Raw genomic sequence first — 141,429 nt, 5'->3', positions numbered from 1 at the left:
GACATCTGAGGCCAGTTCTTCTTTCTGTGTTATTTTGGAATGAACTGAAGCTGATGGGGTTTACCATAGATATTTATGCAAAGTGAGTGGTGTTGGAAGAGAGTGTAACAGCACTTCCAGGTGCAAAATGCCTCTCACCTGGGCACTCTCTCAGCAGATGCAAGTGGATGGCTCCAGGGACAGAGATGCTATGGATCTCTCACATCCTGCAAGATGGGAAAATTTAGGGCTCCACTGCCTTCCTCTAGGTGTTCTGTTTGTAGCAGTTCATCTCCTTTCTTTTCTTGTTAAGTGCCTCAAATGACACATTTAATCTGCAGTCAGAAGGAATGTTTCCTGCCAAACTAAGAGGAATTAGTTTGATTCTGCTTCACTGGGTGAGAAACAAACCTTTTTCCTTTTTACACTAATTCAATCCAAAACCAACCAATTTTGCGCCTTCATCTGGCCCTTTAAACAAAAAGTCTTGGCACAGCCCTACAACGACCAAAAAGCACAGCCATGCCCCACACAACCAACTGCTCCAGTACATGAGGAGAGGCAGCAGATGAGCACAGCCCTCTTGACTTTCCCTGTCTTTGCAGAGGTGACAAGAGTGGATGTAGACTGTCCTGGTCCGCATATCTGTGGCGAATACTGTTGTCCCAAATGCTGCTTGCCTTGGGCAAGATGGGCTGCCCATCTTTAATTCAACAATGAACCTCTGCACGGTGTCTGCCAATTTATGGGCACCTGGGATGAGACAATGACTTGCAAGACAATCTCTTTCCAGATGCACCAGAGATCAAAACAAAGCTGGTGTACTGACTAAAATAAGGAGGATCTTGCTGGTAGTTTTTGAGTTTCTTACATCTCAGTAGCTGCCCTGCGTTGTTTCTGTGCCTTACAGCTTGGCATTTAACCCCATCAATAGAGTTGTTTTCCCCTTACAGGTGAAAGACAGCAATCTCAAATGAAAGGATGTTTGCCTGGTGTAGTGGTGAGGCAAATACATCTCAGACAAATACACAGTACCATTTCTTGCTACTCAGCAACATGTGCGTCCCAATCCCCTCATGAGCTTCTGTGTCTTTCTGCCTGGGACAAGTTTTCATTAAACAAGATAAATAAACAAGGTGTGCAAAAAAAAAGCCCACCATTAAGACAAAACCTGGGTGATACAATTTGGACTGTAGTTACTGGTGTAGCACCCAAAGGAAATTAAAAGAAAAAAGACAGGCCAAGATGGAGTTTAAGCCACTGAAACTGGAATTCCCATTATCTGTTCTGGACTGCTTTCAGGCAAATCTAGGCTAGGTGGAAGTATTTCTCCATTGGCTAGATCACAGGTTGCTGCACTGGGAGGTTCAGGGATGCCAAGATGAGTGACCTGTCTACACTGTACTGGCCTTCAAGGACTGGTTTGAGGCTAGTGTGTTTTGGCTGTTGGCCTCTGTAGGTTCCCCAAAACACTGTGGAGCCTCACAAAAAAAGGTGTTCATTAAACAGAAGTGCAGAATATGGGTGTGAGGCCCCCAAGAGTATCCTGTCCTGCTGGCCTGGACTTGTCTGGCAGATTTCAGGTGCTGTTCAGGGAATTGGTTTAGGTCTACCAAGTTTTGCACTAAGGTTACTATAAAGACTTTCTGGGCAAATATGTCATCTTTGCAATCACTGGAATTACCGAGAAGTTTCCACCTCTTGGTTGGTGGTCTCTAGACACAGCAGAATCGTGTCTTCTTTCAGGAGGATCCTGTCTTTTCTTTCAGGGAATTGGAAAGAGGCTGGGGCTAGTACGTTACGGTCAATTCAGTGGACACGCTCATTTCTTGCTTCTTGGCTTGTTCCAGACTCCTTCCTCTGGAAAACAGCTTTTCTAATGGCCAGCATCCCTCCAGGCTGCTTGGTTGATGTCCGTAGATGCTGTCTTTTCATCCTGCTGACCCTAGTCTTGTCTCCTTTGCAGGCCCTCTTACACAAACCTTTGCCACCACGTGCTGAGGATGTGAGCATTGGTACTACCATGAGGAAATGGCATACCCTGAACTAACCAGCTTTATTCGAGTGGTGGTACCTAGAGTTTTCTAACACTGGCAGTCGTTGCTCTATGGTTCAAGTCCTAGTGTCTCCTCCATCTTTGCCTCCCAGCAGCCTAGAAGACTGCCTTCAATTTCTGGAGTGGATTTCAGATTTCTATGTGGCAATTCAATTAATACACTACTGGGACAATTTTTGGTACAAGGTAAAATCTCATTATAAACTCTGTAAAGCAACAAGAGTTTGCCAGTGGTGCCTTAAGATCATAGGTTGGAAATGACCTCTAAGATCATCAAGTCTAACCGTCAACCTAACACCACCAGGCCTACTAAACCATATCCCAAAATGCCACATCTACATATTTTTTGAACACCTCCAGGGATGGTGACTCCACCACTTCCATGGACAAGATACTTGAACACTCTGTGTGGCACAGGGCTGCTGTGAGCATCACTTCTCAATTTCTTTGGATTATATCAAGACAGTCTGCTGGAAATACAACACAGCAGAGAGGAAACAGTCTAGGAGGTTCCTGGAGTGTGTGGAGGATAACTTCCTGACGCAGCTGGTAAGTGAGCCTACCAGGCCAGGTGCCTCTCTTGACCTGCTGTTTACAAACAGAGAAGGACTGGTGGGACATGTGGTGGCTGGAGGTCATCTTGGGCTTAGCGACCATGAAATGACAGAGTTCTGGATTCTTGGTGAAGCAAGGAGGTGCCCTGTACTCAGCACTGGTGAGGCTGCACCTCGAGTACTGTATTCAGTTTTGGTCTCCACACTACAAGAAAGACATTGAGGTGCTGAAGGATTCTCCTTTGCTGGAGATATTCAAGACCCGCCTGGACAAGGTCCTGTGCAGCCTGCTCTACGTGACCCTGCTTCAGCAAGGGGGTTGGACTAGATGATCCCCAGAGGTACCGTCCAACCCCTACTATTCTGTGATTCTGTGATCTTGCTGGAGTGTGTCCAGAGAAGGGCAACAAAGCTGGTGAAGGATCTGGAGAACAAGTCTTCTAAGGAGTGGCTGAGGTAAATGGAGTTGTTTAGTCTGGAGAAGAGGAAGCTGAGGGGAGACCTTATCGCTCTCTACTACTACCAGAAAGGAGGCTGTAGCAAGGTGGGTATTGGTCTCTTCTCCCAAGTAACTAGCGATAGGATGAGAGGAAATGGCCTCAAGTTGCGTCAGGGGAGGTTTAGATGGATATTAGGAAAAATTTCTTTAGTGAAAGAGTGGTCAGGCATTGGAACAGGCTGCCCAAGGAAGTGGTTGAGTCACCATCCCCAGAGGTGTTCATAAAACACGCAGATATGGCACTTTGGGACATGGTTTAGTAGTCATGGTGGTGTTAGCTTGACAGTCAGACTTGACGATCTTAGAGGTCTTTTCCAGCCTTAATGATTCTATGACTCTGTGAAATCAGTGCTCAACTCCTCTTTGCAAGTCACTGAGGTTTACCCAGGCAGCACTTCCAGCAACCTCCTCTCTTTCTCTTCCCCTGGCCTTGCAGCAAGGCAGTGTTTGGGGAAAGTGCAGCTGAGGCAGGAGACAATGCTTGTCCCACAGCTGCAGAGGCAAGTGACGGGCTCAGGCAACAAAGCTAGATACCTGAAGGCAAAGGTCTTTTTCATGGCTCTCCACGTTACCCTAGTCCTTACCAAGGCCTGTTTTTGGGGTGTGAGATGACAGCGAGCAGGATGGGATGAGTTGTCTTTAGGATTTACTAGTCAGGTATAGAGCTATAAGAATGGGCAGATACACCTGATTATACAGAAATTATATATGCATATATAAATATACCTATATGTACATAACTATATATATGTGTGTATATAGAAAAGATCTCTATACATGGCAAACCCGTCTGTGAGCAGTCCTTATTCTTAAAGAATTTACGGCTTCCCATGGGATACTGTTTAAGGATGAGCATGCTAAGACCTTGGCTCAGATCACATTATCTATAAAGAAGTTGAACATTATTTTTCCAGCCTGCAGGTGACTGGCTGGATTATCCTCCTTTGGTGGAAGAATATTGAAATATTCAGAGGTCCCATATGAAGTACAAATATGCCAATTCCATTAACTTCGTTAATCTTTACCACAGCATCAGCGTGAAAACACATTTGTCCAGAGGTGAATTTTTCCCTAATGGGATAAACAGAAATATCTGTAAGGAGCGTCATGCCTCTGCCTCCTTCTGCAGAAGAGCTGCTTGAGAGTCCAGCAAAGACAGGACTCTGATATGTCCTTGAAAGTGCCCGGTGACAATTGCAAAGTGCTTTCTGCAGTCACCAAGAGCCTGGACCCAGCCCAAACCCGCCAGCTGTTTCAGTTTACTTCAGCAAGCACAAACCTGCCAGAGGTTAAAATGGAGAAACACCTTGGATGCTGTTGCTTAGAATTCAGGTCTTCCTTTCCCCATGCCCTGGGTTCCTTTAGGTCACACTGACACAGCTTGTGCCTCTTCCTGCAAGCCACCATCAGGCTACAGGGATAGGAGATGACAGCCAGCTCTCTGAATTAAAATGACAGGCAAGGACTTCAAGCCATGCTCCCGAATGCTCTAGCATGCACCATTGTACTGGTTTCAGAGCAATGACCTCTATTTTTCTTATTATCTGACCACTGCAGCTAATCGACCAGTAGAAATTCTCTCATTTTGTGTTTTCCCTATGAGCCAGGGAAGAGTTTGTTGTTGGCAACAATGAAACACAACAAATCCACATTCTGCCTTAGGTAATTCAAGATTGTACAGCCCAGTGTGCCAGTGAAATTTTTAACCTGCTTGATGGTTACAGCCCAAATCTTCAACTGCGACTCTGTTCAAAGTTGGGAACAAAATTCGCCTCAGAAAACATCATCAAAGCACTATCTGCAGATACCAGATTGAGACATGAAAACACCGTGGGACTGCTGCAGTATAAATCTCTAAACAGCTACGGAGAAAAAACGAGTTGAAATAAGTTGCTGAGAGCCAATGGACACGCTATGAGATTTTACCAGAAAAGACCTGACAAAAGGGCTTAGTAGGCATTGCAATAAACGCAGAGGGATGTAGAGAACATACTTCAGGAGTAGCAGACATATGATAAAGGTGCGTGCTGAATACAGTCAATTTACAGGGTGGGCAGTGGTTGAAAAGTCAACAGTTTAAAAAGCCACACAGTCTCCAAGGCTAATAACAGGACTTCAAAGTATCAATATCAGGATTTCTTGCTCTTCATGCTGATGTTTCTGAATTCCCATTTCAGCCACTGAGGATAGGTGTAAAATATCAGTCAGCAGATAACATAAGTCAAAAAATATGTCTTCTTCTAACACTCTGGCAGTAAGTTACAAATAAGCTTGTTGCATAAATGACATACGTACATTCGTGTTGAAATGTTTCATCTCATTTAAAGTTCATTTTTTACCCTCAAATAGGGATTAGAGTGTGAGCACTTTTAAACTTCTGCAATAAAACCTTTTCCTAGAAACACATTCATAAGTCCAGTGCCTGACTGAACTTATAGCCAGCCTTCAGCTGGCACAATAAAAAAAGTTATTGGCCAAATGTTAATGATGAATAGTATGCTGTTGATAGAGAACATTTCAGGCAAAGCAGGTCCTGTTCACTGTACCACAAAGAGAAGGCACTAGAAGTCCAGTTGCTTGCTGAAGCATTCACACCCGCACACCGCTGTGTCTCTGGAGAGGATATCAGCTGTTCAGAAGTGCCACGTTTTCAGCACTAAAGCAAAGAAATCTCTTGGGCTTTTTTAAAACTCGTATGTTTTGAAGTAACAGAAATAATTCTTTTTGGCAAGCATTCTCTCCAAAATGTGCAGATAATTCCTATACAGTAAAAATGAACGACAAAACTGCACTGTACAAAGAGGAAAGCTTATAAACCAGACCTTCCTGAGAGGAGCCAAGCTAAACGTGTCTAGCGCTCTTCAGGAGCCTGCCCTGCTTCAGCTGCTGTTGCCCAAACCACAGGGCGGTGCTGGGCTTGGCAAAACCCTGAAGGCTTACGCTGACAACCTGGTGATCCCAAGGCAGGGACTGCACCCCTCCAGATGCACCTGGTAGCCAGCACCATTGCCTTTCCTACGACAGGGCCAGCGGCTGCCCCCATCACACAGCTTTGCCTGTAGAGCACCACATCTATACTTATACACAGTCATACTCTTTGTTGATTTGTAAAATCTCTAGTGCACATTGTCTGAGCAATTTCTTCCCTTGCCTATTGTCTTTCCAGGTCTTCAAATTTCTTCAAATAAAAAAAATATTCTCAGTCTCATCCTCCTTCCAACTCCCCCAGTGAGTGTCCACCTTCCCTCTTTGCTTCCTTCACAGACCTTACATCCGCTCTTCTGGCACCTGTATGAGCTGAAACATCCACCGAAACACTTCATTAAGGATGACGCCTTGTCTGGCCTCTGGCAAGCTTATGTCTTCCTGTTCTTCCTACTGGGTGGCACGTGTCAAACCTCCCAAGATGCATCTGCTTTCATGAACCAGGTGAACCTGCAAGTTTCTCATCACTTTCTCATGCAATCAGAACCAGTTTCTCTCACAACCAGGCTTGAGTTTATCCTAAGCCTTCAACACGGAGCTCTTTGTGGAGCTTAACACATAAGGTGAAGAGCGTGAGGTCTGAAGTCCCATTGCCAGATGTTTCCACCTTTGTAAAGCAAAAGGAAGACACACAGTTCATTGCACAGTTGCAGCTCTGCTGAGGCCTGACCCACCTGCTGCTGCACATTGTTTTTGCAGTCATTGCTGAGTTAATCTGAACCATCTGCTGCTGCCATCTTCCAACAGCTGCACATTTTCTGCATATTTCCTTGTCAATGCCAGTGCTTTGTTCCAGTGTCTTTGAGAAAACATCTGCCCTGAGGATTCCCCCTTTTATAATATCTTTAAAATATGTCACCATCTGCTCGCTCTTCAAACCTCTTCCTTGATCCCATCACTAGTGACTGGCCCCTCAATGACCTCCCATTTCGTAGCAAGGCGCTTGTGCAGGGATGTTCACTCCTTTGCTTCACATCACACAGTATTCTGTATTATGTTTTGATCCAGTGGTTTGTTCAGTGTATAGCAGAGAAACGCCTCTGCTATAGCAAATGCCTCTTCTCTTGGCTGTTGAAGGCTCTCTGCTTCTTGGCATTTGTACAGTGTCACAAAGCAGACCCCCACCCCATCTCTCCCTGCGCCAGCCTAGCTCCAGACATAGTGTTTAAGTTCTTGCATCCTAACAAACCATTTTCTCTGCTGCCCCAAAGCCCATCTGTGCCAAACACCCAGATGTAACCATTCTTGAATCTTCACTGGTTGTTTTTCCCCTTTGTCACCTTGTTTCTTTAACTCTTTCTCTGCTGTGTACGTCCCACACTCGTTTCTCCCTCTGAGTGACACCTCACCACGTGCTGTCTCCATTTACTTTACCTCTTTTCAGCCTCATTTGGCTCAATCAGTCAAAGCCAGAAGTGTTTCTTTTCAGCAACAGCAGGATCCAGTAGAAGTTCCTCTTCCCCTTTTGCCTTCTCCAGTCGAGTCCCAACTTGTCTCTGCTCTCTAAAACCCGCATGAGAGTCTTGCCTTGAGATTGCTTTCTCCTTCTGCAAGACACATCACCAGATAAATCCCTGCTTCTGCAGCAACTCTGCCACTGATGATACAATTTTTTGGACTGTCTTAGCTCTCCCTTTCTTTGTATCTGCCCAAGGTTCAGATATTCCATAAACCAAAATGTCCCTACAGTTTTTTATACGTGTACGAGAAACGTAACAGCATTATAAGCTCCTGTTGTTATAGCGAACTTCATTTCTTTAAATGCAGCACCCTAGAGCATTCCCTATGGGACACTGAGGATCAGAAATCGGAATCTTTGACATGGAAAGAAGAAATCTATTGATTTCTTTTCTTTCCTTTCTTTCCATTTGTTTTTAATTTATTAAAACACTTGTGAATCTTCCTGGAGATTCACCAGGACTAATTCCAGAGGGACTAATACTCATAATTTTTCTGGATCCAACTAAATCTAACATCCACTGCCCTCACCGCTAACACATGTTAAACAGAGCTAAATATGTCACTTTATTGTAAATTGCATATAATTTGGCTCCTTTTGTTCTTTTTCTGTGGGCATTGATATCTGTTTTCTGCTCTGAATTTGTCATCAATAAACGAGAACTCATCCAGAGAGAGCAATTAGCTGCTTGTATGAAATAATCTATCAGAAAATGTTACCAAAGAATGCCAGCAGGTTGGTCCCATGGACATTAGAGAGAGTTACAACCGTTTCTAAATGGGGAAAAAGTTGCAATTCCTGCCACTGTTCACTGCACAACTTGGCTTCTAATAATGCTGGCACACACAAATTTGGCATTGCCAACTTTTGCAATTGTATCATGAGTTGCTGATACTGAACTTTTTAATGAAGTCCCCACTCCTGAAAGCACCTGGATTAGATAAAAATCTCAACTTTCATTTCTTATAAAAACACTGTCTTTCTAACCTGTATGGTTAGAAAAGCCTGGCAAAATGTGAGTGTCATCTCATCTAGTTTTACTGTCTGTAGCTTAGAGCCCTAGTGCGAGCAGGTCATCTGCTCTACTCTGCAGTCCACGAAAGAGTCTGGTACCTCCACAGATTAACCTGCCCCCCTCTACTCACCACGCGCTCCAGCTGAGCCTGTATAACAGGTCACGGAGGTGGAAGGGACAGGGCTGCTCCTCCTCCCCTGCGCCCACACTTGCCCTTCTTTGACAGTCCCAGCAACTTGATTCAGCCCCAGTAACCTGATTTCAGCTGAAATCCAGCACTGGAGACAAGAAGTTTCAGCCAACAAAGATCAGCCCAAATAGCGTAAAGCGGAGTGGTGTCAGCTGGTGCTCCTGGGGCGTCTGAGCTGCAGCCCCACCGTGACAGTCATTTACCCCAACAGTAGGGAGAGTGATAAATCCAGCTGTGTGGCCCCACCAGCACCCCAGCATTACCTCTCCAATAGCAGACCCCTGGTCAGGTCTTGGCCTGATACTCCCGGGCAGCACTGGGTGCTGCCTCAGTCATGAAAAGCATCAGCTGCCCTGGCAGAAATCTGAGCAAAGAAAAAGTAGGAAGCTATGAAGACAGCAGAGCCAAACTGGTCTCACTGGTGCCAGATGACACAAAAGAAGGCAACAATCCCAGATTGTGATTTAGGAGATTTCACTCAACATTAGGAAAAAATCTCTTCCTCAGCAGGCACTGGAACAGGTCCCAGGTGTGAGGTGTGCTTCCCCATCTTGGGAGTTGCTGCAGGACTCACCTGGGCCTAGACTGGGTGATCTTCAGAGCTGCCCTCCTACCTGGATCTGGAGATTTTGTGATATCCTCACCCAAGAGGAGCCAGCCCTGCCCAGAGAGGACTCCTGGCACACTCCTAGGGTGCTGCCGGGAGTCGGCAGAGAGCCTCGGTTTTGAGAGGCATGAGTTGTGCCCCATGTGCTGGCACATGCTCCAATTTGTTTTTTAATATCCCCCTTTAGTCTTCACTTTCTTACAGCAGCTGTGAAATCAGCCATAATGCTTTAAAAGCTCCCTTCAAAAAATGGTGTTAGCTTTTCTGTTTTCCAGAATCTTTTGAGTAAGTCCAACAACATCCTCTGGTCCATCCGTCTTTCTCTCTTTTTCCATCTTTTTGTGAACATCTCCACTGGTCTTGTGCTCCCTTCCCTTTCTGGTTTCTCACTGCCTCACATCTTCATTAATGCATTATCTTTTCCTCCAACCTGGACAAAAGCTGTTTTGCTCCATCATTTCACACAACAGTCCTTCTCTCAGCCCATCATTGTGTGGTCTTACCTCTCCCTTGGCATCTCCACAGCAGTGTTCCCTCATCTTGGCTACTTCACTTGTAGAAGGGCAGAGGCAGGAACATGCTCCAGAGGGCACATGCAGACTTGCAAGTTACATTAAGGTGTACCTGCATTGTAGCCATCAGCAAACAACTTCTGTCCATCTAAATTTGCTTTCAGTTGCCATGTGTCCAGCACACACTCCCCTGGGGAATCAACACAGTTAAGAGCAGAATGTGCAGGAACATACACAGGGGAAGAAGCATCAAGCAACAGTGCAGAATTCAGCCTTAATATCTGGCTATTTTTCACAAGCCTGAAACTAAGGCTGTAAATGCTGAGCTCCAGCACCCCAGCCTTAGCAGGAGTAGCAGGGTCTTGGTGGCACATCTTGACTTTGAAGGACAACTGTGTTGCTAAGCAAGTTTCTCCTGGCACCCAGCTATTGGAACTTAAATTGAAAACGCTGGCCCAATGTTGGACCACACTACCCTGCGCAGCCAAGGTTTTCCTGGTGGAGAAGGTTATGAATCAAAATGGCGACAGGACTTTTACACTCCCAGGTTTGATACTCTTTATAACATGGTGAACTACATGAACTGAACAAAGCAGAGAACAGCACAGGCCAAACTCATCCCGGGGCAGCAGAGGGCAAGGTGGTGCGCAGGTGGATGGCCAGGTCGGAGTTCAACCTCTTGTTCCTGCAGGCACAGCATTCACGTTTGCTCAGGAAATATTGCCAGGGAGATCTAAAAGCCCTTCTGTAGTTCTGATGTTCACTCAGGATCTGAGAGTAGGAAACTGCAACAGCACCCTTCTTCAGCTGCAAAGGAAAGCGTTGCCCTGGCTTTAGGGGGGCCTTTCACCCCTTCTCAGAGGGATGGGGCAGAGAGACCCTCATGATACCCACACGGGGATTTTGGTGGGGAGCGAGGAGGAGGACAAGCCACCGGCGGACAACGAGTAAAGTGAAGAATGCTTTGAAGGGTATCTTCGTAATGTTTTTTACATTACTTTGCTGGCAGGACAGCAGCACGGAGCATCTGTTTCCAGCTACAGAACTGCTCATGGAAAATACTCTGGTGGCTGCAGAGGCTCCCTCCCCCCTCCCCGAGGCCTCCCCCCAAACTGCACCAACGCTGGATTGCAGGCTCCATTGCTCGGGGCGTTTTGCCTGTATTCACTGGCAATAGATTTATATGTGGAGTCCAATTATGTCTTCAAATATAATATTGTAATGGAGTGATTTATACTGCAAACAAAAGAACTAATGGGTCACAAGACTTGTCTTCCTGTGTTTCAGTTTGTTTCCCTTATGCTTTTTTTCTTCTTTCACTTTTGGGGAGTTGGGGATTGGGTTTTTGGGGTTTTTTTTCTGCCAGAGAAGCTGCTTCCTCACAGCTTGACTGTGCAAGGCAAGAAGGAGGAGGCAGGCCAACAGGAAGCAGTGACTCGCCGTGTCTTGTGCATTTAATTGTTTTTAATTTATGAGCTGTAGGCAGACAGTGGCTGCAGCACACTAAAGTTTCTTTAGGAAATAATACAGAGGTTTTTCCCTCCAGTGCCTGAAAATTTTGCACCATGAATAAAAAGTGTGAGAGAGTGCAGCCCAGCATCGCCACTGGCATAGCAGCGGTGTATGACTGACAAACCTTAGGCTCCATAGTTACTCAGGGCTTTTGCTGCATGAAGGCAGCTAAGGGCAAGTACAAGAGCTCCAATGAAATCAAAAAAACTGATGACAATGGATGCTCATTCTGAAGTTGTGCACTCCCTTTCACCTTGTGCAACACCATCTCTGTATCCACTTCTCTTCCCTGAACCAGTGAGAAACCTCAAAGGAAAGAGAACAAAGTAAAAAGAAACAGGATCTTGGAAGAGAAGAAGAGCTGCTGATATGAATAAAGAATGCCAGATGGGAAAATCACTGCACAGAAATGCAGTGTGAATCACTACAACGGGAATTATGGCTCTTTTGGTATACCTGGACCTCAAAAGGCAGACATAGTTGCAGACACAGTGCGTCAGAAGCCTGGCATACATTATTACTAAATATTTCATCTCTGGTCATTTGGAACATCTGGTTATAAAAAAATCTGTGCAAGAAGACCGAGTAGCTCTCTGGATCTCACTGCTGACAACGGTGAAAAGGCAGATAAAACCTTTAATTCTATTCATGACAGGAGGGATCCACCATCAATATCTTTCCACCCCGGATATGCTTGGCAGAGGATGCTGCAAGTATAAAAGTCTATTTGAGTTCAAGGGACAACTTTACAGGTTCATGAACCAGAACTACATCAAGGGCTACTACATACAAAGGCACTCCCTTCTGGCTCACACACAAGTTGCTGGAGGATGGGGAAGCATCCCTTCGCATTTGCCCTCATCTTACACAGGCTTCCAGTGTGAGCAACGGTAGGGCACAGCTTGCTGGGCTGGGTGAACCTCTGTCCTCACCCACCTCGTTGCTCTTAGGTTCCTGTGGATGCATTTTATAGCAAGCCTGGTCAATTATTGGTAGATCATTCCCGCACCTCCTTTAAGATCTTCCTTCCATGAAAGAGCATCTCAGATCTTACTTACACAGTAGTTTGCACTGGTGTAGTTATTAAGTGTTTTAATGAGTCTGACTGAGCCAAGAAGAGCTTACACACAGGCACGCAGTGCTGTCATACTGTATTTTGGCTTTGCTTAAACCATTTTTTTCTATTTTTAACAGACTAAAAGAAATCAGAATAAGCCACTCAACCCCCCGTAGCCTACACCCACACTGTCCCATCTAGCCACACCAGTTAAAACACACATTAATTAATCCCTTGTATTTTGTGTGCAGAACAGGCCTTTCTGGCAGCTCCTTTGGGACACTTCGCTCAGCACCATGAAACTGTTGCTGCTGTAGACAGGAATTATTTTTTGAGAGAAGGTATAGAAGTGGTGTAAAGCTAGGGTCTAGCATGTCACTCTGCAAGCCACCAGGGTGGCAGCAAGCCCCTCTCTGGTCGTTGTGGGGTGAAATGCCACAGCGTTGACACTCAGCATTCACGCCTCAGATTCAAGCCTTCAAGGAGGTGAAGAGCCATCTTTTCCCTGGAAAGGCTGCCTGGAGTAACAGGATGCCTTCGAGGCATCCAGGCCCAGTGTGGCATGAGCACTTTGTTCCACTGCCCTAAGAGAAGGAAACTTAAACTTGGATTTTGGCCCGTTATGGAATACAAGTATAAATAGGAATTATACCTGATACATACTTTGCACCTTGTAGTGACAGAATGTGCTCAAAAATGTTCTTTCCATTTGTCTGTCCCTGCTTCCAACAAAATGATTCAACCTTGCACACCATTCAGAGCTTGAACCTTGCAGGGGTTATTTTACATCCACATGCTTGCAGAGACAAGAAAGCCTTTTGGCCATAAGGCCATACTCAATGTTTAAAACAAAATCATATGGAAAATACATTGCGAAGAACCATATTCGAAACGTTGAACCTTCAAAATGACAGTATTTAGAGCAGCTGGCTTCTATTACAGGAGAGTACAGAAGAAGCTGGTAAAGACTCACTGCATCCCAAACAAAGCTCCAAACTGAAGACAACCCCTTTCATAATCCCAGTTTGATGCTAACCAGCCTCCTAACACTACAAGGAATATATACCCCAAGGTCGAGGCAACCAGCTTTCAAGGGTCATTCTGTTCACTCCACCCTCGTGCACAAGAAAAGGAAACACTGAAAGCCTCCTGGGCTGATCCCAAAGAGCGCGGCTGTGCCAGTCCACATCATTAAAAAAGTGGAGCAGCAGCACGATTTTTGTTGGCATCACTTTGTGTAACTCACTCCTCAGCACTCGCCAGTCTGGAGCATGAGCAGAGCCATCATGGGCAGGCTGCTGGGGAGCCGACACGCAAGCCCACGCCAGACGCACCGATGAGGGCCGGTGCTTTCGCCCATCGGTGACGTACCTCCATCCACGCCCTTGTCACCTGCAGGCTGCCTTGCTCTCCCCTGGGGCCTGCAGCTCCAGCTCCCGCAGGAGCTGGCAGAGGCTGAGCCGCGTCCCTGCCCCAGGTGCAGGGAGTGGGGAGCAGAGCCCAGGGGTTCCCTCCCCGTGGGTCGGGCTCCTGGGAGCAGCGTGGTCCCTGGCCGGCAGCTCCCGCCAGCACCACTGTTCTCTCTCCGGGCTGCTCCTGGCTTCCTCCCGTGCAGCTGCGCTCTCCACATCAGAAGGGACTTTTCAGAGAAAAGTGAAATTAGTAAAAATTAAGATAATTGAGCACATTTTGTTTTACCAGAGAGACTGTTTGTGGTTAGCAAATAGACATGAAATGTTATAAAATATTTTCTAACAGTACCCTATAGAGATGACTTGTCTGTAAAACATGAAATAAAACTGGCAGGAAATCACCACATTGACTTCATAAAACATAACATTAACTGACACCAAAAAACAACCTAGTTAAGAAGCAGAAAACTTTACAACCTCAGTTATTTGAAAAATACAGAGGTAGCCCAGCTATGAAATCGGAAGGGGTCATTAGGGTAATTTGCGCTATTTGGTTCACTGCTATTAAACGTGATGCTATGAATGCATCGGGCTGGAATTTCTTTGACTCTATTATTCTCCTGACTGCTTCTGCTAAAAAAATAGTAAAAGACTAACTGCCATTTTGAAACCATATAATGTTTTGCAGCACTCGCTTAGAAATATTTCTAGCTGAGCCAACCAAGGCTTTGGAGTTTGCAGAGCATTTATTTTCCCAGTGCATAATGGTACGTACACTTTTTACATACTCCATGGCTCAAACCAGGTAACTAGAGGTACTGCCCAGGTCTAATCGAGGCCCTGGAAGCAGGTATTGTTAATCCCTTCTGCCTTTTACCTAGGATTTTGCAAGAACATCCATGCACAGAAAAGGTGAAAACAATAGTAGGATGCTAACCTAGAAGACAGCTACTTGTTCACACCCTTATTTTTGTGCTGATGTAGTCCATAGGAACCCTGCAAAAGAGCCAGGACTCCAGCATGGCTGGCACTGCACAGGTGTGAGACAAAGGCAAAGCCTGGGAGCGGTCTCCTCGGCATGCTGCGCCGAGCACCTGCATCAGATGCATGAAAAACAAAGGAAAACTAGCTGAAGATGTTCTTAGCCATTTTTTAGCTACTGTGGCCTTCTGGGCAATAGCTCTTAAGAGGCAGCCCTAAAGCACCTCTGAACACAAATGGCAAAAACATTCACGTTCACCCTAGCCCTAGCTTAACCCCTCGCACCACTGGGCCAGAAGAGCATCACTGTCTCTGCTGATCTGCCCATCATGAGCAGTTTTCTGGAAAGTGACAGGGTGTTCAAAAGGCTGGTGAGGTAGGATCAATGTGAAATCAGAGAGAGGTGAACATCACTGCTCGTGCTGCAAGCCTTTTTGATGCTGCAGCTGTTACCATTTTACTTGCAACACGGCAGTCCCAACTCCTGAGTCTTTGGGTTGGGAATCTAGGGTACCAGACCATCTTGATATGACTGTCAGCCACAGGCTCAGTATAACGTTACCTGAGGTGGTGCATGATCCCAAAGCCTGGCTGAAAAGGCCTATCCCATAACTGGATTACATTCCTGGCCATATTCTTCTCTACCCTCCTCTCTGTCTGAAGTGGCTCTGCTTTATCACACCTCCTCTAATAGCACAGTTGGTCATTTGTTCACTTATAGATGTACAGATCTCCTGGGAGAGTCAGCAATTTCCCCACCTCTTTCTGAAGACAGGCACAGCACATGTTAGGGTGTCAGGGATGTTTCCAGCTGCCTCTTCACCAGGCTGACACCATACTTGAAAGACACCTCACGTGCAACAACAAATACAGCTACCATAAACTTTTTTTCTCAGTAGACATAGACAGCCTTAGAAAGTGAGAAAGGTGGGGGGTTTTGCTGGTGGTGTATGTTTTAAAAGTCTCTAGTACCATGGATTATAGCAAGTAACTAAGTCTTCTGAGCGGTAAAATAATGTAAAGAAAATAATTAAGAGAACAAAGTAATTATATGGATTAAATGTACAAGAGCAATTGATTCAGTCATCCTCTTTAAATTCTAAAGTGGTGTGCCATTGTTCTAAAAAGAGAAGACTCTGAATGCCAACGTGCAAAGATTTAATATGCTTTTTCCTTTAGGCTAAACTAAAGAAAACTTGGCTGCACTTCCCTAGAGTTAACAGCAAACAGGTCACATTCATCATCCTCCCACTTATGTTCAAGAACTAGCAATTTAGCTGTTCCTAAATGGGTTGGTCTGGCCCTCCTGAAACTGCAGACGGGTTGCGGTTTATACACAATCTTATCTGCTAGATGTGACTAACATTAGAATAACACGGCACTGCAGTCTTGGCATTCTGGAAAGCTGCTGAGATTCTAGCCCCAAATTCTCCTGCCTAAATGCTGCTGGTAATTTCAGCAGTGTTTGTGTAATTACTATGATTTATGTATATAGGTTACAGATAAGTTGCCCACCAAGGAGGAAATAATCGACAAATTCTCCACTAGACTACTGAGTTGTTTTTTCCTCTCCTGGGATCAAAATTTCTTCAGAAAAAAAGATTATTATTCTCTCCCCACAGCTATAAAATCCTCAGCCAGTTCCTCTGTTACCATGCAGTCTGCTGGGCATATTCCAGAATTATTTCTGAAGTTTCCTCAGACTTCCATATAAGTAAAAAATTTCCTCAGTCCTGCTCCATGCCAGCATGACAGCCGACTCTTACTGCTTGGTATAAATTTTTGAAACGCCCAGTTCCACTGATGCTGAGCAGCCAGTTCCACTGATCGGTAAATTAAGGACACAAAATCCACATAGGACCTTGGGCAAGCGCTGCCACAATAATCACATCCGTCTCTCCAGCAGCTGCGGTGCTTTGTAGCAAACCAACCTGCCCCAGAAGCCATGGGGACAGGAGGCATCCAGCCACCCCCACACGGTCGAGTATTAATCACCTCCAATGAAAGTGGGGTTGCGAGACAGTTACAAAAAAGAGAGGGGAAAAAACCCACAATCTGTGCAAAAATACATGAATGGTACAAAACAAAATGACACACTTCCATGGGAAGCAAACAAATTGCTCCCAGGCTCCAAGTCAAGCACGACTCGAAGCACTTTCTGAAAATAGCCGCGGCAGTGACCACGGCGAGGGCTTTCCTACCAGGACCCGGTGTCCCAGGCATGGTGGTGTGGCTGGCGGTGTACGGCAAGCGTCTGCGCGTGGCCGGTGCATCCCCGCTCCCTGCTGAAAGAGCTAATTAGCCAACAATAACAGTGTTTGTTTTGTTGCCATCTCAGTAGACACTCTAATAGAGCTAATAGGAAAAAGAAACCTCACCAGAGAAGGGAAAGGTCAGAAGGCTAATAAAATAAATGCAGCTATTGTGCGTTCACTTGGCATTTCATAAGGGAGTGTGCTTTTCTTGTCTTTTCTTTTTTTTTTTCAGTAGTGAGAGAGTCCACTGACAAGTCCAAAATGAAATTTCAGCTTCCACACAAGGTTTGCTGCTGACAGCCACATCATTGTGGAGTCAGGAACTTTACAGAGACTACAGGTTTAGCTTTACACTTGCCAGATTCCCCCTTCGTGTAATTTCTTTGGGTTTTTTGAGTTTTTATTTCAATTAGTTCTGGATATCAAAGAGAAATCGTGCTGTCTATGAGAAAATGTTGGCCAAAAAGGTAATTTTACTCCAAGAGCACTGCAATGTTCTTGAAGGGCACACCTGGCCAGCTGCTGCCCTTTGTTAGTGTTGCCCAGCTAGGTAATCCATGGTTGTTTTACCTTTAAGCTTGTGAGTGTTCCTCAGCTTATAATCAAAGACCTGCTGAAGTGTTTGGCTGGACTGGGGCTTTGAGTCGACAAAACACTGTTTGATAAATGGTTTACTTCCCAGCACACTCCTCTCCAGCACTGTATCTGCACCGTGGTGCTGCTGGATTCAGGGACCCCCAACCCCATGTGGCTAAGAGCGCGCGCGCGCACACATGCGCATGCACACCCCCCCCCCCCCCCCCCCATTTATCTAAGAGTCTCCAGGTGTACACAGGGCTGCAAGCTGATCCCTTAACCGCAGCAAAATCACCACAGTGCTGGAAAAGATGTCCCCATGGATAAGGGATTTAAAGGCAGCCACTACCACTCTCTGGGAAGGATGCCCCTGCTCCCCCCTGCCTTCCAGCAAGGGTTGGGGCTCTGAAGCAGCAACAGCAGTCTGGGGCCACAAACGTGTCAGCACCCACCCGCACCCCAGCGCCTGCCCTGCACCCAGGCAGGACACAACTGAGGCAACACGTCCTCCCGCGCTGCCAGACCTTGGTTCTCCTCAAAGTCAGCGGGGAGGAACAGCCACGACTCCGAAGCAAGGCAGATGTTGTAAGGCACCCAAACACAGGCCACGGTACTAGAAATAGCTGATCACCAGCACAGCAGAAACTGGGAGGAGAAAGTAGCCTGAAATGCTGCCAAGTAAGTTGCATGACCACACTTAAAAGCGTTGGTTTGTTCCCAGGAACTGAGGCAGAAGGTCACCTGCTGCAACAAAAATCTCCCAGATCTGCAGAAGGACATACTCGGGCTGGATCCTGCCTTTCACGTCAGCCAGCACTCCTGCCTGCTACAGACTCCTACACAGTCATCAGCTGGAAACAGCAGCACCTGCAACTTCCCCAACAGCCCAAAGAAAAGGCCTAGTTTAAAATCTATCAATTACAGGAGAAGGCTCCATCCTGACTTCTTGTACAGCAGGCTGGTGCACGCAAACACCCAGCCCCGTGCCCCACGGTGGAAGGAGGGCAGTGTTCTGGTGGGATACGCTTCCCTTCCTGGCATACTAGAGAAGAAAATCACTGTTCTAGCGAAGAAAAAAAAAATGTGTCTCGCCAGCTATCCCTCTGCAGCAGTGGAGCTTTTCCTTAGGCGATACGTTTGTTCTTTTAATGCGTTCACTTTGTGGCTTTTCACATCAACCTTTACTGACGTTACGCCACGATCACAAAAAACTACTTTGTACTCTATCTAGAATATATGTTTCACAGGTAACAACATATCCTGCCTCAGCTTCTCTTACCTTTACTCCATTTCTCTAAAAATAACGGCCGGAGATTCTCCACAGAGTTAATGGGATGCTGTGGCACGTAAACAGGGGAGCATTAAGCATCACTCACAGGCACTGTTACTCTCTGCTCGCAGTACTGATGAACGCAGGACAAGGAGAGCTGGCAGCACCAGGCTGACAACCACACATACAAAGGGATGCTGGAAGAACGAAGTGGGTTCGTAGATCAGCTACAAGAAAAATCTCACCTATGCTTGGTGTCCATGTTCACGCAATTGGCGACAGACCGTAGAGGAAATGCCTTTTGTCAGCTCAGTTAAATAAAGCAATGCATGGGAACTCAGACTGGCTCGTGAACACCTTAATTAAGTTTTTACCCTACAGAAAAACCCATTGCTCACCACGTATAACCTATCTTCTTGGCGGCCTGAGTCTCCTGTCTACATTAGTGCTACAGCTCCTTAGTTTTCCCGTAAGAGTTTGCTTATCCAAACTCCTTATTCTACTGGAAAAAAAAAGAATGATATACTACGTCAGTGTAATTCAGATGGGGATTAGTTATTGCTGTCCCTAGAACAGAGACCATCTTTTCTTTTTGAGGCTCTCTTGTATCATATGGGATTGGCTGGCCTTGAAAAATCTGGTCGTTCCATACATTTTAGTGCAGAGGCTCAGACTAGCCACAGGCATCCTACCAATCTACAGGATTACACACATTAGTAAGAGGGAGGCAAGGATTTGATTGAAGCTCTCAACCTCTAGAGGGAGGGAGAACTGAACTCATCAGGGAGAAAGACAGAAAGAGTAAAGCAAATGATGTGGGAATTGAGAAAGGAAATAAAAATATATTAAATTTACTGGCTTTAAAACACAAAGAGACACAGTGATCATCCATTTTGTATAAATTCATCCATAAGCCAGGCCATGACGTGATTGATTACCTCCAAACACACACATGGTTAGTTCCTCTGCAGCTGTACTTACAGGTATCTTCAGAGTACGAGCATTTACTTACATGCCAACACAGCAGTATTTTACCAGCATCACCCACTCACCTTCTGGGTATGTTGGACGTGAATTCTTATGGAAAAGTACCTCGGACACGGCCAATACGTTCACTAGGGGACCTCAGAAGAATACGGGATGTCCCAGACCTCTTTATTAGAGAACACATAACGCTATTCAAACTTCTCCTAAGCCAACGTCCCTCAGAGGAAGAACTCTCTCAGATTTGTCTACGAGCTCTCATTACCACAGCGATATTTATAGCTGTGCCTTCGGGGGAGCAAGCAGACAGCCTAGTCTAGCCCACACACAGCCAGCGGTCCCTGGGCCCTACTTGGAGTGTTCTTTGAATACAAATTTCATCTCAGGCCAAGGGTTCAGGCAATGACCTTCTAGACACCACCACAGCCCCAGCAGTAATTGCCGGGGCAGAATTTTATTTCAGGTTAAATTCCTTAACCTTAATCTGTTTAATGGCACTGAAAGAAGAGCACGCAGCCCATTTTCTCATAGTTGCTCTAATCCAGGATTATTGATCTACAGACACCACCACACCGGATGCAGCCCCCAAGGGCTCTTTCAGTTCCCAATGAAAAAATACAAAACGGTTCTGGAGATATTCAAGCTTTCTCAAAATACATATAAATTTGATATGTTTTCAGAAAGCAGCAGGAGCAGCAGCATTTTTCTGGTCTCCGTTGCTTGTGTCCATTCTGAAGTATATCGATACTCTGTCTCTTAAGGAAATTGCAATCGAAATATTCCAGAGGACTTGCGAAGAATGAAAGTTTTATGTGCTGGGGACATAGGACAAGACCGGCAGTCAGGATCTCATGGACTTCTGCAGAGTGTTTTAGGGCTTTAGAGACGTGTTGAGACTTGCCTGATACAGAGATCACTGAAATGCAGCCGACTTCTTACTCCATAACACTCCTGGCTATTAATACCACATGTGAATGATTTAACATAAATTGGAGATAAACATATTTGTTCAGAATTTAGACCTCTACATACGGACATCCCAAATTCAACTGTTTCCTAAACTCATTTTTTATCAGAAGTTTCACTAGCTTCAGGAAATTTTCACCTGAATCTGGGCCAGTAAGTTTTGAATTGCAATGCCTTGCTTGGATTAGTTCCAGATAAAATTAAGATCATTAATCATTCATTGTAAATGGGATACATAGAAAGCTTGAAACTCAAAACCAAGTTCAGAGAATAAAGGTGACATGCCAAATTTGAAGAAAAAAAAAAAATCACCTGGCTCTCAGCAAACCAAAACATTTTGTAAAGGTAAGATAACATACAAATCAATCTTTCTAAATGCAGAATATATATTTTAGGGCAATTTTCTCATTATTTTTTACATAATGCCATTTTTCCAGCAGTACCACATGATTATTTGCCAGCTGTACCAAGCACCACTTCCATTTTGTATTATGTTGTGATACTTGAGACAACAGACTTCAGCCTACTAGGAAGAACACAAGAAACTTTTACAGTCAATTTTGTTTGCATTTTGGCCACTTTGAAGATGCATGAAGCACAGTATTGTGGAACGCCTACATGTCCTAATAAACCAGAGCATCCCTTTGGTTAATGGAAAAGTCGAATTTGATTTGTATTTGTTCCCACTAAAAAGCACAATCCCAGTTGAAGATACATGACAAAGAGCAGAAAATAGTCCACTAAAAGGTTATAGCAAAGTGGTAGACCTGCTCCACTTCCTACCAGAGCAATGCAAGGCTAGACTCCAACAAGAATAAAATGAAAGCAAGTCACTTCAGTGTGACAGCTCTGGATTTTTTCCGTGTACTTGAGCTGAGAGCGCACCATGAACAACAGTAGTTCCTCGAGAAAAAGATGAAAAAGACTTTTTGTTCAAAAACTGATTTTTTTAATTTGCGTGGCATCATCTGCACAGTTTTAGACAGCACAAGCAGCAGCCAGGCATTACCATTGTCTGTTCCCTCCTCTCTTTCGCCACGTGACAAAGAAACTGATGTAAAATGGATTCTTCTGTTCCTGTGGAAATACCTACCACCTCCTGCTGGAAGTGCTCTTCCCTGCCTACGTAGATCATCCAGCTGCCTGCTCTGCCTGAGTCATAGTGATCTGGGATGCGCAGCTGCTGTGAACCAGGGAAGGTGGATGTTTGAATCCAGACTGACTATACATCAGACAAGAAACCCTGAAAGCAGTTACAGGCTGTTCTGGGAGCACTTTCTTCGGTGAGAAAAAAGCAACTGCCTCTGGAAGAGCAGAGGGTCTGTACATACGTTAAAGCTGCTTCATTTAAAGTTAGTTCAAGTTGAGAATGAAGGTCATTGTGGCAATAGGATATTGTTTGGTCTAGGTGGGGCCTGTCTTTTATTTGACATATTCTCCTTGAAGATTAATGTTAGCAAGGCTGAGGCATTCTCGATAATCCTTGACTGCAGGCTGAGAATGTGACAGAGGAGGTCAATGGAGATGATGGGTTGTTTTGGGTGGATGGTGGTGACCCTAACTCCTGTGGGCAGTTTAATCTTCACAAAAAAAATACTGTAACAGACAACCAACCAACCGGCTTTCTACAAGCACAGTTTTTTTGGTTTTGTTGTTTTAGCTATATCCTTTTCCTCTGATTCCTTGACTTTTCCAGAAAATTTTTACAAGTTTCTCACCATTGTCAAGAACAGCATACAAATTAGTACAAGACAAAACAGAGGTGCTCTCCTCTCTCTGCCTCTTTCACTGCACTTGTTTTTCTGATCACAGTGAAGGATAAAACCTGAATGTTTCTCCCAGAGAAGCTGAGGTTGTGTTGCTTTAAAAAAGAATTTTATTATCCCAGTTTTCAGCCCATAGTCTTTATTTTGGTTTTCCCTGAAAAAATAAGATAAAAAACAGGTGCTGTGAATTTCCAGTAATTCTCTCCTTTTGATCTGCAGTCTTATAGGTAGTTTTTCCTTTTTTTCCCACTTATTTTTCATGCTGCTGATTCCTACTTGGTGCTATATTTAGTTTTGTGCTATATTTAATTTTGTGCTTATTAACATAACCTAGATGTCACTGCCAGCTGCCACCAAGACAGCCATTCTGACCCGAGATGAACAAATTCATTGTGAATTCTTTTGGAAAGCAAAAAAACCAAACCAACCCTGCTCCACAGCCTAAATATCTGTAGAAGATGAAGTCTAAATTTGATCGTGATGAAAATCAGTAAATCGGAGTTCTTGTTTAGCTGCCATTACATGTTCTCCAACTCAGTCAACAAATTTATTTCATTCCTGTTCCCCTTTCAAGCCAACAGAAAATAGCTTCATGGAGCTGGAAAATGCTTTGGGCAACACTGGGGGGAAGCAAATAACTTATTTACTGAATACAGGGTGTTGACTGATCCAAAATGCCTTGACAATTCATCCAGTCACTAAACGCTTGAAGCCAGAAAGAGGATGAGGGGCTCAATTAGTGGAACGAGACCATGGCGAAGGCAGGCAGCTGCCCTTGAGCAGTCGGGATACTGCATTTTTCAGAAATCTAGAGTCTCCCTTCTAGGTGAGCATCTCAGGCACCAGGCTACAGGGGGTTACCTCTGCATGACTGCACCAGCTAATGAGCATTTTGGTAATTTTGGCTGTAGAAACTCAGAATTCTTCACCCCCAAAATGCTCCTGGCACGGAAGGCAGGGCACTCTGGTGAGAGATATATGCTCAGATCCACTTACGCAGAGGAAGAACTCAGTACTACTCTCCTGCACTTTGGAGGAGTGTCCTAACTGCATACCTGGAGAGCAGAGGGGAAGCTGAAGCATCCGTCTCCTCCCTCCTTGCCTGAACGGCGCCTGCCATCACACCCTTCTTCATTCATCCAGAAATAAATCAAGGGGGGAAGACAGAAGGTCTCATTTCCTTGGGGTGCAGGGAGGAACACAAAACGTATTTTTCCTGAATTTCAGTTCAGGGGCTAACCAGAAGCCTTCATTTTTTATGACACTCATTGTGCAGAACTAGCATTTCACCTGTATGATACATCTGGGTAACTACAAGAGCAGTTCCAGCCCAAGCAATAGCTTTTTAAGGCCAAGACTTTAGTGATGAAGCAATACGAGAACCATTCACATACACGGCCACTTGGATTAACCTGGCAACACTTCCATGTAAACAAGGTCTAATGGTGGACACCTTCTGTCCTTCCAACATGCTGTCACAGCTCGCGCTCTGGCACGAGGGGCGAGTTCCTCTCCAGCGCCCAGCCGTAGCAGGGAATCAAAGTATGGAAACCACATGAGCAGAGATCACACAGCCTCTCCAGTCTGGTAGCCAGATGTTCGATTGCAAGAGTGAGCGTAACCAGATGGTTTTTCTGCCATTTTTTCTCCAAACACCCACAAGAGGTTAACAGAACAACACACACGAGATAAGCTCATGATCACATTTACATGTTTAGACACATACACGTATTAGCCCCTTCAAAACTGCAGTCCCTAAGGATCCATTGTTGGACAGCACAGATAGGATTTTCAGACGTCAGGTCCAGCTCAGACTCCGCAAGAAGCTCCAAGCAAGCAACAGCCGCACTAAGACTTCTCCATATCGCCACCTCGACGGCCGGAGCAGCCCGGGGCTGCAGCCTACAGAATCCCTCTGGCGCTGGCTCCAAGCGTGCTCCTGGGCGCAGCACACAGGGACAGACTCTCAGCTGGCCACAGGCAGCTTTCCTCTTTTCTACCTGTCGTGGTTTAACGACGCTACCCATGCAAAACTGGCCCTACAGCGAGCGCTTTGGGATTTGCAGCAACAAATACAGCAGGAAGATCATGACACTGTTGTGACACACCAGCTGTTGACGCAAAGGGCTCACGCAAAAGAATGAGGGCTTTGATGGGATACTCCTACATCCCAACGTGAGCTAGCTCCCCGGATACTTCTCTGAGGCAACAGAAATACACTTCTTTCTAACGAAGCTGACATCAGAGCTCACTGGAGAGAAATCCGGGCAGGCCAGCCCAGTCCAGAAATCAGGAGATGCAGATGTTACTTTCAAGGACCGGTTTCAGGGCTGAACCCTCATCACTAGCCCACACCTGTGTCCATCCCACAGTGTCCATACCAGACAGCCACATCTGGAACAAAAACACACCATTCCATTTAATATTCCGTGCTTTCTCCTGTAGAAAACATGGATTTGACACACACACATAGAGTGTGCGTTGCACAGTCCCACATCAGCTGGAGCAAATGCATTTAGGACAGCAATGAGTGTCAACAGATGGACAACAACAACCATTTAATTGCTACAACTTATGTTTAACATAAAACAAACCCCAGGAACAACTCCAGTTCCCAGCTGGATAATACAGAAAAGCAGCAATCCTGGCTCTGAACCGCTTCTACCTGACCTGAATCTCATGAAGGCAAGGGGAAAACTCCCATGGGAGCTTTTGACTCTCAGACAGGCTAATTCCAGTTCATTGTTCCCTTTTTATTTAGTTGTGCAAACAAGCACCAAGCTCTACACCTAGCTCTCAGAAATTACATTTCTCCATCTCCCAAAAAATCCAGGTGAGACTTTCAGTTTTGCAATCCTTATTCTTTCATAAGAAAAATAAACAAGCAGAAATACATGAGCATTTCTTCCCTGTAAACATCAGCACAGCTCAGTGAAATTAAACCCAAGGTCTTTTGAAATGGCCTGAAATCTTAAGTAGAGACGGGGGAGCGCAAATGGAAGAAAACAGTAAATGGATTCTGATACAAGTTCGTCTCAGCATCTTGGGAAATGAACTCCAACGCTCAGGGGACCCAAGGGCTGAGCTCTTCCCCGCCGGAGGAGCAGGCTGGCCAGGTTTGCGTGCATCTTCTGTAGGAGAGAGAAGTTGAAGACAGTCTGATGATGCGCCCTTTGAAAGACTGCGTTTCCCCTCCTCCTTACAGCCTCCTACTCAACACATTTCTGCTTGAGGGCTAAGAGTGGCTGGAAATGTCCCAGTGAAGCATTTAGTCAGAAAGCAGATGCATAGATACCCAGACAGACAGAGAGGGAGAGCTTTCCGAAGGGCTATGGCGAGCCCAAAATGCTTTGTTTGAAACAGGTCTGTCTGAATAACCTTTGGAGAAGCCTGAGGCTTGATGCCAGTGACATCTGCCCTGACAGACATCATTATCAGACTTCCCTAGCAGCTGTAGGGCCTGGGGAGCTTCTGGATTCCGAGAAATACTGACAAGTTCTCAATTCTGGCCAGTTTTGACCACAGCCAAATTTCAAAATTCCTGCAAACTGGAAGCCCTTGCTTTTTAGCTACCTCAGGTCCGAATTTCTAGAGGCATAACAGGCATTGCAATATTACCCATTTCTGTCAAGACCAAATACTGAAACAGTACAAGTCAGTTCTCCTCAAAACTGTGGCATTACCTTCAAATCACGACAATTAAACTAACACATGCTCTTTCTTCTTCCCTCCTGGTTTGCAGACCTCTGATGTACCAGTGATAATCTTTGCAGTAATAGTGTGAAAACTTTTAACCTTCTCTTAAAAAATAAGGAAAAACTGAAATTCCTGTGCAGTAGTCTTCTGACACTGCCCATGTTGCAAAACTCCTTGATAAAAATGGCTGAATTACCACGCTACTTGCTTCTAGATCTACCTTTATGCTACTGGCAATAGAGCTGTAGCTCTAAAGGGCAAGTAAGCACTATGGAGCAGTCAGTGGGAAGGAACCCTGTTCCTACAAGCACCTAAAGCCCTGCAGAGCTCAGTCTGAAGGAGGTGGCCCTCCATAAGGGACCTCAGCAGAAGCTGAGAGAAGGCAGGGAAGCAGAGACCCGGCTCCTCCTCAGAAACAAGGCTGGACTAGGGAGCTGTAGTCCAGCTGAAGGCAGGCCTGTACTTTTCCAAGTTCTCACCCCCTCTAGCAGGGCAAAACTCCCCCAGAGGAGGGCAGGCTCCGGAACGCCCCAACCTGTCTGCAAATACCTGCTGCAGTAACCAGCAACTTCTGCGCGTTTCCCCAGAGTCCTGGAGACATGAACACCTTCAGAAAGCTGTCATTTCTTCCACAACTTTACACGCAACAGGACCCCACGGCTACGGGCCCGCCAGTCGCTTCACGCAGCCCTAGGGCCCCGCTAGCCCCAGGCGCTGCGCCGTCGGGAGCGCTCCGCGTTCAGGGCACCGGGCACCAGCCCCGGGGGACGCTCCCGAACACCTCTGGTGAGCGCGGCTTCAGCCCCGACAGACGGCGGCGCGGGCCCGCCGCCCGTTGCGGCAGGTTCGGGCTGCAGGTCTGCTGACGCGCCTCTGTGCTCATTCGTCCTGTCTTTGACTGTCCGTATTGAAATAAATGGCCCTCTCGGCCAGCGGCGCGGCCTCCGCCGCTCCCGCCGCCAGCCGCCACTCTGGCCGTCCACAGAGCGGAAACGGCGGGAGCGCCCAGCCCGCCGCTACGCCGAGGCCCGTCTGGGCAGCGGGCCCACAGCCCCACCTAGCGGCAGGCGGACACCCCCGCCCAGCGGCGGGCCCACAGCCCCGCCTAGCGGGGGCCCCGCACCCGGCACCCCCGTTTACTACCTTTTTTTTTTTTTTTTTTTTTTTTTTGATACCTGCTCTTCATAAAGGTGAAATACGTAATGGTGAGGCGGAAAGCAGAAGCTGGAGGAAATAAGCGCCTTTGATGTATTTCCGCGTCTGGCCGCTCAGCAAAGCCACCCCACGGAGCCTCCTCCCCGCGCCCCGAGCAGGACAACAGCAGCGGCCCCGCCAGCTGCCACCGAGTGCTCGCTGCGGCTGGCCTTCAGCTACCTTCACCTCTTCTAGCACGGAGCAAGACACACACGTTCTGCAACTCGCATCGGCCTTCGAAGGTCTTTTTACAGGTCAGATGAAAAAACCAATCACAAACGTGCACCCACGTTTCAGGGCAGCGCATCGCCCTCCCAGACAAGGCTGCGGCTGCTTCCGAGAAGCTCAGCCACCGACATCTGTTTGTGGTCTTCAAAGCGCAGCAGCTTTGCCACCCCTAAGTATTTCTTACGGAATCATCCTGATGCACTTTATTCTTCCGACTCGGAAGAGACAATCATTTCCAAGAGGATCTGGGTTGGGCACTGCACTTCTGTCCCCTCTCGAAAATGATTCCACGTTCTTGTGTTAACGTGCTGCGGCCTACAGACAAATTAACCGCGTGGATACGCACGGCATCTCCACCAGCCACACCGTTCAGCAAGGACTGGCGCAAGCTGGGCGCGGGGGGACTGTCGGGATGCAACTCTTCCGTTCAGCCCGGGTCAAAGCCCGCTTCAGCTAGCACAGAAGTTAGAAAGCTCGTGGTTCCAGATCAAGTCTGCAAGTAATTTCGTGCTCGTTGACGACAGATACCCTGCACAGTTCAGGCTGGAGACAACTTGACACACACAGCTGCTGTCTTGTCACAAAGCTCTAGGTAGAACAAATGGCGTTAGTAGTTTAGAGTAACGGGTCTGAGACTTGTCTGCTCAGGCAGGGCACTTGGCTGCAACGATTTACCCTCCTGGTTCTCGAGACACCCCTGCCCTCCTCCACAGCAACTTCTCTAATGCAAAGCACTACTTCCAAACAGCAGCCCCAAGCTTACTGCCTAACACAGATCAGCAAGAGGTTTATGGACTTTCACTGCCCAGATGTTCACAGAATCATTAATGTTGGAAAAAACCTCTAAGATCATCAAGTCCAACCGTCAACCCATCACCACCACACCTGCTAAACCATTCCTGAAGTGCCACACCTACACGTTTTTTGAACACCTCCAGGGATGGTGACTCCACCACTTCCCTGGGGAAGCTGACAGCTTTCAGCAGACTTGCTAAAGTACAGGCACGTACTCCAGCTCGTAGTGTCACAAGAACCACTAGGACTTTTTCCAGATTTCCAGAAGTTTAGAGCTAAGAACATTTAACCAAGCCCTTCCTTCAAACGAGCCATACAATCAACACTTGTTTGTCCTCTCTAATTGTCCAGAACAAATAATTTTCATTGCTTCAGCATTCCTACTACTTGCCTTCAACATGTAGTAAATGTTCATGTTCCTATTCCACAGGCATCCCTGTCTGTATACAGCTTTGGTCTTTCTACATTCAGACTTAAAGACAGGATACAAGGCAGAGGACAAGCTCACCAGCTGACTGTAAGCAGGAGATGAGCGGAGTTTCTTCTGAATCTGGCACACAGCAGAAACAGAGCCTTACCAGCACGTGCTGGGTCTCGCGCTACTGGCTTTAAGGCCTCAGCAAGAGCCGGTCCTGCCCGAGGAGCTCTCCACGGCTCACCGGCTCACCTCCTCACAGCCCGGAGTTCACTCAGGCTTTCTCCGCAGCGTCAGCGCTCCCTTCCAGCGCACCGGTGTGCCTACCTCTCTGTCCTCTAAGAGCATGCCGTACCAAGCAGCTGCCCCACATACGTACTGTGGCACTCACCAAAACCACCCTGCCTCAGCATACGCTCACCGTGAGGAGCAGCACCCCACCAGGGTTTTTTGATCTCTGCTATATGGTAATTCACCATACCACGTAGTCTTGAATAAGGAAAGAAACCGCCGTTTCCTTCACCTCCAGGTGGACTCCATGGTAAACACAACATGCCTCCTCTGCCCTTTGAAGGTACTTCTGGAAAGTAAGAAACAAAGGATTCTCTTCATGTCTGAAGTGTCTGTTCCTCCTCTAAAAAATGCCACTGGTTCATCCCCGCTCAATCCACCTTATCTGCAGGATTTCCGTAAGCTGAAGTCTGACAACTAAAACCTAAGCGCTGGCATTTAGTAATCCAGTTACCAACCCAACTTGCTTAAATTAAGCTTTATATCTACAGCCGGCTACACATGATTTACAAGTTACGGTAAATACTGTTCCTTTCTCTCCCTAATAATTATCAACCATATTAATCAACTCTGTAAAGTCCTTAAAAAGGCTTTGCCTCCATAGTCTTGCAACAGGAATATTGTGGGCTACACGATGTATTTTGGGTTAACTTACACATTCGGAAGAGCTCAGAAGGAAACACTCAAGGACAGAAGCTGGGAACATTAACTTAGGAAGATGGGTTTCAAAACAAACTGATCACCCCAGTAAATAATTACAGCAAAGATTTCATTTTGAATTGCCACCTAATAAGTACAATTATTTCTGCCAGAAGCTTCTATCAGGGAGAAACCTGTGTGATGCCAGTGTTTACTCACGGAGACCCAGGCTTCCTCTCTAAGCAGAAAAGCTGAGCACGGCTTGCGACAGATTTCATCCACCAGCTCTCCAGACACACAGAGAATGCTGCAGACAGCAACAATAGGGACCCCTCAGTAGGCTTCTTTTTTTTTTAATTCAAGTCAAAAGCTGCCAGACTGACTACCAACAGACTTACTTTTCTTTACCGCTGCTCTCACACCCTCAGAGGCAAACCAAGGATATAAGGGATGATGATGTAAGTTTCAAACAAGATTATGAACCAATCCAGATTTAAGCAGAAGTTCAAGCTGCACATCTGAGATGACATCTAGGCCTAGAGAAAAAATATCCCACAGCAGAAAAAATAAAAAACACTTTAACTGTGAAATAAGCCATGTTTGCACAACTCACTTTCATTCGCAAGAGAGACACCCCACCAGTCGTAGCTGTGGTTAGTGGCTAAAGACTGTTCCTGTGGTAGTAGTTTCTCTCCCTGTGTTTGCTAATGAAAGGCATTTCTTTCTTTATAAACACTTCTCCCCTTCATCTGACTTGATACTTCCAAACAGCAGCCTAGCAGTATGGTAATGTAAGCCTATTCCTCATTTCCCTGAGAATCCACCCTGAATTTAAAGGAGCATACTAAGAAAGCTCAAAGACAACTTAGGCGCAATGTACCATGTACGTCCACCAGTATCATCCGCCCTGAAATAACTGCAACAGAATTAACACAATTAACAAAAAAAAAAAGGTCAAAACACACACACCAACCATTTCTTGTATTTTTCAAGACCGTTTGGGCATGCTCCTTTACACCAAATGGCACTTCATTCCCACCTCAAGCATTAACTTTAACTTGTTATAACCATTTTGGGAGCGCAGCTACGCAGAGACAATTTATACTTCATATATGCACGCAATCAGTCTCTTAAGTTACAGGATGTTTCAGGATGTACTTGAACAGCTGGCATGGAATGGCTGTCACATGCTGTCACTCAGTTCCTACATGAACAATTTAGCCTGACCCAGTACTGTAACCTCTTGCCCAAGGTGACGCTTCAAAAGCCAGTGCATCCGTGCAATACGTGGAAGATTTCACCTAAGAGATCCAGAAGGTAGGGATGACAGAAGACAGTCAAGTCAGGCAGGCACAGCAACGCCTATTTCCCCTTTCATCTATTTTTTTAATCTGTAAGACAGCTCTGTAGCATGTAATACAACAAATTACAAACTTCTCCAGACATTTTCAGATTAAGTAACTGGACCAGCTATTACTGAAATTAAGTTTCTTACAGACAGTTATAGAAGATCCTTATTTTGAGTTTTATTTATTTATAGCAACACAAAGCACATGTTTTCACTTAGGTACTTCAGTGCATCAGTGAAATCCATTGCCTCAATAAGCCTCAGCAAGGTGATCTATGTTACTATATGCACTGGAAAAGATTATTTAAAGCGTCTCCCTTTGTTGCGCAACAGTTTAAAAGCTTCAACAATTTAAGTAAATGCCCCTCAGAATTAAACAAGCATACATTTTGCTTGATTATGAAATGCTTTTGTCGGACGAGCTAAGTGTTTTCTGCAGTACAGCAATTCATTTGTAAGCCACAGGCACTGCTAGAGTGGTATGAGAGTAGAAGTAGTAACTTTTCAGTAGTCTGTGCAAGGATTCCACTCTACTTTTTGCAAGTTGCGTATCTTGAAGAAACATCCTCCCAGTTGATCACATTCCAGATGGCTTTCAAATAATCAGGTCGAACATTTTTATACTGAAGATAGTAAGCATGTTCCCACACATCAATTCCCAGCAACGGAATGAGACCTGTAAAAGAAAAAAAAGGAGGAAAAACTTTGTAAATCTATGAAAACACACTTTATGTGTAAGATCTCATATTGCATCCCAAAGCTGTACCCAATCTCTGACTATTTATCTGCAGGGAGACAAAGAGCTCTCCAGCACATGTGTATTTATTGCAACATTTTACAGTATTGTTTACTCTCTACACACACACACACACATTGCATAAACCGCAAAGAGCCGATCAAGACAAACACCTACAAATACTCTAGAACTGCCTTGAAAATACAACTGAAACAAGACAAAGTAACTTTTGAAAGGTTTACATCTTTTGTACAATCATGCCAGGATTTTCATGTAAAACTTACACCATGAAGAAGTGTCTTCTCATTCTGGTTTGCTACCAATATTTTAATCACAAGTTGTTAATTGTCTAATTACTTTCCTTGCTTTGGTGCTAAAATATCCTTCTCACTGAATTTTTAATAGGGAGTTATCATTGGTGGGAGGGTGAAACTGACCCACATTATGCTCCATCCTTGCCAACAAAGATGAGGAAAAGGCTGAGGTACTTAATGCCTTCTTTGCCTCAGTCTTTAATAGTCAGACTGGTTATTCCCAGGATAGTCAGCCCCCAGTGAGGGAAGATAGGGAAGGAGAGCAGAACAAACCTCCCATAGTCCAGGAGGAAGCAGTTAACGACCTGCTGTGCCACCTGGATGCTTACAAGTCTATGGGGCCAGATGGGATCCACCCAAGAGTGCTGAGGGAACTGGCAGAGGAGCTGGCCAAGCCACTCTGCATCATCTATCAGCAGTCCTGGCTAATGGGGGAGGTCTCACATGACTGGAGGATGGCTAGTGTAACAACCATCTACAAGAAGGGCCAGAAGGAGGATCCTGGGAACTACAGGTCTGTCAGCCTGACCTCGGTGCCAGGGAAGATTATGGAGTGATTCATCCTGAGTGCGCTCACCGGGCCATGTGAAGGACAACCAGGGGATCAGGCCCAGCCAGCATGGGTTCATGAAAGGCAGGTCCTTCTTGACCAACCTGATCCCCTTCTATGAGCAGGTGACCCACCTAGTGGATGAGGGAAAGGTTGTGGATGTCATCTACCTGGACTTTAGTAAAGCCTTTGACACTGCTCCCCACAGCATCCTCCTGGAGAAACTAGCTGCCCATGGTTTGGATGGGTGTACTCTTCACTGGATGAAGAAATGGCTGAATGGCCAAGTGCAGAGAGTGGTGGTGAATGGGGTTAAATCCAGCTGGTGGTCGGTCACAAGTGGTGTTCCCCAGGGCTCAGTTTTGGGTCCAGTCTTGTTTAACATCTTCATCAATGATCTGGATGAGTGGATTGAGTGCTCCCTCAGTAAGTTTGCAGATGACACCAAGCTGGGCGGAAGTATCGATCTGCCTGAGGGTAGGAAGACTCTGCAGAGGGATCTGGACAGACCAGATCGATGGGCCAAGGCCAACTGGATAAGTTTCAGCAAGGCCAAACGCTTGGTCCTGCACTTGGGTCACAACAACCCCATGCAAAGCTACAGGCTTGGGGAGGAGTGGCTGGAAAGCTGCCTGGCAGAAAAGGATCTTGGGGTGTTGGTCGACAGCCGGCTGAATATGAGCCAGCAGTGTGCCCAGGTGGCCAAGAAGGCCAACAGCACCCTGGCTTGTATCAGGAATAGCGCGGCCAGCAGGAGCAGGGAGGTGATCGTGCCCCTGTACTTGGCACTGGTGAGGCCACACCTTGAGTACTGTGTTCAGTTTTGGGCCCCTCACTACAAAAAGCACATTGAGGTGCTGGAGCGTGTCCAGAGAAGGGCAACGAGGCTGGTAAAGGGTTTGGAGAACAAGTCTTATGAGGAGTGGCTGAGGTAACTAGGGCTGCTTAGTCTGGAGAAGAGGAGGCTGAGGTGGGACCTTACTGTTCTCTACAACTACCTGAAAGGAGGTCGTAGTGAGGCAGGTGTTGGTCTCTTCTCCCAGGCAACTAGCAATAGGACGAGAGGAAATGGCCTCAAATTGCACTGGGGGAAGTTTAGATTGGATATTAGGAAAAATTTCTTTACTGAAAGAGTGGTCAGGCATTGCAATACGCTGCCCAGGGAGGTGGCTGAGTCACCATCCCTGGAGGTGTTCAAAAAACATGTAGATGTGGCACTTTGGGATATGGTTTAGTAGGGCTGGTGGTGCTGGGTGGATGGTTGGACGTGATGATCTTAGAGCTCTTTTCCGACCTGTGATTCTATGATGCAGATTATAAGCCTTCCATTTTAAACCCAGCCTACACCTTTCTCTGTCCTGTTGTCTGGCCTACACCGACAGTTCTGTGAACAGTCCCTCTGCCAGGGAACGCAATCTAAAGGCAAGAGGCTTAATCTTCTTCGATACACGCAAGCCTCTCCAGTTACTTAAAAATAATCTAAAGGAGCTTAAGCTAAAACTATTGTCTAAGAGAGAATACTTTCAAAATATGCCCCATTTAATTCCCCTTGGACTAGACAGACTTAAACCCTACTGCTCTTCACAGTTTTTAAGTCCTGCTTCACAAATGCTGTTCTAAAACCTGCAACTCTTTCTCACTTCTGCTAGTAGTAACATTCAGTTTTACAGCCTTTTTTATCCAGCAATTTCTTCTCAGCATTTGTCCACAAACCCTTTACAGATCTCATACACTTGCCGATGAAATCTACAAAGAGAGAAGTAGAGTGGAAGGAAAGAAACCTGACCTGTTGTTCCTTGCAAAGGGTCTTGATTTGCACAAGCGGCTATTTGTAGGCGCCCATGCTCTTTGTTATATCCAAGCCACCCCCAGCCTGATCCCTGAACACCAACTGATACAGCTGTCAGCTTCTCCTTGAAGTTTGCGAAGGAACCAAAATCACGCTTGATGGCTTCCAGCAATTCTCCTTTAAAAAAAGCACAGAGATCACAGAACATCAGGTACTTAACATCTTCAAATTTCCAGATATCACCTGGAAATAGAAGGGAAGAGGAGCAGAAGCACTTGGGCTCTGTAGGAGCAGGAGTCAAACATGGTGTCCTCAAACACACAGTCACTGTGCTATCAATCGGACATTCAGGTGTTGACACACTTGTCTAGAAGGACAGGGAACACCACAGAGGACCACGAAAGAAGGTAAGCAGCTAGTTTGCATATCTAAAAGGACAACACTAAGTGGCTGCAATTTCTCATGTTTTAGTACAAAGAAGTATTTTGACATCTTTAATACCAGTATAATGAACCTACACATAGTAAGAGGTATTTAACCACTTGCCCCAGATTATAGATTTAAATCTGCTTCTACAGTAAAGCAGTCTGTTTGATATGGATAAGTAGGCTCCATGATTAGATCCCTTCTTTACTATTATTAAGCTAATCTGTGCTGGGGCAAAGGGAACATAAACTAGAATTGTTCAGTGTAACAATGCACTGTCAAACTACTTCCTTTCCCTTACACCCTAGCACACTTGTGGTTTTCAGATATTTAAGTGTTTGCTGGAGAATTCTTCATTCTTCCCACCTTCAGACAGATGGTCTTGAAAATCTCTTGGTGACACCTGCAAGTACATCTTAAGACAGGCTTTAGCAGGATTCCTACAAAAGCTTTGAACCATTCAGTTGAAACTGAAAGATAACATTTTAGGCTTACTGACTTTCACAGAAACTTCATAGAAAAGAGAGACAAAAATCAAGAAATCAAGGTTTTAACACATCTTTTCTGAGAATGTAATCTGAAAACAAGCTCTGTCAGAACTAGGCTGATATCAGAACTGCTTGTTGAAATTTCAGCTTTGAAGCTTCAAAACTTTATGCTCTAGTGTTAACTAGATCATCTTCAAAGCATCTCTGTACTTCCATGGTAGGAGTCAAGAGTCACAAGCAGATGTCACCTATGAATGCTGAATCAGAGTACAAAGTACCCTAAGCCCACCAATTTACAGACAGGAATATAAACCTAATTCAAAAATCCTCAAGTTTATCACAACAGCTTTTGTGAGATCTGTATTATTGGTCCTTTACCTTTAATTGTGTGTCACTTGTAAATAATCACTACTCTGTCCTCTCAAAGGGGCTTTCCTCCTTTAGGCTTTAACTGATAAACTATCCTATTCAAACTGCAGCACAAATCCAGTCACCAGGTTGAGTGGTCCACAACAATTTCTTCCCTTTCTGTGAATTAAGTATCTATGACAACTTAATTAGCGTAGCTTTGTACAACTATCTTCTCTTATGAAGATGGAAAGGACAATACACAGAAATACCCAAGTATTTTGCAATGTACACATAATCAGTTTTAGAAATTAAAAATACTTAGCGCACAGGGATAGCTGTTTATATTTTGGCTTGCATCCAAAAAAATCCTAAGATCCTCAAACCTGTGAAAACTGTCATACAGAAAGGCAAATCACCTCTCAAAAATAAAGATCCTTTAGAATCTTTCAGAGAAAGAAGAGATCATCAGCTCTATTGGTCATTTTAACCTGATGCAATAAACCACTGTAACAAGCACTAACCTTTAGGCTCTCCTCCTCCATTAGGAGAAAGGTTTGTCCAGAAGATGGTGTGATTGATATGACCCCCACCATTAAACTTCAGTGCAGGCTGAAGCGACACCTGAGCTGTAACATCACCTACAGACGCAGAAGATAAAAATACACAGATAAATAAAAACATCATCATCACCACAGTAGTCACTAAGTTGCCACTAGGCCTCCACCGATCTCCAAAATCTTTCAAGTCTTAGTAGCCTATAACATGTCTATGAAAAACATAAGGTTTGTGACTGTTATCCATATTTTAGATCGTCACTGACAAACTATGTTAAAGATATCTTTATCTTTGACCTTTTGTTATGCTGTAATGACATGCGATCTGTCAATATTGCAACTATCAAGCAACCCATACTACACATATTAGCTCTACTGTCATTCTATAGCAGAACAAAGCAGCTAGTACAGCCAGAACGCTTTAAGGACCCAGCACGTGTAGATTGCTCAGTATTACCACTACAAGGTAAGGACATTGTTCACCCATTAGCTCACTGATGCACAATCTAAGAATTTTTAAATTTTTTAAACAATTTACAGGGCAAACAGTTTGTGCTTGAGAGAAAGCTGATGAGTACAGCAAGCACATACATGAACAACATGTTCTTCTCTCTCCTATTTTGTGTTTCATTTTGGTTTTTTTGGAGGGAGGTACCTGCAGGAAGAGATAGTGGCCCAGATCATTTTACTCCACATGACAGAACCCTGCGTCTGAAATCATGAGCAGACAGCCACGTACTTCCTCCCTCTTCACATAATGTCATATATTCCTTAAAGAATTCCCTGGTGTCTTGTGCCTCTAAACAGTGTTGCACCACTTCAGCCCAAGTGTTTTGAATGCTGTTTTGGCTTCTCAAAGAATTGAAACATTTCAAGGGTTTTTGAACCTTTTTCCACCATACCAACACGCTCTCTAATAAGAAATCAGTGGGGGCAGCTGTTTCTTCCAGTCTCTCAGGAACAAGTGATAGAAGTCTTCCTATAGCAATAAATGAGTCATCATAACACAAAGGCAAGCCAAAAAGCAGTAGCACACCTGTTACAAAGGTTTTAAGACAAGATACCATGTTCTCAGCATCTTTTCATACCCTTCAGAAGCCACACAGGGGTATAGGACTGGAACAAAGCATCCAATGCAGTCAGCAAAAAAAAAAACATTTGGTACATTCAGGTATCAAGTTAAGGTTGAGACATCTCTCATTCCCGCTCAAATCACACCTTCAGGACATTTTCCTTGAATTTTGCATGCCTTAATGACACTTCTCAGTTCATCCAGAGCATACAGCATATCACAAGCCAGAAATTCAAAAATAACCCAGAAGGTCTGTAATGTCTTCAGCACTCTTTATTCCTCTACTCCTTAGAGGAACTTATTCCTCGGGACCACTGGAAACTAGAGATAGCATTCGACCATTGTCCTTAAAATACAATATTTGTGGTGCTGTCAGATCAGTCCTGCTGAACTTTGCACTGGAAAAGCCAACTGAAAATAAAGTAACTTGCCCTTAAGTTACAGCAAAAGTATCTTGGAATTTATTTGTATACAGCGGCCCTGGCCTTTGCTCCAGCTTACCACAACAGCCCTCAACACAGCCACAGAGGACAATCCAGTAAACCAAGACAGGCAGCTTAGAGGTGCTCAAGACACTGGTCAGCTCAGTTTCTCAGCCTACGAAGAGTCATTTGTTTGCTTGTAAGCGCAGATAAGTAAAGCACCACAGGTCATATGATGGTTAGAAAAGAACAGGGAAAATTGTGGTAGGCGCAAGTTCCCACTAAAAATAAGTTTATATCCTTCAACTAGCAAATCTTGAATATTTTGATGGACTAGTAATCAGAACCAGCTTATACTGAAAATAATGAAGTCCTGCGCTGCACCCTATCACAGAAGTGCATATTCATTTTCAAAGGAGCTGATAACATAAGCCAATGGGACTCAACTCAGGACAGCTTTTATTTGCATTTACTAAGCAGACACAGATAGGTGCAGAACATGTTAAAGAATCTGAAGAGAATACTTTACGTTCTATTGCTGAACAAAAGCCACTGACAAGGTTGTTATCCAGAAGAGATATTAGATAGAGATCAGACGTGCTATGTAACACAGCGCTGAAATGCAGTGCAGAAAGATTTTTGATCATGCTCAGTTTTTAAGCACAGAAAAGGAATGACAATTCTGAGAGAATGAGGTGGCACTTCAGACTTTGCCCTTTCCTAAAGCCTGGTCTTAGAAGTTTTTCTAATGAAGGTCAAAATACTACACACAGTATACAAAGATACTGATACAAAAAAAAACCCCCACACATTCACAAATATCTCATATAAGTATTTGTCTGCTTTGGTGTGTATGACCACCACCAATACCTCAGCCATTTGCAAAGTAATGTCGGCAAAACCCTTAAGGAGAGATTAACCTCTACCTCTAGATAGACCATTTGCAACAGCAAGCAATGAGACACTATGTTTTGGTTTGGCCTGGATAAATGCCAGGTGTCCACCAAAACCTCTCTATCACTCCCTCTCCTCAGCTGGACAGGGGAGAGGAAATATGATGCGAGGGTCGAGATAAGGACAGGCAGAGATCACTCACCAACTACTGTCACGGACAAAACAGACTGAACTTGCGAAGAAAAGGGAATTTAGTTCATCACCAATCAAATCAGAGTAGGACAGTGAGAAATAAAACCAGATCTTAAGGCACTTTCCCCCCACACCCCCCTTCTTCCTGGGCTCAACTTCACTCCCTTTCCTCTACCTCCTCCCCCTGAGCAGCGCAGAGGGACGGGAATGGGGGTTGTGGTCAGTTCATCACATGCTGTCTCTGCCGCTCATTGTCCCTCAGGGGGAGGACTCCTCACATTCTGCCCCTGCTCCAGCGCGAGGTCACTCTGACCAGAGACAGTTCTCCACAAACTTTTCCAGCATAAGTCCTTCCCATGGGCTGCAGCTCTTCATGAACTGCCCCAGTGTGGGTCCCCTCCATGGGGTGCAGTCCTTCAGCAACAGGCTGCCCCAGCATGGGTCCCCCATGGGGTCACAAGCCCTGCCAGCAAACCTGCTCCGGTGTGAGCTCCTCTCTCCATGGGTCCGCAGGTCCTGGCAGGAGCCTGCTCCAGCGCAGGCTCCCCACGGGGTCACACAGCCTCCTTCAGGCATCCACCTGCTCCGGCATGGGGTCCCTTCCATGGGCTGCAGGTGGAGATCTGCTCCACCGTGGATCTGCATGGGCTGCAGGGGCACAGCCTGCCTCACCACAGTCTTCAGCACAAGTTGCAAGGGAAGACTCTCTGCTCCTGCATCTCAAACACCTCCTCCCCCCTCCTTCTTCACCGACCTTGGTGTCTATAGAGTTGTTTCTCTCACATCGTCTCACTCTTCTCTCTAACTGCCATCTTCTTCCCTTTCTTAAATATGTTATCAGAGGCGCTGCCACTGTCGCTGATTGGCTTGGCCTTGGGTAGCGGCGCGTAAGTCTTAGAGCCAGCTGGCACTGGCTTTATCAGACGTGGGGGAAGCTTCTCGCAGCTTCTCACAGAAGCCACCCCTATAGCCCCGCCCCCCGCTACCAAAAACCTTGCCATGCAAACCCATAACATGCTATTAAAGGACAGTATTTTTAAAAAGTACCACAAAGAATCCACAACACTGCAGATGTTTCTGGTAACCAGAAATTCTACCTCCACTAGCCGCTGAAGCCTTGGTTGTTAAACAACATTAGTAACAGCAGCAGCAGATACACTGTTTTCTTACAGTTCACGTTCCCTGCTCAATTGTGTTTGCACTAACTCTCCAGAATACAACTTTCCTGGATCCACCATTGGCAGGACAAAGCAGCAGCCAATCTTGATTGCCTACTCCTTAATCAAATATTATCAGCTCATTAATTTAGACTGCGTAAGTTATTTCTAGGCTTAGTTAGGCACCTAAAGATCTCTAAACTCTCACAGGTAACCAACATTCTCTGTTCAAACACACTGGCAATTATGAAGAGATACAGGGTTCACATTTACTCAGATATTCACAATTCTCACTTTCGTTCAAGCCCAGGCAGCTAAATTGCACTGTGAAGCACCTGGCAACTACACAGAAGTGTGAGTCTATACAGTAATCACTTCTTAGAGATAAACTGATACTCATTAGAAAGACCATCACAACAACAAAAAAAAAAAATCAGAAAAACATGCCACATCCTTGAAAAGCTATACATGTTATTTCACATATTTTCATCCGTCCAACTGAAAGATCTGAAAAAAAGCAGTTCACATGTTTCACTGTAGCCTTGATAGACCAACTGTACAGTTTTCACAGAGGTCAGCATATCTCAAGATTCAGTTTGAGATCTTAACAAAAATTCCACAACTGCTTGCTTTATATGTTTGTTACTAACCTTTCATTACGAAGTATTTGTTTAGTAAAATGACTGTGCTTTCCTACTGACTCAGTCTTTGGTTCAGGTTACTAATGTAAATATGGACTAAACCCACAAAAATCAATGAGTTTTCTTCTAGCTTTACAGTACTATGGAGAACAAAATTCATGCTTTTTAGTTACTTCTAGTTTCCAATTATCAGCACCGCTGCAGCTTACAATGAAAGCTTGTTCCTAACAATATTTCACTTTATAAAAAAAAAAATAAAGCTTGAATTACACAATCAAAAAACTTTTAAAAGACGACTATTTCCCCTGGAAAGAAGGACTATCCATTTGTTTTCTCCTATATCATCTATGTCAACAAGCTTCCGTCTCATCTGTTGACTGTGGATATACAAACCTTTTGCCAGTGCCTCTTTGTATTTCTCCTCCGCCACATTCAGGTTGTTCACGTAGGTAGCATGATGCTTGCTGTGGTGCAGCTGCATGATCTCTGCATTAATATGAGGTTCCAGGGCACCATAGTCATATGGCAAGTCAGGCAGAGTGTGCTTTTGCCTAGAGACCAAGCATCCCAACGGTGCTATCAACTTGGCACCGCTTCTAGAAGAGAAAAAACAGAAGTAGTCTTATTTAGTATGTGGGCTTTACCACTGAAGCGGACTGAAAGCATGACAGTTACGATCACCTACTTTAAGTACACAGGGCAGTAACTTAAAGAAGTTGAATTTCCATTTTTCTGGAGCTCAAAGCAAGCACACTCTGTATCTTAATTGCTAAGATGAATCCACATGAAGGTCACAGATATAGGGCTTCACAATGTAAAGCTGCCACTTCTCAAACCAAGCCCCCCACGCCACCATGAAGACTCACGTGCCCCCCCCTGCATGCAGGCAAGGCAAAAGTGGGGGGAGGATGAGAAAGTCAGCAGTACCATACTGACGTTCAAAGCTTCACCCAATCTTTATTGATTAAAAACAGAAGCCAAGATGTGCCCGATAAGTGTCCCTCCCTCACTACCCACAAGGTCCCTGCACTGGGAAACAAAAAGGCTGAAAAACCCGGCGTCACTGGGCTCCCAGGACCGAACCTCTCTAGCGTTACCACCGACAGGCATGCTCCCCTGCCCCGATGGCGGGGATCGGAAAACCCCACGCTGCGTGAGGACAGGGCGGCCGCGCTGTCCAGCACAGAAAACCACGCAGGCTCTGGCTACCCTTCTCCATTAACACCTTGCACTTGTCATGAGACGTGACAGCCACCATAACGACGGATAACCGCTGGGCTGGGAAGAAGGCTCATTCCCGAAACCCTTTTATGTTTTACTGGTGACCTTGGCACAAACCAGGGACAGAGCAGCAGCAAAACCCTCATGGCCCTGAAGACCAGCCGAGCGCGGCGGCCCTGGCTAGCAAAGACGAGCGGACCCGGCAGCACCGTGTCAGGCGGCGAGACCCCTCGGCAGCGGGCAGGGCCTGGCAGGCTGAAGGGACAACCCCCAGCGGCGCCGCTACCTCCCTCCTCCCGAAATGGCGGGGAAGCGCTGAGGGGCGAGGAGAAGGCGAACCCACCATTTCAGTCTCCTCCTTCTCCTCCCCTCCCGCCCGCCGCTCGGCCGTGGAAGGCGAGTGCGGCCCGACCGCCGCCATCACGCTCCCCCACCCCTCCGCGGCGCCGCTCTCACCTTCCCGCCCAGGCGAAGCGGCACAACATGGCGGTTCTCTCGCGGACGGGCGCTACACCGACCGCGCAACCGCGCCTGCGCCCGCCCTCGGCGCCGCCCGCCCCGCCGCCGGGTCCCCGGCGGCGGGGCGGGCGGCGCCGAGGGCGGGCGGCTGAGGTGGCTGAGCTTGGCTCCCACGGGAGGTCTGAAGCGGCGGACGAGCCTGAGGGGAGCCACTACCAAGCAGAAAACCGCCTGCCAGGAGCGCCTGGCTGCCGTGCGGCCGCTGGGCACCGGGGAGGCGGCAGCAGCACAAGACAGCCGTAGCAACCTCCGAAAACCGGCCCGGCAAAGAAATGTCTGTCCGCTTACTGACGGGACCAGCAGCGCTTAGAAATACCTTTTCAGCTCTTTGGTCTACGACTCACGTTTTTCGTTTTCCTTTCTGTTCTTTTACTCGTTTTCGCGCGCACCTTGTTTTCCTCCCGGTAGCGGCTGAGCAGCCTTTGGCGCTGAGGAGAAGCAGCCTGCCTCCAGGTACCTTCACCCCGCCCGCAGCTAAAATAGTCAGCGGAGTTGGCGCCAATGAGTTCAGAGACCCATTAAAACCCCATTAAAAACCGGTTTTCCAGTAAAGGTCAGCGAGGAGAACTCTTCCCTGAGAGTTAGGAAGCATTCTGCAGACAAGACAAACATTAGGTAAAATTTGAATTGTATGGAAATAAGCATCCCTGCTACCACAAAACACTCCAGCTTTTGGGCTTCGTTTTTCTAAATAAATGCACAATATATATATATTACAATATATATATTGTAAGATCTTACAGAACCCACATTTATTAGACCATAAAAACACAAGTTACAAAAATTCAGTGGGGCTTAGGCCTGAACAACCTTCTTGAAAATCAATCCCCTTCTCTTGGAAACTGCCATGCAGTCCCCCCCGAGGGACACGCAGGGGACCCCAGCCCACAGGAGGCACAGCACGGCGGTGTGCACGCGGCTGTCCCTCTGCTGCTCGACAGGCCCTGGAAAGCCACCTTCATTTACGTGCACCTCGCAGCCAGCACTGCTCCCCCGGAAATCACAGCGGCGAAAAGAACCGCTCTATCAATAGCTAGGATTACAGGGGAATTGCCCAAAATCAACAGGTTTGGAAACAAGATTTTCCCCAAATGCTGAAAATTTACACAGCAAGGTTCAGGCAGTACCTAATTTTAAACAGGTATATTTTGTATTTATTGGGGATCAATAAAATGTAACTTTTGTTAAAATGGAGCAACTGCGCTCGGGCTTATTAAATATCACTCTATAGGCACTGACAGCCAGGCAAGAACACGAGTATTACCACGTTTAGCTTTTCTCTAAGTATTATTATTGTACTGCAGTTCACTAATGCTTTGCAGTAAGTGTTACCAGAAAGCAACTCAATTATACCATGCATCTTGTTATTAACTGGTGCAGTTGCTACGTTGCTTTCGGGAAGGGGGGGGGGGGGGGGAGGGTATTAAACAAATTAAACACGCCAGCCTGCTTATATAGAAGCCTGCTTATATAGAAGACACCCTCTAAGCAGAGAAATACCTTGCCTTACAATTATATTTCCTCAGCAAGTCAAGCTAACTCCTACTCTGTGGGTGTAATTTTTAATATTTTTTTTAGCTCTTTAGCTGATCTTTAATTTTTCTATTTAAAAATCAAGTACCACACTCTCTTGATCAAAGGAAAATAATCTTTTTATGAGGTTTTGACATGAATCTCCTATAGCAACTGACAGATTTAAGTAGCAAGCTGTCACCACCTGAAAGCCACGCATTTTTTTTTTTTCAGCCTTAACACAACTGATAGCAACTACTGTAACTCCAAAGACATTTTACATCCTTCTAGTTCCTTATACGAAGTGAAAAGATGTCTACCATTTTCTTGGCATAAATTGCTCATATTTTAGGCCGAGATTTGAAACACAACCACAGATTACCTCACAAGACTTTTTACCATCTACATTATCAGATAAAGCCATTGTTATAATCTATTATCACCATTTTAAACTTCTTACAAATATTGTATTCTACCATGTACAGGATCCAGGATGTACATATACACACACTATGGATAATCAAGCAATATGATACTAAGACCAGATAGAAATCACTCGCAACTACAGATCTGGATCACCTTCAAGGATCTTCGTAAACTAGAATTCACTTCGAGTGCCAGATGCAGGTACATTTTTGTATAGGTAAACTTGTCACTTCCTTTTCATGCACTCAACTAATAATTACTTTCTTCAGGCAACGAGGGCTAAAGTAATATTCAGAAAATGAAGTATCACCAATGGAATTTACACTTCCAGTGACAACTAAGTGGTTTTAATACATTTAAGTGAACCCTATGAAATTAAAATAGCAGCATTATATGGACTAGTAAGTCTCAACACAACAGCAGCCAGTAGTATTTTAATTACATCCATTTGTCTTGGACAATACTACTGCAGATGCTAGTTCTCATATAATTTGCCACTTAAAAATGGTACCACAGAAACACCTTTATAGTCTATGAAGTTGTCATAACTAAGTCTGAAACAAATTCAAGTATGTCCTAACTTTGGAGAAATACTGCTTTCAAACAAGAGTCTCACTGTTTCCATAGTGAATTGCAAAGCTGTAAGCTATTTACTATTACTTTAGTGGCTACGTATGAGGTAATTTTATTAGTCATCTGGTAATAACAAGATTCACAGGTAGAAAAAATGTTGAAACTGGACTTAAGCCTACCCAAAAGTATACTGCTAAGTACTTTTATTTTCCCTTTGAACAGCACTTAAAAGCCAGTGCTTTTTCATCTCCTGCTTACGTGCTACCATCACCAAACTAGTAGATAGAAAATAACTACCAGAAATTCAGGTTGAGAAATTCATAACTCAACAATAAAAGCATGCTTAAAGGTAATTATTTCATTCTCTGCACCTGTTAAGAAGTCAGTTCCCTCAGGGAGGTATTTAAAAACAACAGGAGTTATATCTGGTTTAAGAGGCTGAATTACTTTTTTTTTTTTCCTCCTTCTGGCAAATAAAGACAAAACCCTTAAAATAAGCACCACCAGGCTGGGCTGAAATTAGTATGATAGTACACACCTGTAACCTCAGGTATTTGGCATGAGCTGATTGGACTGACACAGGAACAAACTCAATTAAAAAAAGCATGTACTGTAAACACACTGCATACAAATAAGCCATGTAAGCCAATGCAGAACAATGAAGAAATTACATTATTAAAAGTTTTTATTTAGGTTTGGTCAGTACAGGTAAGATAATATTGGAGTCACAGAGCAATATGCATAAACAGGATACAACAGTTCTTAAAAACTGAGTAACTATGCACACAATTCATAAACATTCGGTCACCTAAGGAGAAAATGCACAGATGTATGGTGGGAAAAACTGTAATTAACACTGAAACTACTACAGGACTCCTTCAGTAAGTCCATCTTTTAGTGATAAAACTACTGTACTGGGCAAACTTGGCAGTCAAACCCACAGCTATTACGACAAATCTTGAAGGTGGTGTAAGTAGAACAGTATGAGTAAGAATGCCCTTACACAGCACAGGTTCTAGATATACACAGATTTGTACAGACATCATTTATGTTATACTTTATGGAAATAATTTCCATATCAACTTCACATTAACTCATATAAAAATAACTTGAGCTACACAAACGTCCTTTTAGCAACATTCAACGTAATTAACTGTTAAAATTTTCAAAGTGGCAGAGGTATTGAAGCAAAAAGAAACCCACAAAAAGGCAAAATCGTGACAAGTATGCACTAATTTAAACAGCTTCTGGACAGTATCCTCTCCCAATTTAAATGACACTGTATAAAAATGTTGCAGAAAAATGTTACAAAACTGAACCCTGCACATTTACACTGGAGTCCAAACCATTCTGGACATGACGAGAACCCACAGTTCTGTTACCTTTCATGCTCACCGTTTTCTCCTCTTGAGGATCATGATTGGAGTCTGTGTCATTTGAGTGGTGAGTGAGAGAGTTTTCACTGCCAGTGGGAGAGTCTACACTTTCATACCCAGTACTGAGCTGGTTTATGTAGCTACCACCTCCTCTACCAGTTCTATCTTCAGAGTGGTTGGACAGCTTATTACCATTCCCTGGAGAAGCCGGGAAGTCATCTTCCGTGCCGCTACCCTCCCTATAAAATCCAGGCCCAGACGTCCGCTGATGGGAGGAGCTGCCATTGCTTGGTCCGTTTGCCAGGCGGCTGCAGTCTTTACCCACAGCCTCTCCCTGGTCTGTAGGCTCAGAAGATGGAGTCCTGCTGGTCCCTGGGTTGGAGGCCTGGGACTGCTGCTGCTGGTACTGCGCCAACTGCTGGCGAGTCTCCTTCAATTGCTGCTGAAGAACTAGAATGGTACTCTGCATACCCTCTACCTCCTCATCAAGCTGGATGATGAAGTCATTCAATTCTATATAAAGAAAACACATTTGTTGCAAATACTTAATAGCCCATATATAGCTTGAATTTTAAGACAAAAAAAATCAAAATCCCATAACTCAGTATTTTATGCTGAAATCTTTCAAACTATGTTTCAGCCATCAAGTATGCACTGGTTTTGATACTCTGCCTCTGAAGGAGGAAATGCTTCACTACCATCTACACACTTCTTATACTGCTACTCAGAATATATGAGAAGAAATTAGTTTCTGGGCAAGAAAGATAGATATTTGGAAAGCAGCTCAATTCCAACAATTAACATTTTGCAAGTAAATCCTCATGTATCTACTTTTACTCAAGTATAAAAACCTTAGCAGAAATACTGCAAAAGTCACCATGAACCACATCTGCATATAACAGACCCGAATAGTTTAAAAAGCCTATTCAGTGACCAACAAAGATTTAATCACATTACAAGGGAATTTCATCTCTTACTGTTCTTAATCCTTTATACCCTGCGTAACAGGATACTAAAAGACTTTCTTACCAACAAAACTTGCCTAATTCTACAGAATGTTTCATTACTCGTGTACCAAGAAAAAGAATTTTTACAGTTAGATTGCACTTTCGAGCAAAACAAATTTTACCTGAAAACAGTAAAAGAAACACCGAATCCCTTAGTCTTTAATTCAACTTTATCATTGATATGATGGAGCAAATAAAATGCAAACTGCGTATTACTGTAAAAATTCATAAAGTGTTCTTTATGCTATGGAAAAAAATATTATGAAAACTGCTACCGCAGGATTATTATAGTCTTTGTTCATACAGGGAAGAAGCAACAGGGACTAAGAACACACTTCAGTTCTGGAGCTTACTTTACGATACTGCACACAAGAGCAGAAAACTTTAAAGAATATCCATGCTTGCTTCAGTTATGAACTCCTTAAGTTCAGATGAAGTGCATTATCTAAATGGCAGTTAAGCAGCAGAAGGGTAACTACTCCAACAACATGTAACTACAGAAAGAATAATTTACCTTAAGACTGCTAGTTATTACATATTATTTTATACCACTACTATCTCAAAAATATGATCCAGGGCAGGGGGGATCTATCCTTAAAAATCAGACTTCGATAATGCCAGATCAAGTCTATGCTACCTTACAGACTGCAGCTGTAAAACAAAAACATGTCCAAGTTTGTGTCCAAATAGCTTGTGTCCCAAGACTTACCGTAATAATCAGATAACCTACTCTGTAACATTCTACCAAAAAACCCCACTGATTCTACGCAGAACTCACAACTGAAGATTTTTTTTTTAAATTTGCATTTTCCCCCTCCATTTAAACTACACAAGAGGTCAGAGCTCACAGGTAATTTCAATTTAAGTTTACAATGATGTAAAATTTGTACTGTAAATGCAATAATGAGATATTTTTGTTCATCTGAGTTACCTAAGCAAAAAAATAACCCTATTCTTATTCTTAGGCGTTGTTAAAAAGTTGTTGATTTTTTTAAAAAAATAAATTCAAAATGAGTCAAGAGTTCACAAGAAGCATTCTGCTCTCAGGGCATGCTTAGCTTCATGCAACGTTAACAGCTTTCATCTTACCAATTCACCAAAAATGTGTGCAGTCTAAACATTCCCTATTAAATAGCAAGACCTACAGTATGGAGTCTGGCAATTTCAAATTCAAACACTGTATTACAGGAGTGCCAAATCCCACCAGTCTCCCAAAGTTAAGTTTAGTTTGGTTTTGTTTGTTTTTGGGGAGTTTTCTTTATTTTGTTGTTTTTTTTAAGTGAAGAGTACCAATAGTAAAGTCTTGCTTAACTGTCATATTTAAGACTTAAACTTGTCGTATTTTACTCAATACTGCCCTTTCATTCTGGCAAAGATGGTCTTTATGTGTATCATCAGGAAATTAAATGAGCAGAAGTGCAAAGCAACTTCCATTTTCTTAATAAAATCCCTTACCATCCTGACTGCTTTTAAGTTCCTCACTATATTTCTTCTGTAAAGCCAACTCTGCCTCAAGCTGTGCAATACGTCCTTGGGACAGCTGCCTTCCAAGCTCTTGATTCTCCTGGATAAGCATTCGACACTTCGCCATTAACTTTTTGCCCGTTTGGCTGCAAAGGAAAGAGCCATCTATCACAAAATGAATATAAAACCTTCAGTAATCTTCCGCAATCACAGTTACAGACAAAAAGGAGATGCAATTTCTGCATGTCACAATTCAAGGAACATTATGCCTCAACATAATTGTCATAGCAGAAAGTCTCCCTATAGTTACCACATGGTGTTCCAATGCCAGCTGATCTTCTGTCGCTGTCCCATAAAGTGGAAGGCAAGTTTTATTACTGCAAATACGAATAAGCACATTGTTCTTTTTTGATACCAACATCTGGATTATCAGTATGCACAATCCTACATGTGCTAATTCTTAATGGAGTTAAATATTTGATTAAAGATGTGCCTTGTAATTCAAAAGATCAAGTACTGATGAAAATTACACCTGTAAACTGAATTATCAAAAACCTTCATTTATTGTGCCAGTAAAATTTAATAATTAAATGTGGGTGAAGAGAAGAAAGTTTCTTGGGGGAAAATATTAAATTCCATGTTCATTTTTCATAGTGACATCCATTTTTCTTTAAGAACCTCAGACATTCTTTTAAATGCTGTCCAGGTATCCTTGGTTAAAAAAATTAGATGTCTACTTTTCAACTCAGTTTATATATTTGACAGTAATGTACACAGTTTGTTTCATGATTTCTATGGTCTGCTTTTCCTAAGCACATCTTACACCGTGAGGAAAAAAGTAAAATACAGTGAAGAATTGTCAGGAAATTAAGGAAGGAGTATATTATTAATCTACTTCCTTTAGAATCACAGATTCCAAATCACAAGTCATGATCATTAGGATGTCCAGTTTCTGAAAGAAACAGGAAAAAAATATTTTGAACTGACAAGATTTTCTTTACTAAATGGGTAACATCACACATCTTTAATCTTCACGATAAAAACTGCATTGTAAAGCATTATAGGAAGTAGTATGCAAATTAATATATAGGCAATACAGCTGACTCCGTAAGAGAGAAAAATTAACGTCTTTTAAGACTCCTGGTCTGCCAAGGTCAGGACAGCAACCACAAACCGTTCTCCTTTTGATAGGCTTTGCAACATAATGAAGCTGTCCTCTTTTCTACAGAAGCATAAGCTCTGCCAAAAAGAAAACCAACCCAAACTTGAATAGGTTTATTGTGAATTCAATGGCAGGACTTGCATTACTTTTCAAGACCAAGGAGGTCATTTAGTTTTTTTTGTTTGTTTGCTTTTAAACAAGCGACAAAGATTGAAAGAAGTTTTGAGGATTAAAAAAGAACAGGAAATTTCTGCTACAGTTCACAGCCACAGTTCTCTCCTGCAACCAAAATACCCAACCAAAAGAATTTAAAATAATCATCTCCTTATCAACTATCTTTTAAGCATTCAAGCCTTAGACAACTCTTAAGTTCTGCCAACTCTGCCCCATTTAACATTTTCCGACTGACTCTCCCAAATCTTTCAGATGGGCTGCTCCAGAAGGAATCTGGCTGTGTAAAGTCCTGGAAGCCTGAAACTCTGCTAAAGGCAGCAACCTGTTTTCTTTCTTGATGTGATGTCCAATGTCAGGTCCTTGAAGTTTAAATTGTGCTGACCTAATACAGTCCAAGTCGCACACTTAAGATGCAAGTTTCCTTAGAGATGTTCATTCTGTGTAAAGCAGGACCACTTTGGAGATAACCAATGTGACATATCCCAAAAGTTATTAGGCAGACATGCAATGATTTTAGCCATTTCCAAATTCCTGTTACTGTATTCATCATCGCTACAAGCTGAAGAAGTTCACAGTGCTTAAGTCGTTTAATGCTTTTCTCTTCACAAAACAACGTCAACTGTAGAATTATGAAGTACCAGTTACCTTGAAATGGGGACAATTTTAGAATCCCATTAATTTCTTCATGTTAACTCCTGCCAAAATGTAAAATATTTATTACCTGTATAGAAATTTGCATAGTTACCTATAATGCTATTTCTTTCCATCAAAATTTTTCCAGATGTTCTGAACTAGTACAGCACCAAGCAATCTCCTCTTGCAATTTACAAAAAAGACAACACATGCAAGAACACAAAATCCAGTAACTATTAAAATAACTCCTATTAGCTGTAAAACTAAGTTTGGCATTGTTTTCATAAATCCTCTTGAATATACATGCAACAGAACCTGTAAGAATGTAAGTGGTTAAATTTCAGAAGACTAGTGTTTTGTTGTATGAGGCTTACTGCAAATGGTATTTCTACTAATTTTTAATCCAAGTGCATAGCCTCTGTTTAATGATGGTTGAAATAGCTTAGCATAGCCATTCCTTTGATGACATGCCCTTTTGTTTCCCCCTCCAGACATCAGCAATGATTATGCTGTACACCCTTATCTATGGTTAAGGCCCAGAACTAATACCACTTAGGGTTGCAGTTAACATGTTACCCTAAGTCGACCAGCTATGGATCTGAACAGGAGCACTATCTCTTTCAAAAACTAGGCCAGATGTCGTGAAGTAAGATAGCTGCATACAAGGATGGACCATAAAAGCAGCTGGGGGGTGGGTGGGACAGGACACGACACGGGACACCCAGGATGCAAAGAGACTGAAAAATCCTATAAATACTTTATATGAGTCATCATTTCTTTACCTTTCCAGAAACAAAAATCAGTAAAATCTTAACCCAGTTAACGAAGAGAGCCTCAATAATTTACCAGGAAATAACTCTGATTTTCTGTATTCCAGCTACTGCATATATGAATTGTGCACATTCACACCACTAACTTAAATTATATGATGCATATTAGCGTATGCTGTAGCTACAGAAATAACAGAATTGTCTTTCAATACTTTTGCTTGAAAGAAAGTGGCAAGTTACTTGTCTCTCCTCAGTTGTACACACACATTTAGAGCCTGAGGACTTAAGAGAACAACCAACCTGTATCTAAATGTATTAAATAATTTTCTGAACTCCCGAGTTAAAAAAGCAATCTGCACAGCATTCCTCATTATAGTGAGCTTTACAAATGGCTTGGTAACACGTTAACAATTTATTAATGCAAGTCTTACCTCTGTTTTGATGCTAGATCATTAAAATCTTATATACTGCTATAGCAAAATCATTCCAGATGTATCAGTTTTAAAAATGTAAAGTTTTTCTGTAGGTATTTCTTTTGCTGTTAAGTCATTACTCATGAAAAAAAAAATAATCCTGCATAAGTACACTACTCTTCGATCCCGTATCATCTGAAGCACAACAGTTAGGACACTCCCGAGATAAAAAATATGTAATATCTTAATAAAAGTCATCAAAACAGTTCAAATACATCGCCTTCTGTGACAGCTGGATGTCTTTTTTTTTTTAATTTAAAACTGAATCTTCTAGGATCAGACTGAGTCATAAAATGTTGCCCAACTCTTTTGAAAAATCAAAACCTCACAATTACCGAAATCAAACTCAGTTTGCTACGGGGAAAAAAACCACACACAAATGCTATACCAAATCTGCATTTCGCTTTACACACCTCAGACATGCACTCCCAACTGTTCCGGATCGCTACTCTTACAAGTAACTTAGGACAACAGAACAGATGCATCAATAGAGCAGCAAAGGGTCCTTCACTGATTCCACCAAGGAAAATGCATGCATTTAAGGTTTTTCTGGTTTGTTAAAATACTGACTTTGTTTTCAGAGAACGAGACAATGTAGAAATAACAACCTGTTCAATTCTCGTTCATCCCATGAGTTTCACAATACAACAGTATAACCAGCAGTGTTCCTTGAACTATATATTACAACTATTTCAAGGCACATTTTATATAGAAGTGCAATACAAAAAACCCAGGTGTACAAAGGAATAAAAACACCCCACCAACACTGAAGACAGGTGCCATTGTGTGCCTTCTGTATTGAGCACTTGAGATCAGTTCTTAGTATAGAAGATCGAAAAAGTCTCATTTCTGCATGAAAACATGCAGTGAAATACTTATCACAACCAGTTTTTCTTATACACGCTAGTTGTGATCAAATATATATTGCTTCCAACAATTTTCAACCTGCAATTAGATAGAACGTACATTTTCGTACAGTCCTAATTGAGGCGTCCACAGTTATTACCAACCATCCAGAAAACAGTTCATTATTTAGCAACATTGACTTAAGGCTCCATCAAGTGCTAGAGAGCCCAAAGGCTAAACAGTCAAATGTGTACACTACCACTGTTGCGATATCAAATGGCACTCTCATGGCTATTCGAAACTGGTTAGCAAGTAAACTCTTTAATGCAAAATTCACCTCATTGAGTTTTGACCCAGCAGTTCAGTGAACAAGCAGGAAGTCCACAGTCTTATTGGCAAAACTGACTTACAGTGTCTCTAAGTCACTAGGCTCAAGGTTAAGAGCGAAGCATATTCCACTTCTACATTTTACGGGAATTTTACATGTTCAATTCATGATTTATAATCTCTAGGTTCTCTCTCCTCCAAACTGTCTGTAGACACAGTGTGCCACAGACTTAAGACTTCTGTTTCTCCCTCTATTTTCTTCAAATAGAACAATTCTGCAAATGTCTACATGTTCTAGAAAAATTTTTTTTTTCCCCGAAGATGGCCATTTCTTCAGAATAGTCCGACGCCGTCAGGCCTCTGAAGCAAAGGGGGAGAAAAAAGCTGAAACACAAGGTTCATCTGGTAAGTTTTACATTAAGCATTACAAGCTGGACAGTATAAGAATGTGGCTTTTGCCTCAAAACGTCTGAGTCTTGGTGTGGAAACGAGTACTTGGCTGTCCCACCATAGCATTCTCGTAGTGGGACTGTCAGGGAAGTCTTGACTGGGGAGTATTTGTTTTGTTTACCTATCAGGCGTAAATTTCCAGGCACTCAGTTCATTTTGGGCTTGTTCCAGTTTGTCTTTAGTCTGTTCCAGTTCACCTTTCATTTTTAGGAAAAACAAGTTGATGGCTGGGTCCACCATTGTTGATCGCAGTTGGGCAACACTAGGCTGCTGGACTTGCTTGAGGTACTGAATCTGATTCTGCATAAAGTAAGAAACAAGGCTGTTATTTATACAGTATTAATTAAAAATTTAAAGGAATTTAGATAACAATACAAAGTTATTCCAAAGATAATGTCAAGGAAGCTTGCCTTTTTTCATCACTGCACCCTCAAAAAGGCAGGATAAAAATCACTTTTGCCTACCTGTGCATATTCACCCAATCCCCCATCCCACCCTCCTGCCAAGCCTAAACTTGCAAGGCCAATTTTTTCTCCCTTTTTCTGCTTCAAATTGTTTTCTGCATGTCAGTTTACATTTGCCAAAGCATTGATTGGAGCATTGTAATTCTCCCTTTCTTTTACATCTCCCTGCACTCTTTGGGGGGGTGGAGGGGGGAAGAGTACACAGAGTTATCTACTTAAAACAACTAATTTCCATGTAACCTCAGTGAAAGTTATTGTGGAACATTACAGCCAATGTTAACAAGTAATATTTTTAAGCAACTACTAAACAGGTTTTTACAAACTTGCATGTCTTTTTGCAAGTGTAATAGTCACTTATCATGCAAGTTTGCACATTTATGTTTTAAACAAAATAATTTAGAAATATTAACATTAGTTGAACAGATTTTGGTTGTATTTGATTCTCTTGCAATAACCACAATCTGAAAGATTTACAATTTTATAATTTACAACCCAGAAGACCTACAATACAATCAAAATTTCAGGAGGAGTAACTGTGAGGGGATTTCTTTTAAATATAGCAATCATTAGTCAACACTGGTATGTATTTAAATAGGATTAACTTTTTTGAAAGTTTCTTATATTTTAATCCCGTCAAAACAATCTTAAAATGTACTAAACAGTACGGGTTTACAATCCAGCTAATCACTAAAATCACATCAGCCCACACAGAAAGTGTTCATTCTCAGGTTCAATTTATTATGCTCCCTGTAGCACACGTATTTCTTCATCAGCAAGAGGTGAACAAAATCACGAGATTAAAATATTAATTGAAAGTTGGGGGGGTGGGGTGTGCCTCCTGCTGCACACACCTTCTTGCAACCAGACTCAATAGCAACAGAGTTTCACTGAAACAGTACAAGGTATCACCAGCAAAATGAAAGGGAAAGGGAGGTAAGCAAGGGAAAGGAAAGGGAGTCTCCCTCCACACTTTCCTTTACTTAGGACAAGCAGCACAGTCAAAAGCACTGTCAGTTTAACTGTTTTCCTGTATATACAGGTCCTCTGTTACAGGGTCTTTACGCAGCAATGGTCAAGAGAAAGTTCAGTAATAACATTTTATTTACCTTAAAAATGTGCAGTAGTGACCTCAGTCACTTCCTGATTGAGGACAACATGTTTTTATTTATATATTGTTAAGCAGCACAATTCTTGGATTTTACTTCAGCTGAGTGATCTCAAACTTGTTGAAATAACTGAAATATTTCCATTGACTTCACATTAACTTGATATTATCAAAATAAAAATACTTAGCTACTTACAAAAAATTTTTGAAGTAACCATCATACTTTACATTATAAATAGATAAACCTTTATGTGTCCAGAAAGAAACATAACAGGAATAAAGCATCACATAAAAATATTTTCAAGAAATAAAGCACTCAAGAACCCGCCTACAAACATTACTTAGAAACAGGAAATCCAAATTAAGATTATCCTAACATTTCTTGGATGGCACTTTACCCCCCACAGGTCCTTTGTCTCACTGAATGCACAAAATGTTGCTCAATGAATAAGGATCTATTTAATTTATTGGTATTGATATATCTTTTCTATTCACTCAACTTTCCGATGCTTGCACTACTGGAAGTATTTCAACCACATGTCAATTCTTTGTGAAGGCTAGCGCTAGTAGAGAGTGGAAGAGCTCATTTAACAGATGTCTGTACACACACAGATACCCCATCTGGCAACGTATTCCACAAATATAATTATGCTATAGCAACTTGGTTACCCACCTATTTTTAGACAGGCATCAAGATGAAAAACTACCATGTTCCTTGTCTCACCTAGGCCCAGATCCCTCCCCTCCTCTACTGCCAGAAGTAAGAGCCGTAACAGTAGAAGTTGTCCAAAGACATCCACAATGAACAAATCCTTTGACATGAAGAATTTAACAAAACTGAATGCTTACATTTTCAGTTAAGCACCTGTAATCTAAATAAGTACAACTACATGTCCTTATAGAAAAGGAGGAAAGAAACTGCTAATGAGAAGACCAAAAAAACCCACAACAGAACTGTAACCTAAACCACAAGTAGGTTATTAAGAGTAATGACTATCTAGGTACTATAGTCCAACTGCACCCACAGGAAGCTTCCACTCCTTGCTATCTGTTCCATGGAAACCCTATTTGAGTAGCAAAGATTTCCAAATGCCTGTCCACTTACTGACCTGCAGTGGCTATGCAGGAGCTTCAGAGAGGGTTAAGCCCTTTCCCTGAAGTAGCAGTAACTTCATCATCACCTCTGTCAGAAATAAAGCTTTACGTAGAAACAGTAGCTAGTACCTTACCTGCACTTCCCTAACAGCAGCAACCTCTTTTAGGGAGTTTTTCCTGAGAGGGGAAAGGTACCTCAAGGCTGCTGCTGACAACAGGGCACATGAGGTATTAAACACCTGAATGTCAATCTAGCTCTTCAGTTAGCAACCCTAAACAACACGGAGTAAGTTTGCAAGACCAGCCAGACTCACAGTAAGCTCCCAGCTCAAAAGAAACCCATATATTCTGCTGCTAGACTCAGCACAGAGCATGAGAGAATGTACTCAACTACCATCTTGTTTCTTCAAAAAAAGTACTGAAACAGAATCAGGACAATGATACTGGTAGTGCTACTCTGACGTGCACATCTACACTTTCAAGACAATGACTGGTGACTTCTATAAGCTCAAGTAGGTTTTGTTGTGTTTAAACTTTTTAAAAGAAGGGTACAAATTAAAACATCAACTAAGACAAAGTCTATCACATCTCATTTTAAAACGGAGCTAGTATATTTCAACTAGCAAAGTTTTTTTACCACATCAGTAATCAGAAAACTTGTTTATGTTTTTGTCAACTACCACCATTTGAATGTGGTTCGGTGTTTTTAAGTTTTTACCCATTTAAATTTGCAAGACCTCAATGCAATAAGCTTTTAAGTATAAAACATGTCCCCAAAATACATTAAGAATAATATGAACAGTAAGTATTATATGGTAAATATTCATCTGTGGTTTTCAAGAAATGTGACACCACAGACAGTCTTTCCAATTAAGATGTTACAGGAAACATTAAAGGCTTACATATAAAAAACTGTCACTGAAATATTTTACATATAAATACAGATTCTAAAACATGGTTAACTATGCTAAAAATAAAAAAAGGTTATTGTACTGACTAAAAACTAGACATGTCAAATAACTCAGATATGTGAATAGCTTTTTTTCATTTACGAAATGATTCAGCTACGCATAGCTAGCTTACCATCTCAAACACGATTTATTTTGCTACTGTTACTTTACTGGAAAAATACTACCTAGCAATACAAAGTCAAGCAGTCCTTCAGAACTACTTAAAACTACATGCACTTGAACCTGAAAACACTTTAAAGGTGCCAACTCTCTGCTGTAGCTTTTAACCCCCTCCTTCAAGGATGCATCTTCCTACCTCCATGCACTATGGAGGAGATTACACCCTTGATGTTATTCACCTAGAAAAACATAAGCCACTTGAGGAGTGTGGGTGTGCTTGGTTTTGTTTCTTTTTGGTGGGTTAGTTCCGTTCTGTGTGTATATCCCCCACCCTTTTTAAGTACACTGAAATTACTAAAAGCTCTTCACAAGTCCTTCTAAACAGATGTCCTATGCATCACAGCTATAAACATCTATAACAACGTGCAGCCAAAAATCCTGTAAATCTTCATGATCTTGTAAAACAACTCGTAGTCTTAAATACTTGAATTTCTTGTCTAACTCATTTTTTGGAGGTAGGGAAGAAAAAAGGTGAAAACAGTACACAAATTTGGTTTTGGTGAAAAAGTTACATGTCTTTTTTTTCAGTATTCATCATTTCAGCTCTATGCTTTGAAGTTCAAAAGAAAAAACCTCTTATTACTGCTGTTCCTCACAGCAGGATTTATCAGCAAAATGAAGAAGAAAAGTAGGATCAATATAGTAGTCTTACTACTAGGGAAGTGTTGCAGTACAGTGCCAGAACAGTTCTTCATTAGCATCCTGGGCTGCATTAGGAGGAGTGCTGCCAACAGGTCGAGGGAGGTGATCCTTCCTCTCCACTCGGCACTGGTGAGACATCTGGAGTACTGGGTCCAGCTCTGGGCTCCCCAGTACAAGAGAGACATGGACATATTAGGGCAAGGCCAACTAAGGGCCATGAGGATGACTGAGGGCTTGGAACATCTGACATACAAGCAGAAGCTAAGAGTGCTAGGGCTGTTCAGCCTGGAGAAGAGAAGGCTCAGGGGGATCTTACCAGTGTGCATAAATACCTGATGAGGGGAGTAAAGAAGGCGGAGCCAGACTCTTCTCAGTGGTGCCCACTGAAAGCACAGAAGGCAATGGGCACAAATTGAAACACAGGAAATTCCACTTAAACATAAAAAAATGCTTTTTGCTGTGAGGGTGGTTGAACACTGGGTACAGGTCACCCAGAGATGTTTTGGAGTCTTCATTCCAGAAGATGCTCAAATCCCAGCTGTGCACAGTCCCTTCCAATCCCAGTGATTCTGCGATTCATTTTTTGCCACTGCAAAGTAAACTTTACTTCCTCATTTCTTCTTTTTATACCAGTGCTTGTTACAAACTAAAGTCATCTTATGGTCTTCAGAGCAGTGAAAATAACGTGTACAGGTTAAGTGCCACACTACTATAACTGACAGCTCTGAAAACCTACAGGAAAAAAAGAAGGCTACAAGAACATAAGAGAGGAAAGCTACATTCCCAGTTATTAGTTTTGCACAGAGCTTGTACTTTTTGTAAGAGAAGCTCTCAAGAGTATGTTACACAAACTAGCAATAAGAAGCTTTTTACAGTCTTCCCTCAGGAACTGCCGAATTAAAGCAGCAGGTGAAAATTACGTTAAGAACGTAATCCAAAAAAGATTAAAATTCCAGAAGTGGTAGAAGAGAGTTTCAAGAAACCAAAACCAAACACAGAAGAAAACAAAGTCACAGAAATAAAGGAGGGAGAAACAGAAACAACAAAAAAGGCATTCAGTACAAAGAAAGTCAGAAATCCCGAAAAACAGATCTGCCAAATTTCAAAATAGCTCCCTCTAAAAAAACTAGTAGCTCTCTCCCCTTCCTAGCCAAATGGATGTAGAATCTTACAAATACCTTGCTGTCCAAATTCAACATAAATATCAGCCTAAAATCTCCTAAATGAAATCCAGTAAACACAGTCTTATCCTGATGTTTCAATTTGTTCCTGCATCCAATGATAGTCAGAAATAACATTTTGGGTAATTATGCACAGTTGATAAATCCTAGAAGAAAGCAAGCACGGCTCATGCAAGAACTAGCTTGGTTCTGAAGCGAAAATCCTTCCAAGCACCACTGCAGCTAAAAATCAATGGAAGTAACTAATATTACAAAAGCAAGCTTAAGAAATGATCTTTACTCATTCAGTGAAAGTTTAGGTGCCCTGTCATTTCTTTAAGCACAGAAAATAAGATGCTATAGGTATAAGAAAAACATAGCACATGGGTACTGGCTCAAAAGCTGATATTCCTGTAACAGTGTGAAAACACTTAGCCTCTCTAAATACTTACAGTACACTCTTGCATCTCCTGTTCCTTAGTTGCCAGCCTCATCACCAGAATATTTTCTCTTCGGGCAGACTCTTGCTGTTGCTGTTTCAACTTCTCTTCAGATTCTCTCAATCCCGTCACATCATTAGCTAACACAAGTACAACACAAAAAGCACGTTTTGTAGCATCCCCTCATGAACAGTTTAAGACAACTACAAGAACGTGAAAATTAAATTCCTAAACAACAAAAGAGCTACATAAAGAAGCACAACTATAACAAGCATAAATAAGAAAAATCAAGCTATCATTAAGTATTAGAGAAGCTGGACAACAGTTAGTTCTAAATACATCTTTCTGATCCTTCCTTAAGACTTACTACACTTTTGAAAATGTTTCCATGTTTATACAGGAGATAACTTCCAAATTGCTTGCTTAACCAACCACTATTACAAATTGCAGTCTGAAACTTGGAAAGTTGGAACTGCCCTAGTACCTATATGAAATGTTGAGGCCAGGGTGAGGGAGGGGGGAAGTCTACACTTGCAAAAAAACCCCAGTAATCTGTAAAACAGTGCCATTTCTGGTCTATCCCCAAACTGGTCTCAATACTACCATAAGTAAACAGTGAGACATCAGAGAACTTCAGAAATGGCAGTTCAGTTGCAACTAGAAGAATTCTTCTGATCCACCAACATTTATAAAACACAAGATAAGGCATCACAGCACATTTCCAAATCACTCAAATGGGAACACGTGCAAGCAGCCCGACACAAACAGTATATGTTCACTCTGCTACTTGTCATTTATAAAATGACAGAAAGTTGGAATAATTAAAATCTGTAATTTTTCTAATTACTTGAGAGTGCTGGGCTGTAAATGTAACTAAGACCATCACAAATTGCTCCAGTACTATTATTCCTAAATAATTCTTTCCAGATAATAACACTGATTACTACAACCTGCACTAGAGTCTTCAGAATTGAGAAACAGACAGTGTTACAACTTATTTATGTTAGGACAGTTTGCGATTAGAATCAAATCAGCTGCTTATGTTTGCTGTATTTTAGCCTCTCCAAAACTCAAACATTATGGGGTTGCAGAAGAGGGATATAACAGAGAAGAGAGAGAACATCAGTTTGGACTGACAGAAAAAAACCCTTCAACTCGGTGGTACTCCTTTAAGTATTCAGACTGCAAACATACGCAGAAAACATGAAACAGCCTGTCTCTACCTGCGAACACCATTTTTAAAAGTGATTTAGGATTGGCGATGCAGTCAATTCCAGAACGTATGCAGCTTTTCTCATTTGAGTGTAGGATGTTTTTCCCATATTGTCTTTTGACAGACTGAAGTACAGACCAAGTTTTAAAGACCACATAAGATTGACAACCAAATATCTAATTTGCCTGATCAGTTCAAACACTACTTGGGGACCCATTTGAGACCTCTACCTCCACAAACTATTGCCCCTCCCACATGGTTTACAATCCTGTAAGACTACTGAAGGCACAAACATCATGGAGTAGTAACGGAAAAGTCCTGCAAATACACCTATTTGTGGGGTTATGTTTTGAGATCTTCTCCTCCCCCCCCAACCCCCAGCAGTCTGGGTACAGATGGTCCTACAGATGTAAAAACAGACTTCTTAAGTGCTGTGCAAGATTGCAAAGGAAAACAAGTGGCTGAGAAAGCTGGGAAAGGCTGAAAACTTACACTAGGAAAGAAAAACTGGGACCCTTTTTCTGACAAATAACTGACATATAGATTATTACCTCTTATTTCTAACTGTTTTAGAAAGCACGGACATTACTTGAACACTCTGCTTTATACAAACATTCAGGTAACTCACACCATTTTGAAACTTGGCTAACTTACAATTAAGGTCTGTGTACTTGCCCTCCAGAGCTTGCACGTATGCTTCATATTGTTTCCACCTATTGCAGAGAAGAAGAGAAAAAAAATTTCTGAAACTGTTTATTAAATCATCTCATTCCTAGATTTTCAGAGCACATGTTTAGACTATAATCAGAAAATGTCAAGAGGGAATTACACAACTGCATAAAAGACAATTCCGGTTTTACAAAAGGGGCTTCCAATCATGAAAATAGTTACATCCACCTCGCATCTCAAAAGGATAAAAAGGTAGCTGTGCATTGCAACACTTAAAATTGACATCTTAAAACTGACTATAATATTTTGGATAAACATTGGGTTCAAACACTTCTTAGTTATCTGTGTAAAGTACCTAAGATGCATCTCGTTCTCAAAGCAGAACAATTCAAACAAAATTGTGTAACAGAAACCAAAATACAAAGACAACATTAAGTCTGTTACGAAGTGAACAACAAGACAAGCAGAAGTGTATTACAATACACTTGAATTCCCAGCCTAGGTTAAGTAGTTATACCAGCTCATTCAAACCAAGACCATACTCCAATTACAATCCTCAACCAGAAGCCAAACAGTTTACTAACTCTTTGTAGGCATGTTATTTAAGCAATTCATCCACAGTCAGAAAACTTCACACTTAAAAACCGCATTGCATTCGATACAGACCATCAAATCAGTAGCAAGTAACAGTCTGCAGTAAAGCTTAGCATGACATGCCTTACCAAAGTTCACAGGATATTTTTTTTATTATGTTTTGTTTGTTTTTGAAGAAGTACTTTGCTTCTAACTATGTGTCTTCCTCACAATGGTAGAATTCTACATTATGAAACAAATTCATCTAATAGCTTACTACTACAGAAGCGGAAGGTTTCTGTTCTGTCCTCCCAACTACCCTTTCGCTTTACCATCTATTTCACACCAGACTCATCATAACTGCTCTATTTTAACTCCCTAACCTACACCACCACCTCAACCAAAACTATAAAACCTAACTCTGGAACATTTTTGACCTTTTAGTGAATTCAAATAGCTCATTAAAGGGTCTAAAAAGCATCAGGTCTGTAACAGCAAGCGAGATCACATCAATGGGAAAAACAAATGTAAGCACAAGATCTCTTCCTCCTAGCAGCAACAAAATTTTGCATCTCTTCAGCTGAAGATGAAATCAGCATGAATTATATAACTCTCTTGCACTCTGTTGAACAGAGTAGTTGTATTCCCACTTAACCCTTAAACTTCTCTCTCAGCTCTTGAACACTGTTAGAAACAATCACCATTTGACTACAAGAGTTCTAGGTTAGTTCAGGAGACTTCAATCCCCCCAAAGTAAAACTGAAACTGCCTACTACATAGCAAACTCAAAGAGAGAAACTAATTTCCACATGAAAGAACTACACTAAGTAAAACAGTTGGTTTTCAAATAGATATTTCTAAGTTACATCTCACAGCCTGAAAACAGTAATGCTGTCAAAATAGTCACACACACACACACACCCCATAATAGGAGTTATACAAAAAGCAAGTGAAAGGCAGACCTGAAACAAGTTAAGCAGACATGACAGACCATCACTGGAAAAAAAACACCCCACACATGTAGCCTACAGTCACCAAGAACATCAGAGGTAATACCCATAGGTCATCTCTCAATAACTGCTAGTTTTTAAGCAAGAACTGAAGTCCCAGAGAAGAAAATACAGAGTGCACTAGGCCATGCCACGGACTTTTCAATTCACAGGCCTGCCAACTCTTTCAGAAACACAACTATTCAGACGTAACATTTTTTCAAAAACCTGTTGAAGACCGTTGCAGTCCATCTTCAAACAAGGTCACAAATTTGTAGAGAACAAACTTGTGATCACCACACTGACATACTCAGAGAGAATTCAACAATCAAGCGAACAATTATAAAACTTGACCTTCTTCTATCGCAGCAGCTTTAATTTCACACACAGAGACTGTCTCAATTTTGCTACAGCTACAGAAGACCTCAGACGCAATTTTCTCTTCTAGCAATTGATCTGGTTTTCACCTCACTTCAGACAAACCAGAAAGCTAGCAACTAGCAAAGACAAAAATAAGAAGCAGGCTTATTTCATGCGATTAAAAAAAAAAAAAAATCATTAAAACAGACAAATAGACTAAAAGCATCAAAACAAAAAAAGAAATAATTAAAGTTTAAAAACATCCTCATTAACAAAGCAGACCATTCTTATAAATAACTTCGGCTCGGGAAAATAAGCAAATATATTAGTAGGCCCTTACTGAAAGGGGATCAATTCCTTTTCAATGAAATTTGCAGTTGTGTGTCTTCATCTGATGTGTATGTACTTCTGTAGTGACACAGATCTAAGTTCTTAAGTCTTCTCTTGTAGTAACTTCTGTTCAGTGCCTTTAATTTATTTTCCGAAATACTGCCTTCCCAGCTTATTTCACTCTGGTCTTTTCCCCTTGTTTACTGTAGTAGCATAGATCATTAACAGAAGGAATTAAAGCAGAATTCTGATCTTTGAAAAGCTGAAGTTACAAAGTTGTGGTTTCTGAAGTTATGCAAAAGAAAATAAAAAGCAAAACAAGGAACTATGACAGAATAAAGCATTTTAAAAAAACTAAGATGCTGAAGATCATTGACAGTATTTTTAGTGCTCCAACTCTGAACACTTAACTCCTTTTTTTATTCCTTCTTCTCTGTTTATTATGTCTACACTGATATGGGAGACCAGACGATCCTATGATCAAACAGGGCAGGTGTAAAACTCTATTTTTAGGTACCAAATAACTACATGAATGGTGTTTCGGTCTGTAATACCATTCTCTAAATGAACGATTCTCACATAAAATCTGGTTTTACCTGAACAATAAAAAAGCAGTATTTTCAGCTGCACCACTTCGGTCTTACATTGTACAACTGAATCTCCACGCACAACAGTTATCCTTCTACACTTTTTTAAGCAATACAGACTCCCAGCTGCTGACATGCAAGGCTGAGATGAGCCTGCATTCCCATTACATGAATCTCCCATGCCAAGTTTTCACACAGAGCTTGAAAGAGGTGACAAGGACAGCAAGTTTGTGGAATGCTGTAATGATGCCTTTGCTCAGTGATGGAATCTCAGCCACGTCACATTGAAACCAGACAGCAGAAGCTAAGGCTGACCTAGCAGTGGATGCAGCATCATCTAGAAATCCCAGCTACCAATCACAATTCAAGTACAGTCCAAGGGTTCAGAACTACAAGTGAACAAAAAAAAAAGTGTGCAAGTACAATCTGAAGCCTCCATTAGATCCTACTGCTATCAGAAACAGTCAGCTGATGGCTGTCACCACATGCCATAGAGTAGGCTTTTATCTCCGATTCAGTTAGAAACTTTAATGTAAACTGTATCCAGAAATACTGTACTTCTTTGCATAAAAGCACGCAACTTCCCCATAAGACACCAGAACACATTAAAGACCTCTGATAAATTATGAAAGTTTCTACATAAATAGCAATCCTAAAAACTACATACTTCAAACTTTCCAGCTAGCTCACATTACAGGCTCTTCAGAGAAGATTTTTGGCCCTAAATACATTCTAAAGTTCAGTAAAAGAAACCTTAAAAAAACCAAACCAGTAGCAATACAAAAATAAATATTTTTCTTGTGCTGTCACACCCTCCCATCCCCCCCTCCCATTAAAATCTGATGATTGCTGCTAGCACATCTTCAACTACAGTAGGAAAACCTTTCCTTCTGGAAAACTTTTCTGCCTTAGTCAAAGACGATATATCCTTTCTACCAGGTTTCATCTACACACAATACCTGCATTAGTTAACTTTAACCGACATAAGTAAAATCAACACTTACAGCAACGCAAATAATTGAGTTTTCAATTAACTTATTTAAGAATTTGTGCACACTTGCAAAAGTTTCTTTAAATAAACCAGTGATTTATAGGAACTCACTGGCTAGACCTTAAGTCTGACGGCTTTCTTCCCAAGATCCAAGAAAGAGATAGTTCTCTTCACACATGTAATGTAAGAGATGCACTGGCTACGCAAACCTGAGAGCTGCGTTGACCTCCTTGCCCCATACTGCTCCTCCTGGTACATCTGTGGAGAACTCTGGCAGCTCATCAGTGAACTCAAGCATGGAAAAAAGACAAAGGCTTAAAAGCCAGCTTTCTTCTCTCCAATTGGTTCTGTTTCACTCAGTATCCCCTTCTTGATCTGCTTAGTAGTTCATGTCAGTAATCTGATGGCTAAACAGCGACAACCTGAAGAGCTTCACTGAAGAGCTACTTGGAAAGCTACTAAAGAACAGACAGAGCTGTGCACAGAACTAGGAAGGCAGTCCCTCCATCAGATTTACATTCAAGAGGTTCCTTACAGCCTCACAAGAACTAGAAGGTAATTGAGCAGCATTATGTAGGTTATTTCATTTCCTTCGTTCTCTAAATACTACTACTCAGACTTTTTAAGACTCCATGGCTTCAAAATACCTCTGTAAAACACCACTACTTTTCTTGAAGCACCCATTTTTTATGCTGAGCTTTGGGGTTCACTTTTTCCAAGAAAAAACGATAAGCACTTAGGGGGTAGGGCACACAGACTATTGCACGTAAGCCATTCCAAAAGCAACTGGCTATATGTCCATGCTGATTGAAGTCCAGTAAAAGCATTGCATTTCCTCAGAACTGCTTGTTTAAATCAGGGTGCTTCAGTGTTTTACAGACTAACCACTACGCTAAAGGATCATGGCAATACTGATCAGATTTTCAGCTGTGATCCATAAAATGCTTTGTTACTGTGTCACTGGCTCTTCTTTCTTCACAGAAGCTGCTACATAGTCAAGCAAGTAGCTACTGCATCAAAAATGGGAGGGGAAAGATGAAGGAGATGAGTCCACAGCAAAAAGTAATGAGACAAGCAGAAATTCCCAAAAGGCTGGACTGAAAAGCTTCTTGTTGATTCTCCTCATATTTAATCAACAGAAATTAAAATGAGCAAATCTAAATTAGGTACTTTGTGGAAAAGAACAGTGAAATCGGCATTCACTGCACAGGAACTGACAAGAATGAATTAGTATTTTCTATGTATGTATTCTATCAGTGCAATTGTACAGCAATGATGATATATTACCTAAAAGACCAAAAGCAGATGACACATGCCTGTATCTTAAAAAGCATTTGCCCCAAAGCGTGGACCAAAAAAATGCATTCTAAATCTCAATTTAAGACAATCCAGTAGCGGTCAACACACGGTTTTCTATGACTGACAGTAGTAGAGATGCCTTTAATTAAAACATGACATACATGTCATAGTGTTCTATTTTTATTCCAGCCTACAAAGCCAGCAGTTAGTGTAGTAACTGCAAGTTTTACATGAAATCACAATTAAAGGTGAACTTACTATACATCCATTAAATATGCACCCATTAAAAGAAAAAACAACAGTGCTCATAGGACTGTTTAAGGCAAACAAATAAGATGGACATGGCCAAAACGGCATTTAAGGTTTCCAATTCTGAGTATGACGGACAATTATTCTCCTTAAATCCATCCAGTGGCCTTTCTGAGCGCAGAAGTTGCTTTGTCTACACTAAGAAGATGACTTGATAATAACACAGCTGTCATTAGCAAATTCCCTCCTGTCTCTTCATTAACAGTTTAGCTGCTGACATATTTTATCTCCTGAGGCGTATTCCATCACAGGAATATATGCTGGAAATGATCTCTTCTACAGCAGTAACTAATCATTGCAAGTTACAGAAACTGGTTACAGTTGGAAGTCTTTTTTTGTTTTCACACTATCAATCAGAAAGCAAGTTGCACAGAACCTATGCTTTGACAGGAAATTTATAGATGGAAGCAAGGGCATGGCTCTGCTGACTCAGGAGTTCACTATTTCTGCGGATAATCTTGACTACAGAAACTTCTATAAATACGTTCACAAGGCCTAAACCACTTAACATCAAAGAAGCATTTCTGCCTACTGTTTAAACACATTATCCTTTACTACCCAAAAGACCAGATACTCAGAGGAAGCCAGAACCCAGGTTTACACATATGAAGCCAGATTAAGTTGACTCCCCCTGGAAAGAACTGTCACTCCAGAAGTAGCTGGCAGGACAGTTTGCCCGGAAGAGGGAGCAGCTGATCTATACATTCAGTGCATCCTCATGTTTCCACACAGTTCAGTCTTTGTTCTATGGAACAGCAATACTTGAGGGACCCTAATAATACTAATAACTTACAGCATACAAAAAGCCAAGAGCTAAAGTTTACCAAAATGCTCACACAAACTTACTCTAGCAGATAAACAGATGACCCACAGATCCCTAGTTCAGTTAGCTCCTTTTTTACAAATCAGGACATTCAGGTATGCAGAGGCAAGTGGCTTGGGCTGGTTTCTGTAAGCAGGTAGTCTGCATGACAGGATTGCCTATCATTTTTTCCATGGTTAACACTTAGCTTTCTAAAAGCTGAAAAAGATAGCCAGGCTCTTCTTTATGCAAGTCCTAGGCAATGAAAGCTTCCTTTTAACATTGTACTGTCAATATCTGAACATGCCGAGAAGAACGCATGGACTATGAAAACCTAAAACTTACTGTGGGTGTTAGGAGTTGACATTTTTCTGATGCTTAAAAATAACTTGCTATCTAGCAAGGAATGTTAAGCAAGCGTATCTTCTAGAGTTACAAGTGAAAAAAAACCCTCCTACTCATGTATTACAAAATATTGTTCAGCATTTTGTCTCTTTGAAAAAAGTGTTTCCTCCCAAACTATATATAAAAATATTTGAGACAAGAACTTTAAAAGATATGTATCATGAAAAGGATAAAATAGTTGTTCAGAACAAGGATGCTAAAAACAACGGAAGAGGGAGGTCACACATCTTCCATTGAAAGTTCACAAAAACGATGAAGTGGAAAAACTGCTTTTTACTTTACCTTAAGATGAGCTCATCTCTAGGTAAAACCTTAAAATCTGCTTCGCTAAGGCGAACCTAGGGAGCAAAAGGAAAAGCACAACTTATCAAGCTGTCCTGATCACCTAGGGGCAGGGGGAAGTCACAAGTATTTTTAAACATACCTTCTTTGGGAGAGGTTCTTCATTCGTCATTGTGAACTCTGAAGGGGGAGAAAAAAAAAAGCTTTATTTAGTGTAGTTACTAGTGTACATGAAATACTGACAAAGTCAGAAACGTGCACTTCTAGCCATATTTTTTTAATTTGCAATATTAGACTACTGAAATATTGGTTCTACACAATGCAGAGCCAGAGTACAAAACAACACTATGACAAGTTTGCTGCTGTAATCTAGATAAAAAGTCAACAGATGCATTTTTTCCTAAAAGGTAATCACAACTTTCTTTAGATGTCAAAAAAAAACCTATTAGTAATCAATGCTTCCTATTTAATTAGGCAAACCCATCCAACTTTGTCCATATCTGTTTAGGTCATACTGTCATTTCTGATGTGCCTACATCTATTTAACATTACATTTAACAAGGCAGAAAATAATCAGGGTCTGAGGAAAGCAATTTATACTACTACTTCAGTATCTCTTTGGAATAAAAGTAAATCAGTTGTGAACATTATTATGAATGTTTGGGTTCTATCAAAACAACATGTTCTTCCAAGTACTTATTCTCTTAAGATTCTGATAAACAGCAAGTATTACACAGTTATTTCAAAACCCTCATTAATGATTTTAGGAAAAGATGTCAAATAAATGGCTTGGATACACCATCAAACTCAATTCCTCTTGTGTGTATGTAGCACAATAGGATTGCATTGTGCTAGGTTAAATAGTCACACTTCCTTGGGTTACAGGACATGCTTCCTTACCTCAAGACAATAATACGTATTTTCTACAACTATGTTTATATAAAAAAAAAAATCAGTCCACAAATATTATAAGCATACAAATGACAACAAACGCAAGGTTTGCTAGAGGCATGCACCTATGCAATATGCTTTCCAACAGAGAAGCTGCATATAATGTTAAGATTTGACAAGCTTGTAAAGCTGCTGTGACGCACATGTAGCAGGAAAAGGATGTCTCAACTCTTTGGTTGTGAACACTTAGATCCACAAAAAAGTGCTCTTCAGCAGCAAAAAAAATATTTTATTTTCTCAAAAAGACTTTTACAGACTACCTTATTGTATTCTCACAACACCACCCAAGGAATTAATTTAACTTTTCCAAATCTTAAGACAATCAAATCCTAAAATTGCTCATCAATAAGACAAACACATGCCAAATGAACTAAAGGCTCTTCAACCTACAGTACGCACTGACAAATACACCGCACTCTACCAAACAAGGCCCTGGTATTTAAAAAAAAAAAAAAAAAACAAACAAAAAACCACCACACAAAACACACCACCGCAAAGCACCACCCTCCCAGCCCCCGAAACTACTAAAAAACCTCACACCAAGTACAGTGCACAGATGAAACAACTTCCAAGCCTTTCATAAAGTAAAAACTAACATTAGAACCCACAGAAAGGTTTCCAAAAACATTCAGTAGAAGCAGCCCACTGATGAATGACAGCTTCCTGTCCCTAGCCTTACAACTCACAGCCACTGAAGTGCTTCCATACCCTAAGAGGTCCCCCCATCTCCACCACCTTCCCTCTCGCACACACAAAGTTACTCCAGCATTTTCATTTAACTTCCCGATGCAGTTCCTTATCTGAGACTGTTTTACCGAAAACGTACCTTAAATATATTCCAGCATAAGAGACTTGATACGAACCGCCAGTGCTCAACTCAGTCATCCAAAACAACACAGCATAAGTTGAGATCACAGGTGGAATGCTCCTGACCCCTGTGTTTAGGTTGCCTACCTCTCCCCCTATAGCGCTCCTAAAGATTTTTACAATCTTTTAACTCCTTCAGTGTTCAAAAGTAGTCTTGAAGATCTCAGAAAGATTTAAGCCCTCAGCAGAGAGAAAAATGCTTTTCAGACATCCCACAGGACTACAGCTAACACCAATTAAACTGTGCACAGATGATGCCAAGTCATTATTCACGTGGTCCTCAGAAAAGTACCAGAAGCACACAAATATCCAAAAAGAGGAGTTCCCCAAAGAATCGGCTTCTGAACCCTGCAGCAGCAGACAACAATTATAAACACTTGATTGTTACCACAGTCATCACTGCAAGAAATCAAAGGCCGATGCTCCATCTTCCCCAGACCTTGTGCAAGGTTCCAGCACTCAGGTCTCTACAGCAGCACCAGACCTGGCTACTCCAGCCTCTACACCCAGCACATCACCATTCACAAAGCCATCTCTTCCTTCCAGAGAAGAGCAGGAAAGTGCTGAAGACTGAGGTTACAGGCCACCGCACTTCAGAAGTTACTGTCTTACCGCCACCTACTATCACTTGGAGTGACAGAACCATACACTTCAAAAAACACACAAGCAAAAAATATTCTACAGATTATTTTGGAAAAGCTAGGTTGATCACATCTACAGATAAACACTAGTGCTCTTCCCGTATGCGTGAATTTCACCTCACTACTCACATGCAACAGGTTTTTTTGGCACCTACAGTAACTTCCCAAGAGCTCAGAGATTTATTACTGCTATATATTTCTACCATTGTGCTCAGTGTTCTTCAGAAACGTTAAGAGCATCAGGCTGACTACATCAGTTGTCACAGTGACCTCCCTTAGCTTTCTGTTCATTAACACATGAATTGGTATGCTACAGACAATAACATTACAACTGAAACATTCATTTAATACCGTAACTTTTCAAGTACTGTGCAGCAAGAGCTGCTTCTCGTCTCTTGTCTCTCCTCTGAAAGACAGGATCTCTCTCCTACGCGTATCACAGATATTTTGCAAGAGCACGATGAAGTGCCACTTTCTACAACAAAAAGAATCAACAAAAACAAAACTCCCGTGTAACTGACTGGAATTAATACAATTATACTTTATTATTTATATGATCAATAGCTTAACGACGGCTGCTACGTGCCACTCCTGCTGCCTTATCTGCTCCTGGCAACCAGCAACACAAAACCATAGTCCACACTTAAAATAACGTGGTCACAGGCACTGAATGAATTTTTATGTAATCTCATCAAGCTTTGAGGTTTTAATGACAATTTAAATATGAAGAGAGTTGAAATGTGGAAAGTGCACTTTAATTTGGGGAAATCCAGTAGTCTGGACACCTTTTACTGCAACGGTTAGAAACCATGGGATGTAAGGATTAAAAAAAAAAAAAACAACTAAGAAACAAAGTAATTCAATAACACCAGGTAAGCTGCTTTACTAGTTACTCCTGAGGTAACTGCCAGTTATTTTAACGATATGAAAAAGAGCTCCGCGGGGAAAACCCCGGCACAGGCTCCAGGCTCCCGAAATACCAAAAAAAAAAAAAAAAAGGCTTCAAAATAACACCATGACTGGGCAGACTTCACATTCGCCTCAGCAGCCGCGGCCTGAAGCCGGGTCCCGCACCCCCCCCCCCGCTACCGCCGGCGAGGGCCGGCCGCGCAGCCCCGCCTCCTGCGCCGAGACCCCGGCGGCGGGACAGGGCTAGGGCCGCTGACGGGCCGCCTCACGCCGGGCGTCTGACAGACCCCGCTGCCGCCAGCCCAGGCACCGCCCGCCCCGCCGGGCCGCCCTCGCTCCTCTCCCACAAGGGAGAAAGGGAACGCGTCTCCCGCGCCCGGGGGGCGGCGGCGGCCGTCGGGGCCGTGCCCGGGCGTGGCGGCTGCCGAGGGCCGGCGGGGGAGGATCGCGGCCGAGCAGCCAGGCCGAGCTCGGGGCCTCGCACAAAATGGCTCTAAGGGCTTCCGCTCCTCCCCCTACCGAGACGAGGGACGGAGCCGCCGCCGCCGCCGGGGTTGGGCGTCCCGGGACCGCGCGGTGCCCGGCCCCTCCCGGCGAGCGGGAAAACGGCGGTGCCGGGGGGGGGGGGGGGGGGCTCGGCGGCGGGGAGGAGCGCGGCCACTCACCTCCCGCCCGCGGTGCGGAGGCCTCGCTCTCCCGGCACGCTCGCTGCCTGGGCCGCACCCGTCACATCGAGGGCGAAACGCCGCCACCGCTCGCGCCTGCCGCTGTCCCCGCGCCCGCAGCCGGCTCTGCCGGGACCGCCGCTCCGGACCCGGGGTGGTCGCCGCCGCGCCGCGTCCCCCCCGCCCGGGCTCCCTCGCGCGCCGCTCCCGCCCGCTCTTTATTTGCGGATTCTCTGCGCTACAAAATGGCGCCCAAGGAGGAAACGAGCGCCCGGCCGCCCCGCCCACGGGCCGCCCCCAGGTGGGGGGAGGGCGGCTGCGCGCGCAGCCAGCGCGGGACGGCGCGCGGCAGGGCGGGAAGGGCAGCGGGCAGCGCGGCCGCGGCCCTGGCCCCGGCCCACCCGCGGAGCTGCCTCTGAGGCGGCCGCCCTGGCCCGGGCGGCAGGCGGCGCCGGGGCGCCCCCGCCTCGCCGATGCGACGGTTTCCTGGGGTTGTCTGAGCGCTGATTTAAAGCCTGTCCGTTAGGGGCGGAGGGCAGCCGGCCGCGGGGCATCCTGGGGTGGGGGGGGCGGAAGGATACGGGCGCTGTGCGGCTCCTCTGCCTGCGCCGCGGCGTGGCCCGGGGACTGGCGGTGGGAGGGAGCTCCGGGGCCGCCGGGGAGAGCCGAGCCGCCTGGTGCCTGCTTGGAAGGCCGGCGGGAACGGTGGCGTCTCCGGAAGGGAGCGCTGCGCGTAGCCGTGAACAACGGGCAGGAGCGGCGACGGGCTTCCCAGCCTGGCCGCTGGGGCTGCCTGCCCGGCCGGGGAACGATCGTCCTCACCCGGCGGAGCCCCGCTCAGCGCGGTCGGTGCAAGGCGGTGTCCTCACTCGACAGTTCCAGCTGCTGCCAGAGAAATTCCGCTTTCAGCGTTGGGGAAGAATAAAGAGTGAACCCTGCTGTTTGCCCTTAATTGCAGTCTAGCACCGAGCCGCTGCTGTAAAATCAAATTATTTTTCTAACTTATTACCGTCATCTCTCAACGCTATTGGGACAAGTAATCACCTCTCGCCAGCGCCATCACAAAGCTGCTGTCGGCTGTGTTGGTCTGTCGGCTGGGTTGCACGGGTGTGATGGGTTGTACCTCGCTGCCTCGCTGCTGAAGATGCTCCAGAAACCCGCTCTCTTGGCTCCCGGACTGGTGGCAGCAAGAACGCGTTTGCTACAGAACAGACTCCGATGTATGCCTGCGTACATCTGCCCGTGTGTGTGTAGACAGATAAACACAAACATGGATTGTCTGTGAGAACGTGAAGCGTTTTGGAGCCCATGCCACACTTGAAGGGATTTGACGTGGTTACCCAAAAAAGGGTGAGCATTGTGTCACTAGTGACCACGAGGACAGAGGGCTTTGAAGTGTTACCTTATTTTTAAACTGAAAAAGATAACGCTGCGGTTACTGTTCAAAGTTTTCTGCTCCTGCCTCTGATTTCATCTGAAAATCCCTTGCAGTTACTTGTTTTAAGCGTTCCAGATACCAATTAACAGATGAAGCCGCCACAGGATATGACAGCATGGACAGTGCACTGAAATGCCAGAGCAGTCCTTAATATCAACAGTAATATAGCAAATTGACTTTATTTCCTTGTGCAAAAATGTAGACATTACAATACTAAAAATGCACAGAAGCCAAGCGGGACAAGAAATTGAAGCTTTTTCCATATAAAAGAAACGCAGAGGTACACCCAGGGCTGCTTCTATTCTGTGTATTTCTATTCTGTATATAAATTACTTAACATTTTGTGTATATCAGTGGCAACTGAAACACAAGCTCTCCAAATATTTGCCAAGAGTTTGGCTATTTTTTGTTATGTTCAGAAACAGGGCCTCCCGTGTGTCTTTTTAATAGTACAGATAAAGGTCTAGCTCAGATACGCTATCAGGTGCGGGACCGCAAACCTTCCCCTGGTGCCTGTTGTTTGTGTCCCTGAGCACGTAGAAAATACTCCTTCATTTTTTGCCCCTTGTCAGCACTTAGTTATTCTGAACTTATCTTTACGAGCGTAGATTACATTTGTGGGAAACATACTCACTGAGCAAGAGGCAGGCAGCCAGAGACACCTAACGATAAGTGGAATCAGTCTACAGAGCTTTATGTTCTGGCCCGCCTTCCTTCTGTCCCTTCAAATTAACACGTGTGTTATCAGCCTACAATTTTTGTTTGAGAAAATAAGAGCAGCAAGTTGTTGACTGGTCCTCTGATACTTTGGGTAAGAGGACATTTAACTGAAACACTCTTTTATTCTGTTTGCGCATCACCTAATGCATTGAGAGCGAGCCCGGGACTTTTTGGTGCTGCTGGAATAAACGTGTTGATGCCTGCTTTGGGTTGTGTTTACAGTGTGATAACGGAAGCAAATTTGCTTTTCAAATAACAGGTGCTAGCATAACCCCCAGCTACGCTGTTTGTCCTGAAATGAAAGGACGTGTAACGATCTGTCCGAGCACCAATGAAAACACAAAATTCACATATTCATTCATCTATAACGATAAGACGAAATCAGAACCAGATTATGAATGTGCGGGCAGGGCGCCTTGCCGTAATTAACACAAGAAATACAGACGTTTAGGTGAAAATAACCACTGCACTGTCATTAAGTAGCAGTGAACACCGTGTTCGGAGAGCTGCGGTGTCTGTTTGCTAGCAGTTTAAAGGACCTCAAACCAGCAGGAGCTGAGGAAAGGCCTCTCAGCTGCGGCGAGGGTTGTCCTTGGCTTGGGAGGATGTGAGATGGAGGGAGGCAAAGCCGCGGTGTGCCTGCTGCCACAGCAGGGAACAAGCTCTCGGGGGGCACCAGGAAAGGCTGCTGCAGCCTGCCAGCGTCGAGGGGAGATGAGGTATGGGGATTGCTGCACTGTGAAGAAGGGGATGCAGAGGGGTCCTTCGGGTAACTGCTGGGCAAAGATCTGGGCAGCAGAATGCCCGAATTTGAGATCTGTGAACTCTCCCGCTCCTACAGAAGCTTCCCAAACACTAGGCTGCATGCTTAATGCTTTCTTTATACCCCCTGATAAGATGTTTTTAAGGGTCTTACTGGAATCATCACACATTTTTCTTCCATTTTTAAAGCAAGAAGTAATTAGAACTTCTTCAGAAAGCTCTTACAAGGACTTCTCTTTTAATTTTCAGTATATGGACTGTATATGTATATAAGACTCCATGAAAGCATGTAAAATCAGCAGTATGACAACGCACAGCTCCACAGAGCCAGTTAGATTCGCAACACTCATCTCCAAGATGTCAGCACTTGTGAGGCTGCCGCACACCTGTGAACTGGTGTGTGCGAGACAGCGGTCAGGAATTTTGTTCCTGTTGGGGGCTGACCACAGCGGTGAGCGAGCCCCAGAGCCTCTCCTGAAGACATCCCCTGACTGATAACCAGTCAAGATGCAAGTGCAGCCAAATGGTCACTCCAGCTGAATTCAGTTTTGGGATGCTTGATAGATACTGCAAGCTTGCCTCTGAAGTACGGGTGTGCATATTGTTGCTAAGGATAAAAAAAACCCAGGTACTTACTATACCCATTTTTTTAAGCCATAGAAAGGCCATGATGGTTTTAATAATGCAAAGGGTTTTCTGTCTGAGGGGGAGACAGCATTTTTTTATTAGACACTGATTAGATTATGAGCTTTCCCTGACAAAAACAGATTCAAGGAAAACACAGATTGCTCGTAACAGAGCCAAGAACACTTTTTGCCTATCAGGACCTTGATTTCCAAGGACCAAATCAGTCAGGATGGAGTTTGAGGTTGAGCAATTTTAGAAAATGTAAATCTCATCCTCAGTGGGAAAACAGTTTGTTCTTTGAGCCATACCTTACACGCTGAACCTACCCGTAGACAACTCTGTGTCAGTCCACCGGTAAGAAAACCTCGAAAAAGAGTGAATTGTCTTCCTAGACCTGAGAAAGGGCCTTAAGGTACTAAAGGTGCTCAGCAAGCCTGAATGCCCTATATATCCTGACACGATGCCACAGTATGTGGAGAAAGGGGAAAGCTTCCTCAGATCCCAAGTGAAAAAGGCTCTGGTTTTCATGAAATGACGCTTGTTGTCAAGCGTACTTGTTTTGGTAGCTGATGTAATTTTTTTTTAAGAAGAAAAAAAGAGAGACTTTGCTGTCCCTTTGTCAAGCTGGCCTTTTGCTTAGAGCAACCAAAGGACAATTCCTATTGCCTATCAGGAATAAAAGCAATTTCAAACACAGGCAAAGCACAGAAAACCTGTATCTAAAGGGTAAATGCCTCTTAAATGCTTTCAGATGAGAACTATAGACCCCAAAAGTATCAATGATTATGAGGTGTCTTACATGATTACGGCGGCAAGGTTTGATTCCTGTCTTTGAAGATGCTGGTTTTAATGCACACTGCCACAAAAGTAGTCAAGTGTGTTCCATGCTGCCGTCAAAGAATAAAATCCAAAAGCAGGGCAGTATTATCACTATTAGTAATGGAAGTCCCAAATGTTGGCCAATTATTTGACATTAAATTTAAGTATCACTAAGTATCATATTCTACAGCGAAAGGCCAGTTCCACAAAATATGAAGATGGATCACTGCTGCTTTAAACTTATATCTTGATCATGGCAACACGTTGGCATTTGCCTCTTTCATTGCCGTGAATGCTTCCACACAGCTGCAGATGAACTGAACACCGATGAGGAGGCAAATAACGTTTTACCTCCACGAGCGACCAAAGGAGCAGACCAGTTTCTTCTGGCTGTACAGTATGGAATGATGCAAGGCAACATCAGCGGGGAAGGAGAGCGGTCACATCTCCTTCCCTGAAGAATCCCAGTTGCATTTTTGTCTGTAAGGATCCCAACAAAGCAGGTATTAGTACCATTATTTGTGTGTAAGATTTTAAAGACTAGAGAATTTCCTATTACAGGAAAGGTATAAAATTAAGGTTTTTTGAAAATTATAGTATGTTCTCATATAAAAATTTACAAATTTAAAGTAATTGCTATTTGCAATTTTTTTTTGCCTATAAAAGGTGCAGCTTACTTTTAATCAAACTCACATTCCCAACAAAAGTATTTTTTGTAAATATTCACCAACCAAGAGTCAGATTTGTGGTAAAAAAAAAAAAGCAAGGGTTTCACATTTTGGTAACAACGCTGATCTCTGTAAAGGTTAAATTTAGAAAACATTTTTTAGCAGAAGAGCAAATTGGTGAACACTGAAATGCTCTAAATTTTAGCCTATTTCTAATAAAACTGAGTCACTATTACCAAATGAAAATGCCAAAATCTTTGCACTTTAAGTGCACAAGTTCATTTATTGTATTCCTAGAAAGATAATAAATACACTTTGTGCAACATAGCCTTACTCTTCTACTGATAGCAAGTAAGCTCTCTGTTCTGAATGGACGCCCTAGTTTTTACTGACTCACTTAATTTCCCAGAGCTTAGATTTCCAAGAAATGGTAAAACGTACCAGCAGCACAGGGCAGTGGTTTGCTATTGAGTATTATGCTGCTCATTAACTACATTGTATTCAAAATCACAGCTGCCTAGTCACATTTAACAGGTTTTTTTTCTACATTTAAATAACTGAACTTTGATCTGTACCCTACATGTTTCATGATTATTTGCCTTTGTGCAATTGCTACATTATTTTGTTCCTTTACATGTCCCTTTTATCTATTTGGATCTCAATCCTGGACACTGTCCAAGCAGAATTAAATAGGGTACTGGAACTTTGATAGAGATACCAAGATAAGACACATTAATCTCTGTTGTTGGTCCGTCACTCATGTTGGGTTGTGAAACAGTTCTGCTGTTTGGGGCTGAGAGCAAAGGTGCAGCAGCTTGTTGGGGTGAGCTGGCCTGAGGTCCCTGGGGCTGCTTCATGTTCAAACTCCTTCCACCTGTTAGTGGAGTAAAGGTTAAGTGTGGGCAGAGAAAGGGGCTGAAGCCTCACTTTATGTTCTCTTAAGTATGTATGGTGATATTTGTAAAGCTTTAAATACAAGGGAATCCTGTCTGTAGGATTTACTTTAGATGTATTGTCCTTTATGGGCTTCGCACGCCTGCTAACACTTGGGTGTTAATCTGAGCTCATCCTACATTATTGATTTTGTATTTGCATTGATGACCTTACATTGCAATCAGTCAAATATTACATTAAGAATGACAGATTGGTATATGGTGCAGTTGATAAACTAGGTTACCTGGCGCTGCCCTTATACATCTACATTACTCATTCTCTACTGAATTTTGAAAAGATGCAGAGGCTGCAATGGTTGCCCAGGAACTGTACGATATCTTTCTAAAACAATCACTCTGTACTGCTTAAAATCACATATTCTTGAGTTTTACTCGTATGGTAGATCTACTCGTTGCTTGCCGATGAGTCTTTTGAACAGACATCAAACTTGTTTTTCCCATCCAGATTTAATCTGAGGTCTTTGTTCGTGTTGTCAGCTGCCCTCGGTGCGCAGCATCATTAAAGAACGGCTGTGGCCCGTGCCTGCTGCCAGTTAATGCATCCTGAGGAGATCCGTCTGCCGAAGGATTTGGCTGCTCACAGGATTTTTCAGAGATTTCCTTTCCTTAGGGCACCTGAGGAGATTCTTGTCTTGCTGGACAAGCTGGAAATCCCTCAGTAACTGAGGAAATCTCATGGAAATGGTTCCCTCCTTCGGCCTCACCCTTCAGTCAGACTGAACTCTCCAAAAGCAGAGCCCGACTGTGAGTGTTGGAGTTACTCCAGCCACCAGCGCTGTTGGTGCAGTCTGGGCTAACAGCCCTGCTTTCTGCAGTTCAGGTGGGGTCTTTTCCCCGTGCAGTAAGGCTGCAGCTTTCTGTATTGTAAAACAGTGACTGATCCAGGCCAGGGGAACCCAGCTCGGGGCTCGTCCTGCTCCCGCTGCCGCGCGGCTCCACGCGGAGGGTTAGGACCCGTTTTACGCTCGCGGGTTGAACACCTCCAGGCTCGGGCTGCCCGCCGAGCAGAGGGCGACCGCAGGCCTGTCGGTGCCGCCGCCGCCGCCGTCTGCGGTCCTCGGGGCTCGCCGTCGCACACCGTGCGCTTCGCCAGGCCCCGTTCGTCCTCCTCCGCCCCTAAGGCTCCGCTAAATCCTGCTACGCAGGTGCGGATCCGCCTCCGCAACACAAACGAGCGGCCGGCAAGGCCGCACCGCTCCCTGTCGCGACAAAGCCGGCCCGCGCACGCGGCACCGCCGCCCGCCCCGCCCCGCCCCCGCCTCTCCGCTCCCCCGGGGCCGGGGCCGCCAATCGCCCGCGCGGGCTCCCTCCCCTCGCGCCCGCTGCTCGCGACGGGCGAGGGGCGGGGCCGGCAACACGCGAGGGGCGGCCCCGGCCCCGGCCCCGGTCTCGCTGTGGTTGCGCCTGCTGCTCGCGCTCCCGCTGCTCGCGCTCCCGCTCCTCAGCTCCGCTCCGCTCCGCGCCCGCCGCCGCCATGAGCGCGGATCCCGTCGTCTTCGTCTCCGCCGCCAGGACCGCCATCGGTGAGCGGGCGGGACCCCCCGCGCTTCGGGCGGGACCCCCCGGCTTCCCCCCCCCCCGGTCCCGGCGCTGAGCCCTCTCCCTCTGTGTCCGCCCAGGCTCCTTCAACGGCGGGCTGTCCGCGCTGCCGGCGCACGAGCTGGGGGCCGCCGCCATCCGCGAGGCGCTGCGGCGGGCCGGGCTGCCGGCCGAGGCGGTGTCGGAGGTGATCCTGGGGCACGTGCTGCCGGCAGGTACGCGGCGGGCACCGCTGCTCCGGCGGGGCTGGCGGGGGGGCGGCGGCCGGCACCGGTGCCGCGTTGTGTTGGGGGCGGAGGGGGGGGGGAGTCGCCTGGGCTTTGTCTTGGATGGGGGGGGGGGGGCGTGTCTCCTGGGCTTGTGGTTTGTCTTGGGGGGGTGGGTGTCGCCTGGGCTTGTGGTTTGTCTTGGGGGGCAAGGGAGGGGTGTTGCTTGGGCTCGCGGTGTTTTTTAAATCCCCGAAGCAGCCGGCAGCGTGCCTGTGAACGTCGGTTTCTTTCCTTTGCCGCAGCGTCCCTTCTCCCGCGGTGGCCGTCCCTTCCCGTGATTTTAGCATCATAAATAACGGTAGCTCTGAGGTTTTTCAGGGCGAGGCCTGCGTTTGCGTGTCTTGGTTTAACGGCGAGGCGGCTGAGAGGGAATTGTTTGTTTTGAACGGTCCCCTGCTTCTTCCAGGGCAAAGTTTAATCGGCAGAGTCATAGGGCAGGTTTGTGTTTTAACGATGGAGGAGAAAAATAAAGGAAACAAGTATTCTGATCTTGCTGAAAGGTGATCCAGATTCCTGCGTGTTTTTGGCTCGCTGAGTGATGTGCTCTCCTTACCCGTTTCTTTGCATACAAAGAGCTGGCATTACTTTGGCCTGGGGAGACGGAGGTGAAGAAGGCTTCCTTTGAGTATGGCATTCCCGTTCTCTCCATCAGGATTACAGCGAAGAACGGAAGCTTCCGGGACTGTCCCTGCGTCATTGTTCTTTTGGTTTCCATACGAACCTTAAGGGAAAGTTGTCTGTTCCTGATGCACAGGAGATGTCAAAAAGAAGCCCTTCCTCGAGCAGCAATTTAAATGAATTCTCATCTCACAATCATGTACAACAGGCTAGTGCTGATTTGCAGTTGAATAGGTGGCATGTCGTCTGCCCTGCAGTCAAAAGCAGAGATGCAGATTTAAAACTATCAGTAGCAAGTAGTCTTGCTACTGATACCTTGCAGATATTTTGTTGATCATTAATATAAATGAGAGGTAACTGAGCTCCTGTTCACAGATTACCGTTGGGAGCTTCTCTAGCTACCAGCTGAAAACAGGGGCGAGCTCTAAATTTTGGTGGAATCGGGGTACCTGTTGTGAAAAGTGACAAGGCCGGCGTTTGTTTCTTAAGAGCAGATGAAGGAAAAATGCTGCCTGTTCCTGCAGGTGCCGGCCAGAACCCCGTTCGGCAGGCGAGCGTTGCTGCGGGAATCCCGTACTCTGTGCCCGCCTGGTGCTGCCAGATGATCTGCGGGTCAGGCTTGAAGGCAGTGTGTCTGGCTGCTCAGTCCATACTGATGGGAGACTCCACCATCGTGGTCGCGGGAGGCATGGAGAGTATGAGCAAGGTAAAGCAAACACTCGCACTGTGCTGACTCACTGGGAGCAAACAGCATTAAGTCGTGTGGAAACCCTGTGCTTCTAGGCTGATGTCCTGGAGGCAGATTGAGAGAGTAGCTTCAGTTTCTGCACTTGGGATTGTATTTACACAAGCAACAATTCACTTCAGTAGCTTTTTATGTTAAAAAAAGCAAAGAAAAAAAAGACCTGATACTGTAGCTACTGAAAAGGTGCCATACAAACACACACCACATTTAAAATTCCACTTTAATTTCCATCTAGCCCTGTTATGGTGAATTATTTGCTTGTGACAGCTGGCAATAGGCAAATTTTTTGTGTTGCAAGAAGCCCAAAGAAGGAATAACTGGAAACGTTGTTGTTCACCAAGCACTTTGAGCTTGGACAGGAAGCGAAGCACTTTTATTTTGAGGTGTCAGCCCCAGACTGTACTGAGGAATGGCGCTGGGCCGTTGATCTGAATCCTAACAAGGGGTGGCCTCTGCTGCTGGGGCTCGCTAGCTGCCCGTGCCGAGAGTGATGTTGGTGTTCACTGGCAGCAAAGTGCGATTGGGAACCACCTGGAGCAGACTGGTAGGATGGGGGACCAACGGCCATATGGCCCCAGGGATGAGCAATTCGATCTGTGGAGGGAAAACACTTGCTGCTTTTGGTGATCTGCTGCCGGGGAAATGCATGGCCAGACTGAGCATGCCAGCGGGCAGACACCGAGGGAGAGATGGGGCAGGCCGCGGAGAGACTGCTGGGATTTGGGGTAGCCACCTGCAGCCGCACGGCAGGGGTCTGTCTCTTCAGCTGTCTGTCTGTATTGCGTGCTGGAGATAGAAAACATCTGACTCCTTCTGAAATACCTTCTTGCAGGCTCCTCATGTCATTCACATGCGAGCTGGGGTGAGAATGGGAGAGGCTTCCTTGCAGGACACTATAATCCTCGATGGCCTTACAGATGCTTTTTACCAGTATCATATGGGTATCACAGGTAAGTGGTGACAGTCCAGAAAATGAAACAGTTAACTGGGAAGCGGGGAAGAATTCACTGACAGGAAATTGCAGAAATCTGAAGTTTCACATAAGGTGTTCCAAGCTGTCCTTAAGCTGTAGTTGTGAAAGAGAAAGAAATCCCCGATATTGAAAGGCATTGAAGGCATTTTCTGCTTTGTTTGTAAAACTACCAGGTTGTTTATCTGAGCTAATAAATTCATGCCTCTGTAAAAGCACGTTTTTTGTATTCCCTGGCTTGTGCCTCTTGGCACCTTATCCCACTGCATCTCTTTTGCATCTGAGCAATTTAATGAAATTTCAGGAGAAATAAACAAGCTACTCCCTGTGTGTAACTGGAGCATTCGGCAGTACAGATTTACAGTGGGGGGGAATTTCGCAAAGTGTGCTGTGGACACACATGATTCTGTAGCTTCAGGTTGTTGCACCCTGGATGGGATCATCAGCCAACTGCTTTTTCAGTCCCTGCTGATGAAGCAGAGTGACTTCAGAACTGTTCCCTCATCTGTCTGAAGCAGCAGTCGAGAGATCTGAGCATAATAATCCAGAGAACAAATAAACTAGAAAAGCGTTCTTGCACTTGTCTTTAATTGGATATACCATTTGGGAGGAGATCCCGCACAGAAATTTTCACCCTCAAAAGAAAATGGAGAATCACGAGCGAACAAAATGAAGAAATCGGAATGAGAACTTTTCAACAAGTTTAGCTGCTTGCTACAGCAAACATTAATGGCTACCTTTGTGCTTGCAATTTTACAACTTAGAATTTTAGCATTTACTGATGGTGATTTGCATTTTGTTCCTATTTCAGCTGAAAATGTGGCCAAGCAGTGGCAAGTCAGCAGAGGGGAACAAGACCAACTTGCTGTAGAGTCACAAAACAGGGCAGAGGCAGCACAGAAAGCTGGCTATTTCACAAAAGAAATTGTTCCTATTCTTGTACCTTCTAAAAAAGGTAGGTGTGAATGGATAACGAGAGCTGACTTTAAAGAAAAATCTGTTTTCTGCTATCATCAGTGAACAGTTTTCCCATTATACAGCCTTTGCTGTAAGCTGTTCTGTAAGCATGTAGCCTGTTGCTCTCTTTTTCAACTTCTAGTGGTTATTTTTTTGAACAAAGAGAGAAGCAATGCAATGTGGAATATCTAAATGCAGTGCCCTGCAAATACTGCTACTATCTGTTTTACTGAAGATGTAGTTACTACCCAGGCAAACCGCTAACATAACAGAGGCTTGGATACGGTACCAAGATCAGTATTTTTGTTTCGTTAGGTTACTACTGCACCAAATGTAAAACACTCATGTTGATCTGGCAAACGTTGCCCACCTAGTAAAATACGCAGTGACAATAATTAAGGTTACTGGTTAATTAACTAGGTCTTGTTACATATATTATCGATGTTTCTCTTTAGGTCTGTTAGGGGTAGCTAGACAGTATTTTAGTTGTTAGTGTTTGTCTCGGAAAACCCAGCTGTCTGTCCTGCTAGCAGCAGCTGGAGGGAGCTTTAATGAATTGCACTGAGCTGGAAGCTGTCTCCTACAGTGTGGCTTGTTGGTTAAAAGCAGTATGGCATGTATTTCCAATCAGCCTGCTGTTTGTGCCACGTTTCTGTTCGAGACAGGCGCATGCAGTGAGACCCTCCTGTGAGTGCAGCGCTCTGTTTTTCAGGTTCGATAGAAGTGAAAACAGATGAACACCCTCGACATGGGAGCAACTTGGAAGCAGTGGCAAAGTTAAAGCCGTGTTTCCTGACAGACGGAACTGGCACAGTAACAGCCGCGAATGCTTCAGGTTGGTCCGTCTGGCTAAAACCGAAGCGGAGAAGAACAGCAGCTGCTTGTGGCGCAAGGCAGGGTCTCTGCAAAGCGTTGGCTGCCGGGCGGTTACTGCTGAATGTATTTTGCAGCAAATGGAATGTGTTTGACAACATGGGCGGAACTGGAATAGAACTGTGGTGGAGGATTTCTTCACAGATCAGTTGTCTTTTGTTTGCTTGCTTTCTGTGAAGCGATACAAGTGTTTGGACAGTAACAGCAATATTTGATAGGCTGGAACAAAGAGAAACTACATACTCTCTTTTTAAAACTAGCTGTCTAGTGGTTTCTAATACTTCAGGTCTGAACGGAGGAAAACTTGACAATTCATGTTTGAAAATGTTACTTCTGTGGGACTAACTCTCCTGCTACAGGCAGCTTTGAAACTACTTCCATGGTCCTTATGCTACCTCTTCCAAAGTCTGCATAATAAATCTAATGTGCTCTTTTTTCAGATCATGCCTCAGCTCTTCCACCTCCTGCTTTCTTAATAGAAATCACAAACGTGTCCCATTTACAGCGGTATAGATATGTCACCCATTTGAAGTGTTTGTGCCAGAGGTCAGACTTGGCTGATCAGAAAAAAAAGATTGACCTAAACCAGTAAAAGATTTGTGATTGTTTTGTCTAGATTGTGAACTTAGGCAAGCCGGAAGAGGTGATACAGTAAAAGCCATAAAACCCGACAAATACATACATGATGTTTGTCATTCCACAGGTCTAGGTGATGGAGCTGCAGCTGTAATTGTGATGAAGAAATCGGAAGCTGCTAGGAGAGGTCTTACACCTTTGGCTCACATTGTATCTTGGGCTCAGACAGGTATAGAGCCATCTATAATGGGAGTAGGGCCCATTTCAGCGATAAAGCAAGCTGTAAGTAATTATCTGTCTATCTATCTTTGTATCTATTATTTAAAAACCCTTGCTTGTAATCGCTTTTCATTTTCTGGCCGTGGTTTTCCTATATTCGAAGGAAAACTTAGTAGAAAAAATAAACTAAGTGAAAACAAGACTTCAAATAGTGGAGAGTATATAAAATTAAGATTTGTAGTGCTACCAGGCTAGTGCCTACTCATTGGGGGAAGGAAAAAAACGTATAGATGTGTACATAACCTCGTCAGGTTTGTGAAGGGCTACCTAGATGACCAGCTGAAGAGATGAGGCTAAAGATCAGATTTCATGGATGTGTGTGCTCAGCTCATTTGGGGATGGTTTGATCCTGCCACCATGTGGTTCCCATGCTGTGTCTGCCCACGTTAATTTTCAGATTGCTGCCTGATGGTATTTACAAGAGTACAACGCTGAGAGAGGGGCCAGTGAGTGCACCTGCATTAGCAAACCTGGTGGTGCCCTTCGTGTTCTGGTTTGCCCTGCGGAAAGGGTCAGAGCACGCAGATTGAGTTCCTTCCAGATGAAACCCAACAAGAAGGTGCACTCCAGAACCACATCTAACGTGCTCGGGCCATTACTGGACGTTACTGGATGCGCTCTGTGTTCCATCCACAGGGCAAGATGCTCAAATAAAGCGTCTGGAGTGAGCAGCCCCTGTGGTACCACACAGCTTGCTCACACAGATGTGGCCCATGGCAACCCCAGCTGATTGCTTGCTAATACTGAGCCATGAAGCTGCACATGAAAAGAGCTCTTGTACAGCTGATAAGGATAGGTTTGCTTTTATTCCTTCTTGGTTTTTATTTATACTGTGTAAAGGCCTTATTTTGTTCGTTTCTGAAAGGTGCTGGCAGTGTAGAAGCCTAACTTGAACTCACCCGAGCTCTGTGGCTTTAACGGGAAAATCAGGACTGTAATGCTGAAGCTTTTTCTTATCGGATCTCAAACTGCTCTTCTAAATCAAGAGTGCTATAAATGTACATACAATGCACATATTTACTTTAAATTGTAGAACAGACAAGCTGTATTTAACAGCACATATAATTCTGTAGCTACTCAGAAAAAGGGCACACTACTTCTTAATGTAAACCTTGTAATGTGTGTTATCAAACACTTCACACCCTCCATCAGTTTATCTCTTAACACTTTATAGTGAGAGAAGGGCTAGGCAGTGCATTTTAGGGTTGCATAGTAAATTTTAAACATAAGGCTTTTCCCAGAAGGCGAACAGATTCTATAGTGTCCGTGTAGAAGAGAGGCCCTCCTCCTTGACTGTAGCCTTGGAGGTGGGCCAGCCTGGCTAGCTGGTTGTGAAACCCTGTTGCTGCAGGCGATCATGCTGATAAAGTACTGCTGTGAGAAACAAAGTGAGTGGAATTCAAAATGTAAATGTGTGAAACATGCCTCAGCCTGTACCCAAGTGGGCAACTGCACCACAAGAGTTTCTCAAGTGAAAACATGAGCCAAACCATCTTCCAAACTAGGCACCTGTGGAAAGCCTGAAGTGCCAACTTCCAACATAAAGGCAGGAGGGACTGGTAAAATCACGCTTGTTGCCCATCACTAATGGTCATTTCACTATTTCCTGGGTAAAATCTGTATTAAGCAGAGAATTCCTAATCAAATCAGACTTAGGTCCTGAAAAATGTGCTTTTAATCTGTTAAAACCTACTTTTGATAAAGTTAGTCATTTTCTTAAGAGCAGCCAGCAGGTTATAGCACATTGCACTGACTTTTGCTGACACTGACGTTTTCTGTTGTCTTCAAGAACTCGGAGATTCACCCTGGCTATATAAAAAAACCCAATTTATTTTTGTGAATGTTTTAGAAGTGGTGGCTTTGTATCACCCGATTTAAGTCATATGAAAAACTTCCTCTGGTGCTGAGGAAAAGCTAAAAGATAATAAAGCTTCTACTGTATTTTGTGTTCTCAGATTGAGAAAGCCAGCTGGACTCTGGACCAAGTTGACTTGTTTGAAATTAATGAAGCATATGCATCGCTGTCTGTTGCAATAGCAAAAGAACTGAAAGTAAAGCCAGAAAAGGTAATGAATATATTGGAGGCCGCAATCAGTTTGCCTCCTGTAATTCAAAGTTGTCCCCTTGTGCGCATCTGGATTGTGTTGCGAAGAGGTGAGAGCAGTCCTCTGGCCACCACTTTGCCGTAAGCGACAAGGATGGGAACCACACGAGGCCTGTCCCTATGCCACTCTGCTGTGCCCTTGCTTTGCTAGCAGGCAGATTTATTAGTGGATTTGTATGCAAATTGGGGTAACTGCTTGAGCATACTTGCAGTTCACTTCAGAATTTGAACTTGCTGCTGGAAGGGTATCTGCCACTGTCTGCTTCCAGCAATGGCAACAAGTGCAGGTACTACTCCGCCCTCCCTAAATTCACCTCAGTTATCACCTGAAGAATCCTCAGAGATGGGCCTCTTCCAGAACTGCAGCCGCTGTTACATCTGTGTTCAGTGTCTCCTTGACACGGTGGCAGCCGTTTCAGGCTTGCTCACGCTCAGGGACTGCATCCAGTGATGTCATTCGCATTGAAACTCAGCTAAGCCATCTCACTGATGTTTTAACTTGACCTTCTGCCTTGGCTTTTTTCAGATCAATGTCCAAGGAGGAGCTATTGCCCTCGGCCACCCTCTCGGCGCCTCTGGTTGCCGCATCCTTGTTACTCTCCTGTATGCACTGGAACGAACAGGGGGAAAGCGCGGCATTGCTGCTCTCTGCATTGGAGGAGGAATGGGAATAGCCATGTGCGTTGAGAGATGAATGGGAATGAATGCAGAGCTAGTGCTAACTAGCTTTGAAACAGTTTATTAGTAATCTTCTAATAATAGAGCTTATACTTGTTTTGCCTAAAATTAAAGTAAACTTACTCTGTTGCTTTTTGCCACTCAAATCATTGCCTTGACAACAGGATCAGCAGCTACTGTGGGCACTCTAGTTGTTACACGCGAGCTGAAATTCTTAACACATGGACCAATCTCACTTTCAAAAATTAATTTGTTCACAATAAAATTGCAGCAGCATTCAACCACTTGTTTTATTGACATTTTAGTTACAAGAGTGGGAAGTGTACATTAGACAAACATAAATAAAACCCAAGTTATTCTTCAAGTGCTCCAGAGCGAACTGCATCCTCATAGCACCCACCCTCCTCTTTAGTTTCAGGGTGCAGTTTGATGAGATCATCAATTCGAAGAATAGTAATGGCAGCTTCTGTTGCAAACTTCAGGCTCTTAGTTTTGACCATGGTTGGTTCAAAGACTCCGGCTTGCTTGTTATCGCGAGGCTTTCCATTGATCAAGTCAAGACCAATCCTGAAAAGAAGACATACTGTCAGATGGAGAGATAGAAAAGGTAGAAATGAAGTTGGAGTATGCTGTGTGACTGCTGCTAGGTCTCAGTGACACAAATACGACTGAAGGACAGAGGGAGGAAAGTTCAGTGATACCCTACACCCTTTCTTCACATGCAAATCACGGTTCAGAAAAGTGGCAGAACAATTTTTCATGGCAGTCACCCACCCACTTCACTGTTCACACCCTTCCTGCAGCCAGGTACTTGCCATTTCAGATTTTTGCGATCTGGGTTAACTTGCGCCTCGTTGTGGAACGCTCTCAACTTCGCAACGAGATCTGTCGCATCCTGCGCCGCATTTACTGCCAATGTATTTGGAATTACTAAGAGCGATCTTGCAAATTCTGCTATTGCAAGTTGTTCACGTGATCCCTAGAACAAGAAGAAAGTTTTTAAACTAACTGCTGCAACAAAAGAGGAAAAAACCAGCCATGATCATGAGTGTCAATGGTAGGCAGTGGTTTTCACATACAAAACGGATTTTTAGGCCACAGAACCATATAGTCTAGTTATCAGAGAAACTCATATCCTCCATTTTGAAGAAGCATCTTGCATTCTGTAAGACAATTAGGTTTTCACGAACCACGGAACCGACTTCTAGTGGAAGGAAACAAATGCTCGAAAATTCGCATTATCCTAGTTTACACGTACACACTGTTACTTCTTCATGCAAGACTTACCATGCTGGTTGCGTAATTTTCAAGATATATTGAAAGTGCTGCCTCTACAGCACCACCACCCGGGACAACAGACTTGGATTCCAACACCCTTTTAACAACACAGAGAGCATCATGTATGGATCGTTCCATTTCATCACACATGAAGTCGTTAGCTCCTCGTAAGATAATTGATGCTGAAGTACGAGCCTTTGTGCTAGGGAAAAAAAACTGGAAGTCAGCTGTGCTGAACAGAACATAAATTAAAACTCTTCTTGCTGAAAATTTTCTTCTAAAGCCAAGTTCAGTTAAGCCAGATTCTTTCAACGTTTAACAGAAGATCCGATTGTTATACACCCTTGCATGATGTGTACATTGTGACTTCGTAAGTCAATATTTAAGTTCTAATATGCAAGAACCTAGTTTGATTTTAGTCTTTCAGAGAAAGCTACCTGGCAAAAGTATACTTGACAAGGATGTTTTCCCATCAAATAAGGGGAAAGTGTAATTAGATAGCAGGAAAGTTCTCTTTTTCTATAGCCATCAAGCGAGCTAACGACTGCCAACATTACAGTATAATCAGTCATGTAACTGCCACACAAGTGCCATGGTCAGAGTATTTCAGTCACGTGCAAATGAGACTACGGGAAGCTGAACAGTGAGAAGGGATATTGAAGCAGTGGAAGAGTTAATACCCAAGGCATATTCCTGTCAAACTGATACTCAAGTCTTCAGGTACCAGGCAGCAGTGGCATACCACAAACTTCAAGGGAAAACACCATGTGTGTGTACAGCTAATAATTGTTCCTCCTCTTAGCCATTAAAAAACCCTAGAATACCCTTTCAACCATGTGGTTCATTTCATAGTACCAAGCAGATGACAGAGTCAATGAAACCAGCACAAGCAAACGCTGTCTTGCACTATAAAGGGTAGGATTTAATTGCACCTCCTCATGCAGATGAAATTGCTCAGATGGCACCCATTTCCTTTTACTGTCTCTAAAGGGAAGCCAGTGTGACTACACTGCTAAAAGCCAGGTAAAGGAACATGATGTGAATGCTGCAATAATGTCTCTCACAATTGTACTGTAAATGTTAGAAAAATTTGTTTATAAACAAAATTTTAAGTATATCTAGCAATCTGGTTGTGTCATACATTATAGCTAATGAGACAGGCATCCAGCCACAGCAGAAGTTAAATACCGACAGGTTTCACCTCTGATTTGCAGTTGACTTTTGTATACTCTTTCCCACGCACGTAACTACTTGTACCACCAAGACAGCATGGAAGTACATAAATGCTGTTTGATCTCAAACTTAGTAGAAAGCGTACATAGAACTGAGTATTTTAAAAAGGATCCTTACTTCTTGATTAAAATCAGCTCATCATCACAGATTCTCTCTTGAACCACCTCTTCTGCCTGTCCAAGCATTAATGCCTCAAAACTCTCCTCACCTTCAAGGTTTGCAAGGGTTGAACATATGGTTGCTTTAACAAACAAACAAAAAAGTAAAGTTAGCATTCAATTCCAGCACATGCTTTTCCAACTTCCCAGAACAGGCATACAGTAAGAAAAACAGAAATACAAGCACTGTAAGTATATTTTTCTTAAATTCAATGGCACTTCCAATTGTCGGGTAGCAATTCAGAATTCCGCAGTTTGTAACTGATGCTGCTCTTTTTGCTCAACTTTTACAGCACTTACTTTTCAACAGCTAGTACAAGTTCCTGTGCTTCACCAAAATGACAATTAAGAACTAGCAGATAAAATCTGCATAGGACCGTATTATTTAATATGTGTTTAATATTATTTAATATATGTTTAATGATTTAGGACTTCTTCATTTGTCTTGAACAATCTAAAAAAGGCACTTAACTCTCCAAACAGAGGCTTATAAATGTATGCTTAATAAAGACTCCAAAATAAATACAGATTCTAGCTCCCATTTCCACAAGAAGACATCTTCCCAGTGCAAGGCAGCATTTTTTTCCCCTATTGTAAATCTTCAGCAGTCAGCTCTTACAGTACTCATCTACTTTGACAGAACGATCACTTAAAGGTAACACTAAAGTTAAAACCTAACGAGCGGCTCAGCTCTACTCATCCTCTCCTTGCATGGCTCGCATGTTAAGAAGCCATGTTTTGAAAATTAGTTACTAATATCCTAACGACAGCTTTTACTTAAGAGATATTTTTATATACACATACCTCCGGATGCCTTAGCAATCCGCTTAAGGTCCTTTTTTACAACTCTTCGTACTGCCATAGCACCAGCATCAATGAAGTATTTCAGACACATATCATCAATACCTCCAGTGCTGAGAATAACATTGGCACCAGTGGCCAAAATCTTCTGGATCCTTTCTTTGGTTATGTCAGATTCTCTGAAAGGATAAAGTCAAAGTTGTAAAAAATGCTTTTAATCTGCAATCACATTCTGTCAACCACTTCCCGAAATCTTAAGGCAGAGCTTCACAAGGAGAAGGAACCATTGCACAAACATACTTGGATTTCTTGAAAACTGACTTAAAATAAATTTTACCTTCCAATGTGAAGACTTTTACGATTAATTTTTGGTATTACTGGGAAATGTTAGCATTTAAAACATTTTTACCTCTTGCGCTCATCCAAAATTACATTGAGCAACCTGACTGAAGAGACCAAAGCCAGCCTGTGAAACCCCACCACCTCAGTCATGCGAGCTTACACACACCTCTGCCTTATCTGGTCCAGCTTCTCAGGGTCCGAGATAACAACCTGAACACCAAGCTTCATTTTTGCTTTCTGCAGGCTGAAGTCAAGGCATGCAATCTTCGCATTAACTATTCTCTTGGTCATAGCTGACGACAGAGAACAAGAAATAGCATTCTGTTAAATTGAGTTAACAGGGCATCAAGTCAGCATTAGAGATCAAAACTAACACTACTTTCATGTTTCAGGTTTCTATTCGGTTTGCTTCTCCGCCTCCAGTTCTGCCCTAGTACAGAAAATTGCTAACGAAGACTTTCAGAGAGAATTTATTTTTAAAAAACCGTCACTACTATAACCTCTCTTCCCCATTTTACAGACCCCATCCCCAAAATGTGAATGACCATGAAAAGCTGACTCTTCAGTCTTGCATCCTTTAGGCTACCTAATCACAACACAGCTCTGCTAAATGTAACAGCTCCCTACAAACCTGACACTGGCTCCTCACAAGGGAGGTGCCTATGTTCCAGCAGATCCCAGTGTTACCAACGCTGACACTGAGCTAGGGAAACTACAGTAACCTACCAACGCCTTGTGGATCACTGCTCAGTGGCAGACCTTAGCCTAGAAACCACTGGTGAAGTGCTAAATTTTTCCTGCATTCTTGTTTAAGTGTTCTGGAATTGAAAACTCACTTGATATGCAACTAATGCAGTCGGTAAGAAGATCCATGCAGAAAGACCAGGAGGACTGAGATCACACAAAAGCCTTATGAAACACAGCATGTTCTTACCCTGGGAGCACACCACGCAGTTCAGTGCATAACCGTTCACAAGCATGCTCTCTTTCTGGCTGCGGCCGTGTGCCTTCAACACATTAACCGAGTTGATTGGATACCGAGCCTGGCCCCTCTGGTCTGTGTATTTAACTGCCAGTGCAGCATCCACCACCATACTAGCAAAGAAATCGCCATCACTAAAAAGTTGTTAAGGTTATAACTGAAGAAAAACAGTATTATGCTTAAGGCAAAAAATGCACAGTCACTGACAGTGCCCAAACTAAGTAAAAAACTGTTTCCAAAAAGGAACTCCAGACAGGTATGAAGTGTTCCTCAACAAAGACACCTACCCTATACGCACTCCCTTGTTGGCACAAAGGCTAAAAATGCTGTTTTTTTGAAGTCTACGAAGTAAAATGCAATCTTCCTTCCTCTGGTTTCACTCCCCAAGTACTCAACTTCTGTAAGGCATTCTTCCATTCACACAATTCCTTATCTAGTGTCACTAACAAGCAATGTCATCAGGAAACAAGACACTGTTCAAGCTATTGTGATGTGCCTAACCAAGTTTAAATGAATTCGAAGAGTCTGAACACATTTTCCCATGCCAGGTAACAGTATCCGTGAAACTTTTCTCATATCCCTGTTACAAAAACAACAGCTTGAATACTATACCCCGCTCACAAAAACTGCTGCAAAGGAAACTACCCTAGCTACTCAAGCTCTCCAACCAATCATTCAAGTAACCTGATGACGTTAAAAGGATACATTCCTATAATTTTAGAGGACATTGATGTTTTAGCAGCATTAATTAGGCACTCCCTGCCCAATTCATCTGTGTTAATAATAAGATTTTCATTGATGTAGCGAACTGCTTCCCTGTAGAATAAAGACAAATACTGGTAAAGAATTCCAAACCCACACAGACAAAAAATCTTATGTGTTTTCAGCCCTTCTAAATATTATCTCAAAGAACACAGAGGTGAAATCAGTTCATCTTCTAGGACAGTGAAACGACATTTCTACGTGAAACTACAGAAATTCAAAATAAATTAAAAAAGCCAAGCCCAAACTAACAAAAAAAGCCCAAAATACACCCCAAAACCAAAACGCTATATCCACTTTGCACCAAGAAGTCTGTATTAACACAGTCACAAATACAGAAATAAACAAAAAACATGCAGTTATTGTACCTTAAAAAATGCAATGTACTTCAACTGTATTAGTTTCTTACTTGCAAGCAAGTCGGTATCCACCAATAATCGAGGTAGGATGAATTTTCTGTTTCACTAGCTCATCTGCATTTTTCAGAAGTTCTGCAGCAATAATTACCTGTTTGAAATACAAATACTGAATACATGTATTTCATACAAGTAAAATTGACTACCTGTTGCCACTAAGTGGAAAAGTAGAATCACAAATAGTTGTCCAATGTCTACTACTCAGTGGAAACAAGTACTTGCGACCTGGAATCATAAATAGTTTCTGACACCAGGCAAAAGCCACCTGATTCCCACCCCCAAGCTATCAAAAGTCTCAGGCAAGCTGTCAACACCCAGCATCCTTATTAGTCCCAACACTTTAACTTCTCATGGTGGTTAAAGATTAAGAACCTTAATTCAGAATCCACCCTCAACCTTCAAGAAAGGAAAAAATGAATAATGAAACTGCAGTAAGCAAATTCCATTCTGGAGCACCAGTTGTGTATAGAAACCAGCATCTCTAAAAAACCACAAGTCTAATTTCTTTACTCTGTAACCTACTTCAAAAAAACCTGTTTATATTCAGTCAACTGCAAGGTTTTTCATTCTGTATAGTTGATGCACATTGCATCAAGATTCCCAACAAGTAAATGAAAAGCTGCACTGTGATAATGAAACACTGACTTTTGGTGCATCTGCCTGTAAAACTTTCTACGTACCACTGAGGTTGTCCCATCGCCAACTTCTTTGTCTTGCAAGTCTGCCAGCTCACAAAGAACTTTAGCAGCAGGGTGTTCCACTTCTACCAGTTTCAGAATGGTTGCACCATCATTAGTAATGGTCACATCCTAATTTTCAGAAATCAAATGATAATATGAGGTATATTTCTATTATGTATTTACTATTGCGTTTCGTAATGTTCATGCAAACAGAAATTATTCTTTGCAAATGCCCATAAAAAAACTATTTAAAACAAACGTTTATTGCTTCTTTTTAACCAGGAGTCCCATTCCAACAACAGAAACGTTACCAGTGCAGAATCTGCACTTTCTTTTTATCAGAAAGTCTTTACCTTACAGAAACTCAGCATATGTTTTACACATACCGGATTAGCAGTAGTAGTGCAATGACTACCCTCTAATACAGTATTTTATTACAGCAGCCTATAAAATGGCAAATTTTCCTCATATGTTTGAAATACTTTAAAACACAAAATACTGCTTTAAAATTTTTATGGTATTATTTGAATTGGGTTTTTTTCTGTTATTTCTCCTAATGTAGAGACCAGGATATACAAGTAAACACCATCACAAAACCTCACTTTAACAGTGATACTCATTCCTGTGATTTTTACCACTACCTGTAAGCGGTGACAAGAGCTTACATCTAGAAACGAGACAACAGTGCCACAAACTACAGCACTAGATTAACCTAAAATGATGTAGCATACATTGCCTGATTCTCAATTTTACCACAGTTGTCGTCCTACCCCCTCTCAGAACAGTAGAAAAAAACAGGTATTTGCACATTAGACCTACGAAGCACACTAGGTGGGAGCACTTTTTTACACAAGAATACAAGTCCTCCTGACGCTTCCTTGAAGGTTTACTTACCCCAATATCATCCACCAACATCTTATCCAGACCAACTGGCCCAAGAGAACTCTTCACAATGTTGGCAATAGCACATGCAGCAGTAACTGAAGAAATGAAAAGAAAAAAGAAAAAAAGTTTTATCCTTCTAACTTCAGACTTATTCAGGTTTACAAGGAAATGTGCCAAGCACCTGAAATTCAGAAACTTGAGATAAAGTGACCTAATTTAACATTAGGTTTCAGCCTAGCTAAACTAGTAATAGGTTGCTGCTACTAAAAACTACAATCTGCGCCAAGCTTCACCCTTCCCTCCAAGGTGGTTCAGCTAAGTAACCTGGCAGAACTATCAGATCAGAAAAAGAATAGTTTTCTGCTGGCTTGGAAAGATGGAGGACACTATTGAGGTTAGAAGAGGTGGTAGCTTAGCAGAGATTGGTAGCACTGCTTCTTTTGGTAGCAGCAACTCATGCCATGAAACTGCACCCTCGTTTACTCCTCAGTTCTAGGCAAATACAGAACAATGGCAGCACCCTGTACCAATCAGTAACAAACCTCGTTGCCCCGCTTAGGTCTGCGACTGAAACACACCACTTATTCTGTACCTAAGTCAAAACAATAAAAAGTGACCTTTTAGTCACTAGCAAAGCAAGGTGGAACCTCTAACACAGCGGCTTGTTTAAAAGATGTTCTGCCAGCTTCATATAGGAAAAAGATACAATCAACCTTTTCCTTCAGACCGTGGCACGGTTTTCTCTATCCCACAAGCATAGCCACTTCCTCTGGAAATTGAAAAAGTGGTAGTATAATGGGAAGAGCGACAACTCAGACCTCCCCTTTGTGAAGTTCAAACGACATAACTGTTTTTTTTGTTTTGGAGAAGTAATGGCAGCTGTCTGAAAGAAATAACCGTTGTATCATCAAAGCCGCCATTATCAAGTCTCCCAGCCATACATTAAGGTAATTCTTATTGTAATGGTTCTGCCTAAAGTATCGTCAGAACCGCGCGACTCTCGCAGTCACCAGGAAGCAAATCTTCAGCGCCTTCCTTTGTCTTTTACCTACCCGGAAACTGAGACCGGCCTCGGAATTTGCAGCCTTTTCCCACGACTTCGGATAAAACCCAGAGAAACGTAGAAAGCTTTTAAGACCTACGGCTAAAGACGACCATCCCGAGGCCGGTCCCCGCTTTCGGCAGCGGGTGACTTCCCCGTGCCGGGGAGCAGCCGCTTCCCCAGCCGTCCCTTCCCCGCCAGGGTCCCTCGGCCAGCCCGCAGGCCCTGCCGGCTCAGCCCTGCGAGCTCGGGGCGGGACCGAGCCCTCCCCGGCTCCGCGGCCGCTGCCCTCCCGCTGGGCGCTTCCCCCGGGACAGGGCGGCGACGCGGGACCGCTTCGCCACCGAGGCGCCCGGCAGCGGGCGAGCCCCTGGCCTCGCCGGGGAGGCTGCGGAGGAGGAGGAGCGCTGCCGCGTGCCCGGCTCCCAGCGGCCGGGGGTTGCGGGAGGCCGCCAGCAGGGCAAGGCCTTCCCCGGGGGGGGAGAGGTGGGCGAGCACATGGCGGCGGTAACGGCCGCACCATGTCACCTCCTTCCTGCCCCTCCCCCCACGGCTCACCAGGCCCTGCCAGCAGCGCGCGGCCGTTACGGTACCGTTCTGCGTGCGGATCGTGTCGCCGCTGGTCCGGTCACCGAAGACAGCCAGGGGCCCCTCCATCGCTGCCATCTTCCCGCTCGGCCGCGGCACAAAACGGACAGGGAAAGCAGCACGCGTGACCACGTAATGGCCAGAGCGCCGCAAGGAATGCTGGGTACAGCCCACCCCCCCGAGAGGCTGGAGGGAAGGGGGACGGCCCCGCACGCGGGAGGGGCGGGACCACGCCCCGCCCGCCCAATCCTGGGGCGCGGTGCGGCCCAGCCTCAAGCCGCGATTGGCCCGTGCAGTTGAACAAAGCCGCCTCGCCGAGGGAGGGGCGGGAGGATTTCCAGGAGGTTCTAGAAGGTGGCGTGTGCTCGCGCGCATGCGCCCCGGCTGCCCCGCCCCTGAAGGGCGCGGCGCGGGGGGCGGTGCGGGGCGGTGCCGCCGGCGGAGGCTTCCCCTGGGGCGGGGCAACGGCACCGGCGCTTCCGCGTGACGTCTCCAGCTGCGGGCGGAAGTCCCTTCGAGGCCGGCTTCCGGGGGGAGGTGGTCGCCTGGCCCGGATGGCGGTGACCGGGCGTCCCTAGAGCGGCGGGAAGGTGACTGCCGCCCGCAGGTCCTGGCCAGGGCCGGCTGCCCATGGCGCTGAGCGGCCGCCGCTGCCTGCTGCTGGCGGCCCGCGGGCTCCAGGCACGCGGTGCGGGTAAGGCCGCGCCCGGCGGGGGGCCCCGCGGCGGGGTTTCGTGAAGCCTGGACCCTGGGGACCGGCCGGGCGTGGCCGAGTTTGTATTTTGCGCGCGGGGTTTGAACCGCTGTTAAAACTTCCCACGCTTTTCGGCTTCAGCCTGCGGGTCGCCTCGTACGCTGGAGAAACACGTTCAGCTCCCGTAATCCCCCTGTTTAGTCTTTAAAAGAAAAAAGAATAGCTAGCGTTGCCCTGCGGAGTTTTACAAGCTGTGTCATCCCGTACTGTGTGCACTCTGCTGTCTGCACGATACTTTTTTCACCTTGGGGGGGGTTTATTTCCTGCTTTCCCTCAAGGTCTTCGCTTTGTGTCAACGACAGCCAGTCCCAGCACTGAGGGAGAAGTGGACACAAGCGAGAACGAGGTGGTTGCCCCAGACTTCACCAACAGGAACCCTCGGAACCTGGAGCTGCTGGCCCTGGCTAGGAAGGAGCGTGGCTGGAAGACAACGTGGCCAAAGCGTGAATTCTGGCATCGGTGAGTCAGAAAGTCACCAGCAGAAATGAAGACTCCAGAACAAATGAAAACAAAAAAACCAAAAACCAAACAAAACCAAACCCACCAGGTGGGATTTCTACAAAATTCACTTTTTAGCTTGTTGAATCCTTTACTCCCTTAGTTGTTCTTAATTAGCGGGTCTCTTCTGTGGTCAGGGAACAGCAGGCTGGCATCACGTGGAAGCTAGCCTGCGCATCATCGTCAAGGTAGCAGTAATATTGCTTAAGCAACTGCTGTTTAATGCAGGATTCTCCTAGTCCTGTGCTGACCAGGTATCGTTGTTTTATTTGAGGCATCATCATAGTCTGCTGGGTGTTGGTGGTTTTGCTGTTTTGGTCTTTTTGTTTTTGTGGTTTTTTTTTTTTTTTATAAGAAAATGCTGATTTCTTGTCCTCTGTAAAAGTATGTTCTTTTTAAGCTGGGTGTTCAAAGTCATTACTTTGTTCTTGAGGGGAGAACCACGTCCAGTTTGTTGATACCTGGAAACCCGGTACTGCCTCAGAGCAACGGCGAACAGTTGCTGCGACGCTCCGTGGGGTGTGCTGGGGCTTACGGAGCGCTGTGAGAGACCAACCACGCGGCAAACCAGCGGCTGCCTTCCTGCGGGCGCCGCTTCCTGGTGCAGCTCGCAGTTGCCCGTGCGCTGTGCGGTTTGGTGCGTTTGAGTAGAGCAAGGAAAAACCTAGATAAGATAAAAGCAGTATTAAGGAATCATTATTGTATTAATAGCTCCCATGTGTTCAGTTCTAAGCGAGTCACTCGCGCATGCAGGCGTTTGAAGGTGTTCTCCCTGCGGGTGGGAGACGGCGGTGCCGCCCCACGTTGCTTCTCCCCTGCCCCCAGGCTGCGGCTGGAGCGGACCCAGCACTACGCAGAGGCCTTCGTCGAGCGCTGCGACGGGGACGTCGTGGTGTCTGCCTCGACGCGCGAGTGGGCCGTGAAGCGGCACCTGCACAGCCCCCGGGGGGTGGCGGCGTGCCGCAACCTGGGCCGCGTCATGGCGCAGCGCTGCCTGGAGGCCGGCATCAACTTCGTGAACTTCAAAGCTGTTATCCCATGGGAACGCCGTTGCGACTCGGCAAGTACCCGATGCTCGCTTGGCCTTTCTTTTTTCCTTTTTAAGCGGTAATTTTACTGCCCTTCACCGTTAGTTTCCTTAATGTGGCTTGGCCGTCCCTGCTGCAGCGGTCGGAAGGGCGACTGATGAGCTGCGGGGTGTCGGGGAGGCTGTCAGCCCCCGTCCCTCTCCATGACCTGTCCCCGCGCCGGGGCTCCTCTCCGCGCTCACCCCCCCCCCCTCTTTCCAACAAGATTCAGGAATTTGAGAAAGCGGTGGAGGAGGGCGGCGTTGTTCTGCGGGAGCCGCGAAGGATCTACCGGTGAAGTGCGGACCCCCGGGGGAGCTTCCCGAGGAACGAGAGCCGCGAGGGGCTGGGGCACGTCCTCCTACAATAAAATGTTCTTAAATGCCTGGCAGCGTGTCGACTTCTCCGTTCTTACATCTTCTGCACTGTTAAGGCTGGAATAAACCGTCGCAGCCTGCGAGACTAGTGGGATTCGCTTCAAAGTTCAGTAGTTTTAAAGTATATTTTGGGTTTTTTTTTGTATTTGATTTGGTGTTTGTTCTAACCCGGCCTCTTTGCAATGCTCGGGGCCAGCCCAGCTTAGCAAACTCGCGCAAGCGTCCACAGCCGCCATAACATTATGTGCAAAACCTGGCAAAAAGAAAAAAATACTAAATCCCCCTCCCCTGCCCCCGGCCGGTCCAGGGGCAGCCGGCCCTCCCGCGCGCGGCCTCGCCTCCCTCCCCCACCCGCGGGTTCCGCCTCGTCTCGCGTTCTTAACGCCGGGCCGAGCCCCCCTTCCTGTCTCCCTTCCCGCTCCGGGCCGGCGATGGAGGTGGGGGCGGCGGGCTTCGAGCGGCGCCTGCCGCGCCTGCGGGGCCGCATCCGCCGCGCCGCCTTCCTGGGTGAGCCGCGGGGCACGGGCGGGCGGCCAGGGCGCGGGGGTGTCCCCGCAGCCGGTGCGGGGGCCGGAGGGCGACCCCGCTCTGCGGCGCCGGCCCCAGGGGCTCGGCAGGCCCGGCGCGGCGCGGGGGTGAGGGAGCCGGGGGCGTCGCTTCGCAGCGGCCGGTCGCCCTCTGCCTTGGGCTGGCCGCCGGCGGGGTGGGCACGGGGCGCTCCAGAGAGCCGCGCCGGCGGGACGCGCGCTTCCTATCTCACGGGGCTTTTTTGCCTTCTTTCCCGCTCCGCAGCCCTCGACGTGGAGTTCACGGGCTTACATTCGGCTCACGAGCCCAGGTAAAGCCGCCGGACGCGCGGCGTGGGGGAGGGGGCGCGTCGCCAGCCTCCCCCCAACTCCGGTGTTGCCCGCAGCCTGTTCGACTCCCCCGCCGAGGGGTACCTGAGGGCCCGGCAGAGCGTCCGGCGCTTCGCCGCCGCCCAGCTCGGTGAGTGCCGTTCGGGCAGGGAAAGCCGCCGCCCGGCGTCCTGGCGGTAACCGGGCTCGTGCCAGCTGGTGGGCCCTGCGGGTAGCCCGAGAGCAAGTCCCTCCTTACAGAGACGTTTGTCTGCTGTGGTAGGGGTTCCCTCCCCGGTCTCTAATACTATCGACTTTTAAACATTTTAAATGACGCAAAGTCAGATGGGCAGTACGCTTTTTACTGGCCTGAAATTGTTCATATGTAAAGATTACAGGTACAAATACGGGGCTTTTAAAGCAGAGGATGCAAGCAAGAAGTAGGGTGCAGCAGCTCCTGTTCCAAGGCTGTGTCATCTGGTGGAGTGCGTGAGCAAGGGGACTGCTGCAGGAAAACGAAGGCTAATATTCTTGATATTCCTAAAATAATTTAAAAACCCCCAAGAAATGGCCTGTGATGGTAGAGGGCCTTTGACAATTAAGGACCAGGTAGAGGTGAAGAAACCAGCTCCAAAATCTTTAAAACACTGTTCAAAGCCTTAGGCTGTGTAAGATCTTATGTGCTTTTTAGGGATTAGTAGAGAAAAAAACCACAAAACCAAAAACAACTAAGGAGTAAGAACCATGCTACAGTCCTCTGTGCTGCCTGGATCATTGCAGATGGGTTTGTAGTGTGGTTGGACCCACGGACCTGTGTCTGCTCAGCTGGAGGTTTTTGTCACCAACTCGCCTCTTCTCACCCACTGCTGAATCTGTTTGCTGTTCCATCAGACTTGACCGCTTTTCCCAGTCAGCACTAAAAGCTCGTCCATGTTCAGCTCTCAGGGAGCTGGGGAGTGGCCTGGCGGTTGCTGTTAAGATTTGTACCGTGGCATTAGTGAGTGGCAAATACACACTCCATCAGTGGGTCACATCCCTTATCTAATTTTCACGGTATCTGTAAACATCCAGCTAAACATTGCCATTTCAACAGAGGTTTCCCTCTCTTGCAGGGCTGGCAATATTCTCGAATGAAAATTCAAACAAGTAAGTAAAAAAGCCATTTTTTGTTACAATGAAGACAGTGCAGTTGAGATTTTTATGCAGAATTCTCTTGGGAGGAGTTATTTCCTGTAGTTATATTCTAGAGAGATTTTTCTTTTCATTGTAGGTATGTGGTGCACTCGTACAACTTTTTTCTCTTTCCCTCAACACTGGGAGTTACGGATGTCGAATTCACCCTCTCTGCATCTAGCATTCAGTTCCTGTCTCATTACGGCTTTGACTACAATAAGGTATGTAATCTCTCTGCCAGAAATGTAGACCAGAGGAAGTCTGTGCAATTACAGGAGAAATTAGGATTAATATCCCTAAATGCTGCATTTCTGGGGTCAATAGCATCTTGCTAAAGCATGAATGCGTCATGTGGTTCATTAACAACAGGGACAGTGAGTGCTGTTTTGTTCTGAAATAACAACTGCATCTTTGTCAGCCTAAAACACATTTCCCCACCTCAAAAAAACAAAACAAAGCCAGTCTGTGGTGAGCCGAGAAGAGAAGCTAAGTACTAAACAGACCCCAGTGGGAGTCTTTACTAGCCATGAAGGTGGGGAGGTCTCAGTTTACCTGCATCTTACATATTGCCACACTTCCCATTACATTCAGACTATGTCATCACATAAGAGCACTGTTTAGCAGTTTTGGACAGGAAGCATCGTGGTATCTTGACACTTGAAGTACCTCATTAAAGGAAAGGTAAAAGCAGAGCAAAAAAAAAAAATTGATTACACTTGATAAAAATCCTTTTCTTTCCTCCGTACATAAACATGTCTGTCGTTGTGTAAGAATGCGTCTTGCATTACCTACAGTTTGTATTTTTGAAGAGGTTATTCTGAGAATGAGGAACACCAGCATCTTCCAAGTATATGCTGGTTTTGGACCTGGCTAACATGCTATTCTCTAATTTGTTGCAAGAAAGTGCAGGGGAGAGTAACCAACCTGGCATTTTTCACCCCCCTTCAGTTCCTCAAAGACGGAATCCCATACATGAATGAGCTACAGGAGAAGATATTTAGCCAGCATCTCTTAGCGGGTAGCTGGAAGGTCAGCAGGTGAGCACTATTCTGAGAGGTGGCTCCTCAGTGCTGGGTACTGGGAATATTTTTCTGTGTTGACAGCTCCCTTTCACTCGGATCACGTTTTGTAAAAGTATTAAAGCCTATTGGTCTGAGCGCCTCGCTGCCAGCTGTTCCAGCATGCTGTGGTCTATCTGAAGGAAGACAGATCACAGGATACGATCTGGAGAGTTGGGTGAATGCTGGGAAGTGATGCTTTTGCATTCCCACAGCAAGGCACAAGGCTCCATCTGTAAAGAGGTTTTTCTCACACGCTGACTCTTTTCCCCTGGTCCTGCTTTAGTGCTCTGGACAGGGATGTGCTGAAGAAGGTTATTGATGAAGTGACCTGTTGGATAGCCGCAGCAGAGGAAGAGGAGACGATGATTCTGCAGGATCTGAGCGGTACGAAACGGGGTGCCTCGCTTAGGCACCTGTGGGCTCTGAGTAGCTTCATCGCTTCTCCTGAACCTCTGGGGCCGCTACTGTCCTCTGCTGCCTGTTCTGTTAAACTGCTCTGGTGAGACTGAAAGCATCCGTGCCCATCTTGCCTTTACAACTCTCTGCCCCTGTCTACACCTCAGTTCTTGTCAGGCATTCATCTGTGGGCCCCGCTTTTCTGCCCCGTTGGGGTGGTGGGTCTTTCTGTAGTGGAAGTGGAGGTCTAGGTGCTTGGAGCACGCTTTCTGGTAACCAACTTCCATTTTGTGCTTCTTCAAAGCAGCGACTGGAGAATTTGTAGTTGCTCTGCATCAGGACAGCTTCTGACTTATTTTAAATCCTGATCTAGTTTGTGTTTGTTTGCTTCCCCTTGGAGAAGGGAAAGGCAGGTCTCCTTTCAGAGTTTGTTCCCTCTCACGTGGAGCAACAAGGAGCACCATGGAGACACATATATATGCCAGTGGGGGTGAACAGGCTGCTTACCACCTGTGTTAGCTTTTAGGAGCACTGTAGTAGAGCTGGGGAATTTCTGTGCTGGTTTGGAGGAGTTGATGGACAGGAAATTATAGCAGAGAATATTTTTTTAGGTTTGCTAACAAAAAACAGATCTTAATCCTCTAGGTCAGTGAATAAAATACAGAAAAGGTTAGGAAGGACAGAAAGTGTTCAAGGCTTTGTCTGTTGATCCTTTTTTGCAGAGTGTGAAATATAGGGGGTGGGGAGTGTCCTGTGTTTTGTACCTGCTACATCAGCTGTAGCAGATATGATACTGATAACTGTAATAGGGTCTGGCAATGGTGAGCACCTGTGACAAGAAATACATTCATTTAATAAGCGATAAGATTGATTAAGGTGTCTTTTTGAATGCTGTTCGGAAGGAGACTGGGTTAGTTCCTTATCAGCTGTGGGGGAAAATGCGTTGGTACCTCTCACCTGTGCTTGGCTTCTGGGTGTGTTGCTCTGAAACCTTGCAAAATGACAGACAGTCTATTCCAGAATAGTAGCCTTCCTCCCTGTTCAGTTAGTCTTTTCCTTTCTTCTGTGTCCTTACAAAAGCTTGTTTGCCTGAAAGTCTCACTGTGACCTTTTTTCTTGTTTTGCGTTTTTTTGGGTGTGGGGTTTGTTATTTTTTGTTTTTGCTATCATCGTATGTGGTAATGTACCAAGGTCATGTATTCAGGAGTATTTTATGTACACACATCTGGTCAGCCCTTCTGTCTAGAAAAATGTGTTTTCCTAAATAGGCTTGTCTGCAGCTCTGAAGTTTTTCTCCTACTTTTTTTTTTTTTTTTGACTTTTGGTTTTTTTTGTCTCAGGCTATCAGAGATTTGAAGTTCAACTGGTTCTGAGACAGGCTCTCCAAAATGTTTGGACACAGCCTCTTGGAGACAAGAAGGTGAGATGGAAGTGTGGACCTTCTGAAAAGAGAGTTTCTATCTAGAGAGATAGGACTGGCATTCTTGCAGGGACTCTGAAATGTTGTTTGTACTTTTAATGATAGGGTCCGGGAAGAGGGGAAGACAATAACAAAGGAATGTTCTGGAAGTTGTGGGAGCCCAATAAAAGTGATCCAGAAGACTGAGTAACTTTGGTTTCTGTTTGCCCTGTAGGCACAGAATACCTTGAACTGAAAGTGCTTGTCCTTGGGGCACTTTGATCTCTCCTTCAGTACCTCCACAAAAATGTAGAGGTTTTGGCCTTTTTGTGGTTTTCCTTTGCTGACTTTTGCCATGTAGTTGCTTTGAATACTCTTGTCTGTTAGATGGCTTGCTGTTTTGCTATTTGCTCTTGCTATTTTACATTTGGTGAAATATTTTCTGAATTAAATCTATGGTGGCGGACTTATCAAAACATGATATGATACCAGTCAGTTGCTTAGAAGTAGATTACAGAAGTCTTTTTTTGCATTAATACTATTTCAGTCTGATAGCCAGTGTCAGCAGGGTGACAGATTTACCCAGCCTTCTCGCCTGAAGCGTGGCCTTTGGGGACTCAGTCTGTGTGACTGCTGTTTGTTTCTGGTTTTTGGTGCCATGAACTTACCATATTGATGTCAAGTTAAATTGAATTATGTTCCTTTGTGCTCCAAAAAGGTTGTGATAGGAACCATCCTATTAACAAGAGAAGCATTAATAAGACACCCTTACAGCAGATCTCTTGTGGTATTGGAGCGCTGATCTCCATATGGAAGAGAAGTGAGACAGTCCTGAGGTCCCAGGGGATGCATTGTTTCTCCATCCTTCATAGCCTAGAAGCTGAGCTTGTCCTCAGCATTTCTGAACCCCATTAAGCAATGTATGTGCAGCTAGCATGGGAGGCTGAGATACCCAATGATTGTTCTTTTCAGGTAATGGTGAAAAAAGTGAGTCCACAGCATCGTCGGCTTCTGGAGAACTCTCCTTATGACTGCTGCCAGAAGGACCTTGTTCTCCTGTCTGCCCGGGGCTTCACCAACCTCTTCCAGATGCTTGTTGAAGCCAAGAAGGTAAAATGCCTCATCCTTTCTGTCATTTTTCATCATTTTTTCATTTGCTACACTGGATGTAGAGGGATGACAAAGTGGTAATTTATATTAAATGACTCAGTCAGTGCCATCATCCTGTTTAGATGTCAGTAAAACTGAGATGAATTCTTAGATTGCAGTCAGAGTTAGAAAAAATGAGTGTTAAACACTGTATCTTCTTACTGACCCCCAAAGCATGCTCACAATTATTGATACAAACACTAGATTTCCCTGTGTTAATTTTCTGTTACTTCTGCAAACCAAGTGCAGCCAGGGGAGAGGGAGCCAGAACCCATTCTGCAATGCGTTTATGTGACTTGAGAAAATGCAGGAGTCCACAATGCTGAAAATTGTTGTGTTACACAGCGTGAGTCACCATCTAAGAAAGCTGAGCAGCTTCTTGCCTTTTGGGCAGTTATGCTTTTCAGCATGTGACAGACCAGAAGGACATAGACTTGTTGGAATGGGTCCAGAGGAGGCCACAAAAATGATCCGAGGGCTGGAGCACCTCTCCTATGAGGAATGGCTGAGAGTTGGGGCTGTTGAGCCTGGAGAAGAGAAGGCTCTGGGGAGACTTTATTGTGGCCTTCCAGTACCCGAAGGGGGCCTACAAGACAGCTGCAGAGAGACTTTTTAGAAGGGCAGGTAGTGATAAGACAAGGGGTAATGGCTTTAAGCTGAAAGAGGGTAGGTTTAGATTAGAGATAAGGAAGAAATTCTGGACTGTGAGGGTGGTGAGGCACTGGCAGAAGTTGCCTAGCGAAGTTGTGGCTGCCCCCTCCATGGCAATGTTTGAGGCCAGGTTGGATGGGGCTTTGAGCCTAGAGGTCTAGAGGAAGGTGTCCCTGCCCACGGAGAGGGGGTTGGAACTAAATGACCTGTAAGGTCCCTTCCAACCCAAACCATTCTATGATTCTATATGGATCATTGGTCTGATTATGTGTGGAAATTCTTATGTTCTGTGTGCAGATTATTGAATGCATTTCAGCTTCAGAAGACTATGGGTAATGTGCAGGCAAAGGCTGTTCCTCCCCTTGTGAGTGAGCCTGTAAATCTAATCACTAGAAGATTTTACCAGTGTTCAGCTGAACTGAGAGCCCACCTAGCTCCTTAGGTCCACTCAAAATAGAATGCTGCTGAAAAAATACCCTTCTCAGAGAGTCCACAAGTCTGATTTCCTGAAAGCAGTAGTCCTTCTGTGAGCTTTGCAGCCTGGATGACTTTTGGGTGAGTGTGTGTGGATGCTGTCCAGCAGAGGAAAGGATTACAGCTGTTGAACATGCCTAAAGTTGATTATGTCTGAGCTCTCTTCAAAAATGTGCTCCAATGGGCTGTTATGTTTATATTCTTCCTGTAGCCCCTGGTGGGACACAACATGCTTATGGACCTTATGCATCTTCACGACAAGTTCTACAAGCCCCTTCCAGGTAATGCTGTAAATAGCCGCTGTCCCCAGGCTGCTGCCTTTGCAATGGGACGGTAAGCACGGTGGTCACTCGCCACCCCAGCCACCCACAGTGCTTAGCAAGCAGCAGTGCTAGTTGCCCCTTCTGAGCTCTAACTGCTGGAGCTGTGCATCGTTCTTCTGACTTCACCTCTCATTCATTTGAAATACCATTGGCTTTTCCTCAGTTTTGTGATGTCTTTCTCCACACATTTTTTGCTTTCAGAAAGCTATGAGGAGTTTAAAAGGAACATTCACAACCTTTTTCCTGTCCTCATAGACACCAAGACTGTAACAAAATCCATCTGGAAGGTGAGATGCAAAGGTCTTTTTGTTTGGAGCTAAACCTTGTCTTTCACCCAAAAGAGACGATATGTTTCCTCAGTGCCCTGTGGTTACAGAACTGTCGCCAGTTCTCAGTGTTGCCCTGAGACATTATGGCTTTAGATCTCATTTAATGAATCAGCAGTGCCAGTAAATGAGCACACTTACCACGAGGTCTGTCTTGGTTGGTTTTCTAACACGTTCTTCTTTTACAGAAATGTCCATTTCCTCGAGTGTCTAATCTTTCAGAGGTGTATGCGGTTTTGGGCAGGTAAGTGGTGGGCTGTAAAGCCTTCAGCAATCTCTTTGCTTTCTTGGGAAAGATATTTCAAAGTCAGTCATTTCATATGTTCATACTTTCCCTGCTCCCAGATGTTTTTCAGCTGGTTTCTTCTCTTTCTAAAGTTAAGAGCAAAAGATTTTCTCGTCTTTCTTATAAAGTAATCGTGGAGTAAATTATTTGCTCTAAGTCACTTCTTATATTGTACCGCCATGACTTTACTGGTCACAAATTTGGCTTGCAGACAGCCTTACATACAACTTTAGAGCTGTGCGTTGCTTACGTTGTGTTACGATATGAGTGAGTTTCATTTCTTGGTGAAAATACACCCTAATTTCACATGCCAGCTGCCAAGAAAGGGCTGCAGGGAGCCCAAAGCAGTAGCTAAGTACAACATTGAAATAGAGCGCAGAGTAGATACCGTATCTCATGAGATCAACCATGATGTGGTGGAAGAGTTCTCTTTTTTTTACACTGTTGTGGATAAATTGTTTCTATGTCAATTTTGCTAAGAAAAGCAAAATTGCACCTCTTTCCCTCACCCCCTACTCCCAAGAAGGAGACGCAAAATTAGTGCTTATAAAAACAGTACGGGGTTTCTGGTTTTGGTTGTGTTTTTTCTTTTAAGCAATTTCAGACTGCGGATTCTCAAGAGTTTTTATGCTTTTTTGTTCTTTTATTTTAGTCATTCCATAGGTATCTGTTTATTCATCTATCCTCTAGAGTTCCCCATTCAAATAGAACCATGTACTCAGCCCTCTTCCTTGGAGTTTTCTGTTGATTTTCACATTTTTTGTATGTAATTGCTGCTTAGAAGTTTTGACTGGGGGAAGAGACCGAGGAAGTATTTAGGAGCTAGTTTTCAGGAATAAAAACTGGTAGATATTGTTCATCTAAGTATCTTAGCCTTTTCATAGAACACTACCAAAGTTCCTTTTGAAGTCTTCTTCAGTAGCTTTTTCTGAAATTAAGCCACAGGTCACTAGAGAACAGTAACTTCTCTCTAATATACTAATGTAAGATTTTTGTCTTTCTTATCCACTTGTCTTCAGCAGCAACCTAAATCCCAAAGATCCAGCGTGCCCAGTGATAGCTCTTGCGAGTCACTGCTCAAGATACGGTATGTTCTGAAGTAAATCTTCAAAGTCTGGTATCTAAAAGGGTTTTTTTTTACTCAGTGGATGTCCACATGTAAAGCACGACTGAGGGCCGGTGGGTCTGCTGAGTTTGCGCCAAGTTGTCGATACACTTTTTTTTTTGTCCAGACCTGAAGCCAGGGCTCCTAAAACGCCGCGTGCTCTGCACGTCCCTGCTAGCTGCCGAGGGTAACGCAGGGCAGGTTTGCATCACGCTGGTAGCAGAAATGGCATTTGCACGAAGTTGGGCTGAACTGAGCCCAACTTGGGGCTGTGAAGAGTGCGTAGCCCTTGGCAGGGGCAAGGGGAGGTGGGAAGCCATGGTCCTAGAATGGAAAATAGTGGGAGCTAATGGCAGGGAGGTCCCAGAAAGTAGCAGCAGCTCAGTGGCTCATGTGCAGCGTTAGTGGTGCTGCCAGTGCAGGAGGGTGTGTTCAGTACATGGTGTGATGCTGGCTGTGAGGCAGGCGGTTCCTGGCTTCTCCTGGCAGCATGGTGACCTCGCCGCAGGGCCTCCTGTGTTTTGAAATGGTTCCCGTACCGTCAATGACGTGCACAACACAGTTTGGTTTAGATCTTCATGAAAGTGAAAATTTTTAATGTGCATTGTGCTAAGTTTTTCAGCCATTTGTGTAACTGCTGCCTTTTTGTTGGTATCATTTTAAAATGCATGGTAGACTTTACAGCCTACAGACTTTGTATAGGCTGTCAAGGTTTCAGGGTGAGGAAGGAAACAGAGCTGGGGGGGGGGGTGGAACTCCAACACAGAACACTGGATCTTATGAATGTTAGGATTATGCGCTGGAGTGGCTTCCACTGTGTGCTAAAGCTGTTTACTCTTTTTTTATTTGGTCGGATGCATACAGCTGAGAAGAAATCTCCTCACGAGGCAGGCTATGATGCATTTCTCTGTGGTTCAGGTAAAATGCTTCTTAAACACTTCTTCAGAGTGTGCATTGGGACTTGGCAATGCCTTTTCTGCTCTGTAGCTCTACTGATGCTAAGAAATACTTGTTTTAAAACAGTCTGTTGCTCTCGGTAGCTTAGCTGCACTTCAGTGAGCTTTTGCTTTCCATTTGTTTATTTGTTTCTTCAGCTTTGTTCTAATGTCACCTCATTTTTTCTCCTTCTAGTTCTTCTGAAGTCTGCTCATTTGCTGCTGTGCAGATCCACAGAGTGAGTGATGTTTAAACTTTTACTAAAAATCGCATTACGTGGATGGGTCCTATGGAAAACAGGCGTCAGTTCGCTCTGGCTGACTCTGTTTTGCAGACTGGCCTTCTTTTTGGATAAGAGAAAGTGTTATGGCAAATGTCACTGTTCTAATTAGATTTTTATTTTATAAATCTGAAAGTAGTAGCTTTATGTCAAAGCTGACATTTAAAAAATGCAATTGGGGCCATGCGATGCCTCAGAGGTTGGGAAATGGCATTGTGACTCCTTTATCCTTGAACAAGCTCTCTCGAGTTCACTTCACTTGGGTAAGGGTCAAATCATTTTCCACTAGTTTCCATTTTTGAAATCTGTGTGATTCAGTGCCTTCAGTTAAGTTCTGAAGAGGCAGCTGTTCAAATCCCTTCCCTTTGCTGGGAGCTTTTTGACCTCTACAGAAGATACCGAGATCTGAAATACCGTCACTAGTTAAGAGCTTCTTCAGGAGCTCTGTGCTCCAGAGACACTGCGCAGCAGTGCGGCGTTGGGGAAACAAAACTTTGTTCCATTTTGTTTTCTGATGTAGTGATGCAGTGGAGGCTGATCCTTCTTTCTCTCAGTATCTCGCCGTGTTAGCTGAGTATCTGAACAAAGTGAATTTCATCCGAGGTGGTGTTTCAAGCATTGTGCGTATGAATTGCAGGTCTGTGACCAGTTTGTGGGGTGCGTAGATCAGTGGCCTAGTTGATGGCTTCGTTAGAGGAGAAAATTCCACCAGCGCCTGGGCCCACCTTGGCAGAAGTTGTTGTCGTACAGGTGACACAACTGGGCTTTCAAAATGGCAAATTAGTTCAATTTCTGCTTTGTGAAATGTATTAATATTGTTATCCTGTAAGATGGCACTAGTCAGTTTACCTTGCCCTAATTCTCTCTGCTGTGTAAGAGAGCTTGCTGTTTCTCTGGTGGTTTCTCCATGGTAGTTGTGACAGTTTGCTTTTCTGACTCATGTTTAGAAGAATCTTGGGACAAAAGGAAAATAATTTTACAGCAAGAGCTGTGTTATACAACCTGTCTTATTTATGTGCCATGTTTTGCATATTTTCCATTGGTAGTGCTACAGTATTTCCGAACTCAGATATGTCTCAGTGTTGTATGTTTTCCAGAATTTTTCTGGGGAAGATTTTCCCTGCCAGCATCCCCCTCTTTTGGTTGTCCGTGTCCGAGGCTGGCCAGGGCTGAATGAAAGGCAGATTTACCAAGAGTTTAAAGCTCTTTGTCGCTTTGATGTCAAACGGCTTTCAAACAACCAGTTCATTCTGCTCTCCAATAAATTTAAGCAGTAAGTGTGACCGGAAAGTCTTTAATTTTCTGTCCCTTGATCCTCTTTGACCCAAGTCTTCATCCCACCCTCCCTCTGCTGTGACAGCTCTTAGATAAGAGGCTCCTGTCCTGAGCTGTGGGATGCTGTAAGCAGGCGGCAAGCCACAGCTGGTGACATCTGCTCTCGTTGCAGCGTCAGGCTTGTTCTGCGGGATTACAAGTGTCACCCTCATCTGCGGGTTTCCGTCTATCGCCACTGGACGCACTCTCCGAATGTGAACTGCCTGCTGCAGTGAGTTTTGGGAATGAGGGGGAAAGGTGTTCCGCTCAGGGTGCCGGGCCCTGTCGCGGCAGCAGTCTGCCGGGCCCTTCTGCTGAACATGAGGTGCAGCAGCGGGTTCCCTTGCCGGCTGCTGGATGGCTACTTGCGACCTTTCAGCCCTGGGCAGCTGGACTTCCATCTCGAGTCACTGGGGAATGTTACCCCATGGACAGCACAAAACCACATGTGCGCTGTCGTAACGGACAGAGGGTGATCTTAATGAGCTGCAGTGCTAGCTCTGATAAGCCTGAGGAGAGAGAGGCAGAGTCTCCCAGGTGTGGGATGGATGTGTTTATTCTACAGCAGAGCCAAAAGCTCAGTAACAGGAGAGAATTCCAGATTCAAAGTGCACCCCTCACTTGAGGCAGTGACAGAGATGCTCATGAAGGGTGAACTTCTGACCCGACGCAGTTTGGAAAAAAATCTCAGTTCTTAAGAGCAAAATTAATCCCTAAATATAAGTAGCCTAACAGCACTTTCTTGTTCTTACCCTTTAGAGTCTCTGGTATTGTGGCACTGTGGTCTCTCTTCGCCTTTGTACTCGGAGGAGCTCCTTGCTGCTGCTGATTGTGAAAGGTTGCCTTACAGATGAGACATGAGGAATGCACATCGTATTTTTTTGTGTTTGTCTGCGTTTTGTTTCATTTCATTCAATAAACTATGAAAAGAAAAAAGAAGCTATGAATAGTGTTTTTAATTGCTTTCTTGGAAATGTGTTATTTAAAGAGCATGTGTTGGTTTCCAGTTTGTGGTATTTTGTAATCTGTTCAAAGCATAGTCCCCTCCTGGAAAGGGAGAGATGCTTCTTTCAGTACCTGATTTACTTTGATCCTCTGTTGGTTCCTCACAGCTATTCATAACCCCAGTTTGTTCCCAGTGCTTGTGCTGCTGCATCAGTCATTTGTGATGAAGTTCAGGAAGTTATGAAATGAAAGAGGCTATTTTTAGCTTTAGTTGTAAAGCAGGGGAAATGTCACTGTTTACCAAATGAAAATGGGCAGAGTTGATGGAGAAACCACTCCTGGGGCTCGTGAAGGATTCTGGGAAATAGTAAATAATTTGCAGTGCTGTGAGTGTCGTGCAGTGATGGTTTCAGCGGCAGTGGAGCTGAGGATAGACAGAGATAAGGGGACTTTATCCGCTTCCAATTTGTACAATATATGCAAGTCAGGTGAGCTGGCACGCATTTCTGTTTGGTTCTAGTGCACAGCATGTGAGTGGTCCTTGATCCAAAAACATCACGGGGTGTTGATCGGTTTCTCTGATACAGTTGGAGCATTTGTCAGTCTATGGACTGCAGTCTTCAGAGATTTTTCTTATGAATTTCCTTCTCTTCTTAAAACCAACCTGCCCATCCACGCTTTCCAAATAACAGTCCCTGGATTTCATCAGTGAGACCTAACGGGATGGGGGTGCACGGTCATCTAATATGTGGAATCTGCCCTTCATTGACTCTAAAGTGGGAGCTGCTGCAGAGAGCCTTAACGCAGCAGCACGGTGTTGGGGCGTGCCTGAGGGCGACGTGCTCTCCGCTGCTCATTGTTTGCTGCTTTGCTGCCCTGCAGGAGAAAAGGGCAGCGTGTCTTCACATGTGGTTCTCGAGTTCTGCAGAGCTTGTGGTTTGCAGCTCTTACTTCATAAGCCAGCTCCTAGCCAGACAAGTAACTGACTTCCTGATGACCCTTCTTGATTTTTTTTTTTCTTTTTTTTTTTTTCGGTAACCCCTTCAGTGATGGGGTTCTCTGTTGCAGTGTTCCTTCAAATATCCGTGTAAGTATCTCCCTGTTCATTCTGTCATGTTTTTTGTCTCTTAACATCGTGAGACGCCCTCCTTGTGTCAAGGAGAGCACAGGCTCTCTGTGTTGTGTGGATTTGGGAAATTTTGACTGGATGTTAACATGCAGTAGCATGCATTTTTCCAGAAAAACAGTTGTCTTGGCTTATGATCTGGGGAACATAATACCTTGTTCTCTGGGGCCCGGATTCAGTTAGCTACTTCAATGTGGGGAGATGCAACCTCACTTGCATCTAATCGTTACAGTCAGGGGATCATGAGGAGACAGGTGCTGTTACCTTTGAGAAGCACAGCAGTTTTTAAGGGAGCATGTGCTTTGAAGGAGCAAAGAAATTGTTCTGTCTTTAAATTTTGCTCCCAGAATTCCTCCCATTTTCTTCTCTGAGTGGCACGTAGACAAATAATGAATTAGTTAGTTCCCAACGGTACTATTCTCTCTCTTTGCTCACCCACTAGAGAAACACACTTCCCTGCAGAAGAAAGCAGAGATCCTTCCACCCCTTTCTGAGAACCAGCCCGTGGGTCTGACCGTGCCTCCTCCCTTTCCACAGGACTGGCATGCCTTGGGCACCAGCACAGTGCAGTAAATTGAGAGACCTGGCTTTCCTGCATTAGAGCTGGGAGAACTTACAAGCAACAGTTGCTGTAGATCTACTAGGTATTCCTACTGTAAATCAGTTAGGTTTACATGCAGAGTAAGTACATGAAGAAGAAATGAGTAGGTTGAATGTATTCTGATCTCCCTCCTAGGGGAGAATTTTACAGAAACAAGTTGCCTGTCTGTAGCAACCCAGGGTCGCTCGCTGCTCAGAGCCTTTTAAAGACATCAGTCAAATGCGCTAGCAGTCATTTCCCATGAAATGGGTTAGCTGGGGGCTGGTCCAACAAACCAGAGCTTTTAGCTGTGGGAACAGATTTACAAGTTTTCCGGAGCGGCAGTAGATCAAGGCAAAACCTCCCTGAACGTGCCAGTCCGGCCTTTCCAGCCTCAGCTGCTGCTCTTGCTGCAGGCTGGGGAATTGTTACTGAGAGAAGCTGGATGTATCAGGCGTAGGTCAGGTTATGCTTGTTCCCACGCGTCTGCTGCGAGGAGCAGGGGGTACATCTGATTCTTGTGAGGCCAATTCAAGGTGGTGCAACCTGCCTCGTGACGCCGGCTCTGAAGAGGCGCATGTCAGAGTTGCGGTGTGGCTCTGAGGGCTGGCAGCTCAGAAAATCGAGCCCGTCTCCCTAAGACAGAGATAAAACCACAGCAACGTCCCCAGCAGCAGCTACGGTGCACCTGCTTCTCAGCGCTGTGAGAAACTCATACTTTAGCTGTAAGGCTTGAAAGGATAATTCCAACCCTCAATGAAACAAGATGTTAGAATTTAAGTTGTGAAGGTGCACATTAAAAAGATAACCCTACAAATGGAGCACTACAGATCAAACTGTATCTATTTCCAAGAACAATTTGGGTTTTGATGCACTGACTTTTTGTTTTTACATGCTCAAGATTAAATATGTGGGTTTTGAGATAACATCTCTACTCTGGTGGGAAGCCTCTCAGGGCACCTCCTGTTGCTGAACACCCAGAATGGAAGTCTTGCAATGGAGGAGCTCAGCATCACCTCAGGCTAATAGAAATACTGTCACACCAGACTGTTGTTGAGAAATTTAAATTTTATCGTTACTTTTGGGAAAAAAAAACCACAGCAAACACACTTCAATTATGTAAAAAAGGTCTATGGATCCGTAAATGCAAAAGGGAGAACTATCTCTAAATATTCTTTAAAACAATGTTCTTACTGCTTGTGGCTTCAGTGCTGGTACTTCAGGTACACACTGGCGTTGGAGGAGAGCAGGATTTACCTGTCTCTTAAAAGTCAAGGTATTCTTTTCATATAGAAGAAAGCTTTACATACTCCTGCATTTTGTAATGGTGTGAATTAGCAATTCTCCTTAATGTTATGCGTTCATTCAAAATACATCACAGCTGAAGACCTTGGTGGTGCATCTTGGCATGGTGAGGTTGCAGACGTCTGGCTGGGTGAACCCTGTGAAGCAGTGGGGGAGGCAAGCGCCTCGAAGCCCTCCCTGTGCCCCCCGGGAGGTGGGGAGCCCATGGGGCAAAGGTGCCCGAGGGTGGCTGGGGCAGGCAGAAGGGGGACTCAGCAGGGCCGGGGGCTGGAAGGAGAACGTATGGAGGCAGGGCTGATGGAAAGAAAGATTTTCTTCTGAAGGTCCCTGAGGGGCTGTGATGCGAAGCAGGAGGCCGTGAAAAGTGGAGGAGAGTTGTACTGCCAGGATGCATGGGGGGTGAGGGAGAATTTACACCTGATGTCTCGCCCAGCTCATCTACGCTTTCTCTTGCTGCAGAAACTACCTTGTTCAAGTTTGTGGTTTTAAATGGTTTTAACACCACCAGTACTTCAAGTACGGTATGAGCCCGGGTTGTTTGTTTTTACGCCCAGGCACAGTGTGCAGAAGCGCTCCTGCCTGACATCCAGGTGCCTGTCCTGCAGCTTGGCCAGGGGAACGAGAGACCTGGATCCATGGCATGAGGGGATTCAAATGTGGCTTTCCCATCAGCAGCCCAACGAACACGTGAGTAGTCAAATCCTCTTGCAACTTCTCCCCAACCAGGTGAGCATATAGAGATGGACAGACAGATGTTTCACCAAAGGTAAGATGGCGATGGGGCTGCTGCATGCCCTCCTGCCTGCGCAGGATGGCCAACGGCCCCCTCCAGACACAGGAGTGATTGACATTGGCCCTCCTATTTCTGGAGCAAGTGTGCTAACCCACAGACCTATACAAGACCCTCTCTAGCCAGACTTTAAAAGAAAATGGCAACAGCAACTCTATTGGCAAAGAACCTAATGCGAGTGCTGTAAGTTAGGCTTGCTTTTAAAACACCTTTGAGATGGAAATCTGCAAGAGATAATGGTTACTATGCAGGAGAAACACGTGGTGTCCTGGAAGAAAGAAGAAACACATCCGTATAAAAAGAAAAAAAAAGAGCAGCTATTTAAAACATGAAAATGGGTTATTCAGCACCACCCAGGCACAGACAAATTGAGGAAATCCTAAAGCAGTTCTAAGTCTGGACCTGGTCTCACCCGCCGACACCACTGGAGTTCACCTGGGTTTCTCAGCAGTGGAAGAATAATCAGCAATCCTCATTCTGTATTTTGACGTAATACAAACTATTTTATTCATCCCACAAAACCTGGCACTAGTGATTGGACAGAGCTGTGGCATGTTCTGAGCTTGCTCTAAAAGATGCTGCTAGAAATTTCTGCCTTGCCTCCAGCTTTGGTTACCAAAGGTCATGCTGTCTGTAATTTCTCATTGTTTAACAAGCTCCTTGCTTACAAGTGCAGCCAGCGTGACCAAAGCAGGCAGTCGTTCCGTCACCCACTGGAACCCGCCTGTCCTGAGCACGAAACACAGACAACGGGCTTTTCTGTTCCTACATAAACACGAGGATTTGCAAACCCACAAGCTCCCACAGCTGCCTGTGGTGCTCGAAACCTGCCCGCTCCCCTGGGACGCGGGACTGAAGCAGCTTGATGTCATTGTTCCATGGGGCCGCTGGGTCATGGGAACTGACGCCACAGGAGATGTGGCGGGCTCCTGGGCCTCCCCTGCGGTCCGGCAGCGGGGCAGCCTCCAGGGACGGACTGGGGCTGGCTGCTCGGCGAAGGGCGGCTGGGGGCTGTCTGCAGCTGGAAGCATCCCCGTGGTGGCGGGATGCTCTTGCTCCACAGCCTGCATCGATGAATAACCTACACCCACCGTAAATCAGCGCAAGAGCATGGTAATGGGGGACAGAAACGCAACCGGAGCTCCTCCTAATCCCATAGGCACCTGTCACCATCTTTAGACTCCTAAATACTTGTACAGTCTCCCCGGCACCTCTGATTGCACGCCTGCTCCCTGCTCAGCGTAGCCCCCTTTACCTGTCTGCTTCAAGTGGTGTTACTGCTGGAGGGGGCACCTGGAAGAACAAACTGTGGGCTGCTGGAGGCTGCTGGCCGGCGGTGGGGTCCCTGCTGAGGGACACGGTGCTGAGCAGGAGGCAGAGCTGCTGCTGCCCCAGGCACTGCCCTTCCCCTTGCTGCAGGCTGTTCCCGAGGAGGGTGTGCTTGCCCGTCGGCTGTTGTTGACAGGATTTGTGCCACAGCGGTGGTCATGAGCTCCTGGCACATGCGTCAGGACGAGCAGCCTCACTGCTGGCAAAGGCAAGAGTGCGGGAGGACCCTGGTCCTACCCCTTCTTCCCAGTTATTGGCCCCCACCACGTCCCAGGGTCAGCAAACGTGGGAGAGAGATGGCCTTTGCCTCTCCTCAGCTGGGGAGAGGGGCTGGGAGAAGCAGCTGGGTTTGGAGAAGGCAGGCAGGAGCAGCTGACTGGCAACTGGAGGTGATGTGAGAGGGTTTGCTACTGCTGACCTGCAGGGTGAAACCAGGCTCCAGCCCAAGGCTGGAGATGTTGGCACATTCACCTGCACACTGCTTTCTCCTCGCTGAAGGTTACCACTTCTCTCGGGGTTTTGCATGTTCACTCTCTAATCTGCCACACCAGCACAAAGCCCACCCACCCCACCAGAGACAGGCAAGAGGGCTGGAGCAGCCGACATGAGCAGCTGGTAACCTGCTTCAAGGGTCAGTATTTCTCTCCTGATGCTCTCCTCCTCCAACTCTGAAGTATAAAAACAAACGCAGCTTTCTTTATAAGTATGGGTCCCCCCTCCCCAACACTTTTTCTAGCACAGGGATGGTGCTTGGATATGGTGGTCAGGGATGGTGCTCAGAGATGGTGCTCTGCTCTGTGTTCGTAGGTGTCTCAGCCCCAGGCAGGTGTCCCAGGCCAGCCAAATACAGCCACCGTTGCCCCACTCTGCGCCCGGCTCTCCATGGGTGCCAGAGCCAGCCTGGAGCCGTGCCAGTGCCGCGGCGCTGGGCAGCCAGCCCGTCCTTGGCCCTCCATGCTGGAGCCGGTGTCCCTGCCTCCTCCGGTCAGCTCAGCCGGCTTCTTTGGTCTGGGGGCTGGGAGGAAAGCCCCCTCGAATCACTCTGGCATGGACCCTGCGTGACTGTGATTTTCGTTTGTAGCCAGGGAAGGGTGCCTAACCGATAGGGTGGTTTTAATGGTTTTTGCTTCTCTCACTCCTTATCCCTGCAGTACCCGAGCAGAAGCTTCCCATCCTGTAGCTGCTTGTGTTCTATTTTTCGAGATGTGAAGTGTTCTTTCTCATTGAAGTTTTGAGGATTTAGTGATTTTTTTTTCCCCAAGAAATCCCAAATTCACCTACAAATGGAGTTTTCACCACAAAAATGGGGCAATTTTTTTTTAGATTAAAAATATGGAGAGTTCGCTTTAACGTCTCAAAACCTGATTTTCTTTGACAATGGGAAAATGTTTTGGTTTTGTCACACCACAGGTCTGATGACACCCTCCGCCACTTGTTTCACCTCCTCTTCAAATCCGCTTGTGCTGAAAACTGCAAAGAGTTCCTTGGCAATCTCATGTAGCGATTCGCTGTCTTCATAGTCTTCATAAATCCGAAAAACATACCCACCTGCAGAGTGCATCCCCTCGAGAGGGTCTTGTAATTAAACTCCCGGCTGTCCAACCCATCCTGGCTCTGTTTCTGCCCTCACCTTGCCCTCCCTGCCCCATCCTTTAAGGCTCTCCGAAGCGCTTGCTGAATGGCTTCTCCGAGTCTCATCTGCCTCCATCCCCCAACACGGAAGCAGTCCTGGGGGTTTGCACTGCTGCTGCTGATCTTGAACGAAGCAGAAACGTAAAGGAGCCTGAATGGCAGGGAGGTAGGAAGCCTGCATTCCACAGTGCCTGCGAGTCTGACAGACACGGCAAAGACGAGGTGACAACCATGGTGAGGTCAAGCTTCATGCGGGGGCCCTGCTGCGGAGGCCTCTTTTGGACATTGGTGAGAGGACCACAAGAGGGGTAGAAATGAGGTAATTAGTAAGAAAAGTGAAGGTAATTATTGCATTGCTGCTCCCAGAGACCTCGGTGAGCAGAGCTGGCGAGCCCTTCATTTGGCGAAGTCCCCCACCACAGTGAGCAGGCAGGACAGGCTCAGAAGAAGAGTGTGAGTGAGGGTTGAGAGGGGCTCAGGCTGACGGCACTGGCACTGTGGGGGGACAGGACCCTTGGGCACCGCGCCACACTGGCAGTTGTCAAAAGGAAGGGACCAGCATTGTGCCTGGTGGAGAATACAATGCCCGTCGCTAACCTGAGAGAGCTGAGAAGCTCCCCTGGGACAGGTGACCGCAGGTCCGTTAGCGTTGGCGTGGAGATCACATTGGCGGTGGCCAGATTTAGGACATACACAGTAACTTTGCTCCTCTTCATCCTGGAGCACAGAAACCAGAGGATGATACCCTTCCCACCGAACCCCAAAGAGGCGGTGGGAAGCACTCACCTGGAAAAGACTGCCTTCAGAAATAATGCACTGTCTTCTAAGCCCTTGGACTCAGTCTCGCTAGGCTTTGCTGGGTCTGTAGTGAGGGACAAGACAGTGTTTGACTCTGCCGTGGTGTCACTTGAAGCTTGAGCTCTCTTCTGGCAGCAAACGGGGATGTTCTGCCACTGGTTTGTGTTACTGAAGCTGATGGAAAAGCATCAGCATCTTCTCATCAAATAGCTGAAAAGGTCATGGGTATTATAATTCAGAGAGATTGCAAAGAACTTAATTTCTCATGAGTCCAACATGTTGGGAACAGAACAGAGCCTCTGAATGTTACTTTATTTAAGCAAATGACTTCATCAAAGGAGACATGCATTTATCAAACACCTCAGATTTAAAGCCAATATGCATTTTGTACTGCATATTACAGAACAGCTGTTTTACTGAGTGATTCCCAGTTCCCTGTTACAGTAGGGTTACAAAGGTCACAGCTCAGGCAGGAAAAGGGGGAGGTAAAAATAGTTTCTTGTAGAGAGAAAGCTCCTCATTGGAGAGGACTTCTGCAAAGGTTTGAAATAAAATTACACAGGTTGTGCAAATGTCCAGGCTGAGAGTATTGAACTGATGGCACTGGAGAGATTCTCTGTTAAATAGCACTGCATGCAAAGAAATAACTAGCAAGAAAACAAATGTGATGTGGGCCTACTGATCTTATTTTTGTGGATGAGTATTAGGAATCCAGACTCCCAGATCAATGAAGGATGCTTCTTCTCTTGTGATAAAGACCCAGCAAATGTGACCATGTTAGCAAATTATCTGTATTACAATGCACTTGGTCAGCTACTAAGTACTTTTCGTGGAAACCAATCTGATAAAATCATAAATATTATCAAAGAAAAAAATCACCACAGCTAGATGAAGTCTTACTTAAGTAACTGAAAAGTTTTCAATTTTTTAGAGCACACAAAGTCAGTGATCAAAATTATTTGTGTCCCTGTGTGTTAAAATGGAAATTAATGCATTGTGTTAATACATAATACACAATTATAAGTACATAACTCACGGTACCATTTGACCTTGCACCTTTTGCGATTGGGTGTAGTTTGCTCATATTTATATAGGCTTGGAAAAAAAAGTATGAAGTGCAAAGTACCAAGCATCTTTTTCGCCATCTATGGATACTGTTCAATGCTTTGTGGGACTTGGGCCTACATTTTCCACAAGTCATGAACTTCATCGTTAATTTGTATCCAAGGTTCTAACTGGGGGTGCGACTCTGATCGCTCCAGGTCTGGTGTGCTGATTTCAATTGTTCTCTACATCCAACAGAAAAGGGGAGAGCTTGTTTGTGTCACAGGCTTGTGCTCCTTGCCTTGGGACAGACACAGCCTCAACGCGTCTGTTGTGAGGACAGGCTGGCTGCTCAGCGCTGTCACCGTGACCTTCCCCAGCGCGTCCTGCGTTATCTCCTGTCAACACATGCGAAGCACTGCCTTATCTGTCTGCTTTTAGACAGCCAACAGGGAATGCCCAGGGGCATTGTAAAAGTATATAAATAAGAATAAAACCCTACCATTGCTCTTTAAAATGTGACTACGAAAACCGAAAAAAAAATAAATAAAAAGTTTGAGATGAAATCTTTATGCGGTGCATTTGATCTCTGAGTTGAATGCAATGGCAAAACCCCTTTAGGCTGTTTAAATGCTTCTTTGTATACTCCACTAAGTAAGAAGTTTCAGAAAAATTTGAGTACCAGATGGCATTGATTTAAAACAGTAAGCAAACCAGTATTGCAATTCAAATTACTTTTCTTCTTTCATAAGCAAAGTAGGCCAGGAGGCATTTGCTAAGACTCTTGTTCCATGCGTACAGCACCCACACCTCTCATCCCCACGTTGTCCTTGTTGGGGCAGGACATGAGCCTTGTGGCAGCCTCATGTGCTTTTTCGGCTCCCTTGAAGAATGAACTGCGGGCACAGGGACGCACGCTTGCTTTTGCAGCTGTTTGAGGCTGCTCGGGTCTCCAGGGTCTCACAGGAGATGGCCGCCTTCTTCCTCAGACAATGCTCCTGCTTGCAAGACTTGCAAAATGAAACAAATGGGATGCTGAAGGCTGCACTGGTCGTACAGGAATGGAAAGCCCCGAACATACCCATGAACTAGATTGAAGCTAAATAAGCAGACTTTATTAGTACCACTGCTGCAGACACAGCGCTCCAATCCAGAATTCCCAAGAGCAGAACAGATGCAAAGGAGAATACGCTGATTTTTTTTTGCACTAAACTGAAGTGAGATCATTAACATGCTGAAGTAAGTGGGAATGCAGGACGAGAAAGGAGGTCTTGTTTTCCAAAGCCCAATTTCTTGTTATTACGTAAAAAAAACCGACAACCATATTTAAGCTGATTGTACTCCTTCCTAAAAATATCTAGGATTTTCTGCCCATTTTTCTCCCAGCTTGTCCAGAAACTGTGGTCCTCTGATGACCAGATCAGTTTCCAGCCCAGACACACCATCATGTCAGAGCGATACGATCTTGTGAGCCAGGCCAAGGTGCTCGGACATTTTTAGATAATGTCTGACATAAGTAACCATGTCATTTCTTAACTGGAGGGAAAAAAATTGCTTCACAGGCAGTTTTCCTCAGTTTTTCAGGGCAAAAATAAAAGTAAAAATTCAAGAAAGTTTCAGGCTGGGTCCTGTTCCCAGTCAAGCCAAGGGGTGAGCTTTGCCGGAGGATTTGAGGGAAGCTGCTGCAGTAATTAAAATGTTTAAGATATATGCTTAAAATAGTTACTTTTACCTTGAATAATGCCAGCATGCTCATATTTGAGGAAAACGGGCAATTGTGCATGTGAAGAATCGCACACATTCAGTGCCAGCCACCATGCTCATGGCGAGGAGAACCCCGGCTAACCCAGCTCCCGACTCCTTCGCCCAGTGGGTTGGTGACGTCCCACAGTTTGACCATGAGCCGTGTGGGAGGAAGAGCGAAAAGCAAAGCTGAGGCAGGTCACCACGTGTGCTCGGACAAGTTCCAGGGACGTTCTAACTGAGGGGACAGCATAAAGCCTCCAAAAATGTAACATTTTCTCAACACTCAGTGAATCTAAAGGGTTAAGATGAAAGGTTTTCTTTTCTGCCTAAATTAGGAAAGAGAAGAAACTCCTGACATTCCCTGTTTTGTGTGTATGTCTGTGTCCTGGAAAACCTGTACCAAATAAAGACTTCATGTAAACAATCGAACAAAAATAAATCATCTGTCTGAGGTAGAAGGAGCACATTGTAAGAGGGGGTGAGGGCAGCCCCCTGGAGCTGGTGGGTGATTTTGGAATGAGCGTGTAGAGAAGGAAGACCTGTTATTGCTGATGGTGTGACTGAAGAAGGGCATGAAGCAGAGTATGGTAAGTCTGAGCGTGGAGACCTGCTGGGCAGGCATGCGACAATGGGATGACGCAGGGAGGTACTGAAGATGCACACTCGCCATACTAGCTTTACACGTGCTTTGACGGCTCTGTCTGCACTGAAGTAAAAGTCACATGGCTTTTTTCCTTAGAGTTTTTTTCCTTTCCATGATTCCTCTCTATTCATTTTCCCAATCTCTCAAGCCCTGTCTGGCACTGTGGGTGGTCAGAAGAAGGATGCGATCAATCTCAAGGGAGAGCTGCAGAGCATGTAGGTGATGAGACAAAGGGTAGAGCAAGAAAAATAATCAAGAAACAGGGGTAAAGGAAGAAGAAAGGAAATAAGAAAAGAAAGCTGTGGACATGAGTAATATGGAGGACAAAGGAGGCACAACAGTCATTTTAGTGCTGCTTAGTCTGCTGCTTTTGCTTGGCCCAATTCAATGCACAGCTGAAAGTTTGAAGCCAATGCAATGGCAGAAATGCTATTTTAAGGTCTGTTTATTTTCAAATCAGCTGTGAAACACATGATTTGGCAGCCTAGGCCTTTGCCTAGCCCCAGGAGGGTATCTTTGGCTTCTACATCTATCAGATTGTGAAGATATCCAAGAGTAGAAGGGACCAGGGCAGAGGCCCAAAAAGGAAATGCTTCCCCTCCTTTCCCCAGAAGCATTTTCAGATCCTCATCTGAGAGAAACAGCTTGGCTTTGGCATATGAGAAAGAAATGACCCTAGAAGGGAGGGGCCACCTGTGCCTATTCCAGAAGGATTTTGACTCTTATGCAACGTTTTGTGTGGTAAGAAAGGCTTTTCAAAGCACAAACATGTAACTCGCCTTGTGGTGCCACAACAGCCATGTCCGAGAGCGATATCAGGGGCTGATCTGCTTATGACACAAGGGTGTATTTGAGATATGTGAGGAACAAGCAAAAATTCAAGTCTTCCCACTCTGGAAGATTGTGCTGGTTACTGCAGTCAGGGAGTACTCTCAGCTATGAATTAGGGCAAAGAATGTGTCTCCTGTTTCATTAACATAAAAGCCTGTTCTTGGAAGCCAGAAGGTATAATTAGGCTTACTCAATCATGTTTCCACCGGGGAAGTCTGCTTCACGGCTGACACAAGGGTATGAATGCTTGAAAAGCCTGGCCTTGTTTTGCCTGGTGCGACATGCCTTCAGGAAACCCGCACCTACAGTTTCACGATCATCATGAGAAAGATTTGCATTTGCAATTATGGGACAGACAGTGCCACCCCCTCAGCTGTTTCTTCCCAGCTGATGAAAATGTGAAAACTGAAGCATTTAAGCCTTGATTGAATAAAATGCCTGAACATAGGCTTGAATTTAGATGATGTGATTTAAGCCATGCGCTCACACCACGCTGAATTGAGCTTGCCTTTCAGCAGAGTTAGTGGTTTGCATACCATACAAAAGCCCTTGTATTCAGATGCTCCATCCTGATCCCATCCTCAGGTACACACACCAGCTTGCTGAACTAGCTGAGAAGATGCAAGAAACCCCTGTAAAACTAGTTAGCTGGGATCAGGAAGCTGGTGTGCAAGCACCCTATAGCCTGGGGTTCATTCCCTGTTGCTGGGCTCACAAATTCTGTACTGTAGTTTAACTCTGCCAAAACAGGATTAGCAGATGCACGTGGAGACTATCACAGGTGACAGGAACAAAAAATGCATGTTGACAGGTCCTGGCCAGCATCCTCTGTCACAACACAGTCATCAAGCCGACAGCCATGATACAAGAGACGTGGACTCCAGTGACTCGCCTGCCACGTGAGGGACGAACCCCACCGCCTCGTCGTCCTGACATGGTGCTGTGCGTGGCTCTTAGGGTAAGTGGCCCGTGTCCACGGCTCTCCTGGCGCTCCCTGTCATGCACAGACCATTGCCAGTTTATGGTGGTGGGAGAGGGTCAGCGAGCCTCTGCCCTTGCCACAGCCTCCCTCACCATCACTGTGCGGGGGTACAGCTGCTGGCAGACCCTGCAGCACCAGCTTCAGAAATTCATTCATCTGCACAGTCCCTGGTGCCAAGGCCAGCCGTGATAGCAGCAGGCAGGGCAGGCAGCACACGCCGAGGATGCCACCGTGGCTCCAAGCTGGTGCTGGGCGTCTGCGCTTGGCTGCAGGACCAGGACGGTGGTGACCTGCTGGCAGCTGACTGCTTCCTTGCTCTGTGCTTTTGCAGTTCTGACCCTCCCCTACTAATTCCAGTATATCATTTATTTGAAAAGGAGGGGGCAGCCTGACACCCCTCTGGCGCCTGTTTCAGGATGCTGCCCCTGGAATTCACCTGGCAGCTCTGAAAGATGGCACTCTATGTGTATAGTGTCCAAAGACAGCTCTGGTTTTGATCTTCAGCCATCACAACGTTTCCAAAACCTTCCAATGAAAGAAGGAGATACAGTCCATCTGGTTATTTCACTAACTTCTTTACCTGTTCTCATGTTCTGACTAACATGGTTTCTACACGATCAACCATATTTTAGTCTCTTACTGAGTCTTCCTTTCCCCATCCCTGTCCACAAAAAAAACCCCACCAGAAAATAAGACTTTCTTCACCCAGGACATTGGTAAATTAATTTTGGCAAGATATGTGTATGTGTATAAATATTATGTATATTATATACTACGCAGTCATCTGGAGTGTTGGTACATTCAGCCTGACGAGGAGGCACTGCCTAGCTCTGTGCCTGACACCTCATTATCTCCTTCCATCAATCCATATTTGGAGGAGTGCTAAGAAAACAGCTTGCTGAGAATGTATCTCAGATCAGAGTCTGATTTCTTTGTACCACAGCAGAACAGTCCACAGCCTAGGTGGAGACAACTCAATCTGTTACGGGTATTAAGTGTGCCTTGAGTCATGCTTTTAATCTCCGCACCTAAGTAAGAACGTATATTCCTATCAGTGGGAACGTGGGTGCATGTAAACCACAACAAGGTATTAAAAGATTAGGACAGGAACTGGGAGAAAAAATATAGAACAGTGAGACAGAGAGACAGGACAGATGATGCAGAGCTTCCAACCTTCCAGCTTTTTAGCCTAAGTGCCTCGTCAGCAGTTCAAGTGCAGTGAAATCCTTCCTCGCCAGCGCTATATCCCGTGGTTCTTACTAGGACTGTGTTGGCTAGGAGGCTGGTGGGAACCTGGACATTTCTGTGCTGCTCTGGCTCTCCTCCACACAGCCAGCTCAGCCTCACTCCATCCCACCGTGTGTGCCCAAGCAGACACGACTGCCCACCCGTGATGCATCCTAAAGCCCTTCCTACAGCTGGCTCCGCTGTGGCCAGCAGCATGTATCGCGTGGCCAAGAGCCACACAGAAATGCTTTGCTTATAGGGCAAGAAAAATCGTGTGTCCTTGACATCAAAAGATAAAGGGAAATCACAACAAGGAAGAAAAAAACGTAGCCCTAGGAAATGTGTTCAGCTGGAAATAGAGGCAGCAATAGTCTCTGGAGCATCTAAACTCTGAGGAAAGTAGTTTTTATTAACAAAAGACTGAGACCTCAAGTGATTCTGAACACATTTTAATTGCTCAAAGTCCCCGTTACAGGGAGAGAGAATGTGGTTGCTTCTGTAACCTCCACACCTCAGAGGAAGAAGGAACCTGACGTTCTTATGCAGGAAGAAGTGGAATTCCTACGAATCGCAGAACTTCAGTCTCTTTATCTCCAGCTGCAATTGAATTGGTTGTTGTTCACTACCTAACTTATTTTGCGTAATCTCAACTCTGCAAAGCAAATGCTGTTAGAAACCAACCTATGAATAGCAGAGGACAAGTCAGTACTGTTTCTGGAAGCAAAATGATGACGCGGCCAATATAGATGTTCACGCTGAAGCTTTGGCAAGATGTAAACCCACACCACTGTGGGAGCTAGAAATCCTGAACCTGGAGTCCTTCAGAGCAGCCTTTGTTCATGTGCAGGGGCTGAATTGTTAGCTGGTTTTACTGACGCCGATTTCTGTGGCTTTGTGATGACTTACCACAGCCGAGCATCTGGTTCCATTTCTGCCATAGGTATAAAGGAGAAAGTTGGAAAAGGCAGAAAAATAAAAAAAGTCAAGACCACTTCTTTTTACCGTAATAGAATCAAACTCTGTTCTTACTGCATTAGTGAGGTTGAAGTAGTAGGTGAATTCCTTGTATTTTTAATATTTATATTACTATGCTAGCTAAGCATCTCACAGATCTGAAGTTACCCTCCCAGTGCTCCCATGTTATTCCTGTTTTGCAGAGGGGGAATTTTGATGAGGATGAGGAAGTCTGAGACAGAGTAAACACAGGCCTCATGATTTCTACCCTCAGAATCATTGTTTCGTAGTCTTGCTACACTTTAAAAATATCATTTTGCAGAAAATATAATGTCTTTTTTTGATATTTTAGGATTCTAGATCCACTCCAGGTATATACACTTGATAGAAGAGACAGTTCAGTGTTTTCATTCAGTGACCTTCTTGGCTTTACACAGAGCCTGCTGCATGAGCTTGTTTTGCACTTGTGTTCAAGCTGGATCACCTTGAAAAATACAAATTATCTCTGAGTCTATATTTTGTCTTTGAAAAGAGACTAGTAGTACAGGCAGTTAAAAAATAATAGCAAAACTTTACTCCAAGGAAAGTGTTTGGTTACTTGAGATTCGTCCTTTTAAAAATTCAACAACTGGGAAAAATCCTAATGTACAAAGAAGTATTTCCCTTCTGAAATGATGTTTTGATGCACTGTGCTCTGGTTCATCTCTGTCAGTCAGGCTCCCAACTGGACAGCAAGAGAAAAGAGGATCGTGTGACAAAGTCCTATTCCATGGGGCAGTATGGGAGGTTCAATCCAATAAAGGAGAAATGAGACATGAGAAAACTGGGCTGCAGTTTCCCTGCAGAACCAAAATGTGATATCCGCAATGAAATTTTGATTTTAAAATACTGAATTAATCCATGGACTTTTAGACAACTTTCACAGTTCAAATGGAAATTCCTTTATGAAATCCCAGGGTCACACAGCAATACACAGCTCTTCTAGTCATGTCACTACAAAGCTCATGTTGTTTACTGCTTATTATCTAATTACATCCATACACAGTAATTACATTTGCAAGTATGTCATTAGGTGACTTGTAAAGGTGTTGCCCTAAGGAGTCACAGACCTATCCTGTCTCAGTCCAAAGAGTGTTCAGAAAAGGCAGTCAACAATTACTATGTTACAATTTTTTGAAGTACTGATGCCTCCATATAGCAGTTATCATCCTTTCAAATAATTTTCCAGTACAAGGGATCCTCAGCACCATAGCTATTTCTCTTGTGTGTAGGAGCAGAGTACAGGGAGATAGGTGGACCACCAGACTTCAGCTGAAAAATCATGACTGTTCAGTGAACCCAGCTGAAGAGACTAAGGTTTCACAGTGACAGGCATCAAGGATTTTACTTGATCACCTATTCCTGCAGTGCAGTGAGCAAATAAAGAATAATGGCTAACTTCTGTGATAGGTTGGAAATGCATGTAAATGATGGATATGTGATACAGAATAAAAATAAAAAGAGGGGTAAAAGAAAGAAGACAGACAGATTAGTAGAATCAGGAATAAAGATTATTTCAAGGAAGTCTTTCCTACTAGGGCAGGCACTTGACATAACTTAGTCTGACCAGCAACTCTGTTTCAAGAAGGATTTGGACATGTGTTAATGGGAACCTCCAGAAACAACACAGGTTGGAGGATGGAGCACCAAGGTGCCAGATCCTTCTTTCATTACCTGTATCAATAATACAAAATGGCTTAGTCTGTATGAGGTAATTGGATATAACCACACTATCTTATCTCAACCTAAAGAAACAAAAAGCTATGTTTACCGGCTACTTGTCACTCAAACTTTTTCTGCCAACCTTCCATCATGGAAAGCTCTGACTCATCTCTGTCATCCAGCTCTCGTATTTCCTAATCCTGTAACTTCTGCTTTGCACAACTAAAGCTAAAATGGTCTAAACTACATATACTAGTTAATCATATATGCCAAGTTACTGCTTCCATTCTTATCCTGTTCTCTCCCCAGTGGTTTCCTGTATTGTCTTACATATGTAAAATGAAAATGTAGAAAGAAAACATTGTTTCTTGTATTGTCTCACACTACATAGCAGCAGTGCCCCTGATGCTTGGTAGCTGGTGGGGCTGCCAGCAGGCAGGTGCAGTGTATTTTCTCTTCTGATGTGTGGCGGATGCTGGGTTTGGTGCTAGCGTCTGTGCCATTTGGTGACTGGCCCAAGAGGGAAATAAGACTCAGAATGATTTTAGCAAGGGTAAGTTTCTGCTGGGGACAGACCCCACTGTCCCCACGGTAAGAGCTGCCACCTGCTATGCATGTTAGGACTAAGGGTAGGTCTACAGACAGTTGAAGAGCCTCTGAAACCCAAGGATAGAGGAGACCTCACATTCAGCATGGCTGAAGATAGGAGCTGTCTGAATAAGCAAGGTTTTGTGAAGCACTCATAGCGATTTCTCACAAAGAGGGAGATGACAGAGAACAAAATGTTGTTGAGTCTTTGCAGGGAACCGAATGTTAATGGCCAAAGACTCAGACAGGCGAAGCGTAACCAAGAGTGGATCAGAGTGCAGGAAGACGGGAGGCCGGTTTGTAAAGAAAGAGAGCTGCTCTGGACTTCATTGAGGCCCAGGTTCCCCCTCTCCATGGCCTGGTGGCAGGCAGGCAGAGAGTGGGAACACATTTCCACTTGCAAAGGACACTTCTTCTAAACCAATAGATACAGAAATATGTTATGGAGATTCTTTGAGAGGTGAACAGTTGTGGGCTTTAGAAAGATATGTATTCTTTTCCCTGCCCAGGAATAGCTTTTACATTAATATTTTACAACTTTTAAAATTTCATATTTTTTCCTTTCCCCCCAAAGAAACACAGAAGGATGGGCAATAGGAAACCTTGTTATTTTGCAATAATTTCTCGCAAGCTCACAGCATCACTAAGAGCTCCTCGCTTCCGGGTACTCTCCCTCTGCTGCCCACCCCTCTCCGCTTCAGGAAACTCCCTGCAATTGCCTTCTGGCTGCTTCTTTGCCAGCGCTGTGGCAGGATGCAGGGCAATGAGCTCAGACCCAGAGCATCACCTGTGCCACACCTGGGGTGGTCAGTACGGCCACCTGGTATGGCATGAACGCACCTGTACAGCCTCTGTGCCCAAGATGGCCGACCTCCACTCCAGCCGCGGGCTTGCGGAAGCAGAGCCCGCCTGGTGTTGTCGTCCCCACCAGCACAGGCGTGCCTGGACAGCACACGCCTCGCCCCAGCACTGCCAAGCTGGAGCTGACATGACAGCCAGCCCACGAAGTCCTGTGTGAACAACTCCTGCCACCAGCCTGGGCAACGCGGTAATGGGCCAGACATGTTGCTTCACTTCCAGAGATCTCCAGATCCCTGCACACCACGTTTGGGCCCATCTACTCCTAGCTTGCTATCTGCTATTAACTACCATTTTCTCCTCAGCCATTTCAGAGGAGAACCTAAAATGCACAAATCACCCAAAACCATCTCCAACAAAGAATAGAAAAGTAATCTGAAAATAGCTTTACCAAACTACTTTCGGGGCCTGTACGGTCCCAACAGCAACCGTAAACTGCCCGTCTCTCACTAGCCACCTTCTTCTTCATAGAGTCATGCAGGTCAGAAAAGACCTGTAAGATCATCAAGTCCAATCGTCAACCCATCACCACCACGCCTGCTAAACCGTGTCCCAAAGTGCCATATCTACACGTTTTTTGAACACCTCCAGGGTTGGGGACTTCACCACTTCCTTGGGAAGCCTGTTCCAATGTTTCACAACCCTTTCAGTAAAGAAATTTTTCCTAGTATCCAATCTAAACCTCCCCTGACGCAACTTCAGGCCATTTCCTTTTGTCCTATCTCTAGTTAGTTGGGAGAAGAGACCAAAACCTGCCTCACTACAACCTCCTTTCAGGTAGTTGTAGAGAGCAGTAAGGTCCCCCCTCAGCCTCCTCTTCTCCAGACTAAACAGCCCAGTTCCCTCAGCTGCTCCTCATAAGACTTGTTCTCTAGACCCTTCACCAGCCTTGTTGCCCTTCTCTGGACACTTCTTACCTCAGATAAGGTTCTTCATAGGTTCTCCAAGTACACCTAGTTTTCAGGCCATCTTCCACAGACCCTAAATCCACTTTCATAAACAACATGCGGCAGGCCTTAACCACCCAGAAAAAAACATGACTAATTCACCCCTACCAACTTCAATTGTCAAAATATCTCATCAGGATTTCAGGACTAAGCAGTAATCCTTGCTTTTGGAGCCTGCTATTTCATACTGTTCTCACAAAAACACAATCCTATGATTGCCATTAACAGGGTTTTACAACTGGCCTTATAACAACTGAGCAGCCACCAAAGAGTCTTCATCCTAATCCTGATTCTGGACTTAAGTCTTTTTAGTCTTTATCTTCTGTTTTCTTGAATCTTCAATGTAAGGCTATGGTAGGAGTTACCTATGAACAGATGATCCCTGCTGGCCTCAAAACTAGCTGGTGACATGTACTTTCACCTTGCTTTGCAGAAGCCAACAATAAATCCAGCTCTCACTTGAGTTGCTCTCAAACACAATCCACCAACTACCACTCTTTAGGGAACTGGAAATACAATAGGATGATGGCTGACATGAGTAGGATAAAAGATGTCTAGCAAGTTCTGTGGTGGGTTTTGGGTTAGGGTAACCTTAACCCTAAGATTTACCCTAAGCCTAATTCCTAGTTTAATGACATTCTCATACCACCTATTGAGTAACCATAAGTCATTCTAGCTCTTCTAGTATCTGTGAGCCTTAATGGATCTTAACACACTTAGGACTCGTGCATCTGTCCCCAGTGTATCCCAGAGTCCTCTGCTTGCTCTCCACGGCACCCCAGAGCTCTCTGTTTTGGGCTTTCATCATCCTACAACCCCTCAGTTTTCCAGCGTAGCCCTCTGTCAGTTGTTTGAGCCCAGCTTCTCAGTCCACAGTGCTCTGAAACCTAAGCCCAACTCCTGCCTTTGTTTGAGCTGAATAATTATGGAATGAATTTCAGCTGGAAAGTGGTAATGGCTGAATGACCATCAGGAAAAATTGCACTGCCTGAAAGTGCTACCAACACTGCAAAAACCCTTAAGGGTTTTTGTCATGGCTCGAGTAAGTGTATAATTAGGAGATATGACTCCCAGGTACACAGAGGCTTTTTTATATACTGGCACATGTATCGACCACATAAACCCCTCTAATTTGGTTTATAAACCCTAGGTTGTTGAGTTTTCTTTAATGAATGAATTGTGAGTTCTTTTCATGTTGCCTTCTACTTCCAGGAATTTGAGATATAAGAACTTCAAATTATTCAAAATCTCAAAGCAAAATGATAAAAACGTAACACTGCCAGCTTTGTACATGCAGGATATTTGAAAGTGTTAGTACCTTCAGTTTACATCCACTGCAAGGCTGCTCTGTCCCACCAGGTTAGCGTATGAGAGAAACTTCTTCGGATGAAGTATAATTCATGTCACATCTTGCCGTATATTCAGGTTAGATTGAAATTAACAGAATATCTATGTTGTCCATCATATCTTTATTGTCAGTACTAATTTTTAGTCCCAAGATCCGCTGGGGTTCCATGCTTTGTCATTGTAGTCCCCTTGTTCAATATCTGAATAGTTAAACTGATTCAGAAATAGCCACTCCATCTCTTGGCAGCATCTAATACAAACACTCCGACTGTCAGCCAGCGTGGGGTCCCCCTGTGCCGTTCAACCTTCCCGTTGCTCCTGAAGTCACCGACGATAAGCTGTGTTCATGACCCGTTCCCCTCGCGACCCGGTCTCACTCTGCTGGCCTGGCCATGTGGATGATGACTGATGGTGCCCCAGGGCCCAGCCACGAAGGAGGGTCTGTGTGCGTGGGAGAGGTGTCACACACCACCTGCTCCATGGAGACACAGAGGCCAGGGCATCCCTGGCTTTGGATCGCACCTGCGTGGCAGATTGAGCAGGCTATGAGCCCAGGTACCTGGCCAATCTTGAAATGTTAACGTGTTCCTACAATGACCCTTCTCACTACTCTTATGCATATCTCGTTATATGGGAAAGGAATAGGTTTTTTGCTTTTTCAGAGGTAGCTCGAAAATTTTGGTCCCATAGCTGTTGGACCTAAGGTGGATTACAGTTTAAGCCAACAAAAACCAATTAGAAGTTGTTTTTATTTCACTCTGTTTCTTTCCTAACTTTATTCTGACCCTCCCTTTGCGGTCATTCATTTCTCACATTAGTTAGTAGTTTCTCCCGTTTGGGGATTTGGTAGTTTTAGTGAAACATCTAAAGGAAAAGATCAAGAAAACTCTCTCCTTTTTTGGCTAAAAATGTTTGTTCTGCTAATATCTGAACATAAAAACAACCTAATACTTGGGGCAAAAGCAGGGGACATCCTCAGGGGACTTCTCAAACAGTTTATCGGCTCCTAAGCCTGTTTGAACTTTCCAGGGGAGACTGTTTAAATATCAAGAACAGATTTTCACTTCGCATGTCTGAATTTTTTTCTCAAGATACAGTTTTTACCAAGAGGAATTGATGTATGAGACTAACACAACAATGTGGCTATTTTCTTTGCTCTGTGTTTTTTTTCTGTTCTCTTCATTCTGTGAACTTCCTTCCTTCCTTCCTTCCTTCCTTCCTTCCTTCCTTCCTTCCTTCCTTCCTTCCTTCCTTCCTTCCTTCCTTCCTTCCTTCCTTCCTTCCTTCCTTCCTTCCTTCCTTCCCTTTTTCTCTTTTTTCTTTTCTTTTCTTTTCTTTTCTTTTCTTTTCTTTTCTTTTCTTTTCTTTTCTTTTCTTTTCTTTTCTTTTCTTTTCTTTTCTTTTCTTTTCTTTTCTTTTCTTTTCTTTTCTTTTCTTTTCTTTTCTTTTCTTTTCCTTTCTTTTTTCTTTTCCTTTCTTTTTTCTTTTCTCTTTTCTTTTTCTTTTTCTTTTTCTTTTTCTTTTTCTTTTTCTTTTTCTTTTTCTTTTTCTTTTTCTTTTTCTTTTTCTTTTTCTTTTTCTTTTTCTTTTTCTTTTTCTTTTTCTTTTTCTTTTTCTTTTTCCTTCCTTCTCTTTCTTTTTTCTCACCATCTTTTTTTCTCTTTCTCTCCTTTTTTCTTCTCTTTCATTCTCCCTCTCTGTCTTTCTCACTTTCCTGTTTTCTCCTATTAAAATATATAAGACAAATTTACGAATCGGCATGTATTATTTTAGATGGCATTTGGTAGCACAGTTCTAAACTCAGATTTTTCCTTCAGATTTTATCAGCCCCAAATAGATTTCCTACTCACTTTGCATTTGTTTGTTTAAACTATGTCTCTTGGTATTGTAGCAGCTCAGGACAACTTTCCATATACTGCCATTCAGTTCCCACAAGAGTTAACTCCCAGGCTTTCAGCTAGATGACTTGCCAGTTACTGAGTGATGCCATTTGAAGCACAGCCTCAGCTGATGAGCCTGGGGCCCTTTGCTTGGCATGCCTCAGACCTTTGGAGCAATGGGAGAACTGCACACTTCTTTGTGAGGGAGTCATGGTCAGAGTCACTATTTGCTCCCCCTCTCACCAAAGGCAAATGTTTGAGGAAGGTAACCTGCAGCTTCTTCAAGGAAGTTCAATGACTTCAGGGACATCTGAACAGACCATGGATGTATCTGGAGGAAGAGGATTCTTCCCATTCTCATCTCTGAATGCTCTCATGTGGGAATGACCTTAGTAAGTCCAGAACTTTTTGTTTTACTCTCCAGAGAGAAATATTCCATTTATACAGAGATACAAACTAAGAACTTTCTTGAGTCTTTTCATACTTTGAGTCTGTCTTTCATGCTTGCGTCTTTTCATTCTTTTTTGCCTTTCCTATTTGTTTTAACTCTTGAAGTAGATGGCTTCTCCTTTCCTTTTCTAAAGCAGCATGGTGTTTGAGCACCTTCCCTCTGTAGTTTTTCAGAACACTGCTTTTGGGAGGCTTGCCACTCATGCTGGTCACTGCGATTTCTTGTTGCATTCACACTCACTTCTCTACCCCATTTCCAGCTACGTTGTTTGTCCCCTCCAACTGCATCTCAGATGGTAGCATGGTCAATATGCAGGTGGGATCATCATTAACATTTTTGTGCAGGTTTCAATGCCAGCAAGCCCTGAGACTTCCCAGGTTGTTTACTGAATGCTCTTTTTTAGACTGTGGTATCCTGACTCAAGCATTTGTTTTGAACCAAGGCAACCCAGGGCTCATGAGAGAAAATTTATGACTGGGGTGAATGGCTCTGTTTAAATAATCATTGCAAAAGTTGCCCCAGTAAAAGTTCTTTACCTTGCATTTGATGTTCTTAACTGCTTGAGGATATGGATAAATTTTCACTATGGCATGTTAAGGAACAAGGACGCTTACATGGATGAGCCAAGTCAGCCAGGCAAGCTTATTGCCAACAGTTAGTCCCTGTTAACATCAGTAAATCAGCAAGGGTCCTGCATGTGACTCTCTATCGTCACAGGGGCAGCCAGGAAGTTAACAGGGAAGGGGGCATGAAATATTTCTACGAAAATCAGCTGAAGCCAATGTTGCTCTCTGTTACGGGATAAAAGGAGACGTACAAAAGTAGAATTCATCCCGTGGCTCAGCAAAACAACAGTTAAAACGATTATAACAATGGCAGGGAACCTGAACAACTATTCCTTGTGATGGGTTGGATTTGTGATGTTTGCAGGATATTTACAGTTGTGTTAAGTTTTCCAAGTGTGTAAAACATGGTTAAATTATGTTATGCTGTGATAAATGACACTTAAAGCTGGTAAAAAATGACTGTCTCAAAACAGTGGCATCTCGCCTTCCCTCCACCTCTGTATTTGGAGGGAATGCAATGCTGAGTAGATACATATTATTTTTACTTAATTAAAGCCGTTCTTTGAAAAGTGACGCTGGTATCATTTTTTTTAAAAAACCACAAAACTTGTGGGCCAAATTAACTTGAAATGTGTACGTTTAACTCAAAATTAATGCCATTAGCTTCAGTGTGAACTGAACAGACCTGTCTGGGAACAACCTAGGGCTCTAACAAGAACCACCAATGCTATCTGTGACCACTATATCATGAAACTTTGCAATGTGATGGAGACATTGCTTGTCCAAGAGCTCTTTGAGAGTAGCTCTTTAGCTGTGGTTTAGCATTCATATGCTGAACCCCATGGAGATGAAAGCTCAGGATTTCTGCTAGCATGATGGGCTTAGTAATCCTTAACATTGCCAAGAGTAGTTCCAATTGGGTTTCAGCTAGCATCGGTATATCGAAGCTTTTGCTAAGGCTTTCAGATATGACCAGAAATTGAGGGTCCACAAAACAGAAAGAAAAAGGGGAGGGGAGGAGCACACAATGCTCACAGTATATTTTTATACATATTTACAGAAGGAAGAGCTGTGCTATCCAAACTTGAGCTTTCCCCATGGATGAGTCAAACATAACGTTTCATCCCAGCGAAGGCACAGAGAACATCTCAATGCACAGAAACATTTCTGCACAGGAAAGGGTCTGGGAGATATTGACCCCACTTTGGGTAATTATGATCATCTCCTTCCTGGGTTTTTGTGAAAATGGAATTGTCCTCTGGTGCCTCTGCTTCCAGATCAAAAGAAACCCATTCACTGCGTACATCACACACCTGTCCATTGCCGACATCTCCTTATTGCTTTGTACGTTTATTCTGTCAATTGAGTACATTGCTGGTTTTGGATTCGCATATGGTTTTTACTATTATATAACCACCACACTATCTATTGTCTTCCTTCTTGGATATAATACTGGTCTCTATCTCCTGACAGCCATCAGTATTGAAAGGTGTCTGTCTATTGTTTACCCCATCTGGTACCGATGCCACCGGTCACAGCACCAATCCGCAATTGTGTGTGCAATTCTGTGGACTCTGTCTTTTCTGATGACAGTAGCCGAATATTTAACATGCAAAGATGATTCAGTGAAGGAACAATTCGACGATGGCAACCATTGCCAAGCACTGCTCATCTTCACATGGATCCTGACTTTCATGATCTTCATTCCTCTAATGATTCTGTCCAGCCTGATCTTGGTTATCAGGATTCATCGCAACTCCCTGAGACCTCATTCGTCAAAGCTCTACATCATCATTGTGGCCACAGTCATTGTCTTCCTCATATTTGCCATGCCTATGAGGCTATTGTATCTTCTGAATTACCACCACTGGTCGTCTTTGCTCAGCCAGCAGAACCACGTCACCGTTGTTCTCTCCACCGTTAACAGTAGCATCAACCCTCTTGTTTACTTCTTCGTAGGAAGCAGCAAGAAGAAGAGGTTCAAGGAAAGCCTCAAAGTGGTTCTTAGCAGAGCACTCGCTGACGGGTTGCGGCCGAGAAGCCAGGAAGTTGGCATGAGTTTGGATATAGCTGAAACAATTTTCTAAGGCCTAGGGGGGAAACTCTAGGGGCAAATAATTGGTCTTGGAAGGTTTAATAGACCACTGCAAAACTAAAAGTATTTTGCTTCCACAGAATGTAAAAAGCAGTGGTGAAATGGTACTGTTATCTTTGATGGTTGAGCAATGGAAAAATATGGACTAGAATAAAGATAACTTTTATTTGTAACCTCTTAATTATTCAAACACATGCTACATCCTGATGTGACTATGTCAGTCAAAGATACCACAGTGGAAAAGAGACAGGCCAATAGAGAATATAAAAAAAGGACACCAGAAATATGTTATAAATAGTGTGACATTTATACAAGCACTGAGCACCCATAAACGCTATTGAAGTCATCAGGGCCTGCGTGTACTCGCATTTTTGAAAGTCAAACCCACCAAATGCAGGATTCATGTTACATACTGGGATTTAGCATCAACTGTTTCCAGCTTGTTTAAGTGCGCAAAAGACTGGCTCCCTGGGGGAAACAGAGGAAGAAATCCATGTATGAGAGTAAGTCCCCATACAAACCCACAAACATACAGTGTAGCTTTGGTCTAGCAAGACATTTAAGTATATATTAAATGGTCAAGTTCCTCTGTGGTTATGGGGCAATTTCAGAGTCTGTTTTCAAAGTGCATGTTGCGTAATTTCCAGAGACATCAACATTTCTCTGGGTCCTTGGATAATTCGGTACCTGACACACAGGAGTAGCTGGCAACATAGGGATGTTGTCAACTCACAGAGGGCTTTTTCCCTAATTATGAAGGGTGGGGCTGGCTTATCCCCAAAATGCCAGTGTTCCTGTAGGTTTAGTTATTCAAGGAGTCTATGAGAAACTCAGTCCCAGCACTTGCTGTCCCAGCCGCTTACTTAGTATTTAGCTGTTCTCTGGAGAACAGATATTCACTGTGTGGTCTCTCTGTTTTATAAGCGCTTTGGATAAATAGAATAAAAGAAAGGTGCCTCACACAATGCACAGCTGGGGCTACACCACAGCCACACCATTCCAGCTGACTGCCTCCTTCTGTTGTCTGCCAGGGTACCGGGGCTGGTATTTCATGGAGTTTAATTCCCAGGGCCACTTGCCCAACTATAGCAAAGCTGCAGAGCACAGAGGAAGACAACAGAGAGGAGGGGATGGCTAGGTCGGGTTTATCACGCAGACATAGAATATGGGGGGCCTGGACAGTCAGAGAGCTGTGGCACTTATAAAGAGGCGTCTGGGAGATACATTTGCTTCTGGCCCCCACGGGGCTCCAAATTCAGCAGGAACCGAGACCTCCTGCTGCAGGCAGAAGCAGCATCTTCAGCTTCCCGCCAAGTTTCCATTAGCACACTTAATAGCTGACTGGGGAAAGAAAAATACAACCTACCCCTCCTTTGTTGAAAGATTGCCAGTCCTGGAATAAGGAAGATGGTAGGTTAAGACTGAGGATTCGATGGGAATTCACATAGAGAAGAGATCTCAGAAGGATAAATATTCCTTCTACTCATGTGCTCCTTTCTCATCACATTGAAGTGTTGCCGTGTGGCACTGCACAAAAGGATCAGGAAAAGGAAGAGGTTACCCTTCTGTCTTCCTAATTCCCTCACCCCACCAAAACCTTTGTCGATGACAGCCCCTCTACTTGTCCCAGTTTTTGTCTTTGAAACTCTAGTCCCAGCCTAGTCACCTCTCTTGATTCAGGTGGTAGATGAGTGCAGTCTGGTTCTTTCTCAGGGCAGTGACCTGCTGTAGTGCTGGAATGACAAATCAGCAGAGCAGCTCCCCATTGCCGACGGCGAGTGCAGGATATGGCAAGCAGCTCTGTGTACACCCTGGGGGGGCCAAGGGGAATGAGCGTGTGTGATGTCCACATACACGTGGCATGTGTGTGCAGGCACCTGCTGGGGGCTGGGGGAGTTTGTCAGCACTGATAAATGCCATGAACTTGAATACTAGGGGAGATCTAGCCCAGAAGAAAATCCAGACTCTTCTCTAAAGCCATTCCCTACCCTTACATCAAGACCCTTTACAATAATCACACCGAGAACCAGAGATAGGGGCACAGTTGCAGGAAGCATGTTCAAAACGTGCTTCCACTGTAATCACGCATGTAACCCAGTCCTTTCAAAGTGATTCAGGTGAGACAAGGCATATTATTTACAGTGCCTAAACATATCCAGATTATTATGACAGGTTTTGGTTAAGGATCACTATGCATGCAGCTAGGGCAGTAGATCTGAAGAGTCAGTAATATACAGCCGGGTAATGCAGGTGCTCTGAGCTGAACAGGTGCTCGAGGACTTGTAGCTTCTCACCCCTTTTCACCTGTGTCTGGCCATGCCCTCAAATGTTTCAGCATTTGGACAATTGTCCATAGATCAGTTTACAGAGCAGACAAAACTAACATTCATCATGAGATGAACATCCAGAAGGATGAATAAGAGTGAACAGCTAGAAGATGAAAAATGATTAATGTTCCCCAGTCCACAGATAGAACTATCTTAGGGATGTTCTTTCTCCTTTAATCACAGTGCCTGATGACTCTTCTCTGTGCAGACTGGCTGCACTGCAAGGGGAACTGATAAGCACATTATTCCATGATTTAAAAAAAAAAAAAACAAACAGGGAAAATGTGTCACTTCATTTGTTGCACAACCAGAATATGATTCTCCACCAGCCCGCATTTTCAAAAACGATTTGCATCTGTGGGAGAGGGTGAAATAACCCTGTGCAGATCAGGTGGTGTTAATAAGCACTTTGCAGTGGTGCAGAATGCGAAAGACTGTCTTGTGGGTAAAGTACCAGTCATGGAGTTTAGAGATCTGGGTTCTGTTTTAAGGCAGTCTTGGAATCTAATTTTTCTGTTCCTCATTTTCCTGCCTATAAAATGAGAATTATATTATTTTGTTTCCAGTGTTGTGCCTTCATATTAACACTGTAAACACTCCAGAATAGTAGCTCTTTCTTACTTGTCTCTTGTAATGTCCAGGGCAATACGGCTCCATTTTGCTGTGAAGTCAAGACAAGAAATTGTTCATTGAAGAAATGCCCAGTATAGTGCTTACTTTATTAAAACTCCCTTTACCATACTTCTGTTCTGCTTTATACTAGTGAATGTTGTGTGATATAAAAGTGTGGCCAGAAATGCAGAGAGGGAAGACACCTCCTTCAGCACTGCACAGAGTGTTTTTGCTGTAGTAGCTACCCCTCCGGGGGAGAGTATGACATGGGGCAGGTTGCTCTGCAGGTTCAGTTCCAAGAGGATGCAATGAGTTTACGC

General features: G+C 44.5%; 7 protein-coding genes and 1 non-coding gene across 11 annotated transcripts; 4 read left to right on the top strand and 4 right to left on the bottom strand.

Moving 5' to 3' along the window:
• Positions 1-31,394: 31,394 nt before the first annotated feature.
• SOD2 (superoxide dismutase 2) lies at positions 31,395-42,609 on the bottom strand. Its single transcript, XM_075413723.1, has 5 exons — positions 42,505-42,609; positions 41,221-41,423; positions 36,417-36,533; positions 34,628-34,807; positions 31,395-31,917 (listed from the first exon to the last, which is right to left on the bottom strand). The coding sequence occupies exons 1-5, from the start codon at positions 42,531-42,533 to the stop codon at positions 31,772-31,774; spliced, it is 675 nt and encodes a 224-aa protein (XP_075269838.1). The 5' UTR covers positions 42,534-42,609; the 3' UTR covers positions 31,395-31,771.
• A 3,136-nt stretch (positions 42,610-45,745) lies between these two features.
• Positions 45,746-72,854, bottom strand: WTAP (WT1 associated protein). Of its 2 annotated transcripts, XM_075413722.1 has the most exons (8): positions 72,639-72,853; positions 68,748-68,785; positions 68,606-68,661; positions 61,664-61,722; positions 59,809-59,936; positions 53,882-54,060; positions 48,917-49,071; positions 45,746-46,967 (listed from the first exon to the last, which is right to left on the bottom strand). In XM_075413722.1, the coding sequence occupies exons 2-8, from the start codon at positions 68,775-68,777 to the stop codon at positions 46,384-46,386; spliced, it is 1,191 nt and encodes a 396-aa protein (XP_075269837.1). In that variant the 5' UTR covers positions 68,778-68,785; positions 72,639-72,853; the 3' UTR covers positions 45,746-46,383. The 2 variants fall into 2 exon arrangements, 1 of the variants encoding a protein (XP_075269837.1); XR_012763149.1 differs by lacking the exon at positions 45,746-46,967 and having other exon boundaries at positions 48,983-49,071; positions 53,321-54,060; positions 72,639-72,854.
• A 7,148-nt stretch (positions 72,855-80,002) lies between these two features.
• Positions 80,003-88,514, top strand: ACAT2 (acetyl-CoA acetyltransferase 2). The gene is made up of 9 exons (XM_075413721.1): positions 80,003-80,148; positions 80,245-80,379; positions 81,576-81,757; positions 82,629-82,746; positions 83,578-83,721; positions 84,436-84,558; positions 85,300-85,454; positions 87,407-87,517; positions 88,082-88,514. Exons 1-9 carry the CDS (start codon positions 80,100-80,102, stop codon positions 88,247-88,249), a joined length of 1,185 nt encoding a protein of 394 aa, XP_075269836.1. The 5' UTR covers positions 80,003-80,099; the 3' UTR covers positions 88,250-88,514.
• TCP1 (t-complex 1) lies at positions 88,499-97,565 on the bottom strand. Its single transcript, XM_075413720.1, has 12 exons — positions 97,406-97,565; positions 95,780-95,865; positions 94,886-95,014; positions 94,199-94,296; positions 93,733-93,843; positions 92,980-93,161; positions 92,212-92,338; positions 91,707-91,882; positions 90,862-90,985; positions 89,521-89,713; positions 89,049-89,212; positions 88,499-88,800 (listed from the first exon to the last, which is right to left on the bottom strand). The coding sequence occupies exons 1-12, from the start codon at positions 97,476-97,478 to the stop codon at positions 88,587-88,589; spliced, it is 1,677 nt and encodes a 558-aa protein (XP_075269835.1). The 5' UTR covers positions 97,479-97,565; the 3' UTR covers positions 88,499-88,586.
• LOC142360688 (small nucleolar RNA SNORA29) lies at positions 96,438-96,573 on the bottom strand. Its single transcript, XR_012763298.1, has one exon. It is a non-coding gene; the product is annotated as a small nucleolar RNA SNORA29 (small nucleolar RNA).
• Positions 97,566-97,849: 284 nt separating the features above from the next.
• On the top strand, positions 97,850-100,107 carry MRPL18 (mitochondrial ribosomal protein L18). 2 transcript variants are annotated; one of them, XM_075413719.1, is made up of 4 exons: positions 97,850-98,094; positions 98,457-98,613; positions 99,478-99,712; positions 99,946-100,107. In XM_075413719.1, exons 1-4 carry the CDS (start codon positions 98,031-98,033, stop codon positions 100,015-100,017), a joined length of 528 nt encoding a protein of 175 aa, XP_075269834.1. In that variant the 5' UTR covers positions 97,850-98,030; the 3' UTR covers positions 100,018-100,107. The 2 variants fall into 2 exon arrangements, with proteins under 2 accessions (XP_075269834.1, XP_075269833.1); XM_075413718.1 differs by having other exon boundaries at positions 97,852-98,094; positions 98,433-98,613.
• Positions 100,108-100,187: 80 nt separating this feature from the next.
• Positions 100,188-112,693, top strand: PNLDC1 (PARN like ribonuclease domain containing exonuclease 1). Of its 2 annotated transcripts, none has more exons than XM_075413717.1 (19): positions 100,188-100,603; positions 100,889-100,934; positions 101,010-101,083; positions 102,045-102,078; positions 102,203-102,326; positions 103,054-103,142; positions 103,450-103,550; positions 104,903-104,982; positions 105,934-106,071; positions 107,447-107,516; positions 107,760-107,845; positions 108,073-108,128; positions 109,193-109,257; positions 110,140-110,193; positions 110,407-110,449; positions 111,012-111,111; positions 111,589-111,764; positions 111,939-112,037; positions 112,565-112,693. In XM_075413717.1, the coding sequence occupies exons 1-19, from the start codon at positions 100,339-100,341 to the stop codon at positions 112,632-112,634; spliced, it is 1,770 nt and encodes a 589-aa protein (XP_075269832.1). In that variant the 5' UTR covers positions 100,188-100,338; the 3' UTR covers positions 112,635-112,693. The 2 variants fall into 2 exon arrangements, with proteins under 2 accessions (XP_075269832.1, XP_075269831.1); XM_075413716.1 differs by having other exon boundaries at positions 109,190-109,257.
• A 24,479-nt stretch (positions 112,694-137,172) lies between these two features.
• MAS1 (MAS1 proto-oncogene, G protein-coupled receptor) lies at positions 137,173-138,162 on the top strand. The gene has a single exon (XM_009940361.2). The coding sequence runs from the start codon at positions 137,173-137,175 to the stop codon at positions 138,160-138,162; it is 990 nt and encodes a 329-aa protein (XP_009938663.1).
• The last annotated feature ends 3,267 nt before the right edge of the window (positions 138,163-141,429 follow it).

The sequence above is a fragment of the Opisthocomus hoazin genome, chromosome 2 (assembly GCF_030867145.1).
Source record: "Opisthocomus hoazin isolate bOpiHoa1 chromosome 2, bOpiHoa1.hap1, whole genome shotgun sequence".
Taxonomy (NCBI): Eukaryota; Metazoa; Chordata; class Aves; order Opisthocomiformes; family Opisthocomidae; genus Opisthocomus; species Opisthocomus hoazin.
Note: the sequence above shows the minus strand (reverse complement) of the source record. Positions and strands in the feature narration are given on the sequence as shown.

Excerpts from the sequence above, each read along its gene's own strand:
- TCP1 (XM_075413720.1), bottom strand. The coding sequence starts at position 97,478 with ATGGCAGCGATGGAGGGGCCCCTGGCTGTCTTCGGTGACCGGACCAGC. Across the intron at positions 93,844-94,198 it reads GGATACCGACTTGCTTGCAA|GGAAGCAGTTCGCTACATCA; the intron begins GTAAGAAACTAA and ends TTTATTCTACAG. Across the intron at positions 92,339-92,979 it reads CTGCGTGGTGTGCTCCCAGG|CTATGACCAAGAGAATAGTT; the intron begins GTAAGAACATGC and ends CTCTGTCGTCAG.
- ACAT2 (XM_075413721.1), top strand. The coding sequence starts at position 80,100 with ATGAGCGCGGATCCCGTCGTCTTCGTCTCCGCCGCCAGGACCGCCATC. Across the intron at positions 83,722-84,435 it reads TCTTGTACCTTCTAAAAAAG|GTTCGATAGAAGTGAAAACA; the intron begins GTAGGTGTGAAT and ends TCTGTTTTTCAG. Across the intron at positions 85,455-87,406 it reads TTTCAGCGATAAAGCAAGCT|ATTGAGAAAGCCAGCTGGAC; the intron begins GTAAGTAATTAT and ends TTGTGTTCTCAG.
- MRPL18 (XM_075413718.1), top strand. The coding sequence starts at position 98,031 with ATGGCGCTGAGCGGCCGCCGCTGCCTGCTGCTGGCGGCCCGCGGGCTC. Across the intron at positions 98,095-98,432 it reads GCTCCAGGCACGCGGTGCGG|GTCTTCGCTTTGTGTCAACG; the intron begins GTAAGGCCGCGC and ends CTTTCCCTCAAG. Across the intron at positions 99,713-99,945 it reads GGGAACGCCGTTGCGACTCG|ATTCAGGAATTTGAGAAAGC; the intron begins GCAAGTACCCGA and ends CTTTCCAACAAG.
- MAS1 (XM_009940361.2), top strand. The coding sequence starts at position 137,173 with ATGGATGAGTCAAACATAACGTTTCATCCCAGCGAAGGCACAGAGAAC.
- WTAP (XM_075413722.1), bottom strand. The coding sequence starts at position 68,777 with ATGACGAATGAAGAACCTCTCCCAAAGAAG. Across the intron at positions 61,723-68,605 it reads AGAGATGAGCTCATCTTAAG|GTGGAAACAATATGAAGCAT; the intron begins GTAAAGTAAAAA and ends TCTCTGCAATAG. Across the intron at positions 54,061-59,808 it reads AGGAGATGCAAGAGTGTACT|AATCAGATTCAGTACCTCAA; the intron begins GTAAGTATTTAG and ends TACTTTATGCAG.
- PNLDC1 (XM_075413716.1), top strand. The coding sequence starts at position 100,339 with ATGTGCAAAACCTGGCAAAAAGAAAAAAATACTAAATCCCCCTCCCCT. Across the intron at positions 101,084-102,044 it reads CTTCGCCGCCGCCCAGCTCG|GGCTGGCAATATTCTCGAAT; the intron begins GTGAGTGCCGTT and ends CCTCTCTTGCAG. Across the intron at positions 102,079-102,202 it reads TCGAATGAAAATTCAAACAA|GTATGTGGTGCACTCGTACA; the intron begins GTAAGTAAAAAA and ends TTTTCATTGTAG.
- SOD2 (XM_075413723.1), bottom strand. The coding sequence starts at position 42,533 with ATGTTGTGCCGCTTCGCCTGGGCGGGAAG. Across the intron at positions 41,424-42,504 it reads CGCTTCGCCTGGGCGGGAAG|AAGCGGTGCCAAGTTGATAG; the intron begins GTGAGAGCGGCG and ends TTTCTCTTCTAG. Across the intron at positions 31,918-34,627 it reads CCCTTTGCAAGGAACAACAG|GTCTCATTCCGTTGCTGGGA; the intron begins GTCAGGTTTCTT and ends TTTCTTTTACAG.